A 119,036-nucleotide genomic window follows, 5' to 3' on the forward strand; every position below is an offset into this window, starting at 1 on the left:
AAAAGCAGAACTGAAGCTGAAATCACTCCTGGTCACCAATATTTACCACAAGAGAGTATGTAGACCAAAAAGAACGAATAGGCACCCCTCTACCTCATTTCCCCAATGTAACCAGTCCCGTGGCACTGAAAACTATGGCATCCTTTGGCTGTAGATGATTATGTAACAACCTATTCTGATGATCTTTCCTCTTGTCCAGAAAGTACCCATCATTTACAGTATACTGGACCTCCTGCACACAGAGGGTTACCTACTTCTCATCTCTCATAGGGTTTTTGCAGCTGCCAGGTATTTGGACCAGAGCCCACCCTCCACTGTCAGGTTACGATTTCTCCTGAGTTCTCAAACATACACACATGTGTCCTGGCAAGGAGTTCTCCAGCCTTAAAAGACAGTGGACATTTCTTTTCAAAATTTCCAACTTACAACTAGGTAGCAGAGAGAAGCTGGAGGGCTAAGGCAAAGGAAGATTGTGAGAGCAATAATTACTTTCCCACCTCAGGCTTTCATTTCAGAATTCAGGCATTTTGGTGCAGCCACTTCTCCATGTACTTGCACTGCTTAAGCCTTTCCTGTCCCCACTGAGACTCAAGTGTATCCTGCTCAGCTCCCCCAAGCTGAGCCCTGAACTGAATGTACCAACATAGGTCATGGGTGTATGTGTGATTCCAAAGGATAATACCAGCACAATCTGCTGAAGATGCAAAGATTTCTCCATCACATTTTACATTAGTTAGCCAATAAGAGTTAAACAGATTAGTGATTAGAAGAGATTTTAAATGAGCAAGATTTGGTAATGTGCCTGAATGAGGACAAGTAAATGCTGGTGGTGTAGAAATAAGAGTTGGAAATTGGTGCCAACTGTGGCACTGAGCCCCTTCTGAACAGTGTAGGTTCGATGGGGCAGGTCAGCATGCTAGCTAGTTAGGATTCTTGGCAAAATGAGTAATACATCTGTTCCTTCTCTGGTCCTCATTTTGCTAATGTAGTTTAAAAACCTGTTCTCTGTGTATTCTCAAATTACCGCCCAAAGTTTCTTACTGAGAATTAAAAACACGTATTTTCCCCTCTCTGTGCTGACTTAAGTTAGTTAACCAAAAGATAATGGCTGTGGTGGTCCAGGAGGTGGCACAGTGGGTAAAGCATCAGACTCTCAAGCATGAGATCCTGAGTTCAGTCCCTGGCAGCACATGTACCAGAGTGATGTCTGGCTTTTTCTCTCTCGTCCTCAATAAAATATTTCTCTCTCCTCCTAAATAAAATCTTAAAAAAAAAAAAAAAAGATAATGGCTGTGTATAAAGCTAAACAGTAATAATGAGCAGCAAGTAATAGTATTTACTTACTTGCTAGCAAATCCTAAGTAAAGAATTTTACATTCTTAGTCCAACAACCTTTTTTTTAATATGCAGTGCCTGGGATTGAACTCAGGACCTCATGCTTGCAAATCCAGATCTCAACTACTATGGCAACTCTTAGGCTCTGTCTATCAAATCAACTAGAAAAAGGGGGTGGGACAGGTGTTAGTGCAGCGGGTTAAGTGCATATGTTGTGAAGTGCAAGGACTGGCTTAAAGATCCCAGTTCGAGCCCCCACCTCCCCACCTGCATGGGGCAGGGGTCTCTTCACAAGCGGTGAAGCAGGTCTGCAGGTGTCTATCTTTCCCCTTCTCTGCTTCCCCTCTTTTCTCGACTCTCTCTGTCCTTTCCACCAACAACTGCTATAACAACAATAGCAAGGCAATTATGGCCACAAAATTGGGAAAAAATGACCTCCAGGAGCAGTGGATTCATAGTGCAGGCACCCAGCCCCAGTAATAATCCTAAAGGGAATAAAATAAAATAAAAATTTAAAAATTAGAAAAAAGGGAAAAATGGCCACCGGGAGTGGTGGATTTAAAGTGCAGTCATTAAAACCCACTAACAATCTTGGGGGCATGAGCACACATGCACACACACACACACACACACACACACACACACACACACGGCCCTAGCTGAAGTCCTTTTCTGTCTCTCTCATGGGAAGGATTAATAGTTTATGGTCAACATAAAATACAGTAGTTGGTATGTGTGTAACATATCTCATTTTTCCACATAATACTCTAACTCCCCCCACCTAGGTCCTCTTCCTCCATCATGTTACAGCACCTGAGTGCTCCCCCATCCCAGAGTCCTTTACTGTGCTACAATAGCTTCAGTCCTTGACACCACATGGGAGCATGTAGACAACAGTAAGAGAACTCCATAGGTGGTAAAGTGGTGCTTTGAAATCTTTTATTCCCTCTTTTTCTCTACTGCTCTCTGTCTCTCCCTTCCCCTCTCCCTTTTCCTCCCTCTCCCTCTCTGTTTCCTTTCTTTCTCACAGAGAGAGAGAGAGAGAGAGACAGAAGGGAGAGAAAGGGAAAATATAATCAAAATTAAGCTAGGAGAAAGGTCAGTAGCCACATGCATACAGGTAACACTAGGTTCATTCCATAGCACTACATTAAATAGTCACTTGTCATTCATTTCAGCTTGGATTCAAGGGAGAAGGCATTTGAGCACCAACTACTGAAACACGAAGCCAAAGAATGTATGGTCATTTATTGAAAATAAAACAGACAGGAAAACACAAGTAAGTCCTAGAGACATGCCAAACAAAACTAACGGTTTTGTGTAAGCAATTGGAATATGTCATTTAAAGAGCTAGTAGTGATGAAACTTAGGGGTGGGAGAATCATCACCTTACTAGCTTTGTGGTTACTTTACCACAGCTACTTCCCACTGACTCAAAGTTACTGCTGCCACTCAAAACTCAGGGAACCACTGCTCTGGTCATAGCAGCCCCACAGACTCAAGCTAGTGTCTGCGGATACTGAGGGGGGGAATCTAACATTCAGTCTGCATGTTTGCTGCTACAAAAAAGGGAAAGAATGTCTTCAAGCATTCTAGCTGGGAAGCAGGTGAGGTTCTGGATGCAGCTGAAAGCAGTCATCCACAGTGGTGACAGGAGACACACTTGGAGTTGAACAAACGGGTTTGTTCTCTGGGCCTCGTGCATGGCAAAGAAGGTGCCTTTCCTGTGAGCTATTCTTCTGGCCCCAAATCTGCTTTGCTTTTTTAACAGACTCCTGCATTTTTAGGCTAACACCTTGAACTCCCAAGAAAGGTTAACTTGTATGGCTCCCAGCCCCATGGAGGGCAGGGCCTCCTGGCTCCTAGGAAGCATCAGGCAGAACCAGCTCTTGCTCCTAAGTCCTGGTGGGAATAAGCTGTTGAGATCTAGAGGCTGACAGAGCACATCACTGGAGGGTGAGTGGGGAGCACATCTGTGAAGAAGAGGAAAAGGCCTGAAATTAAGTGGGAATAATGACTCCACATAAGGCTTTATGTCTTAGAGGATAATGTTGGAAAGAGAACTTGGCACTACTCACTGGAGTGTTTGAGCTTGCAGGGCAGATGAAAACTAAGACTTCAGCCTGGGAGTTATATGGTTAATGTGTATGAGGTCCACCCCTGAGGTTGGTGGAGCAGTAAAATAAGTCTGGGTCCCTGACACTTGATCCAGCCAGTGAACTGCTTAGCCATACATTACAAGAGAGATTCTTACTTATTGGGCTCACTGTTGTGTTGGACGTCAGTTGCATCATGGAAACTTACAATCTAATAAGGGAGAGGTTGCATATAGTTGCTATTATTGCTTCAAGAATGCCTTGTTTGGGAGTAGGGCGGTAGCGCAGCGGGTTAAGCGCACGTGGCACAGAGTGCAAGGACTGGCTAAGAATGTCTTGTAATAAGTCATTCCCAAACTCAGATGGAACAGTGACTGTCACCAGTGTGCAAGTGTGCTCTGTTGGCTGCGTTGACCTGTGTCTCACTGCTGGTCTGCAGATCAGCCATATTGGCTCTTTTCCACATGTTTGTGTTCTGGGGCTCAAACTAAAGAGGCACCAATAGTAATATAAGAGGACAAGCAGAAACCCAGTAGATGTCTTCAAGCTTGGCAGCAGAACTGGCACACCCGTATCTGCTCATTCCATTGGCCAATGCAAGTTACATGGCCAAGCCCAAAGTCGGGGGACAAAAAAGAGCACCCACACTGGGACATGGAAGAGTGTGATTCAGGAGGAGAATAAGGACTGATACTTCTATTCTGGGATGTGACTGAGTCCTGGTTTGGAGTTTAGGCACCCTGGCTCCATTCTTCCAGAAAGAGCATAGTGAAAGGTAGTTGACTGTCAGTATGAAGATTCTACCACAGTTCAGTCAAGCCAGGAAACTGACATGGCAAGAATCCTAACTCCTCCTCTCCAGTGCCTAGTACCATGCCCTGCCGGCAACAATGACTCAGAAAATACTGAGTTTTAGATGTATCTTGATTCTCCCCCATGAGATTCCTTATGGGAGTAGATTTGACCTTCTAGAGGTCAGAGTATAATACTATGTATTCACCCTGTGGAAGGTACTATGCCATTTGGAGCTAAGAGTTGTACCCAGATCTGTCTGCCTTCTGTAGAGCTCCCCAGAAAGACCCTAGAGGTCATCTAAAACTGAATTTTTAAATTTTTTTCAGATATCCTACAGAATATCTCAGATAAAGATGTACAAGTTTGGGGAAAACACCATTATCATTTTGCAAGAGGATTTCATGCCTGATGTGAATTCTCAGGTTCAATCCTCAGCACCACCATAGCCAGATCTAAGCAATGCTCTGGTCTGTCTGTCTATCTTTCCCTCTGTATAAATCTTGTTACAAAATAGATTTGTTTAAAAAAATATAGATAAATTAATGATAGAAATATAAAGGCACAACTCTAGTTTGGGATCTGCATAAACTTAAAGTCAATTTTAAGATGCAGAGGTTTTCCCTTGTAGCCCCACTTCTCCACAAAGGCCTTTGGTCTGTCTTACCTGTGCAAAAGCAAAATCTACCCATTATATTATTCCTTAATTAGTGTCTTTCCTAGAAGACTTTGTAGTAAATGGGCTGGGGAGGCAGCATAATGGTTATTTTTTGTATGAATATATTTTTTAAATTTCTTATTTAAGAAAGGATTAATGAACAAAAACATAAGGTAGGAGGGGTACAACTCCACACAATTCCCACCACCCAATCTCCATAACCCACCCCCTCCGATGATAGCTTTCCCATTCTCTAGCCCTCTGGGAGCATGGACCCAGGGTCATTGAGGGTTGCAGAAGGTAGAAGGTCTGGCTTCTGTAATTGCTTCCCCGCTGAACATGGGCGTTGACTGGTCGGTCCATACTCCCAGTCTGCCTCTCTCTGTCCCTAGTAAGGTGTGTCTCTGGGGAAGCTGAGCTCCAGGACACATTGGTGGGGTCTTCAATCCAGGGAAGCCTGGCCAGCATCCTGGTGGCATCTGGAAACTGGTGATTGAAAAGAGTGTTAACATACGAAGCCAAACAATTTGTTGAGCAATCATGGATCCCAAGCTTGGAATAGTGGAGAGGAAGTGTTAGGGAGGTACTCACTGCAAACTCTAGTGTACTACTGCTTTCAGGTATATATTTTGCAGTAGTTTATGGATACGTGTGCACATAAGCTCTCTCTCACAGAAACTGGTGTATATCTAGGTTAGCATAATGGTTATTTAAAGACTTTTTTGCCTGCAATGCTGAAATCCCATGACCAGTCCCCAGCACCACCATAAGCCAGAGACTAACAGTGCTCTGATCTCTCTTTCTCCCTGTTTCTATCATTCTAAATAAATATTTTCTAAAGAATTCAAAAGTAATAAGGTGTTTAATTGCTTTCTCTTCCACTAAAGCTTTGTGTATTATGCCTGGTGGAATTTTGGTTCCCAAGTAGTAGACATTGATCTTGTTTCTAGTATGAAGTATGCTACAATCCAGTGATCTCTACCACAGGTTTGATTCAGATTTAACTTGATACCTTACTCTGTAATCATATTATGACTAAACATTTTTGTTCCCACAACTTTTACTTCTTTTTTTGTTTTTTAAATTTTTTTATTTATAAAAAGGAAACATTGACAAAACCATAGGATAAGAGGGGTACAGCTTCGCACAATTCCCACCACCAGAACTCTGTATCCCATCTCTTCCCCTGATAGCTTTCCTATTCTTTAACCCTCTGGGAGTATGGACCCAAGGTCATTGTGGGATACAGAAGGTTGAAGGTAATTGCTTCTGTAATTGCTTCCCCACTGAACATGGGTGTTGACAGGTCGATGCATACTCCCAGCCTGCCTCTCTCTTTCCCTAGTAGGTTGGGGCTCTGGGGAAGCTGAGCTCCAGGACACATTGGTGGGGTTGTCTGTCCAGGGATGTCTGGTTGGCATCATGCTAGCATCTGGAACCTGGTGGTTGACAAGAGAATTAACATACAAAGCCAAACAAATTGTTGACAAATCGTGGACCTAAGGGCTGGAATAGTACAGATGAAGATTTGGGGGGGGGGGGTCCTCCATTTTGTAGATAGCTAGTAGGCATATTTTAGTTAAAGTCCAAAGGGCCTGTGGCTATACTAGTTTCTTTGCTTGTTTTCCTTTTTCTTTTTGCCCCTGAGCCTGAAATCTGATATGTCAGTGGATCCAAGTTATTGTCTAAGGAGACGATGTCATGGCTGGAAAAAGGACCAAAAAGCTGTATCAGGGAAGAGAGTAGCTCCCTAATATGGGAAAGGGGTATAAATATTGTTTGCCTGTAAACTCCATCAATTTGATGTGATCTGGGCCCATAATTAGCTTAGGAGCCTATGTGACCTTTGCATCCCTGTAGATCTGAGCTCATATTCTGTGGTCATGAGTAGGAACATTCCAAGCTGCCCCTATATCTACCCATCTTCCTCAGGTGTAGCATAGAGTATGTTGTTCATCCTCCCTTTGGAGGATGGAACATTCTCTACCATTGTTGATCCAAGTTGAGGGCAAAGTCCTATGGGGGTCCACAAACGGTTGTATTTTGTTGTTCCTGATAGAAATGACCAGTAACAATAGAGAGAGGGATTAATTCAAGATCTAGGCCCATCATGTCTGTTTGGGAATCTCAGGACTCCCTGAATAGGGCCCCAGCTGATAGGGTGGCCTGAGAGTGACTTTGTACGCCTACACTGAACTTCTCTGTTCCAGACTCTTGGAAACAGTTGGCAGTCAGCTGAGGTAAAGAACAAACACCTCATCACAGACCCCTGCAAGCGTCAACCCGGCTTTGACCTAGCACGTTATGATTGGGCCCTCCTCAATCGCTATCGAACAGGCCATGGCCGGTGCGCCGCTATGTTCCATCGCTGGGGAGCCAGAGACGACCCGAACTGCCCCTGCGGCTACAGACAGACTATGACCCACATAGTCAACGACTGCCACCTCTCCAGATTCAAAGGAGGTCTCGAAACTTTACATCAGGCTCAACCTGACGCTGTTGACTGGCTACGGAAGAAGGGCAAACGCTAGAAGAAGAAGAACTAGATAAAGGAGAACCACTTAAAGTGACCCTTCATTAATTCTGATGAATGCCACCATTGCCACTGAATCACTGGCAAGGGCCTATGGATGGAAAGCATATTTTGAGACAGTGACTCATAAGCTGCTTCCCCCAGACCATAAAAGAGATTATTCTGGGGCCAGTTGGTGGCACACCTGATTCAGCCATATGTTATAGTGCTCAAGGACCCAGATTCGAGCCCCTGATCCCCACCTGCAGGGGGAAAAGCTTCATAAGTAGTGAAGCAGGTCTGCAAGTTTCTCTCTCTCTCCCTTTCTATCTCCCCTACCCTCTCGATTTCTGACTATCTCTATCTAATAAATATAAAGATAATAAAAAAAAATTTTAAAAAGGGATTATTCTTTGTTAATCTATTGCAGCTTCAAGCTGATGAAAGTGGAGGCATGAGTATCCTATCACTGTGGTATGGTACACAGATTATTCCATATGTAGTAGAATGTAGCGCTAGTTATTAAAGTGATAATTCATGGGTTGGGGAGGTGACTCAATGGTAGCATGCCCACTTTGTGTGTGTGTATGTGTGTGTGTGTGTGTGTATGTGTGTGTGTGTGTGAAAGAGAGAGAGAGAGATTGAGAGATTCATGGATGGAGCACGGAGAATTTAGTAGCTCATTAATAATTTGATCCTGAGTTCAACCTCATATACCATATTATTAAAAAAAAAGTTGGGGGGGTTGGGCGGTGGCGCAGTGGGTTAAGCGCACATGGCACAAAGCGCAAACACTGGCTTAAGGATCCCGGTTCGAGTCCCCGGCTCCCCACCTGCAGGGGAGTCGCTTCACAGGCAGTGAAGCAGGTCTGCAGGTGTCTGTCTTTCTCTCCCCCTCTCTGTCTTCCCCTCTTCTCTCCATTTCTCTCTGTCATATCCAACAATGAACAACATCAACAATGGTAATAATGATGACCACAACGAGGCTACAACAACAAGGGCAACAAAAGTAGGGAAAATGGCCTACAGGAGCGGTGGATTCATGGTGCAGGCACCGAGCCCAGCAATAACCCTGGAGTTAAAAAAAAAGTTGGAGTCAGGCGGTAGCACAGTGGGTTAAGCGCACATGGTGTGAAGTGCAAGGACCAGCATAATGATCCTGATTCGAGCCCCTGGCTCCCCACCTGCAGGGGAGTCACTTCACAAGCGGTGAAGCAGGTCTGTGGGTGTCTTATCTTTCTCTCCCCTTCTCTGTCTTCCCCTCCTCTCTCCATTTCTCTGTCCTATCAAACAACAACAACAGTAATAACACTAATAATAACCACAACAACAATAAAAAAACAAGGGCAACAAAAGGGGAAAATATAGCTTCCAGGAGGAGTGGATTCATGGTGCAGGCACTGAGCCCCAGCAACAACCCTGGAGGCAAAAAAAAAAAAAAAAAAAGAAGTAATGGTCTGTGTATCTCCGGACGACTAAAGGATTCGTGGATTAGAAGAGGATATTGTGCTTTTAGATCCTTTTAACATTTTAGTATTATATATATTTAAAATAAGTAATGCAACCATCTATCTCCAGGTGCTGTTGAGTGAATAAAGGAAGATGTGATATAGTCACTATATATCATGTCACTACATACACTTACATTTTTCTAAAATATTTTTTTATTAATGAGAGGGATAAGAAGAGAGAGAAAGAACCAGACACCACTCTGGTCCATGTGCTTCTGGGATTGAATGCAGGACCTCATGCTTGAGAACCCAGCACTTTATCCATTGTGCCACTTCCCAGACCACTCACTTATGCACTTACTAAACATTGTGTGTGTGTGTGTGTGTGTGTGTGTGTGTGTGTGTGTGTGTGTGTATGTATGTATGTAGTCTAACACAATAGCCACTAGCCACATGCTGTTGAAGCTTTTTATTTAATTTACATTTATGAGAATATATTTCTCATGAGACACAGAAGCCAGAGCAACACTGGTATATGCAGTTCTAGGAATCAAACAGGGAATATGGTGATTTAGACAGGAGAAAAGCAGGTGAAACAGGAGAGTCACTGCAGCACTGCTCCATTCTCATGTAATTCCCTTGGTATCGTCTATGGTATTGTAGCCCAGGGTCTTGAACATAGGCTTGCTGTCTACCCAGTAAGCTACCCTCTGGTCCTTTAAAAATATTACATTTTGAAAGAGAGAGAGAAAGAGAGAGAGAGAGAGAGATGACTGTTGAACCTCTAGAATATATGGTACCAGAAATACAACCCAGGTCTTGTGTGTAAGTCCTGTGCTATACCCACTAAGCCATCTTCTTGACTCATTATGTTTTTAAAATATTTTTTTATATTTATTTATGTTCCCTTTTGTTGCCCTTGTTTTTTTTAAATTGTTGTTGTTATTGATGTTGTCATTGTTAGATAGGACAGACAGAAATGGAGAGAGGGGGGAAAGACAGAGAGGGGAGAGAAAGATAGACACCTGCAGACCTGCTTTACCACCTGTGAAGTGATCCCCCTGCAAGTGGGGAGCCAGGGACTCAAACCAAGGTCCTTATGCGGGTCCTCGTACTTTATGCCACCCCTGTGCTTAACCTGCTGCGCTACTGCCCGACTCCCCATTATGTTTTTCAATATTAGGAAGACATCCTCTTGAAAATAAAAAAATAATAATAATAAAATAAGGGAGCCAGGAAATGAAGCCTCAAACCAGGAAACCATGTGGGGAAGTTCCAGGATAACAGCTATATATAGGCCTAGGGCATAACTAGAATGTGCTGGAGGAGTTAAGGAAGGACACTGAAGGAAGTGGGCTCTAGCTGCTACTTTAGAACACGTGGGAGGGATATGATATGGCAGATTGTTCAGAAAGAGAAGAGGAAATTAAGCACCTGGGGGTGGAGGTAGGGGTGAGGAAATGTAATCTGAGGATAGTGTTAAATTAGTCTCATTTTGCAATTGAGCATCCTTTTCTGACAGAAGCCAAGTAACAGCCCCAAAGTCATGAATAAGGTGTTGGGGTCGTGAACCCAGAAGGCCTGAGCAGATGCTGCAGAAAGCGGTTGGTGAGTACCCAAATCTCTGAGCTTCGGATCCAGCAGGGTCTGCAGCCTTCTAGCCTTCCTCCCAGGGGTCTGGAGAGCTCGTCCCGCCCCCAGCTCCTCTGGGCCCCGCGATTGGCTCTGAGGTTTGAGGGTGTGGCCGGCGCTGTGTGGACGTGATGGCGTCAGGCGCCGCGAGCACCGCTTCCTGTTGTCAGTGGTAGGGAGGCCAAGAGTTGGAAGCTGAGGGGCTGCTGCGGCCAGGAGCACCCCGCCCCTTTCCCCTCTCCTTTTGGTGAGTTAGGGGCCCCGGGACGAGGAGGGCAGCGGAGAGTGGTGGGGTCTAGACGCGATCGGACAAGGGGCTAGCAGCCCTGCGCATGACTCCACACCCTCTGGTTGTTGTCCTGGTTGTCCTGCTCCTGAGCTCTCACGTTTCCTTACCCCGTGCCGGCGCCCCACCCCGCTCCGAGCCGAGCCTCGTCTTCTGCCCCAGGTGCCACTGCTGGCTAGTCCCTTCCGTCTTCTCCCACACGTGACCTGATCCAGTCCTTACCCCGACCCCTACCACCACTCCTGCTTTAATGCAGCCTCACCCAGCACCCCACGCTCCCCCCGCACTAACCCAGTCTCCAGCCATTCCCTCCCCTAGCGTCCCGCAGCATCACCCTTGGGCAGTCCTAATGCCCCATGCATACCTCGGGACCCACCGTGCTGGTTTCCTCTTTTTTTTTTTTTTTTTTTAGCTCAGCTTTCTTATGCCAACTTCCCAAGCCCTGTTCTTCTCTCTCCTCATTTCCCTAAGGTCTGCTCATCCTAAACACCGCAGTTCTGTCCCAGGCTCTTGTAAGATCATGACAAGGTAGATAATGTCCTGTTGAGCTCATTACCTTCTTGATAACCCTGATCTCACTGGTACCCCAAATCTTATGTTTATCTTCTTATCCTCTCAACTCAAGCTCTAACTTCTAGCCCACTAAATTCTTCCTTTCCATCTCCAACATCCTGAAGACACCCCCATCCCCAAGCCTTTGTTAAATTTTTAACCCCCAACTCTTGCTGCCCCACCACCTTCACCCGGTCTTATTAAAAGAAAAAATGAAGTCTACATGTCCTTTCACCTCTGCTGTCCCCACTCTCCTCAACTCTCATGTCAGTCTGTGTTCATTTTTACCTTGACCCAGCCCCATTCAGTTTGAGAAAGTGATCCCACCAGCTACCCCTCAACAGCCAGGCCTATGTGTGCATCCAGAGCCTAGCAGTTAGAGACTGAGCAGCATCATTTGTGGGTGCTGGTGCTTGCTGGTGGCAAATGGGAATGGAGGAGCACACAGCCCCTCCTTGGGTCAGAGATTTTCCCTTGGATGTCCTTCTCCACAGGGGTCATGTTTTTTTAATATTTATCTATTTATTCCCTTTTGTTGCCCTTGTTGTTTTATTGTTGTAGTTATTATTGATGTCGTTGTTGGATAGGACAGAGAGAAATGGAGAGAGGAGGGGAAGACAGAGAGGGGAGAGAAAGATAGACACCTGCAGACCTGCTTCACCGCCTGTGAAGCAACCCCCCTACAGGTGGGGAGCCGGGGCTTGAACCGGGATCATTACACCAGTCCTTACACTTCGTGCCACCTGCGCTTAATCTGCTGAGCTACCACCTGACTCCCAGGGATTATGTTTCTAATATTCATATTAAGTTTCTTGTCCTGGCTGCTGGCATGGTAGATATCATCCAAATATATGGAAGGTGAAGGATGGTCATTCAGCCAGCTTTTTGCCTGGTGTCCTGGCTGTGGAGAAACAGGGAGTGCCACCATGGTTGGCTATGGTTACACAACTGTGTCCATGTGTGTTGCTCTAGTACTTGTGAAGGACCCTCACCTAGTCCTCTTCTCAGCCAGAGCTGACTACAGATAAGTCCCACCAGGACACAGAGAGCAAGAAGTGTGTCCGGGCAGTGTCACATGTAGAAAGAATAGGTAACTGGGTCCTGGGGAGACTGAGGCCCAAATAGGTACAGAGGCTATTGAATTACTTCCTCTTTTAGCAGGTGCTGCATCACGGGGCCTGGGCCATGTTAATTATCCATTAATTAACTGCATTAATTATGCTGCATTATTTCACAGCTGCATTATTTCACAGTAGTTGCAATAGAGGTACTTTCCTGAAGCCCAGGTCTGAATAATCTGAATTTATAATCTGAGGGGTGCACACTCCCTCAAAATTCTCTTGACCAGGCATCAGGGGTTTGACCACTTGACAGTAACTGTAAAGAACTCCAAAAAGGACCCATTGTCTTTGTTTGCCATTCATAGTCTCATTACTTTGAAAACTAAATGTTGTTCTACCTTCACTATTTCCTCATAGTGGTATACTATATCTGAATTATTTTCAGCCTGTTCAGTGGGAGGAGTACCACAGTGGCCACACCACTAAAGAATTGTACCTTGGTTTCCATAATCTGTCAAATACCCCTTTGACTTTATTCATAATTTCATTCAGCATATATTATTTAATCATTTATTTTTACAAGAGCACTGCTAAACTCTGGCTTATGATGGTGCAGGGGATTAAATTTGGGACTTTGAAGCCTCAGGCATGAGTCTTTTTGCATAACCATTATGCTACCTACCCTCGCCCCTCAGCAGGTATTCTTTTGAGTACCATTGCATACCATGTATTATTAAGCACTAGAAGTGCCGTGGTGAATGATTTGGAAAGTTCCTGATTTCATTCAGTCAGAGTTTAGTTTTTGCTGAAATACTAAGAGATAGGAGGACAAGACTATGAAGGAAATAGTTTGTTACTGGTAGAAGGAAAGAGAGAGGAAAGAAATATACTTTATTAACTTCATAGTTCTGGTCTAATCCTAGACTTTGATTTGAGATCACAAGCTAGAAGTTTTTCATTTTCATTTTCTTTGCTTTAAGTGCTGCCCCACCCCCCCAAGACACACTCCCACCTTCTGTAAAACAGTTGTCCAGAAATCCAACTTTGTTCAGGCAGAAGGAAGTGCTATTTACTCATTCAGCACTCACATGGCTGAAAGGTCAGCTGCCTAGCTGATTCAGAAGATCACTTTGTCATTCCTTTCCAACTGAAAAACATGATTCATCAATTGATAAAGCAGCTAGATGGCTTAAATACCAGACTGTTTTGAACAGCCAGGCACAGGATTGGATTCAGGCCATAGAAGGCTATGGGGAAATGACTGAGAAGTCTCTAAGGAAAAGTGGTTGATGTTTACTCATGGATTCAGTGTTTTGAAAACAGTGAAACCCAGTTACCTATTCCTTCTTTAAATGTAAGTCACATCTAAGTCATTCTTTTTTCCCTTCTTCCCTGCTCTCTGGAGGAAGTAAAATTGGACATGCAATATATTATAGAAAGCCAGTTAGTATAAAGAAGAAAAACAACCAGGACAATTCCTTCCTGACTGTGTGTTGGAACATTTAAGAAAGGGCAGCTCTGAAATGTAGATGCAATGGAAAGGCTCAGCAGGTGTGGGCCTATAGATCTGATCAGCAGTATTGCTTCTACAGCCTTATTTGACAAAATGGCGTTTCTGAGTGCCTCTTAAGAGTCTATAAGTAATAGCTTTGCCTAAAAAACTTGGGGTTTTGTTTGCTTGTTTGACCAGAGCACTGCTCAGCTTTGGTTTATGGTGGTGCTGGGGATTGAACCTATGACTTCTGAGTTCAGACATGAAAATTCATTGCATAAACCTCTGTATTATCTTCTCAAGGCCCTTTAAAAGTTTTTGAGGTAAGTCCTGAGGCAGTTTGATTTCTTTGGACCTGTTTCTGCTGAGCCTCGGTTTGGTTTTGTTTTATTTTGTTTTGTTTTGTTTTTCTCTGTAAAGTGGAGACAATCATTTTTCACAAGAGTTTTCTAAGAGTCAAGTGAGATTAGAGAATGAGACCAGTGAAGCTTGGAGACCTGTGTAAAGGCATATCAGTCCCCTGGCAGTAAAGTAGATTTAGTGTGACATGGAGTATCTGAAAGGGCAAAGAGATGTCACCTTTTCAACTAACCTTCACAGTAATGTTTGAAGCACCCTTTGGTAGTACTAAATTCTGTCCTTGCTCACTTCAGCCTAAATCTCCTTGAAGCCATGTTTCTTTTCTTTTCTTTTTTTACCAGAGTATTGCTCAGCTCTGGCTAATGGTGGTAAGAGGGATTGAACCTGGGACTTTGGAGCCTCAGGTATAAGAGTCTCTTTGTATAACCATTATGCTATCTACCCCCACCCACCACATTTCTTTACTTTGGGTCTTGGTGTCAGTGAAGAGAGTCCTGAGGAACAGAAGTGAAACCATCCCCATCAGATGGTTGATTTGGGGTCTGGGCCGCCCAGGAGAATGATGGAGCACTGACCCAGTGATCAGGAGCCTTTTAACCCCATTCTGATTCCAGCTAGGAATTCTTCTGTCACAGTCCCAGCAGATTTTCTCCAAGCTGGTTTCTTTTCTTTTTATCAGTGATTTAATATTGATTTACAAAATTATGAAATAACAGGGGTTTAATTCCACACCGTTCCTACCACCAGAGTTCTATGCCCCTGTTCCCTCCACTGGAAACTGTAGTAGTTCTCCCAAGGTCACAGATATAGGTTGACTAGTATATATCCATTTTTTCCTGTGGTCTTGCCTTCTCTTCCTTTCTAAGTCACACCTACACCTGTTGCTACTTTTGAATGTCCTTCCTTTTTTCCTCTTGGGTTCAGAGCCCTTCAGCCATCTTCCCCTAACATTTCTCTCCCTCTGGGGGTATGGGCCAAAATTGTTTATGGAGGAGTACGCAGAAAGTGGCAGTTCTGGCTTCTGTAGTTGTTTCTCCACTGTACATAGGCCCAGCAGGCTTTTCACCTCTCTGGGGCATCATAGACAAATATACATAGGCAGGGTGCTTTGGCTTCATACACAGAGAAGTGTTCCCTGAGTAGGCCAAAATTTCAGGCCTCTTTTGTTAATTGTTAAGAGGTCATTTCCTGGAATCCTCTGTACTCTTGTCAGCCATATTGATATTTTCCTGACATTTTGTTTTAGATATCAGTTCGTCTCCTGTTTGATCCTCCTCTGACCTCACAATTTTACTTAGAGTTTTTAGCTTCCTAATAACCCTTTCCCTCCCTGCCCCCTCCAGACAATGCTTTTATTCTTTTCACTGTTTTGTTAGGTTGACATGATTTATTTATTTATTTTTGCTATTTTATTTGTTTACTGGATAGAGTCAGAGAGAAATTGAAAGGGAAGGGAGACATAGAGAGGGAGAGAGAAACATTGCAGCACTGCTTCACTTCTCATGAAGCTCCTCCTGTGGGTGGGAACTAGGGGCTTGAATCTGGGTCCTTGCACATTGTAACATGTGCACCCAACTAGGTGCTCCACTACCTGGCCCCAATTTGTTTTTGTTTTTTTTTTCCCACCATTTTATTGGAGGCATGATGATTTACAGTATAATTGTTGATACATGGGTAAAATTTCTCATTCCACCATGACAGGTGTCTACAAAATACTGTTGCCTTCAACTTCAGTCCTTTTCCACCATCATGCACCCCAGAGCCCTCTGTGCCCCCCCCCCCCACTTCCCCCCTACACACAGAGAGTTCTTTGCTTTGGTGCAATAACTAAACTTAGTCCATCCAGTCCAAAGTTTACTTTCTGTTCTTGTTTCATTCTGTTCATTGTTAATAAGACCTTAGTGAAACTTTATTCAACCTGAATAGGATTTTATTCAGATTATAGAGGTCTAAGCCCTTTGGCACCTGACCTTGGGACAGGCTCTTGGAAGGCAACTTTGGAGCTTGAAAGGAGACTTGATGGGGGAGCCTCAGGTCAAAAAATTGTCTCTTAAAGAGACTGGATCCTGAGAATCTGGGTTGTTGTGCAGCCTTGTGTAGCCTTGAAGGAACCCAGCCTCCTAAATCAGGCATGTTTCCTAGGGGACCTCTGACTGTAGACACACCCTTCTCCTGCCCACCTACACCCCTTCCTGGCAGCTAAAGATGGAATTGATAACCAGAAGAGTCCCCAGTAGGTTGCCAGTGGGGAATGTGGTGAGGGTGAAGCAGCTCAGAGCCATTGTTCTTTCTGGAGGTCTGTGCTGCCACAGAAGACCAAATACCAAAACACACTAGTTATTGCTTGAGGGAAAGAGGCTTGCTTATAGCCCTTCAAACTTGTGAAAGTAGGCAGCAGTTCAAATCAGCCTCCTATTCCCTTGTCTCAGGCATCATTTATACAGGTAGAAGAAGGGGCTGAAAAACAAGGGGCGTGGGGGATGGTAGTGTACCGGGGTGAAGCACACATAGTACAAAAGCACAAGGACCCCCCTCAGGGATCCTGGTTCCCCACTCCCTACCTGCAGGGGGTTCACTTCATTAGTGGTGAAGCAGGTCTGCAGGTCTCTATCTTTCTATCTCCCCTCCTCTCTCAATTTCTCTCTGTCCTGTCCAATAAAAAAAGGGGTGGGGGGGGGAGATGGCCACAGGAGCAGTGGACTTGTAGTGCAGGCACCGAGCTCCAGTGATAACCCTGGAGGGAAAAAAAAGGGGGGTGGTGGTGGTACACCCAATTGAGTAGACATGTTACCAAGCACAAGGACCCAGGTTCAAGGTCCCTGTCTGCAGGAGGGAAGCTTCATGAGAAGTGAAGCAGAAGTGTGGGTGTCTCTCTTTCTCTTCCTCTTCCTCTCTTTATCTCACTTTCTCCTCTAAATATCTCTCTGTCCTATTAAATTTTTAAAAAGTAATAAAATAAAATGGGAAGTGGGTTCAGAGGCAAACAGGAAGAGGGCCTGAGCCCTTTCATTCTGTTGTCAGTATCATGGTCTCCTAGATCCCACCTGGGCTTTCCCTATGTTTTCTTCTAAAAAAGACTTGGAACAGGTCTTGGCTATTCTTTATTATTTGGAAGGAGTAAGACAAAAGGGGAGAGTTAATGAGTTCTCTGATCATTGTCCATTGAGTTTCCAAATTCAGTTTTAGCATGCTTGAAAAGCATCCAGAGAATTTTGATCTTTGTCTTACCCAGCCATTTCAGATTCCCTCCTCCCTTTAGCACAGCCCTGTCCCTCAGTTCTCATGTTCTCTCTCCCTTTCTCTCCAACTCTCTCATAAATAAACAACTTAACTAATAAACTAAAAAATAAATAAGTAAAGCTCTGGGATCTTGGGAAGTTCCTGAACTGACTTAGTTTCTATTTCTTGTCTATCATAACTTGATAATATAGTTATGTGGGAGGGATAAAGCTGTAAAAGTCACTTAATATGTCTTGGTTTTAACCCAAGGATTTTTTTTTTTTTTTGCCACCAGTATTATTGCTGGAGCTCAGTGCCTGCACCATGAATCCACTGCTCCTGGAGGCTGCTTCCCCCCCTTTTGTTGCCCTTATTGTTGTAGCCTTGTTGTGGTTATTGTTGTTGATGTTGTCATTGTTGGATAGGACAGAGAGAAACAGAGAGAGGAGGGGAATATAGAGAGGGGGAGAGAAAGACAGACACTTACAGACCTGCTTCACTGCCTGTGAAGCGACTCCCCAGCAGGTGGAGAGCTGGGTGCTCGAACCGGGATCCTTACGCCTGTCCTTGCACTTGGCGCCACTTGCGCTTAACCCCCTGCGCTACCGCCCAGCCCCTGGATTTTTTAAAAAAGAAGATTTATTTATTACATAGGAGGGGCTCTTACATACATAGGTGGTTATTGAGTCATGTGGCCCTCTGGATGTCCTTTTAAAAAATTATTTAATATTGATTTACAAAATTATAAGATGAAGGCTATAATTACACATCTTTCCCACCACAGAGTTTTATGTCCTCATTCCCTCCATTGGAAACTGCATTAGTTCCCCCAAGATCACAGAAATAGGTTGACCATTATTTATAGAATTATCTATCGATGCTTTTTTTTTTTTATGCTCTTCCCTTCTAAGTTATACCTACTACTTCTGAGTGTCCTTCCTTCACCACCCCCAGCCCCACCCCCCACCTCTCTCTGAGTTCTAATGGAATTGGAGCTCAGAGCCTCTCTGGTCATCTTCCCCTAACATTTACCCCTCTGGGTGTATGGACAAAAATTCTTTATGGGGTGCAGAAAGTGGAAGGCCTGGTATCTGTACTTGTTTCCCCACTGGGCATGGGTGTTGGCAGGTCTATCCATACCCCCAAGGATGGCATGCTTTTTTTTTTTTTCTATCTGTACATTTCTTCCAGAGATATATTTCTTGTCATCATTTGTAGTTCCATATTCCTACTAACTTTTCCCTAAACAAATTCATCAGTTCCAGCTGCCTCTTCCACCACAGCAAGATAGCCTTCCTCCCTTTTCTGAAGCTGTGTCATTTGTACATCTGATGACTAAGCCAACAGACACTGGAGGGGGTAGTGTCACATGGCCCAGGCCCACAATGGCAGCCTTGGCTTCTGATCCCTGTGGTTACTGGCAAATTCCACAGTAGCCTTCTTACTCCCTCAGCTCTGTATCTAATCAGCCTTTTATTCCTTTCTTTCCAACTTCACTAGGCCCTGATTTTTTTTTTTTTTTTCCCAAAGCACTGCTCAGCTCTGGCTTTTGGTGGTACCTAGGACTGAACCTGAGACCTTTGGTGCCTCCAGCATGAAGGTCTTTTTGCATAACCTTTATGCTGTCTTCACAACCTGACCCTGACTTTTTTGTTCCCTGGTTCTGTTTAGAGTCAAAAGCCCTGACCGCTTCTTCTGTGATCCAGAGTGTCTCCTCCCAAGATTCTAGCCATCAGTCTTTTTCCTTCCTTAAAATTTACTATTTGTTTTTTACTTTTGTGTTCAAAGACCTTTCAGTTGTAGTTTGAGTCAAAAGAGCTGACTTCCACTCTCTGTTGGGGAAGGGAATATAAGTGGGAAGGGGGGTATTATGAGTTTGCTCATCTGCTGCCATCTTTTTCTGAAGGTGTCATGTGATTCTCTGCAAGAGCTGCTGCTTGAGTGGAAATGCTCTCAGTGGTGGAGAATGGACTGGACGCCCGGGCTGCCATCCCGGTAGGTTGTAAGGAAGGGTTAAGGAAGGATAAAGGATGTGAGATCCAGTCATTTTACCCCTTGTCACTCTTTGAAATGAATGGGCATGAAGCTGGGCAGTGGAACGCCTTGCTGAACACAAATGTTACAATGTACAAAAATCCAGGTTCAATCCCTTAGTCCCCACCTGAAGGGGGAAAGCTTCATGAGTGGTGAAGCAGTGCTGCAGGTGTCTCTGTTTCTCTCCTCTATCTACCCTTCCCTCTCGATTTCTGTCTCTATGCAATAAATAAATAAAACAAAATAGAAAATAATAGATATGCAGGTACTGTCTGAAAAGGAGACTTGGAGTGAGAAAAAAATATATAGCAGAAGTAGGCTCTGAGGAGATTCTGCCCTTTCTAGATGATAGAAAGGTGATAAAGTACCACAACTAAGAAGAATCAATGCTGCATTTTTTCCCTATTATACTCAAAAGATAAGGCAAGTGGTAAGTACAATCAAGGAATTCTGTACTATCAAAGCATATGCGTATTCTAATGGATCAATGCTAAATTCAGTAGTGCTGGCTTCCTCACTTCTGTAAACTTGGAACTTTATTATTTTCCATCTAATATGATAATGTTCATACTTCTACAGTCTTCCCTATCATCAATTTAAGTTCTACTTTCCGTTAGCCATTCTTTGATATTAGTTCATAGAGCTCCTTATGGCAAAAATAAAATGTTTTAATTCTGAAAAAATAAAGAAAAAGAAAGGCAATAAAGTAGAATTGTATGACAAACAGTAGAGGTTTAAGATAGATGACCAGAGGATTGCCTGAAGGGATTCAGGTCTGACTTTCAGTTCTCTGCCCTTTGGCCTTGATGTGGTTTTAGTCTGGCTGTGTAGTGAGAGATTTCAAACACTGATATTTGTTTCTGTAGCAGGAGGCACTCTGTCCTTCACTTATTTCTTGGAACATTGACTGTTTCCCCTCATTTTTTTTTTTAATTTATAAAAAGGAAACATTGGCAAAACCATAGCATAAGAGGGGTACAACTCCACACAATTCCCACGACCAGAACTCTGTGTCCCATCCCCTCCCCTGATAGCTTTCCTATTCTTTAACCCTCTGGGAGTATGGACTCAGGGTCATTGTGGGATGCAGAAGGTTGAAGGTCTGGCTTCTGTAATTGCTTCCCCACTGAACATGGGCATTGGCAGGTTGATCCATACTCCCAACCTGCCTCTCTCTTTCCCTAGTAGGGTGGGGCTCTGAGGAATCGGAACTCCAGGACACATTAACGGGGTTGTCTATCCAGGGAAGTCTGGTCAGCATCATGCTGGCATCTGGAACCTGGTGGCTGAAAAGAGAGTTAACATACAAAGGCAAATTGTTGACTAATCATGAACCTAAAGGCTGGAATAGTACAGATGAAGAGTTGGGGTGGGGGGGTGTCTCTGTTTTGTAAATAGCTAGTAGGCATAGTTTAGTTATATTCCAAAGGGCCTGTGGCCGTACTAGTTTTTTCTTTTTCCTTTTTTTCTAAGCCTGACATCTGATATGCAGATGGATCCTAATTATTGTCTGCGGAGATGATGTCATGGCTGGAAAAAGGACCAGAAAGCTGAATCAGGGAAGAGAGTAGCTCCCTAATATGGGAAAGGGGTATAAATATTGCTGACTATAAACCCTGCCAATTTGATATGATCTGGGGCCCGTATTCAGCTTAGGAGCCTATGTGACCTCTGTATCCCTGTAGGTCTGAGCTCAGATTCTATGGTCATGAGTAGGAACATTCCAAGCTACCCCAATATTGACCCATCTTCCTCACGTGTAGCATAGAGTATGTTGTCCATCCTCCCTTCGGAGGATGGAACATTCTCTACCGTTGTTGATCCAAGTTGAGGGCAAGGTCATATGGGGAGCCTACAAAAAGGGTCTATTTTGTTGTTCCTGATTCCCCTCATTTTTAAAGCACAAGTGTTTGTGACCAGCTTGTTGGAACCACTCTCTCACAAGGCCCTTCCCATCCTGCTGGCCTGGGCAGTCTGAGGGAGGGAGACATTGCTTTCTTTCTGATATCTTAGCAGACTCCTGAGATGATTTTTTGAGAGCGGCTTACTAATGCTCCATGCTTCAGAGAATTTTTTTGCTTGAAAAGAACTGCAAGCTCCAGATGTCTTCCCCTTCTCCATGCCATTGGAGACTTGAGCCCCATATGTCTCTACCCTTCTGCAAAGGTCCTTTTTCCTTTTCAGCTTTTCAGTCCCACTCCAGAGTCCTCTGGAACTGGGGTCATACCCTGAGCCAGTTCAGCTTCAGAGCAATAACTGACTCCTTGAGGATTTGAATATCTTTTATTTTTTAAAATTTTTTTGTTAGTGAAGATTAGTTTTACTGGATCTTTATTCCCAGTGATACTTCTAAAATAAATTTAGAAACTAAAAATTCTTCATTTAGAAACTTGTACTTGTTGCAGCAGTAAAGTTGGCAAAATGTCTTCTTGCTTAGGGTCGCTAATCTTGTTTTGTTTTTTCTTTCATTATTGAGGGGATTAATGGTTTACAGTTGATATAAAAATACAGTAGTTGGAACATGTATAACAATTCTCAGTTTTCCATGTAACAGTCTAACCCACCTAGGTCCTCCTCAGCCATCGTGTTCTAAGACCTGAACATTGGCCTCCAACCCCTGCTCCAGAGTCCTTTGGTGCAGTACAGCAAGAGAATTTGAATATATTGAGGCTATCAAGAGGACCAGGGCCAAAAGATCCAGGTTCAATTTCTAGCACCACTATAAGCCAGAGCTAAGTGCTCTGGGGAAAAACATACAAACAAAACAAAGCAAACAAAAAAAAACAAATAGGGCTTTACTCTGGTACATGTGTCACTGGGAATTGAACTGGGAGCCTCAAGCATGCTTTCACTACACTCTTCCATTTAAACTATTTCTGATTTCATTCATAGGAAATGCCCAAAGTAAGCAAATCCACAGAAATAGAAAGTAGAGCAGTGGTTTGTAGGGGAAAGGGAAATAGGGAGTAACTGCTAATGTATCTTTTGGGGCTGATGCAAACATTCTAAAATTAAATAACATTGGTGGTTTGCACAGTTCTATGAAGAAGCTAAAAAAAACAACAACATTGAACTGTATGGCCTAAGTTAGTAGGTTGTATGCTATGTAAATAATGTCATTAAAATTGTTATAGTAGCCAGTGAGGTGGCTCACCTAGGAAGGTGCCTGCTTTGTCATGTGCTTGGCCCAGGTTCTAACCCTATGGCAGAGGAAGCTCCCACTGTCTCTTTCTGTTTCTATTGAGAAAGTCAGCCCGAGTTGTGAAGCATTATAATGGGAGAAAAAAAACCAATCTGTTATAGAAATAAAACCACTTAACTTTTCAAAGAATATTAGCATTAACTGTTTTGGCAAGAATGAAAACAAAACAGTAAAACATTTACTCATAATTCTGCTATCTAACAAATCAGATTAGGTTTTCTGCAGTTTCTTCCTGTCCTTTTTCAAATATGAGGGTTATTTTGACATCCGTATTATGATAGTTATCCTTGCTCTGCATATCTGTAGGACTTTATGAACATTGTATTACTTGTTCTTTAAACAAATGTTTTTTTAAAAATATTTATTGCCTTTTGTTGCCCTTGTTGTTTTATTGTTGTATTTATTATTGTTGTTGGATAGGATAGAGAGAAATGGAGAGAGGTGGGGAAGACAGAGGGGGGAGAGAAAGATAGACACTTGCAGACCTGCTTCACTGCTTGTGAAGTGACTCCCCTGCAGGTGGGAAGCCAGGATCCTTGCTTTGTGCTCGGGTCCTTGCTTTGTGCCACCTGCACTTAACCTACTGCACTACCGCCTGACTCCCCTGTTTTTTTTTTTTTTCTTTTTTAAGTTAATTAATTTTATTTGATAGGACAGAGAGAAATTGAGAGGGCAGGGATAGATTGAGAGGGAAAGAGAAAGAGACACCTGCAACATGGCTTCAACACTTGTGACATTTCCACCCAGCAGACAGGGACCAGAGGCCTGAACCTGGGTCCTTACATGTTAACATGTGTGCTCAGCCATTTGCACCACCACCTGGACTCAACATTTACTGAACATTTATATTGAAACAGCTACCTGAAAGGACTTGGACTTGGACTATCTAATATGGGGTCCTTGGGACAAGACTTGGTGAGCGGAACTCATCCCACTGCTCCACCATCATTCCTGCTTCCCCTTCTCCAGGCCACATGTCCTTCCCCTTCTAGTCCCTCATGTCTCTACCCTCCTGGCAGCTACAAAGGCCCTTTTTTCCTGTACAGCCTTTCAGTCCCACTCCAGAACCCTCTAGAACTGAGGTCATACCCTAAGCCCTTTTAATGGACTTCATTCTAAGATAAAGAGTTGTGGAAACTGGAATGATTCTGGGTGACTCTGAGCCATCCTTGACTTTCTCAAATCCAACTCCTGGATTTTCTGCCCTTTTTCACTTCCATCTTATGAAAGACTGACAATCTTATTTGGGGGAGAGGGGAGCTTGATTTAATACTCTGGCCTCTGATAACATTTCCAACAGCACTAAATCAGAGGGGCCAGGTGGCCTTGCACCCAGTAGAGCACACATCTTACCAACAGCAATAAATCAGGTTTTCCTTCATGCAAAAGCTGGTATAATAGAGTTGCTTTCTGTGGCATTGGGCTGTGAGTCCTTGTTCAGCTTCAGTAGGTGCCAGGGATGCTGCCAAGTGTTGAGGGCACAGGAATGAATAGAGAGCTAGTCTTTTTACTCTCCAAGAGTAAATCCCTCTATGCTGTAAAACAGGAAGTGGCAATCCATTTAACACATGAGAATATTAAGGCTCAGAGTGTCAGTGGCATATCTGTGGTGACCATGCCAGTGGCTAATGGAGATGGAACTAAAACTAGACTTCTGCAAGATCTAGGATCTTAAAAGTAAACCAGGTTTCTATCTTTCACCTCTTTTTTTTCCCTTTTTTTCTTTTTCTGCCTCCAGGGTTATTGATGGGGCTCGGTGCCTGCATCAAGCCTGCACTGCTTCTGGAGGCCATTTTCTCCATTTTATTGTTATTGTAGTTATTGTTGCCATTGCTGTGGTTGTATAGGACAGAGGGGGGGAGAGAAAGACAGACACCTGCAGACCTGCTTTACCACTTATGAAGCGCCCCTCACCCCTTGCAAGTGGGGAGCCAGGAGCTCGAACTGGTATCCTTATGCCAGCCCTTGTGCTTCGCGCCATGTGCGCTTAATCCACTGTGCTACCATCCGGCCCCCTATCTTTTGCCTCTTGATTGACTAACTCTGTGTAGAATCATGGTCATGCAAATAAGGTGGGAAGCATGGGGAAGCATTGAGAGAGTCCCCATGCTCTCTCATCTATAACTATGGTAAAACTTTACATGACTGTCAATACATAGTAGTTCAGTTTAAAAGACTAAATAAGATACACAAATCACAGTGTCTTTGGGTGGGTTGTTTTCCCTCTATGGTTTGTTTTTTGTTTGTTTGTTTGTTTTGTCATTTGTCACTGGGGTTTCACCATTCCAGGATAGCTCCTCTCTCTCTCTCTCTCTCTCTCTCTCTCTCTCTCAAATAGACAGCTACAGAGACAGGGAGAAAGACGTCACAGCACCAATGCTTCCTGAGTCAAAACAAGCACACTAAGTGAGCTATCTTGTTGGCCCTGTGTTTTGTATCTTTTTTCTTTTTTGCCACTAGGGTTATTGCTCCTGTGGCCATTTTTTTCGATTTTTTTGGATAGAGAGAAGTTGAGAAAGGAGGGGGAGATAGAGATATATAGAGATATATATATACTTGCAGACTTGCTTCACCACTTGTGAAGCGATTTCCTCACCCCTCACAGGTAGGGAACTAGGGTCTCCAGCCCAGATCATTGCACGGGTCCTTATGCTTTGTACTATGTGCACTTAACCCGGTGCACCACTGCCAGGTCCCCCCCCCCTTGTGTTTTATTTCTTATAATCAGTGTGTGTCAGTTTTATAGAAGGAGTATGATTATGGGTATGCAGGTATTTGGTGGCGGGCAGAGTTGCATTCCAGGTGAACAACAGGGTCCATTAAAAAAGCCTGCATTATTTTTGGTGCTCCTAGGTCATCAAGAAGAAGCTGGTGGGCTCCGTAAAGGCACTGCAGAAGCAGTATGTGTCTTTGGATACAGTAGTTACCAGCGAAGATGGAGATGCCAACACCATGTGCAGCGCCCTGGAGGCTGTGTTTATCCATGGTCTGCACGCCAAGCACATCCGAGCTGAGGTGGGAGCAAAGAGGAAGAAAAATGCCCACCAGAAGCCCCTGCCTCAACCTGTGTTCTGGCCCCTTCTGAAAGCCATCACCCACAAGTGAGAGCTGCTGGGGAGGTTTGGCTTTGGGGAGGAGCTTCTGAAAGGGAGACCCTGGGTTCTTCTGCAGGAACACACCAAAGAGCTCTTTGCTCTAGAAGAGATGGGTGAGGTGGGGACACCATTAGCTCAACTCTCCCTTCAGTATGCTTCTATGTCCCCAGCTTCTTCTGCCAAGACGGGTGAGGTGGGGATACCATTAGCTCAACTCTCCCCTCAGTATGCTTCTACGTCCCCAGCTTCTTCTGCCTAGGCTGATTCCAGGTGGCCTTTTTCAGGAGCAGCATTCTGACCAAACTGAGGTAGAGTGAGATCATGTGGCAGAGGCTGTGTGGCCTGCAAAACCTCCAAGTTTTATTGTTCCACCACGTACAGTAGTTTGTTGACCCTACCTAAGCATGCTTGAACGTCTATGCACTCAATATTACATTTAGAATAAGGTGTGGGTTTTCTTTCCTTTCCAACAAGATAGTTCACTTGGACAGTGTGCTTGCTTTGCCATGGGCATGACCCAGGTTTTGAGTCTGGCTCCCACTGCACTGAAGGAAGCAGGTCTGTGTTGGGTAGTATGTCAGCTCCCCCTGCTTAAAGCTTCTGTCTCTAATCCTGCTTAACTAAGCACCGGCATGCCTGCAGGGCATTGGTTTGATCCCACTTAAAGCTGCGGTCTATTTACATAAACCACTGTTAACTAAGCACCACCCTCCCTCCAGGGCATTGGTTTAATCCCCACTGGTTCACCATGTCTTTTTGCCCCGCCCCCTCTCCTAGTACACCCTGATCTCCACCACTGCCTTTTTGCTCCACCCTCTACATCACACCCTGTTTCCACCCTACTTGGCTAGTATATATACAAGCTGCTTTTCTGAGTAAAAACACTTGGAATTGCTTTCCGGCTCCAAGAGTTCCATAGTGTATCTCCTGTGATGTTAGCTCTGCACGAGTTCCTGATCCCTCTCCCACGCAGCAGCATAGGTTGACTCCAGTCGAGTTCTCTCCAACCCAGAGAGCACTTGCTCAGGAAGAAGCACCCTCAGGCTATCCCGGCAGGTCTGCAGGTGGCTCTTTCTCTCTCATCTATATATTCTCTCTCTCAGTTTCTCTCTGTCCTATCCATAAACAAAACAAAAACAAGCAAAATAAAATAGAAAGACAAAAGATGAAAGAGCATTAGAGACACCTGAGAACTGCCTCACCATCCGCAAGTGCCCCAACTGCCTCCTTGTCCTGGTGCTGTCCGAGGTGGTACTGTGGCTCAGACCCACCCAGGGCCTCACACATGATAATATGTGCTCTCTACCAGGTGAGCTTTTTTCTGACCATTGAAATATTTTTCAGGTATTTTATTTATTTATTATTTATTCGATAGAGACAGAAATCAAAAAGGAAAGTGTGTATAGAGAGGGAGAGAAGAGAGACACCTGCAGCACTACCTCACCACTCATGAAGAGTCTTCCCTGCAGGTGGGGACCAGGGACTTGAACCTGGATCCTTGCACATGGTAACATGGGTGCTCAACCAGGTGCACCACAGCCTGCCTCACCTACTGAAACCATTTTTGAAGCAATTCTCTTCTCTCCACTTCCAGACACATCATCTCGGAGCTAGAACACCTGATCTTTGTCAGTACAGATGTGGGCCGCTGCCGGGCATGGCTGAGACTGGCCCTCAACGACGGCTTGATGGAGTGCTACTTGAAGCTGCTTCTGCAGGAGCAGGCCCGGCTGTGCGAGTACTACCAGCCCACAGCCCTGCTCCGTGATGCTGAGGAGGGTGAGTTCCTCCTCAGCTTCCTGCAAGGACTGACATCCTTGTCCTTCGAACTCTCCTACAAGTCTGCCATCTTAAATGAGTGGACACTGACCCCGCTGGCCCTCTCTGGCCTCTGCCCACTCTCTGAGCTTGACCCCCTCACTACCTCCGGTGCAGAACTCCAGCGGAAGGAGTCCCTGGACTCAATTTCCCATTCCTCGGGCTCAGATGACATCGAAGTACAGCATTCAGGTCATAAGATTCGGCAGGACAGAAGGTTCACTGCCTCCACCCTCAGTCTGGACACAGCCACCTCATCCCAGCTGTCTTGCAGCCTGAACTCTGACAGTTGCCTTCTCCAAGAGAATGACTGCAAGAGCCCAGACCATTCTGAGGAGCCCGTTTCATATGACTCAGACCTGGGCACAGCAAATGCTGAAGATTCAGACCCATCTCTGCAAGAGTGAGTGCCTCTGCCCTCGCTACTCCTTCCCAGGCGCTCTCTCTTTCTCTCTCTCTCTCTCTTCCCTATTTCTTCTTTTCCCCTTTTCCGCCCTCCCTTCCTGTAGCATGTGATTTTTTTCACTGGGCACATTCTGAGCCCTGATTTCTGCTAAGGCCTAAAGGATAAAGGACCTCTCTCCCTCCCCTGGAGTCCTAGAGACTGTGACTGGAGACAGTGTGGGAGCAGCAAGGAAGATGAACTGAGGTTGCAGCTCTGCCCCTGGGTGACCTTTGACAAGTTACTTAAGCTCTCTGAGGCTCCTTACAAATTGTTGGTGTCTTTTTCACCTAGAGGGAAGGAAGCTAGTAGTTTCCAGCAATATTCACAACTTCCCCAAAATGCAGTGACACACAATGCAAAGGGGTGACCCTCTGTCACCTCATAGATGACCTCTCAAGAGGACATAAACCCGAGTGCCATAGTGGGAGGATGGTTGACAGCAGGTGCAAGCAGGCGTATGGGCAAGCTCAGCCTGAGAAGGAAGCCTGAACAGTCTTCTGTGCTCAGGCTTTTGAACATTAACTTTTGAATAGATGGCTTATTCTGGTTAGAACAATCTACAATGTGTGCAGTGTAGTCTTTCCTGCCCCTGTACCCATAGTTATTAATCCTTATGTGTTTTTTTTCAGTGTTTCCAACTATTATCTGTAGCAAATTGAATAGACTTTGAAAGATTCTTACCTTATGTTCCCCTCAAGTCCCACAAAAGCTAATGTGAAGACACTATTTTGTGCCATGTTTTAACTCTTCATATTAGAACATTTTTCTATTTTGTACTTTTTTTTTTTTTAACAGAGCACTGTTCAGCTATGGCTTATGGTGGTGTGAGGAATTGAACCTGGAGCTTTAGAGCCTCAGGCATGAGAGTCTTTCTACATAGCCATTATGCTATCTACCCCTGAGTTCTTTTTAAGAAATATTTAATTATAAAAGTAACACAAATAAAACACATGGGAATGATCTTAAATGTTAATACTAACATGTTAAAATAATTATAATCTCCAAATATTCTTTTAATTTTTCTTATAAATTTTTTAAATATTTATTCCTTTTTGTTGCCCCTGTTTTATTGTTGTAGTTATTATTACTGATGTCGCTGTAGTTGGATAGGACAGAGAGAAATGAAGAGAGGAGGGGAAGACAGAGAGGGAGAAAGACAGACACCTGCAGATCTGCTTCACCGCCCGTGAAGCGACTCTCCTGCAGGTGGGGAGCCGGGGGCTCGAACCGAGATCCTTATGCTGGGCCTTGCACTTTGCGCCATGTGCGCTTTATCCGCTGTGCTACCGCCTGACTCCCAATATTCTTTTAATTTTTATTTTTAATTCTACTTAATTTTAAAATTATTTTTTATTTTTATTTTTAATTTTAAAAATTCTTTTAACTTTTAATTTTTTTAATTTTATATACTTGAAATCAGAATTTATGAATAAATCTGTAACTTGCTTAAAACCCCACTAATACTTTTTTAAATTAATTTATTTATAAAATAAAAAATATTGATAAGACAGTAGGATAAGAGGGGTACAGTTCCACATAACTTCTTTTTTTTTTTTTTTAAAATATTTATTTTATTTATTCCCTTTTTGTTGCCCTTGTTGTAGTTGTAGTTATTATTGTTGTTGTCGTTGTTGGATAGGACAGACAGAAATGGAGAGAGGGAGGGGAAGACAGAGAGGGGGAGAGAAAGATAGACACCTGCAGACCTGCTTCACCGCCTGTGAAGCGACTCCCTGCAGGTGGGGAGCCGGGGTTTGAACCGGGATCCTTATGCCGGTCCTTGTGCTTTGCGCCACCTGCGCTTAACCCGCTGCGCTACAGCCCGACTCCCCTTTCACATAACTTCTACCACCAGAACTCCACATCTGACCCCTACCCCTGTACCCCTCCCACTCTCTGTCCTTCTGGGAGCATGGACCCAAGATCATTATGGGGTGCAGAAAGTGGATAGAGATAGAGAGGGAGAAAGAAACATCAGCAGCACTGCTTCACCTCTCCTGAAGTGTTGTTTTCCCCTCCCTCCCCCATAGGTGGGAACCAGGGCCTTGAACCTGGATCCTTGGATCCTTGGATCCTTGATCATTGTAATGCATGTATTCAACCAGGCACATCACCATCCACCCACCCCATCCCCCTTTTTTTAAATGTAGCATCAAGGAAACTCAGGGTCTCACACACACACACACACACACACACACAGACACACACACACACACAATATTGCTGAGCAGCTTACCAACCCAATTTGTTTTAGTGTGTGTGCGTGTGCGTGTGTGTGTGTGTGTATGCGCGTGTGTGCGCGTGTGTGTGTGTTTGTGTGTGTGTGTGTGTGTAAGAGAGAGAGGGAGAGAGCAGAGAAGGAGTTATCACAGTACCGATCCACCATCTATGGAGCTCTCATTGTGCTCCCAGAGAGTGCCAGGGCTTAAACCCAGAGCCTCACATACAGGAAAGTTGTACTTTGCCATATGAAGTTATCTCCTTTATGCACTGGTGACATAGTTCACATAGATAGTGTGCTCTTTGCCATGTGCATAACCCAAGTTTGAGCTCAGCTTCCACCTCATTAAAAGAAGCTATAGTTCTTTCTCTGATTCTATTTCTAGGGGGAAAAAAAGTTAAATCTTTTTTTTTTTTTACTGCATACTTTTTCATTGTGTGAATGCATCTTTGTTCATTTATAGTGTGTGTGATTTCACTACTTAGAGCTACCTTTCCATTCAGAGATACCACAGCACCAGAGCATTCTTCAGTGCCATAGCACTTCCCATGTGGTGCCAGCATTTGAACCTGAGCTGTAGCATAGCAAGGCATGTACTCTATCCAGTGAGATATCTCTCTGGCCCTTTATTCATACCTGCCCTGTGTTTAATAGAGATTGGTATTTCTATAAATATGTGTGTGTTCTCTTAGCTCTGTGCAAATTTCGGCTTATTAAATTCCTGAAAGCAGACTTGCTGAGCCACACTCATTAATTTGTGATTTTCACAGTAGATTCTACATACTTTTACTTCCAGTGTTTAGGAATGTACCTATTTCCTCCCTTATTAACAAAAGGTACTATCGGACTTTGAAGTATATGCTCACCTAGTAGGTACAAAATGGAAATCTTTCATTAAGCACTTGTTTTATGCAGACCATTTTCCTTCCGCTGTGTTTAGAAATTTCTTTTCCATACTGCTTTCCACCCCCACCGCTGTCCCCCAGCCCAGTTCAGGTCCTCACAGTGTTCCTGCCAGGTGAGAAAATAGCTCCAGGGTTCCAGGGGTGACTTAGAGCATGTCTAGCTTTAAGCCCAGTTCTACCACTAGCAAGCCGGTCTCATTTCTTCATCTTTAAACTAGAGACTTTCCAAGGTCAGAAGATAACTCACCTAGAAGACCCTTCACCTTGCCTTGCACAGAGCCCTAAATTTGAACCCTGGCACCACAGGAACGCCATGGATGGTGAAGAGGTAGTGCTATGGTGTCTCTCCTTCTCTCCTCTCTCTCTCACAAAGAAAGGAAGGAAGAAAAGAAGGAAGGAGGCAAGGAAAACAAAACCTGTCCAGGGAGGCCATTCAGTAGTATCCTGCATATGCAAGGCCCTGAGTTCATTCCCCAGCACTGCATTAAAAGTAAAATAAGGGGAGTCGGGCTGTAGCGCAGCGGGTTAAGCGCAGGTGGCGCAAAGCACAAGGACCGGCGTAAGGATCCCGGTTCGAACCCCGGCTCCCCACCTGCAGGGGAGTTGCTTCACAGGCGGTGAAGCAGGTCTGCAGGTGTCTATCTTTCTCTCCCCCTCTCTGTCTTCCCCTCCTCTCTCCATTTCTCTCTGTCCTATCCAACAACGACAACAACAATAATAACTACAACAATAAAACAACAAGGGCAATAAATAAATAAATAAAATAAATATTTAAAAATTAAAAAAAAATTTTTTTTAAGTAAAATAAGGGGGTTGGGTGGTAGCACAGCGGGTTAAGCCTTAGCACATGGCAGGAAGCGCAAGGATGGCATAAGGATCCCAGTTCAAGCCCCTGGCTCCCCACCTGTAGGGGAGTCACTTCACAAGCAGTGAAGCAGGTGTCTGTCTTTCTCTCCTCTTCTCTGTCTTCCCTTCCTCACTCCATTTCTGTCTGTCCTATCCAAAATAATGACATCAACAACAACAACAACAATAATAACCACAACAATGATAAAACAACAAGGGCAACAAAAGGGGAAGAAAATAGCCTCCGGGAGCAGTGGATTTATGGTACAGGCACCGAGCCCCAGCAATAACCCTGAAGGCAAAAAAAAGTAAAATAAGTAAATAAACAAATAGAATGTAGATTCCTTTATAAGTTTGCTTGAGAATCAGCAGATTCTGGTGATGCTCTTTGAACTTGATTTCACCTTGACCTTGGGTTTTATTTTATTTATTTAAATAGGCAGAGGCAGAGCGAGAGTGAAAGAGGCCATATCACTGAGGCTTCCTTCAGTGCAGTGGGGGCCAGGCTCTAACCTGAGTCACATGCTTGGCAAAGCAGCACACTATTCCTAGTGAGCTATCTCACTGGTCCACCTTGACCATGGTTTTGATATGGCTCTGATATATCACACAAACATTTTGCTGTTTATTACCATTTCTTTAAGCATGAAGTCACTCACTTATTCTAACACCTTGTCTACTATATGATTAAAATCTTTCTTACAAACTCAGATTCACTTATAGTAATTATTTTGGTAAGCCAGTGAGTATTTCTATAATTCGTCTCTTTCTCTTATATTTTTATATTTGTACATGGCATGGGGGCTAAGCAGGTCTTATCAATAATAAAAGCAAATACAGTAGTAAATTGAGGCTAATATTTAAGTGCTTTGTTTGTGCTAGGCATGCTAAGATTTTACCTATATTGTCTCATTGAATCTTTGCCATGGCCAAACAAGGCAGGTGCTGTTACCATGCCTGTTTCACAAAGAAGGGAATTAAGTTCATGAACTATAATAACTTGTAGAGTATATAGCAATGTGCTAACCGAAGTCAGGTTGTCTCTGGAGCCCTGTGGAGCTAAGGTATCACAGGGAACATTTGTCAAAAACTTCCTTCCCTTATTCATTTCAGAAGGTGGTCTCATTCTGTCACTGTGCTTGGGACACAGATGTTTAGCAAATATTGCTTCTTTCTGTGCTTTCAGAAACTACTCTTCTGTTTCCAGAATTCCTCATTGCTCACTTTCTGCAAGTTCACTCTTGGATTTTCCTCAATCTAGTTTTAGACTGAAGCTTTAGAGCAAGAAGAACTGGTACCCACTTGTCTCTAGTCACTCACCCATCTGCACCTTTCACTGATTGGTCAGTGACTTTTTAAAAATTGGGAAATGATTTACATACCATAAATTTCACCATTTTAAAATGCACAGTCCATTATTTTTTAGTATAGTCATCAGGTTTGCAACATTACTACTATATAATTCAAGAGCATTCAGGGAGTTGGGCCGTAGCACAGTGGGTTAAGCACACATGGTGCAAAGCACAAGGACCAGCATAAGGATCCCGGTTCAAGCCCCCAGATCCCCACCTGCAGGGGAGTTGCTTCACAAGTAGTGAGGCAGGTCTGCAAGTGTCTATCTATCTCTCCCCCTCTCTGTCTTCCCCTCCTCTCTCCATTTCTCTCTGTCCTAACAATGATATCAATGACAACAACAATAATACTACAACAATGATAGAAAAACAAGGGCAACAAAAGAGAAAATAAATAAATATTAATTTTTTTTTTTTAATTGAGAGCATTCCATTACTCGATAAGGGAACCCTTTACCCATTTGATATGGATTTACCTTCTCTGGTTCTTCAGTATATCTGGAATCACTATTATAAATGGCTTCTTTCACTTAGTGTAATGTTTTCCTTTTCCTTTTCTTTTTTTAAAGACATTACTTTTAAATATATACTTATTTATTAGAAAGAGGTGAGGAGGAGGGGGAAGGAGAACCAGAGCATCACTCTGGGACTTGTGATGCCAGGGATTGAACTCAGGACCCCATACTTGAGAATCCAATGCTCCATCCACTGTGTCACCTCCCAGGCACCAGTATGATATTTTCAAGATTCATCCTTGTAATAGCTTGAATCGTGGCTGGATAATACTCATTATATTAATAAACCACAATTTCTTATACATTCCATCAGTTGATAGTCATTTGGACTTTTTCCACTGTTTGGCTCTTATGAATAACACTACAATGTCCATTCTTGTACAGATTCTTAATTCTCTTGAGTATAGACCAAAGAGCAGAACTCCTTACTCATACAGTAACTCTGTGCTTACCTTTCTACCAAACTGTTTTCCATAGTGGCTCTACCAGTTTGCATTTTTGCAAGTCACAAATGAAAGTTCCCATTTTTCTTTTTTTACCACCATCTGCTATTCTGTCTTTTTCATTTAGCCATCCTAGCTGGTATAAAATAGTATCTCTCTGTGGAGTGTTTGTTTATTTGTTGTTGTTTTGGGTTTTGTGGATCTAGGACCTGGTGTATGGGTGATTTCACTTCTCCAGGCTACTTTTTTCATTCAGAGAAGGGGCAGGGGGAAGGTTCAACCCCACAGCACTGGAACTTCCTCCAGTGCCATAGCACTTCCCATGTGGTGATGGTGGTGGTGGTGGTGGTGGTGGAGGTGGTGGTGGTGGTGGTGGTGGTGGTGGTGGAGGTGGAGGTGGTGGTGGTGGTGGTGGTGGTGGTGTTGAACCTGGATGACATTGCATGGCTAAGCACATGCCTATCTGAGCTCTCTCTCCAACCCTTAATATGACTTTAGTTTGTTTAGTTTATTCAACTACTATCTAATGATAAAAAACACTGAAGAGAGAGAAAGAAAGAATTTTATCTGTGATGTTAAAAAGGTAAGCTATATTAGTGAAAGCTGTAGATTAAAGAACAGCATGAAGGGGGCCAGGTGTGGCGCAACAGATTAAGCATACATAGTAGGAAGCACAGGGACTAGCGTAAGGATCCTGGTTCAAGACTCCAGCTCCCCTCCTGCAGGGAGTTGCTTCACAAGTGGTAAAAACAGGTCTGTAGGTGTCTGTCTTTCTCTCTCCTTCTCTACTTCCCTATCCCCTCTCAATTTCTCTCTGTTATATTCAAAAAGTGGAAAAAATGGCCACAGGAACAGTGGATTCATAGTGCAGGTACCGAGCCCTAGTGATAACACTGGCGGCAAAAAAAAGAGAGGTTTTCATATATTCCGGATGTTATATCCTTATGAGATACATAATGGTATATACATATAGGATATATTATAAAACATGTAAATATTTTTTTCTACTGTGTGTGTTGTCTTCACTTTTTTTTTTTTTTTTAACGAGAGCCCTCCCCAGTTCTGCCATGTGGTATTGCTGGGGGCTGAACTGGAGCCTTGGGCATGCAAATCATATGCTCTAAAGTTAATCTCCCCACTCCATGATAGTATCCTTTTGAAGCACATTTTTTTTTTATTTTGATAATATCCTATTTGTTTTTGTTTTTTATGCTATTTCTGAGAAATCATTGCCTAATTCAAAGATTTTTTTTTAATTCTTGTTTCCTTTTAAGAGTTATTTTATTTTTTTCACTTCAGATAGAGTTGGGGGGCGGGGGAATAAGACAGCACAGCACCACTTCACTACCTGTTGAGCTTCCTCTGGCATTTGTTACTCCCATGTGATGCTGGGGCTCGAATATGGGGCCTCCCACATGACAATGTATGTACGCTCCCAGGTAAGTTATCTCCTGTATGTAGTTGTAATTTTCACATTTAACTCATTGCTTTATTTTGAGTTAGTTAATATTTATATGTGGTGTGAAATAGGAGTCCAATTTCATTTTTTTATATGATACTATTCACTTATTCAAGCACCGCTTGTTGAAGAATATGTTCCCTCCATGAAATGCTTTGTTGCCCATGTTGAAAATCAGTTACCATAAGTGTACTTGAATTGTAAAGTCCATTAGCTAACACTTAGGGGAGTTTGGTGTCTCTTCTGAACCCAGTCTAAGCCACTAGGGTAAGTTAGATCCAGGCTGCTTTGCTGCCACCAGAACTTTTATTTGTCCCTAATGTAAGCCACTGTGCTCATAAGCAGATGACGGGATATTACTTGTTTGTTTATTTATTGGGTAGATCATATTTTAGTTTTTGGTGGGGTTGGGGCTTCTCATATGCATGATTTTACCACTTCCAGCCCACTTTTTCATCAGATAGTGAAACAGAGAGACAGAAATAGAGGAAGAGATACCACAGCATAAGAGCTTCCCTAGGTACCATGGTGCTCCCGTGTGGTTCCAGGGCTTAAATCTGGACCATGCACATTACAAGACATCTGCCCTGCTCAGTGAGCTTTCTCTCACCCCAGAGAATAGGTTTGCTTCAGAATCAGAATTTGTGTTCTCAGAAGCCTTAGAAGAGGGAGGAGCAGTCACTAGTCAATATACATTCCAGAAGGCCCGGAAGTATGTTTTAGTGCAGGAATGTGTGAGTGAGTGAGTGAGTGAGTGTAGGTAAAGGCAGTAACACTGGCTCTGTGTAGCCCTAGACATGCCAGTGAGGGGACAGGAAACACCTGTCCTCTGGGGAGAAGTGGGCCTGTGCAGCCCACATATGCTGGTGTGTTTTCATGTTGCAAGAAGCTAGGAAGTCTATTTTAGGTATATTTCAAGGGGCCCATGACTAGTAATTTTTGCTTGAGCCCAGTAGCTAACATGAAGGTATGCAGATGTTGCACAGTGCTAAATATGGATAGACATGGGCCCTAGGTCAGACTGATGGGGTTTACAGTTAACAGTATTTATATACTTTTCCCATGTTTGGGAGCTAGTCTCTGCCCTGATCCAGCTTTGTAGTCCTATTTCCAACTCTGACATTTCTCCATTCTTAGCCCTCACCCCAGTCGCCTTGGGCGCTCCAGCTAACAACCCAGCCTGGTCACACAGGTTTCTTTGTTTAAAACCTTCTAGGGTGTTGTCGGAATTCAGCAAAGCCCAGGTAAACTCTGTACCAACCAACCGACTGGGCCAGGAAGCAGACAGCCCTGCCCTGCAGCCCCCACCCTCCCTGGGTGGCCTGGACCCCAGCCCGCGGCTGCACCCTATCATGCCTGCAGAGCCCCACCCCACCCCAGCATCCATCAGGATCCCTGGTGCTGGCTGCAAGCAGGAGTTGCTTTCACAGATGTGTGCCACCCCAACCTTACAGCTGCAGGGTGATGTCCATGCTGCACCCTCAGGAGATCGTTCCCACCAGCAGCCTCCTGGTCCTGAGAGAGAGCTGGCCTCAGCCGGCCATCAAGGCAGTGGACAGCAGAAGCCAGTGAAGGATGAAGATGCTGGACTGAGCCTCGTGGTTCCCTCTCCCACCAGCCCGGTGAGTAGCATGGGCTGTCTTGGAGGGAGGGGACAGTCTGGGTGAAATACCTCAGAGCTGGTGCAGGGTTTCATCCCAGACTATGCCCCCTACTGGTCGCCACTCTCTCTGCATCAGTTCCCTCTCCCTCTTACTGTTCCCCAGCACAGCAGTGGTGGAACTAAAGCTTGTTGGTTGTGAATCTTGGCCTTGAGCCAGCTGACCCTGTGCCAGATTTCCCATGGGGTGTGTTCTACCGACTTCACATTGACCCTGGGGAGAAGCAAATTCTCTCATTGAAGGCTTTCTTTGCTTCTTTACTTATTTTTTAAGCAGATCACTGCTCAGTTTTGGTGGTGTGGGGGATTAAACTTGGGATTTTGGAGCCTCAGTGATTAGTGTCTCTTTGCATAACCATTATGCTATCTACCCCTACCCCCACCCACTGAAGGCTTTCTGTTCTGAACCACTCCTCACAGAACCTTGATTTCCTCTTAGGCACTTACTGTTATTAAAATAACTATGGAAATACTCTTTGCAATGGAAATGCTGTTTGCAAATTAAACTAGATTTAGAACTGCATGGACCTGGGTGGGCAAGATAGAGCTCACGAGATAGAGCATGTGTCTGTGGCCCATGTTTAAGTCCTGGCACTACCATGGCAGAAGCTCCAGTGCTGTGATGTTTCTCTCTCTCTCTCATCCTGAATGTAAAAGCAGCTTGGAAGTAGTGAAATTACAAAGGCTTGAAACTTTGGCTTCACACACAAGAAAGAACTCTGCTCTCTAATAAGGTGGTCACCAGTCATGTGTAGCCACTGAGCATTCAAAGTGTAGCCAGTCCAAACTGAGATAAGCTGTGGAAAATGAACACATTTCATTTGTTTGCTCATTTCTTTATTATGAAAGAAAGACCAGAGCACTGCTCAGATTGAACCTGTGGCTTACAAGTTCTGTACCCAACAGGCTGAACTATTTCCCTGGCTCTAACAACAAAATTTGAAGACTTAATATGAAGAAAGAATATAAAGTAGTCCAGTAACATGTTAATGCTAATAAAATAATCTAGATTTGTTAGGTTCAATAAAATAATATAAAAATAATTTCAGCTGTTTCTTTTTATGTATTTGTGTTTTCATGGAACCAGAGCTTTTACATATGCATGATTTCACCCCTCTGGGTCACTTTCCCCCCCCCCCCATTCAGAGAAAGAGAGGAGTCAAACCAAGAGGAGGACACCACAGCAGCAAAGTTTCCTCCATGGACATAAAATCCCCCATGTGAGGCTGGGGCTTGAACCTGGGCTGTATACAAGGTGGTATAGGCACTCTCTAATGAACTATCTCTGTCTCTCATTTTACATTTCTCAAATGTGCTTATAAGAGTCCAACAGGATGGTTTATGTGGGTCGTGTGCCTGCTTTGCCATGAGCGAGACTCAGGTTTAAACCTGGCCCTCACATTGGAGGAAGTCTCCTCTTCCTGTCTGAAAATTGCAACACTGGGTGGTGAAGCCCTGTTGACTGAGAAAAGAAAAAAAAGGAAAAAAGGGGGATAAGGGGAAGAAAAGCTGTGGGAGATAGTATACAAAAAAATAATAAAAATAAAAATGGTTATACTGAAACACATGTAGTGGACTGTGGCTTATATTATATTTTGGTTGGCCAGTGCTGTTGAGTTAACCAGTTCATTTTGTTGATAAGCCAAGTGAAGTGAACCCTGGGAATCTCCTTAAGAGAACTGTCTATTTGAGCACTGAGAATCATAGGCCCAGTGACTCAGCAGGTGAGAGAGATGCCAGGGTGAGAGAGAGAAAATAATGCATTTATATTTAGTAGTTTTGAGTTACCTAAAACTTATTTTATTTTAATAAATTTTACTATTTTGGTGTATTGCACCAAAGTAAAAGACTCTGGGGTGGGTGGGGGGAGAGTTTAGGTCCTGGAATATGATGGCAGAGGACCTAGTCAGGGTTGTATTGTTATGTGGAAAATTGAGAAATGTTATGCATCTACAAACTGTTGTATTTACTGTCAACTATAAAACATTAATCCCTCCAAAGAGAAAAAAATTAAAAATATATATTATTATTAGTGATTAACATTGGTTTACAAAATAAGATTTAACCCACCATAATCTTTGCAAAAACTAAGAGGTCGTTTGGCTATTTTTTTTTAAGGTTTTTTTTTTTTAAGACTTACTTATTTCCTTTTTGTTGCCCTTGTTGTTTCCATTGTTGTTGTCGTTATTGTTGTTGATGAGGTTGTTGTTGTTGTTGTTGGATAGGACAGAGAGGGGGAGAGAAAGATAGACACCTGCAGACATGCTTCACCGCCTGTGAAGCGACTCCCCTGAAGGTGGGGAGCCGGGGGCTGGAACCAGGATTCTTATGCTGGTCCTTGCGCTTTGCTCCGCGTGCGCTTAAGCCGCTTGCTACCGCCCGGCTCCCCACTATTTTTTTTTTTAATTTGAATGTTTTCAGTTGTTGTATTCCATAGGGACTTCTGACTTGTTGTTTTAATTTCAATGTTTTAAGTTGTCTGTATTCCATAGGGACCTCTTACTTCTGCTCTCTTCAAGCTTTACACCATGAAGGACAAAATCAGGTGCTTAAAATTAGAGGCAGGAATTTATGTGCACACGGACACATAAAGCTTGGAGATTATTCCAGCTGCATCTCAACTTATGTATATGTTTCCTTTGCCCTGTGACATCCAAATCTTTTAACTTAGGATGGGAACTAGAAAAGGGAGACTCTTCCCTCCTCTTTTTTTTTTTTTTAAGCAGCTGTACTATGATATAATTCATATACCCTACAGTTCACCTAGTTAGTGCATAATTCAATTTCTAGTGCACTCACAGGGTTGTACAACTGCTACCACCTTCTAATTTTAAAGCATTTTCATCCCCTATTAAGGAAACCCACTATTCATTAGTGGTCACTCCCCATCCTTCTTACTTCCCTCAGCCTTTGTCACTCATCTATTTTGTACATACGTTGTAAATAGTTCTCGCATTTTTACATCAAGAGAATCATGATGTAATGATGTTTTTTTAAGTATTTATTTTATTATTTATTTTAGATAGAGACAGAAGGAAGGGGGAGGGGGAGAGAAAGAGACAGCAGAAGTATTGTTGCACTGTACATGAAGCTTCACCCTTGCAGGTTGGGACTGGAAGCTTGAACCAAGGTCTCTGTGCATTGTTATGTGTGTGCTCTATCAAATGCACCCTCTAGCCTCTGTGAGGATGTTTCTTTTAAGATTCAGCCATGTTGTAACATGCATCTTCATCCCTTTTTTTTTTTTTGGGTCACTGAATAATATTTCTTTGTGGGTTCTATTGTATGGATATATTACATTTTACATTTTTTTCATGAATATGTAAACATTTGTTTCCTTTTTTCTCACCTTTTGGCTGCTGCTATGAACATCCATCATTTTTTAAAGATGTATTTATTAATTATTAAGAGAGAACCAGAGCATTATTCTGACACATGCAATACCAAGTATCAAGTTTAGGATGATATACTTGTGAGTCCAACACTATATACTGTGCCACCTGTGGGATGGGTGTGTGTGTGTGTGTGTTTGTGTGTTTGTGTGTGTGTGTGTGTGTGTGTGTGTGTGTGCGCGCACACGCGCGCGCATGTGTGTCTTGTTACCAGAACACTACTCAGCTCTGGCTTCCCTGGTGCCAGGGATTGGATTTGGGACCTTAGAGGCCTGAAAGGCTTTTGCATAACCACTATGCTATCATGTGTGTGTGTGTTTCTTGTGGATGTATACCTAGAAGTGAAATTGGGGATCATGTGCCTACTTTGTTTACTGACTTTTTGAGGAACTGCCAAACTTTACTAAAAAAAACTGCTCTGTTTTACATTATCATCAGCAGTGTAGTTTTCCACTTCTTACCAGCAACTATTAATTGTTTTTTTTCTTTTACTTATCATAGCCATCCTAGTGGGTCAGAAGTAGGTTCTGGTGCTTTTGGTTCACATTTCCCTGATAGCTAATGATGTTGAGCCTCTTTGCATGTACCTATTGGTCATTTCTGTGTATTCTTTGAAAACAGTATCTTTTCAGAATTTTCCCATTTTAAAATTGGGTAGTCATTTTATTTTTAAAATTATACTTGCTCTTTATATATTCCAAATACTAGGATTTCAACAGATGTATGATTTGCAGATATCCTCTCTGATTCTGTGAATTTTCTTTTTGATTTCTTGATGTGGATTTTTTTTTTTTTTTGCCTTCAGGGTTATTGCTGGGGCTCTGTGCCTGCACTATGAATCCACTGCTCCTGGTGGCCATTTTTTTTTCCATTGTTGTTGCTGCTGCTGTGTTGGATAGGACAGAGAGAAATTGAGAGAAATGATGCAGATAGAGTGGGAGAGAGAAAGACAGACAGACACCTGCAGACCTGCTTCACCACTTGTTAAGCGACCCCTTTCTAGGTGGGGAGCTGGGGGCTCAAACCAGGATCCTTATCCCAGTCTTTGTGCTTCACACTATGTGCTCTTAACCCCATGTGTTACCACCTGGCCCCCATTTGCAGCATAAATTTTTTGTTATTTAATTGTTGTTTTTTTTTATATACTTTTGATTTCATATCAAATCATTCTCTTTGCCTAGTCTAAGATCATGAAGATTGTGCTTTGGTTTCTTCTAAGATTGTGTTTTTGGTTTCTTTTTATGGCTGGGTCCTGCTGGTGACACACCTGGTTGAGCACATATGTTATAATGCATAAGGACCCAGGTTCAAGCCCCCAGCCCCCACCTGAAGGAGGAAAGCTATGAGAATGGGAAGCAGTGTTGCAGGTGTCTCTCTCTGTCTCTCTTCCTCTCTATCTCCCCCTTCCCTCTCAATTTCTGACTGTCTCTATCCAAAAAATAAAGATAATAAAAAATTTTTAATTTTTTTATATCTTTTTTGTTGCCCTTGTTTTTTTATTGTTGTTGTTATTGATGTTGTTATTGGATAGGACAGAGAGAAATGGAGAGAGGAGGGGAAGACAGAGAGGGGGAGAGAAAGATAGACACCTGCAGACCTGCTTCACCGCCTGTGAAGCGACGCCCCTGCAGGTGGGGAGCCGGGGTTCGAACCAGGATCCTTAAGCTGGTCCTTGCACTTCGCACCACATAAATTAAAAAAAAAAATTAAGATTTTCTTTTTTAAATTAAATTAAATTTTATTTTATTTATTTATTTTCCCTTTTGCTGCCCTTGTTTTTTATTGTTGTTGTAATGATTGTTATTGATGTCGTCATTGTTGGATAGGACAGAGAGAAATCGAGAGAGGAAGGGAAGATGGGGAGAGAAAGATAGACACCTATAGACCTGCTTCACTGCCAGTGAAGCAACCCTCCCTTCATGTGGGGAGCCGGGTGCTCAAACTGGGATCCTTACGCCAGGTTTTGCGCTTTGTGCTGCCTGCGCTTAACCCGCTGCACTACCGCCCAACTCCCTTTTTTAAAGATTTTATAGCTTCAGTTCTTATATTTAAGAACTGTGGTTAATTTGGTGTCTGGTGTAAAGAATTCCAATTTCCATTTATCCCAGCACCATTTTTGACTAGTCTTTCCCTCACTGAAATCTTATAAATTTTAGCTATTTTAGAATTTTAGCTCTTCTTTCCCCGACCTTCATACTTTTTTGAGACTTTACATATTTAACACACCCACCCCAAATTTTCAGCTTAATTGTCAGTAGTTACATATGATATACACTCTATAACAATCCAGATCAAGATCATGACTATTTCAACTGAAAGGAAGTTTCTCACTAGAAGGCTACAGACTATGACCCACATAGTCAATGACTGCCACCTCTCCAGATTCAAAGGAGGTCTCGAAACTTTACATCAGGCTCAACCTGACGCTGTTGACTGGCTACGGAAGAAGGGCAAACGCTAGAAGAAGAACTAGAAGGCTCTCCCATGCCAGCTCTCAGACACTGCTTCCCTCCAGAGGAAACTATCACTCTTTCTGTACCACAGACTAGGTCTTCCTATCACGGGATTTCATACAAATGGGATCACAGTCTGTGCTATTTTATGTCCTTGGAATATTATGATGTGAGACCCACCTGCATTTGTAGCATGAGGCTATCGTTCTTTTCCCCGGTTCTCTGGAATTATAAGAATATATGTCTCATGATGCCTTTATCATTCTTTTATCAGTTGATTTTTGGATCAGATTTTGACTGGCATGAGAAGAGTTGCTATAAGCGTTCCTGACCTTGCGTCACAGTGAGCCTTTGTACTCATTCTCTGGGTACGTGTCTCGGGTGGAACTGCAGGTCACAGAGGAGGCATCTGTTTAACTCAAGCAGACACTGCCAGTTTCCTAAGTGCTTATACTGATATTTATGCTTTTATAAATATAAAAGTGTATTAGTTGACTTTCTCTTAGCCAAGGGTGTGGTTGATCTTTTGTATTTTAGCTATTCTAGCAAATAGGTGTGTAGTAGTATCTCACTTTTTTTTTAATTTGTGTTTCCCCAATTGCTAATGATATTGATATAATTTCATTTGCTTATTTGCAGTCTGGCCCTCTTATAGAGCTGTTTCATTAGTTTCTCTTTTTTAATGTGACTTGGGAGGGGAGGTCAGGATAGCCCATTGGCTAGGTAAGTGCCTGCTTTGTGACCCATGCTCAGGCCCATGGCACTGGGGGAAGCTTCCATACAGTAGTGCCTCTCATTTTCTCCTGTCTCTCTTTTTCTACCAGAAAAGTTGACCCAGAGGAAATATTAGTGGTGGAAAAATACAAAAAATAAAATAAAAAATTCCAGTGAACTCAGGGCCTCCTGTATGTTTTTACACCACTAGCAGCCTCCCCAGTGAACAGTGCTCTCACCTGCTTTCCAGGTGTGGCCCCCTCTAGCCTCCTTGAAGCTCCTGAAATATCAGGCCCCTCCCAACCTCCAACCTTTTCACTGCTGGCCTCTGCCTAAGTCTTTCCCATCTAGATGCTTTTCTTCCCTCACTGCCCTGTCTCAAAGGCAGCAGCCCCAGTAGCTCCCTTTCCCTTCCTCCTGCTTCACTTTGTTTATAACATTCATCTCTAGGAAGTCATACTGCCTCTCTGGCTACTTGTTTATTTTCCATCTCCTGACTAGAATATTAACTCTAAGATACAAAGGACCCCTTCTGTTCCCTTCTGTACTGTCACCTCCATGCTGTACCCAAGATCGAGTAAGCATCAATTACTAGTTCTCTTGGGCTCTGCAAGAATTCTCAGGAACCAGATTGTAAATGTCACTGAGCAGTAAGTTCACCATCAGTGCATGGGATGGACAGCTGGTCTGACCAGGCCTGTCCCACCTTCTTACCAGCCTTGGAGTGAGCATGGTTCTAGAAATCATGTGGAACCACAGCACCTGGAATTTGGCCCAGTGGGAGGAGCTGGAATGCTTTCATTTTCCTCCCTCCACAGGAAAGATGTGAACCTGTTTATTCCCCTGCCCCCTCCTCCCCTAGGTCACCTGCTGCACTGGTGGGGCAAGGGCCTGTGCCTCTGTAGTTCTGGTTCTCATCATTATGCTTCTGCCTTAGACACTGCTTTTTATTTTAATGTAGGGGGTCACTGTCAAATAAATATTTTTCTCTTTTTCATTTCTTTATTGGGGAATCAATGGCTTACAGTTGACAGTAAAATACAATAGTTTGTACATGCATAACATTTCCTAGTTTTCCTCATAACAATACAACTCCCACTAGGTCCTCTGCCTTCATGTTCCAGGACCTGACCCCTCCCCCCAACCCACCCCAGAGCCTTTTACTTTGGTGCAGTACATCAACTCCAGTCCAAGTTCTGTTTTGTTTTCCCTTCTGTTTCTGTTTTTCAACTTCTGTATATGAGTGAGATCATCCAATATTCATCCTTTTGTATAATTCTGACTTACCTCACTTAACATGATTTCTTCATGCTCCACCACAGATGGGCTGAAAATGGTGAAGTCGCCGTTTTTAATAGCTGAGTAGTATTCTATTGTTTATATAAACCACAACTTTCTCAGCCACTCATCTGTTGTTGGACAATTGGGTTGCTTCTAGGTTTTGGCTATTACAAACTGTGTTGCGATGAACATATGTGTACACAAATCTTTTTGAATGGGTATGTTAGGTTCCTTAGGATATCTCCCCAGGAGAGGAATTGCAGGATCATAGGGTAGGTCCACTTCTAGCCTTCTGAGAGTTCTCCAGACTGCTCTCCAGCAATTTACATTCCCACTAGCAATGAAGAAGGGTTCCTTTGTTCCCAACAACCTCTCCAGCATTTGTTGCTGCTACCTTTTCTGATGTATGACATTCTCATAGGAGTGAAATGGTATCTCATTGTTGTCTTTATTCAATATTTTTTAGTATTTTTTTATTTTATATCTCTCCTTTTTAAATTTATTTTAAAGATATTTTCTTTATTTTAAATAGAAACAGAGAGAGGGGATATAATAGCACAGTGGTTATGCAAATAGATTTCCACGCCTGAGGCTCTGAAATCCCAAATTCAATCCCTTGTACCACAACAGGCCAGAGCTGGAGCAGTACTTTGATTAAGTAAGTAAGTAAATAAACAAGCAAACAAACAAATCTTATTTTTTAAAAAACAGAGAAACTGAGAAGGAACGAAAAGATAAAGGCCGGAAGAGAGCATGTGCATGTGTGTGAGCGAGCTGTAGCACTGCTTTGCCACTTGTAAAGCTTCCCCTCTACAGGTGGGGACTGGGGGGCTTGAACCCAGGTCCTACACTTATTTGTGTGCTCTGCACTTACTATAATGTGTGTCCTCGGTCATGTCTGCCACCACCTGGCCTCCACTGTCAAGTTTTATGACCCGAAAGCCTTTCAGTCTTTAAATTTTTTTTCTATTATTATTCATTTAGTACTAAGTCCCTGCTAAAGTTCAAGCATGGTGCTTGATAGGGGAAGTGGTGGAGGGGAACTGTATGGTATCTTGTGGTGGGGGGTGGGGGTGGTGGAGGGCACTGCTGTCAGTCTCTATCTAAGCCCATGTACGTAAGCTCCAAGGATCTAGTGCTCCCTTTGTCTTTGGAGCTGCTTAAAAGAATGAAAGGTGCTCCCCATGCATTACTTACCAGGTCCTGACTTATAGTAATGAACCATGTCTGAGCACATCTGTTATCTTCCTTCCTCTTTTCTCTTCCCACCCTTACTACTTTATGTTCAGGGAAGCATGTCATCGTCTTTATTTTATCTTATCTTTGGTATTAAAAGCCTAGGCTTATTTGCTAAATTATACCATTGCTTTGGAGTTCAAGTTATACATCTGGAAAGTAAGACATTCAAATGGGAGGGAGACAAGGAAGTGGTTCAGTGGTTAGAGTATTATCTTTTCACACCTAGGGCTTTGGGTTTCTCCTTGGTATCACCTAGAAGCACCAAGGACAGCATGAGGGGTCTCCAGGGCTGGTGGAGTAATACCTTACTGTCACTCCCCTATTTTTGTTGTTCTCTCAGAAAAAATATATAGCACAAAAATGGTGTGCTTAAAGAAATAACTTAGCTAAAAATTGTATGCCTGTGGGTCGGGCGGTGGTGCAGTGGGTTAGGCGCACGTGGCGCAAAGCGCAAGGACCAGCGTAAGGATTCTGGTTTGAGCCCCCGGCTCCCCACCTGCAGGGGAGTCACTTCGCAGGTGGTGAAGCAGGTCTGCAGGTGTCTGTCTTTCTCTCCCCCTCTCTGTCTTCCCCTCCTCTCTCCATTTCCCTCTGTCCTATCCAACAACGAACAACATCAACAATGGTAATAATAATAACCACAATGAGGCTACAACAACAAGGGCAACAAAAGTGGGAAAAATGGCCTCCAAGAGCAGTGGATTCATGGTGCAGGCACCAAGCCCAGCAATAACCCTGGAGAAGGGGAAAAAAAAAATTGTATGCCTGCAGCTCCCAATCTGAGCCACAGTGCTGCATGTGCCCATGTGAAACTGACTCTTTCTCCATATATTTGAAACTCATAATTTCACATAATTGGGAAAAATCATTCTTAAAAAAGTCAGGCTGAGAGGAGGCTCAGCAGTGTCACACATGTTTGAGACCTTGAGTCTGTTTTTTTCTCCCACACCTTTTATAGCTCCATGCTAAGCACAAATATAACCATTCCAAATAGTTTCATAATTGCTACAACTGGAAGATAAGGAAATAGCATAGTAGTTATGCAAAAGACTTTCATACCTGAGTCTCAGTAGTCCCAGATTCAATCTCCAGCACCACATTAGTCAGATCTGAACAGTGCTCTGGTAAAAAAAAAAAAAAAAAAAAAAAAAAAAAACCTAGGATTGGGGTAAGTACAGAAAGTCATGGAGGGGCCTTGTGCCTAAATAAGTATGAGTTTGGAGGTTGTAGACTGGGAATGATGACCATTGATCTGCTTCTGAAAGGAACTGATCAGGCTGGGCAGTCTATCCAAGGGAAGCCCCTACTTCCCCAGACAGTAAACAACTGCAAGCTCAAGAGAGCAGGGGGCTTCTGGGTTCTGCCAGGGGACATCCCCTATCCCTTCACTGTCCTTTCAGCACAGTGGATTAAGCGCACATGGTGTGAAGTGCAAGAACCAGCATGGGGATCTCAGTTTGAGCCCCCAGCTCCCCACCGGCCTGGGGATCACTTTACAAGTGGTGAAGCAGGTGGCAGGTGTCTGTCTTTCTCTCCTCCTTTCTGTCTTCTGTTGTATGCTTTACATTGGGTTCTAGTTCTCCCCCACCAAGAGAATTGGATCAGTCCAGTTAGTTTCGCGGGCCACTTGGCCCCGCCCCTAGGAACCCCGCCAGAGTTCCAGAGTTAGAGAGAGTTCCAGAGTTGCAGAGTAAGAGAGAGTGCTTGCGCCTCCGCAAAGAGACAGCAGAGTTCTGTTTGGTGATTAGTTTGTCTTAGTTTATGAATCATTGTTCGTGAATAAAGAAATACAGCTTCTCTGCCCAGCCGTATGTCTCTGGTCGTCTCTGTTACCCACCTGTGAAGCTAGCCCGGCCAGCTAGAGCCGCCGAAAATTTTAACAACAGTCTTCCCCTCCTCTCTTGATTTCTGTCTGTCCTATACAACAGCAGCAACAACAATAATAACAATAAGAACAACAACAAGGGCAAAAAAAAAAAGGGGGGGAAATGGCCTCCAAGAGCAGTGAATTCATAGTGTAGGTACCAAGCCCCAGCAATAACTGAGGAGACAAAATAAATAATTAAATAAATAAATAAATGATATAAAAGGAACTGGTCTCATCTATTAGGGTCACTAACAGGAGTGAGGCAGTCACAATCATAGGAGTCCCCAGGTGTGTGCAAGACTTTTTTTGGGACTCACTCCTGCCCATTTTCCTTGGGGAGTTCCCTGGGTTTCAGTGACCTCGGCAGGTGCTGTTCAGAATCCAGCGTTGTGAATGGTCCCAGTAGCCACCCTGACTGAAACATTGACCCATCACCAATGGAAGGAAGTACCTGCCAATTCTGAGGGCCCCTCTGAGGAAGTACTGGAGGCCCAGCTTTCTGAGGTTCCCCAACACCTGACTCAGAACCTGCCACTCTTGGCTTAAAGAATCTAATAGTATCTGGTAGTTTAACCTTGCTAAACTGACCCTCTCCCAGTGCAACCCCATCCCTGTTCCCCTTCCTTGTCTGTTGAACAAGGAGCCTTTATTGAGGCACTGGAAATAGCAGAATCAAGGTGAGGATGGTAGCACTTAGAACAGGTGGGCTAGTCCCAACCCTGTGTGACTCATTTCCCCTGTGTAGATAGCCACTTCTGGTGACCTAACCAGTTTTATTGCCTCTGCTCTTTCACATTTTAGGCACACAAAAGCAGAGAAGCTTTGAAAAAAAAAAAAAAAAGAAAGCCAACTAGATTTATTCATTCAAATAAGCCCCTACTTCCCCCAGACAGTAAACAACTGCAAGCTCAAAAGAGCAGTGGACGGGAAGGGGTCCTCTGGGTTCTGCCAGGGGATATCCCCTGTCCCTTCAACAAATGGTGCTTGACAACAGAGAGTCATGGACAAAAAAAAAAAAAAAAAAAAGTCATGGGCAAGAATAAACTCAAGGGCCAGGGTTATGGTACGATTTTCATCCCCAAGATTCCAGAGTTCCCAGTTCAGTCCCCAACACCACTATAAGCCAGAGCCAAGCAGTGCTTTGGGGGGAAAAAAAAAAAACAGAAGAAACTAACTGTTTCTAAGACTTTTAAGACTTGTGAGAACTATAGCAGTTATCTCTGGGAGGTGGGAGGGTGGGGGGGAACAGAACTTTGGGAGATGGGTGTGGTGTGGAACTGTATACTATAAGCTTACAATCTTGTAACCTACACAAATTAAAAAAAAAAAAACCTCAAAATAGACCACTGATTTAAATATAAGAGCTGAGACTATGAACTGTTAATAGAAAATACAGGATTACTTTGTGGCTTTGGCATAGGCAGCTGTTTCCTAGCTACACTGATAGTACAGGAATGAGAGGAAAAAATGTTTCAATTGAACTTCATTAAAATTAAAAATGTAGGGGGCCAAAAATGTAGGGGGCCGGGCGTTAGCACAGCGGATTAAGCACACATGGCACAAAGCCGCAAAGTGCAAGGACTGGCTTAAGGATCCTGATTCAAGCCTCCAGCACCCTACCTGCAGGGGAGGGGGTCGCTTCACGGGTGGTGGTGAAGCAGGTCTGCAGGTGTCTATCTTTCTCTCCCCCTCTCTGTCTTCCCCTCCTCTCTCCAGTTCTCTCTGTCCTATCCAACAATGAAGACATCAATAATAACTACAACAATAAAACAACAGGGGCAACAAAATGAATAAATAAATAAAATATTAAAAAAAAGAAACTGAAATGACAGTCCAAGAGTTGGAGAAGTTGTTTGCAAGTTGTATATCTGACAAAAGCTCAGTATACTTACAATAAAGAAAAAGCCCTTGCAACTTAAGTTCTTTTTCCAGGGCTCAGTAACACAGCACCTTAGATTAAATTCACTAAACATATATATGTCCTTTGACTGTTGTGGAGAATGAAAATTCAAAATCCAGTTGCTATCAGTTAGTTCACTCTGGAGATTTTAAGGAAGAATCTGTTCCTCCCCTTTTTCTTTATTTCTGGTGTTGGCTTAGTGATAGAGCACATGTCACATATGTCACATCCTGAGCTTAATCCTTAGTACGACACATGCCATAGTGATTCTCTGGTCTCTCTCTCTCATTTGTTTTCTGTGAAGCATCAGGGAATGAAACCTGAGGTCTTGTACAGGGATGACAGCATTGATAGACTAGCCTCCTAGGCCCCTTTTTTTTTTTTTTTAATTCTTTATTTTTTAGAGGGGTGGGGAAAAAGAAGGAGGAGGAAGAGGAGGGGAAGGGGAAGGAGAAGAAGAAAAAGAACAAGAAGAGAAGAAGAAGGCAGAAGAGACTCTACTGTTCCACCATGGAGCTTCCCTGGTGCCATCTATGGTACTCCCATTATGGTACCAGGACTCTAAGCCAGGGCCTCATGCAAGAAAGGTGTGTACTCTGCCAGTTATCTCCTAGCTCCTAAATAAATAAATCTTTATAAATAAAAAAGCATGAGCCTACATAAAAATTGAACATGCAGGGATAGATAGCATAGTATTTATGCAAAAAGACTCTCATTCATGAGACTCCAAAGGCCCAGGTTGAGTTCCGTGTACCACCAGAAGCCAAAACTGAATAGCATGCTGGTTAAAAAATTAGAAAAGAAAAACTTGTACGTGAATATTCACAGCAGTGTTATTCATAATAATCAACAAATTGAAATAACTCAAAAGTCCATCAGCTGATGACTGGTTAAACAAAATGCGGTACATCCATACACTGGAGTGTTATTTGTCAATAAAAAGTGTGGTGCTGATACATGTTAAATGGCTGAAACTAGAAAATATTATGCCAAGGGAAAGGTCAGTTGCAAAAGGATGGCATAACTTATACAATACTCCCCATTTCTCCTCCAGCACCAATACTGATTTCTTCAAACTGGAGTGCTGGAGGAGAAATGGGGAGTAACTCATAGTGTGTATGTAATGACCAAAGTGTTGTAAGCCTAGATTGTGGTGATGGTTGCACAATTTTCTGAATATCCCTAAAACCTTTGAATCATACACTCTAAGGGAGTTTATTCTAAGATATGCTGATCAAACCTCAGCAAAAGTGAAAGAACTTAAGCCACCTTTCTTAATATCTGTCCCAACAGAAAAGCCGGAACTGGATCTCAGAAGACGACTTCTACCGGCCTCCCCAGGAGCTGCCCACAGAGAGCCCTCCAGATCACCCCACAGCTTTCTCCAGAGGGGCTGCAGAGGCCAGGCCTGGTCTTCACAGGCATTTTTCTCAAGGTCCAAGAAAGAGCTGCTCCTTGGGGGCCTTAGACAAAGCGTGTGTGCTTTCCTCTGGGAGCCAGAAAAGCAAGGCAGCCAAGGTGCAGGAGCATAAGAACTTCTGGGTGGTGCACCGCAGACAGATGGGTAGGTGGCCCTTTGGAGGCTGGATAGCCTCACTGCAGGACAATGCTTTTCAGACAGCAGCTCTGTTTATTCTTTTCTTTTTTTCCTTTTTTTTTTTTTTTTTTGTCCTTTTTAAATTTTATTTATAAAATGGAAATATTGACATGACCATAGGATAAGAGGGGTATAGTTCCCACCATCAGTGTTCTGTATCCCATCCCCTCCCTTGAAAGCTTTCCTATTCTTTATCCCTCTGGGAGCGTGGACCCAGGATCGTTATGGGGTGCAGAAGGTGGAAGGTCCGGCTTCTGTAATTGTTTCTCTGCTTTAACACGGGCATTGGCAGGTCAATCCAGACTCCCAGCCTGTCTCTCTCTTTCCCTAGTGGGACAGGGCTCTGAAGAGGTAGGGCTCCAGGACACATTGGTGAGGTCTCTGTCCGGGGAAGTCAGGTTGGCATCATGGTAGCATCTGCAACTTGGTGGCTGAAAAGCATTAAGATATAAAGTAGAACAAATTATTAAATAATCAGGAACCTAAAAGCAAGAATATAGCAAATGAGATTTGGGGTCTCCATTTTGGAAAAAGCTAGTAGGTCTATATTAGGTATATTCCAGGGGGGCATGACTTTACTAGTTTTTGCCTGAGCCTGACAGCTAATATGCAAGTGTACCCAAGTTATTGTCTGGGGAGATGATGTCAGAATTGGCAAAAGGATTAGAAAGCTGGACCAGAGAAGGGAATAGCTCTCAAATATGGGGAAAGTGTATAGATATTGTTATCTGTAAACCCCATAGATTTGATCTGGGGCCCATATTTGTCACAAGAGCCTATGTAAACTCTGCATCCCTGTGGGTCTGAGTTGTATTCTGTGGGTCTGAGTTGCATTCTGTGGTCATGGCTAGGAACATTCTAGGCTGCACTAATTTCAGGAGCTCTTTTTCTTAATAATACTTTTATGATTGAGGGAGAGAGAAACCAGAGCACTGCTCTGCTCTGACAAAAATGGTGCTGGAGATCAAACCTGGGGCCAAACAGCTCTAATGTCTAATGTTTCCATTCCCATTTGGGTGGTGTCTTCTCATTAGAAAAACCAAGTCTCAAGATGTTTTCATAAGAGACACCTTCATTAAGTCAGTCAAGAAGATGTTTGAGAAAAGTATATATTTTCTCATAAAATCTATAAAGAAACTGGGGGCCAGGCATTGGAACATCTGGTTGAGCACACACATTCTCATGCACAAGGATCTGGGTTCAAGCCCCTAGTGCCAACATGAAGGGGTGAAGCTTCACAGTGCTGCAGGTGTCTTCCTCCCCTTCTTCCTCTATCTCCTTTCCCTCTTAATTAAAACTAAAGGGTGGAGGAGATAGCGTAATGCAAACAGATTCTTCTGCTTGAGGCCCCAAGGTTGCAGGTTTGCTCCCCAGCACCACCATAAGCCAGAGTTGAGCAGTACGCTGGTTAAAATAATAATAGTAACAAATAATAAAATAAATTTAATGAAATCTAAACAGACTGATGCTCAAAACTGCCTATAGAGCACAAAAATACTGTTGGATTTACTGAAATGGGAAATGCTTCTCCTGAAACTGCCTTCTGAATCATGTAGTGGTACAGAAATCTCCACCCTACCTCAGCCTTCTGGCTTCTTCCCTGGGCTTTTGTTCCAGGTGGTTGATTTGCTACTTTCTGCTGGGATTTATCAGGTCTGTCTGTCTAGTGTCCTCTGCTGCTATTTACAGTGAGGCCAACTTCATCTCCACACCCTGTGGAATTCCATAAATTGTGAAATAACCACAACCAGTTTTTCAGCAACTCTAATAAACAAACTAACAACAAAAAGTGAGTCCTAGAGAAATCCCTCAGTTGAGAACAAAATTTTCTCTTTTCAATGGCACAACAAAGATTCTGGTGAGATCCCTGAAATTCTAACGGGGGGGGGGGGGGGCTATGTAGATAGAGCCCTGACCTCCGTGCTGACTTCTTTCAGGTTTTTTTTTTTTTTTTGGTCAGCCCTTGTGATGGTAACTAGACCAGAGAAGGTGTGCATTGTGTACCAGTCATCAGCTCCTGGGGGGGGGGGGTGTAGGAAGTCCCTGTACCATTGTTTAAAATCTCTGAAGGTCCTCTAGGCTAGGAGAAGGGAACTGTGTCCTTTGGGCCCCTGCCTGTCAGCTACATGGAGTAGTATGTGCTGCACAGCCCTCCCTCACTCAGCAAGTATGTACAGGGCATCTGTTCTGTACTAGGCACTGAGTGTTGGCAATACAACTGAAACCAAAACAGTGTTTCTTCCTGGGACTCATTGTCTCTTGTTGGAGACAGGAAATGAGAAAATCAAGTAAACATCTAGTTCAGTCTGGCAAATGGCAATAATTGCTGTGAGGAACACTAAGTTAGCATGCTAAGGTGAGGTGTGCACTCATCCAGGATGGCAAAGGGGCTCCCGCAAATAAGGTGACGCTCAGGGAATGTAGAGGGAAGGAGGGAGAACAAGGCCACCTTTGTGTCAGACAGAGGGAACAGTTGCAAAGCTCCTGAGTTGGGAACAGTCAAAACAGAAGAGGAGACTAGGACATGATTAGGCATGTGGTCAGTGAGATAGAGAAGCTTTGATCTTTCCTCCAAGGAAGCCAGCAGCCATTTGAGGGTCTGGGCAGAGGCACTGTTATGAGTTCCTTTTAAAAGGGTGAGCTTGACTCATATGTTGACTCATGTAGGGGCAGAGAGGCCATTAGGAAGCTATGACCATAACTCAGGCCAGGGTTGAACCATGAGGCAGTGCTGGAGATGGTAAAAAGTGGAAGCTTCTGGATAAACCAACAGGACTCCCTGATGCATCAGGTGTGAGGTGCAAAAGAAAGTCAAGGATGATATTCATAGCCCAAGCAGCTGGCAGGAACATTAGAAAATGAGGAAAATTAAAAACATTAGAAAATTTTTAAAATTTTATGAGGCAGGAACATTAGAAAAGCAGATCCAGAGAATAGATTCAGGAATTTATTTCTGGACATGGTGACATGTGAAGCAGGTGGAAACCTGAACCAGAAGCTCAAGGGTGAGGTCCAGGCTGGGGGTAGAAATTTGCGAGTCGTTGACATGTCCTGAGCGTAAGTAAGACCAGCTGGAAAGTGGAGGTCAGGGGAAAGAAGAGAGAGAGGAAAAAAAAAAAAAAACAAGATCTGAGCTCCAGGCATCCCAACATGGAGAAATCATTGAGGTGGAGGAGTGAGCCTAGGAGAGGGCATGGCCAGGCAAGGACAGAGGAGAACTCTCAGCAGCCCAGCCAGGGACACGTCTCATGAGGGAAGGAGGGCTCAGCTGTGGCCAGTGGTGCTGATAGGTCAGGCCCAATATGGACCAAGGATTGGCCTTCAGATTTGGCAATAATGGAGGAATGACAATATCCCTGAGCATAACTTCCGTAAAATGAGGGGGCAGAAGCCTGATGGGATCAGGGGGTGCTGCTTTTTTCAGAGGCCTCACTATCAAGGATGGTAACTGGAAATGTGAATTGAGAAGTCAAGGTTTATTTCTTTATTTATTGCCACCAAGGTTATTGATGAGGCTTGGTGCTAGCACAGTAAGTTCACTGCTCTTAGTGGTCATTTCCCCCCTATTATTTGATAGGACAGAGAGAAATTGAGAGGGGGAAGGGATAAACAGGAAAAGAGAAAGAAGGAAGTCGGGTGGTGGTGCAGCAGGTTAAGCGCACATGGCACAAAGTGCAAGGACTGGTTATGATCCCAGTTCAAACCCCCGGCTCCCCACCTGCAGGGGAGTGGCTTCACAGGTGGTGAAGCAGGTGTCTCTCTTCTTCTCTATCTCCCCCTTCTCTCTCAGTTTCTCTCTGTCTCTATCCAATAGCAAATTTTTAAAAATAGGAAAAGAGAAAGAGACCTACTTCATTGCTTGTGAAGCTTTGAGCTTTCCACCTATAGGTAGGAAGTGAGGTATTCAATCCGGGTCCTTGAGCATGGTAATATGTGAGTTCAATCAGCTGCACCACCACCTGGCCCCCTATTTTATTAAATAGTTGATTAATTTTTCACCAGAACACTGTTCAGCTCTAGTTTATGGTGTTGCAGGGTATTGAACCTGGGACTTTGGAACCTCAGGCATGAGGGTCTCTTTGTGTAACCATTATGCTATCTCCTCTACAAGAGAAGTTTTTAAGGATGGGAGAAAAAAATTCCATGTTTATATACTATTAGGAACAATTCAGTAGAGACAGGAGAGCACAGCCATGCAGGAGGAGGAAGAGGAAGATAGCTGGAGCACTGTCTTGGTCCTTGGGCAGAAAGGAGAGGGCTGTACATCACGTGGAGAAGCTGAGTTCCTACAGAGGCACATTCAGCCCACCCTTGCCAATAGCAGGAAGGACCAAATATGGGTGCAGATGCTAGAAGGGATGGGGGGGGCAGAGCAACTGAGGGGTATATAGAGACAATCTTTCAAGAACTTTTGTTATTTCCATGAAGTTTAGGAGCATGGTGAACAGCGTAGGTTAAGAACGGGATGAAAGGGAGTTGGGCGGTAGCACAGAGTTAAGTGCAGGTGACGCAAAGCGCAAGGACCAACATAAGGATCCCGGTTCAAGCCCCCGGCTCCCCACCTGCAGGGGAGTCTCTTCACAAGCAGTGAAGCAGATCTGCAGGTGTCTTTCTCTCCTCCTCTGTCTTCCCCTCCTCTCTCCATTTCTCTCTGTCCTGTCCAACAACGAGGACATCAATAATAACAACAATAATAACTATAACAGTAAACCAACAAGGGCAACAAAAGGGAATAAATAAATAAATATTTAAAAAAGAACGGGATGAAAGCACTCAAAGACAGGTTTTTTAATTTTCTTATTATCTTTATTTATTGGATAGATATAGCCAGAAATCAAGAAGGAAGGAGGGTGATAGAGAGGGAGAGAGACACCTGTAGCCTTGCTTCACTGCTTCGTGAAGCTTTCCCCCTGCTGCTGGGGACCAGGAGCTTGAACCCGGGTCCTTGAGCACTGTAATGTGTGTGTTTGACCAGGTGTGCTACTGCCTGGCCCCCCTCAAAGACAGTTTCTGTCTGGCCCCATGGCTACCCTGTATTTGGGACCAGTCACTTGGTCCCTACCCACTGAAGGCCCTGGGGTGGAAAAGCAACAGGCCTAGTCATTGTTTCAGCTACCTCTTTCTGCCTCCAGGGCTATCCAACCCATTCCGGGGTCTCATGAAGCTGGGCACGCTGGAGCGGCGGGGAGCCATGGGCATCTGGAAGGAGTTCTTCTGTGAGCTCTCCCCACTGGAGTTCCGCCTCTACCTGAGTGATGAGGAACGCACCTGTTTGGAGAACTGCTCACTGCTGCGCTGTGAGTCCGTGGGACCGGCCCATAGTGATGGCCGCTTCGAGCTGGTCTTTTCTGGCAAGAAGCTCACCTTTCGTGCCCCCTCCAGGGATGAAGCTGAAGACTGGCTGGACCGGGTACGGGAGGCCCTGCAGAAGTGCCGGCCCCAGCAGGAGGACGAGTGGGTGTATATCCAGTACCCAGATGAGCCTGAGGACCCTCCAGAGGCCCCCCAGGGAGGTGCCCCTCTCCACTCACACCTGCGTCCAGAGCCCGAGACACTCCAGGGCACGCCATTAGACTGGTCCTCTGCCCATGTCCCTGAGCAGGACGCCATAAAAGAATCTCTCCTGTACCTGTATACAGACAAAACCTGGGTGCCCTATATTTTCTCCCTGTCATTGGAATCTCTGAAGTGTTTCCGAGTGAAGAACAATGAGAAGATGTTAAGTGACAGCCACGGAGTGGAGACCATTCGTGATATCCTGCCAGATGCCAGTCTCGGGGGCCCAGCCTTCTTCAAAATCATCACGGCCAAGGCTGTCCTGAAGTTGCAGGCCAGGAATGCCAAAGAAGCAACACTCTGGAGAGACTTGGTGCGCAAGGTTTTAGCATCCTACCTGGAGACAGCAGAGGAGGCTATGACACTAGGTGGAAGTCTGGATGAAAACTGTCAGGAGGTGCTGAAGTTCGCCACACGGGAGAATGGTTTCCTGCTACAGTACCTGGTGGCCATCCCCACGGAGAAGGGCCTTGACTCCCAGGGCTGCTTCTGTGCAGGTGCCTACTTGTTCCTACTACCTGCAGCCTGACTCTCCCCAGCAGGGCTTCAGCTTTAGCCTCTGATATTCTGTGCCAGGTCCATACAACTAGCAAGAGCCATGCCAGAGTGAGAACCTAGATGGCTAGGCCCCATAACTTGTATCTTAGCTAGGTCCTGTCTACTCTCTTGTTGTTTCACTTTATTAAAACTTTAGTTTGGGGTTATCGTCACAAGGGTACAATTCCACATCTCCGCAAGGTAGTGTCAGCATACCTCACCTCTTCCAGACTGTCATCCTCCACCATAGGACACTGGATCTCCAAATCCCCCCAACCTCAACTCTCTCCCCTCAGCACTACTCTCTGCTGTCTAGTTATTTATTTTTACCAGAGCACTGCTCAGCTGTGGCTTCTGGTGGTGTTGGGGCTTGAACCTGGGCCCTTTGTTTTCTCAGGCATGAATGTCTTTTATATAACCATTATGAGATCTCTCCAGCCCTACTTACTTATTTTTTCTCCCAAGCCCTGAGTTGAGGAGGTAAAAATTACACACACACACACACACACACACACACACACACACACACACGACAGACAGAAAAAAGACCAAGAGACCACAGCACCAAAGCTTCCTTCAGTACAGGTCACACACATGGCAAGCTGCATAATATCCCTCTGCTCTTGTTCCATAGTAAGCTTTTCTTCCCAACCCATACACACACCCTTTCCCAACCCCTAAGCCCCCTGGGTAAACTTTGAGCATGTTGCCTGCTGTAGAGTGCCTGAGCAAGTGGCATAACTATACACTGGTTTAGGAGCCAGTCTGTTGGGGTAGAACCTGTGGGACGGGAGAGTCTGCTTCAGGACTGAAGAAGTGGTCTGCGGCGATGCCTCTGGAGTGCAGGAGGAGCTAGGCAGAGCAGAGCTTCCTGCAAAAAGTATCTTCCAGTCACCACTCACTCCTCATCCCCAGCCACCTTTTAACACACTTTTCTCCCCAGCCTGTGAGTGCTGTGCTCAAGGAGGAGGCCAGGCTCCCATGACAGCTGAAGAGGGTTCCTTCATGTTGGTGGGACAGCCCTCTCCACACTTGCTCCTACCAGCCTGTGAAGAGCAGGGTGGGAGCCTGGGATTCCTTTCTCCCTGTAAGCTTAGTTTAGCAAGCCACTGACATCTGCCTAGGTTATATTTCAGCATTTACAGGACAATCTCAGGACTTGTGTCATTTGAACTTGTAGTAACCCCACAAAATAGCAACTAGTAACTGAATTTTACAGATACTGAGACAGATTCTTGAAACAGTTTGGTGACAGTCAGGACAAGGCAGTGAGTAAGCAGAGAAGCTGGCCCTTCTAGTCCCCAGGCAGGTCTCATGCACAGGACTTAGCTAGACATTTGTCCTGCCCTGGGCTCAAGGCACACACACCCTCCTCCCATCCCTGCTGTGGAGGTGTGTCAGCAGAGGGGTTGGAGCTAAGCCCTGCACCACAGTCTGAGGCATCAGGAAGCTCTGGCTTCAAGCTGGCACCAGGTGATGTCCAGATTGCCCTGTCGCCTATGGCTGCGGCATGTCCCCAGCTCCATTCCTAACTGCTAAGGCCCTGTCTTAGTTCTTCCACTTCTGGATTCTAGCAGAGACGTGGTCCTTGAGGAAGAGTGAGCAAACAGTGGGGACACTGAACAAGAGCAGCTTGTGTAAGAAAATGCAAGACTGGGACTGGGTGGTGGCGCACCTGGTTGAGCACACATGTTACAGTGCTCAAGGACTCGGGTTCGAGCCCTTGGCCCCCACCTGCAGAGGGAAAGCTTTGCAAGTGGTGAAGCAGGGCTGCAGGTGTCTGTCTGTCTTTCTCTCTCCCTCTCTATCTCCCCTACCCTCTCGATTTCTGGCTGTCTCTATTCAATAAATAAAGATATTAAAAAATTAATAATAATAATAAAAAGAAAATGCAGGACCTAGCACTAACCCACACCCGCCATGTGAGTCTCCACCATGTGAGTCTCTGCCATGCCACTAGATTGTCATGTGACTGCAGGTTTGCCATCAGTCTCTCCAGCATAGGTCAGTGATGATTCTTATACTTTGTTGTAAAGATTAATAGGGTCGGTTCTGAGTGATAGCGATATGCACAAAAGATGGTCCTTTTTATCTCTATACTTCTCTGGAGTGGCTGGCCCTTTCTGCCACAGCAGTCTGACTATTCAGATGCTGGCTCTGCCCCCACTGCCACTCACCCCGTCTCTCTCTCCAGGATGCTCCCGGCAGATAGGCTTCTCATTTGTGCGACCCAAGCTCTGTGCCTTCTCTGGCCTATATTACTGTGACATCTGCCACCAAGATGATGCCTCAGTGATTCCAGCCAGGATCATCCACAACTGGGATCTCACCAAGAGGCCGGTAACTATTGAGCCTTCCCTGATCTGATTACACAAGACTGTGAAATGACGGGCAGGGTGGGACGGGGGGTGGTCATTTCTCTGTACTGCTCTGGTTGGAGAAAGTTGGTTCTAGGGAAGTCAAGGTTGCTAGTTCATGCCCCATGATGCAGACTAAGAGAAAAACTTGGGCCAGTCCTCAGCCGCTGAGCCACTCAGTGTTACCTTGGACCTCAGGTAGGACTTAGGATGGCTCCCCATGATTCACACCAAAAGTGTTTTAAGGCAGTGGGAACTAGGTAAATAGGTAGGTGTATAGATATGGAGAGGACAGAAAGGATAGATAAGATAGACTGAATAGGTAGGGGGATGAATGGATAGGTAATGTGTTTGTGTGTAGATATACAAATGGATGTGAATGGGTAGATGAATGTGGGTGTATGATTGGATGGTTGGTTGGTTGGCTGTGTGAGCCTTACCTATACATTTATTTACTCATATATCTAATTTTGTAAAGTCAGGATCACACTGGACTCCTGCTGCTTTTTCACTTAGTGTCGCATCTTGGGTATTTTTTGTGTTCACCAAATGCTTTTTTAAAAAAAATATTTATTTATTCCCTTTTGTTGCCCTTGTTGCTTTATTGTTGTAGTTATTGTTGTTGTTATTGATGTCGTTGTTAGATAGGACAGAGAGAAATGGAGAGAGGAGGGGAAAACAGAGAGGGGGAGAGAAAGATAGACACCTGCAGACCTGCTTCACCACTTGTGAAGCGACTCCCCTGCAGGTGGGGAGCTGGGGGCTGGAACCGGGATCCTTGCGCCGGTTCTTGCACCTTGTGCCACCTTCTCTTAACCCGCTGTGCTACCGCCAGACTCCTTACCAAATGTTTTTTAATAATATGTATTCTTTTAAAAATATTTTCTTTATTTTAATGAGGGAGATACAGACAGACCAGAGCACTGCTCAGTTCTGGCTTATGGTGGTACCATAAGCCTTAAATTTAGGATGTTAGATTCTCAGGCATGAAAGCCTTTTGCATAACCATTATGCTGCCTCCCCAGCCCAATAATATGGTTTTTTGGTTGTTGTTGTTTTGTTTTTTTGCCTCTAGGGTTATCACTGGGGCTCGGTGCCCACACCACAAATCCACTGCTCCTGGAGGCTACTTTTTCCCCTTTTTTGTTGCCCTTGTTGTTTATCATTGTTTTTGTTTTTATTACTGTTATTATTATTGTTGGATAGGATAGAGAAATCAAGAGAGGAGGAGAGAAAGATAGATACCTGCAGACCTGCTTCACCGCATGTGAAGCAACCCCCCTGCAGGTGGGGAGCCAGGATCCTTATGCCAGTTCTTGTGCTTCGCGCCATGTGTACTTAACCCGCTGCACTATCTCCTGGCCCCCAATAATATGTATTCTAAGATCTTTGGTGTTCCTATTCTCCACTTGAGCTTAGTCACTTACCTATTTGTGTTACCACAAGCAAATTATTTAACTGTTTTCTTGTCTGTAAAAGCTGTGAATAGGGGGTCAGGCTCAGCTCAGCTCTAGCTTGTGGTGGTGTGGTGGATTGAACCTGAGACTTTGGAGCCTCAGGCCTGAGAGTCTCTTTGCATAAACATTATGCTGTCAACCCCCATCCAAGACACTTCTTTTTTTTTTTGAGCTAGGAAATTGTACTTCTTTAGGCATATCTGAAATCAGGAAAAAAATCTCAGGCCTGGGGATTTATTTTGGCTGGTACCACTCTGGCTGACCCACTTGTGTGAGGCCTGCCTGGAGCATGGCAGGACGTCAGCCTGGGAATGCAGACTCTTTGTCTGCCTCCTCTAGATCCATGGGTTAGAGGCAGTCCCTGGGAGGATGAAGGCCCTGCCTGTCTACAGAGCATGGCAGTTTGGGGCACACATTCCTGCATGTTACTTCATCTGGCTGTACCCCATGCCTGAGGCCAAGCTGTGGACAGGACCTGGTCAGGGATGGAGCAGCAGTCTGAGTCACCAGGGCTTTGCCACTGAGCTGCCCATCAATGAGGGGTGGGGTGGAGTGGGGGAGTGTTGGAACCACAGGGCTCTTGGACACCAGAGATGCCAGTGGAGCTGGGAGACAGGAGACTAGAGCCTCCTGAGCCACCCAGTGTGACAGCCTCTGGGGGCCCTGTTACCTTCCTGGCTCTTTGGGGATAGCCAGGCCACAGTGGGGCCACTGTAGGCACTCATGGAACTGATAGTTATGTGGAATATCCTTTAAATCACAAATAAACACAAATCTGAAAGAAAACTCAAAATGCCATGAGGTAAGAACTTCTGCTTCCCCCACCCCCACCTTTCAGATAAGGAAACCCAGTCATAGAGAGATTGAGCAAGTGTCTTAAAGTCATACCATGAGGAAGTGGTGGAGACAGGATTGAAATCCGGTTCTAACCCGAAGCCTGACCCCAGGCACGGCATAGCTGTTGCTGGTGGAGGACATTTCCGCTCCTCCATCCTTCTCATTGTGGAGGAGGGGGCGGCCTTGAGGTGGTGTGGGCAGGCCCAGGCTCCACTTTCCACCAGCTTGTCCAACATTAAGCCATGTTAGCGTCTCTAAGCCTCAGTTTCTCATTTATTAAATGAAGGACGATGACACAGTACCTGCTGGCTTGTCGTGAGGATGAAGACGGGATGTGTCTAGCTTCTGAGTCACTTCAGCATTAGGGATAGGGCTGAGAGCAGAGCCTTTAATGCCCTGTTAGGCAAGGCTGAGATTGATCCCTCCCCTCACATGGAGATTTGGGGGAGCCCTGGTTGGTGCTGCTGGTGAGAACTGAGATGCTCGGGAAACTTCATGCTAAGCTGAGTCTGATCTGTGGCTTCCTGTGCTTGGAGCCTGGCTCAGTCCAGTCACCTGGTTTCTGAGTCAGCCAGCCTAGGGGGTAGCGCCTGTTTCCTGCAGGCAGGCTCTTGGGGGCAGGGAAGACAGGAAGCCATGGGGAATGTCCAGGAGGCCTGGGAGGGGCTGAAGGAAGGAAAAAGCTGAAGAGAGCAGCTCTCCTCCATCCCAGCATGGATGGGAGGAGGGGCAGCAGGTACACTGGAGGGAGAGTGGGTCTGGGTGTCAGATCAGATGGATCCAAGTCCTGACTTTAATGAACTGCAGACCATGATCATGTCACTTCACCTCACAAGCCTCTGTTTTCCCATCTGTGAAATAAAGATGGTACCCCTCCCCTGGGTGGGTGGCTGCAGGGATGAGTGGCCGTTCTTTCCCGTCGCTGACACCCAGTGGTTTCCTCAGATCTGCCGGCAGGCCCTTAAGTTCCTGACGCAGATCCGGGCACAGCCCCTCATCAATCTGCAGCTGGTGAACTCATCCCTGTACGACCACGTGGAGCGCATGCACCTTATTGAGAGGAGCCGTGAGCAGCTGAAGCTTCTGGGGGATTACCTGGGCCTGTGCCGAAGCGGGGCCCTGAAGGAGCTCAGCAAGAGGTGAGCACCAATGCAGGGACACACACACACACACACACACACACACACACACACATACACACACTGCTCAAGGCACTCTCACAGGAGAAATGCCAGGGCTGGTGGCTATCTCCTTTCCACTGGACATGAGAAATAGTCATGTGCTTGAGGAGTGGCCGTTCTTTGTTTAGGTACTCATTCATTCATTCAATCAGTCAGTCACTGAGCACAAACATATTGAGAATATACTTAAATTTGCCCAGCACAGGGCCAAATGTGGGGGCTGCAGTGCTGAGCAAGGTAGACCTGGGTCCTGCCATCTTGAAGGGAAGTAGAGAAGAGACAGCAGCTATAACTGGGGGCCAGGAGGGAGACAGAGGCAGCCCTGGAACAACAAAGGTGGCTCCTCTCACCCAGACTGGAGGGAGGGGTCGGAAGGGAAGACTTCTTGGAGGAGTGAGGCAGAAGAGAAGCAGCAGAGAGTGTTTCAGACAGAAAAGACAGTGTATCCAGGCCCTAAAGAAGATGCTGTTCAGAAAAGCACAGGGAGAACTGTGACTATGGGGCCCTTGGTGGGGAGTGTGGAGAGAGCCAGGCTGAGAAGCCACTCCTCCCCTGGCCAGACCTCTAGGTCAGCTTTGCTAGCTTTGCTGCCATCCATGGCAACATGCCTTCCAGGATTCTTGGAGGAGAGTGACATCAGGGTGCCTTTTAGGAAGCCTCTGGGTACCCAGGCCCTAGAGGCCTTTGCCTTTAGTGCTTTAGATAGGAGTGACACCTTCTACAGGGCTGTGCAGTCCTGGGCACTCAGGAGGGCAGATGTCTTGTGGAGGAGCTGTTGCCCATGGCCCAGTTGGGCCTTATTGCTGGGTTTCTCACAAGTCCCTCTACTCCACAGCCTGGCACAGGGACCACTTTTCTGATGAGCTGTGCCCCCTCAGCCCTGGGCCCTATTCTCTATAGGCCTGGAAGAAAGCCCTGTGGGGGGGTCACCATGAAGTCTAGGAGGCTGGTCCCCTGGGAGGTTCTGCCTGTCTCTATCAACAGCTGCACAGCAAGACCCTGAGCTTTTGAGGCCACCCTTCTGACCCTTGAGCAGGACGGTGAAAGCTTGAGTTAGGTGGAACCCTATCATCTTCCATATGCAGATGTGTCTACAGACCTGGGGAGACTAGATGCCTTCAGGGTGGGTCTGCTCCCCTGTCCTCACCCTGCTGCTCCATCCCTGAGTGACAGCACTGTGTACTTGCTGTGTGTTTGGCCTGTGTTTGTGTGCCTATCCCAGACCCACACTGTGGGTCTTCGCTTCCCAGAGCCTCAGCTGTCTTGTCTGTAAACTGGGCCAGTAGTTCGCTCTCAAGTTCATGTGGCCTCCCAGAATTGTGAGGGTGAGTGGCCACATGAGGGACTCAAGCCTGGACAGGGACAGGGACAGACAGGTGGGTTAGGTAAGCTCCTAGGAGGTGGTGTCAGAGCTGACAGTTTTTGTTTGTTTGTTTGTTTGTTTGATTGTTGGATAGAGACAGAAATTGAGAGGGGTGGGAGAGTTAGGGAGGAAAAGAGACATCTACAGCTTTACTTCACCACTTGTGAAGCTTTCCCCCTGCAGGTGGGGACCAGGGGCTTGAACCTGGACCCTTGTGCACTGTAATGTGTGCACTTAACCAGGTGCGCTACCACCTGGCCCCTGAGCTGACAGTTTGTAGAGCTCTTCTCCATTTTCACTTAGAGAACTGTGTCTTTGCAAAGGTAGTAATTATTCAATCAGTGTAAAAGGTGGGGGAGCAGAGCGCTCAGCTCCCCTCTGCAGCACCGTTAACCACGTTATATCATGCTCCCCAGCCTCTTTCTGTCCCTACACTGGAAACAGCATCGCTACAACACAAACAGCTTCAGGGACTTAACAGGTTTAGCAAAAGAACTACAGAGAAGAAAGGGGATGGAGTACCCCAGTTTCCTATTTAAGGGAACCTGGGAAGCTGAGTGGGAGTGGGACTCTCCAGGACTCCCAAAGTATAACTGGATATAGGGACCCACCCTCAAAAGCTCTGTGTCACACTACAGGCATTTGGGATTTATTCTGCCAGCAGTGGGGAGCAGTTAAAGGCTTTTGAGCTCTAGACTGTTACATTCTGTTAAGAGGTTTAGAAGAGACCAGTCTGGCTGAGGTGGGGTGAGTTATGGTAAGTAATTTTCTCAGATAAGTATGGAGGGGGACTGAGTTGGCCAGAGTGGAGGTGAAAAGATGGGAGGGGCAGAGAGGAATGTGTAGGTTGTGTGTGGGAGGTGAAATCTAAACAGAGTTCCCCTTGCCAGCCACAGAATCCTAGCTGGGTCCGCTGGGAGAAAGGGGATTGTTTGGCAGGCCTGGGCTTGTCTTCAAGGGCTGGAGAAGCCCCCAGTGACCTTTGTGAAGGAGCTGGCACAGAATTGCCCTATGAAGGTGTGTGTTCACTGAATTTCAGATCTGTCTTTCATATGCTTGGGGGGTTAGACAGAAGAGGAGCTGGCTCAGAGGAGACACTCACCTGACACAGGTCATGACTGATCCAGAACTGCCAGCCCTCACCAGTACCCTTTCTGCCTTTTTAATTTTTTTCCCCTTACTTCCTTATTTTATTTTATTTTTTTCCATTAACTCTTCAGCTCTGGCTTCTGGTGCTGTGGGGGATTGAACCTGGGACTTTGGTGCCTCATGCATGAGCATCTATTTACATAACCATTATGCTGTGTCCCCTGCCACCATACTTTTTAATTAATTAATTGCCACCAGTGTTATTCTTGGGGTTCAGTGTCTACATGACAAACCCATTGCCCTGGTAACCATTTCTTCTTTTTATTTGATAGGATAAAGAGAAATTAGGGGGAGTGGGGAGGGAGAGAGAAGGAGAGGCACCTGCAGCATTGCTTCACTGTTCTTGAAGCTTCCCACCTACAGGTAGGGACCAGGGACTTAAACCTAAGTGCTCGTACATGGTAATGTGTATTCTCAACCACCTAGCCCCATGTCCATTACCTCTTTCACTGTCAGTCAGAGGCCTCCTGATTCCTCAGCCTCACCCCTGAGGAAGACAGAGAGAGGTCTCCTCATTGTGTGGTTAGAGAACAGAGCCCCAGTGTGGGTCTGGAGTGTGGATTTCCCTCCTGGAGTGCATGAGTACACCAGCTCCAGGTGGCTTGCCTACTGAACTACAACACAAACAAGCTGTTTGTGTTGTAGACTGGGCCTGCCTAGTCTTGGGGCCTCTAGGACCATGGGCAGAGAGAAAACAGCAGAGATGAGTCCCATCCAAAGCAGCCCCACCCTTCCTGCCTGCTCTGGGACAGCCTGTATACCCACCCCCACCCCCCACCCCCACCCCTGTGTTTTCCTGGTGATAAATGGCAACTTCCTGTTTCCAGAAAGCTGGAAGTTTACTTGGGAAACCAGCTCAGAGAACCAAGCAGCTAGACAGCAGTGTCCTCACCCCACGGGGCATAGTGTAGCCTGTGTGCTGGTGGGTGGAGCTTGCCATCTCCAACTTGGATTGTTGGGGCTGGTCCCATCCAGCCCCCCAGAGATTCTGGGCACCCTAGGACAGGCTCCCAAGCTTCCTCCAACTTGGAGCATTCTTTCCCCACCCCCAGGACCCACACAACAAGGCCAGGCCAACTTGTCTACCAGGGAAATTTCTGCAGGTGTTTCCTCTCCCTTCCTCAGGATGTAAGCCTTGAGATCCCTGCCATGGGTGAGGTGGAAATTAGAGCAGTCTTTGGTGCTTCAGCCCTTGTCCTGTCTCTTCCCATCCGTCCCTGAAATGGAACCTCAGGGCCTAGGAAACCTCTCTGTTCCTCTCACATAACACTGAAACCAGATGCCTGATCCTGTACTAGACCAGAGGATGCAGAGGGCATCTGACACATCTTATGCATTTCCATCCCCAGCACTGTCTCTAGTCACAGAGGCAGTAGTGACAACAGCTAACACCTATAGGCAGTCACCCAGTGAATAAGAGACTCAGGCTCTGGAGCCAGACTCCTGCCTTCAAATTTCAGCTCTGCCACTTAGTAGCTGTGTGACCAGAGGAGAATTATTTGACCTCTCTGTGCCTTCATTTCCACACACACAGGATTATGGTGAGAACTAAGTGAGTTAGTCTGTATAAAGCCTTTAGCTCAGTTCCTGGTATCAAGCAATAACTTTCCTCAGCTTCCCCCTCATTATAGGCTTCCCTGCTCTGAGCCAACTTTTCAGAGACAGAGATACCACAGCACCAAAGCTCCCTCCCCACCCTGGCAGTATTCCATGTGGTATGCTGGGGGCACCCTCCCAAATGAGCTCTCACATAGCCTCTGATTATTTCTACAGTCTTCTATTTTATTATTTCATACTTTTAGTTTTTTCCCCCCAGCTTGATTGAGGTATAAGTGACAAGTGAAATTTAAAGCTATGTAAAGTGTGCATCATTGCACATTGTGAAAAGACTATCTTCTAGTATAGCCCTCACCCTCACTACTTCCTTAATTTATGTTCATTCATTTAGTTTTGCCACAAACCTTGAGGCACTGCTCTCAGTAAGTTTCAAGCTTAAAACACAGTATTGTCAACTATCAGTGTTTACCATGTGCTAGGTGCAGTGCCAAATATTTTAAATAAACTATTTAGTCCTCAAAATAGCACCACTTTTCCAATGGAGTTAGAGGTTCTGAGAGGTTAAGTGACTTGTTGAGGGTTCTGGGAAAGGCTTGTCCAAGTCCCAGTGGAAAGCCACTGTTGGTCCCTGCCCTGCCCTGAAGGAGTTGCTTATATAGGTGAGCATTGCTCAAGGAATGAAAGCACACAGGTTGGCCCCAGTCTTGGCAACCTTTCTAAGGAAACTCTTGTGTTTTCTAAAGGTTCAACCATAGGAATTATCTCTTGGAGTCTCCCCACAAGTACAGTGTTGCTGACCTCCAGCAGGTGAGGAAGTTTGTCTGTACCCCCTCCCCACCATCTAACATGCCTCCCCAGAGGACCCTCCTTGGAGAAATCAAAGGGAGATGGGAAGGAGCACCTGCAGCTCACTGCAGTTGAGGCAGTGGCCCTCAGCCTTTCGGGGTCCCTGTGGTATCCTGAGTTGCCAGAGTGGTAACAGAGCTCCCATCCCCTCAGGAACAGGTCACACTCCAGGCAAGCCCAGGATCACTCCCTCTGATTCTAGACTTGTCCCCAGGCTTGGAAGGCAGAGGGAGGATAGACAAGCAGGGTGACAGTTTGGGAGAGTCCTTTCCTCCAGGGGAGTATACAAGGGCTTGTCTCCAGTCCCCACAATCCTACCAGCCTCGTATGCAGGGCTGGAGGCCCCCCGTCGCCTAGCCTGATTGGGGTGGGGGTGTCTTGCCCAAGTGGGAAAACCCTTCTCTCGGTGGGCTCTCTGTGGGCAGGTTTTCTTGAGCCACAGCAGACTGGTTTTTGCAGATGGCCTCAGCCTCAGCACAGCTGCCTGAAAGGCCCACACTTGCCCCCACAGATTGCAGAAGGGGTGTATGAAGGATTCCTCAAGGCCCTGATCGAGTTTGCCTCCCAGCACGTCTACCACTGTGACCTGTGCACCCAGCGTGGTTTCATCTGCCAGATCTGCCACCACCATGACATCATCTTCCCCTTCGAGTTTGACACCACAGTCAGGTATGTGGAACACTGGGCAGCTGCCTAGCCCCATCTCCACCCCTAGCTGGCCCCAGGGTTCCAGGACTGAGGGCTCAGCGCACTGTAGGGGAGCACAGTAGATAGCTGCTGCCATGGGTGTTGAGGTTGTCTCAGGCAACGCACACCAGGGCCCACCACAGCTAGCTCCAGGTCAGCTCTGGAGACAAGGTGAGTCCTCACGGGACTTCCCTGTGCCACCTATCTGCTGGAGAAGATGCCGATGCTGACTGGGCAAGGCCTTTCTGCTGATGGGACTTTGCTTGTAGAGAATAAGGAGCTGAGTGAACCATGACCCTGGGGAGTTGACAGAAAGCCTGGCACAAAGTATTTACCTGGTGGGTGGCATGTGCCTCTGCCAGTGTAATGAGCATCCTTGTCTCCATTATTGCTCATTGTCAGAAGCCTCTAAATTGAAGAGTTCATCTACCAACCCATGTAGGAGTAGAAAATGGAACTAGTGGGGGCATTCCCTGGCCAGGATTGAGCCCCTTAATAGACTGAGGGCTGAATCAGCTAAACTGCAGTGTATTTGCTTGTTTGTTGTTGTTGTTGTTTGTTTCTTTGTTTTGCTTTTAAGATGCTTGTATATTAATGAGAAAGAGGGAGGGAAAAGAAGGAGAATGAGAGAGCACCGCTCTGACATATGCATTACTAGGAATCAAACTCAGAACCCCATGCTTAAAAGTCTCACACTTTATCCATTGTGTCACCTCCCAAACCTTAAAAATGCTTAGTGTTTTAACCATAGGCAAGAAAGTCCTCAGTAACATTTATTTAAAGAAACAAAACCAAAACAACAACAAAAAAAAGGAAACAGTATCAGCATGCATCCTTGTGACTTAGGGGAAGCTCTGTTGCAAGAGTCTTGGGTTATGTCTGGGGTGGAGAGGGGCACCCAAGACCCTGGGATTGGAGGGTGCTCCCAGTGGGTGCTGGTCAGGGACACTGCCAGCCGCAGTCCCACTGGCACAGCAGGACTTGTCCATCTACTCAGGTGTGACAAATGCAAGACAGTCTTCCACCAGAGCTGCCAGGCTGTGGCAAGGAAGGACTGTCCCCGCTGTGCACGCCGCCGCAAGTACCAAGAACAGAACAATCTCACCTAACTGCACAGCCTGTCCCAGCCCTGAGGATAAGCTGTCCTAGCTGAGTTTGCCATCGGTTTCTCCATTCTGGATACGCTTGCAAGGCATTGCAGCTATCTCCCCTTGTAAGGAGGCCAGAGCAGGAACTGACCGGAGGAAGCCCTGATGATGTCACCTGATGATGTCACTGCTGGGGAAGGGGCTTTCACACTAGTCAGCCCTCCCACCCCCACTGACACTTCCATTAGGGCTGTTCAAACACTGTGGAACAAGATACCGGCATGTTTCCAACTTCACATTCCTGATTAAAAGGTCTACTTTTTTAAAGGTGGCTTCCCCCTCTTCATATTTCAACAGAAATTATTTTTTTATTCTTAAGCCTACACAAGCCACCCAAGAAACCAGTCATCCTCAGCTTGAGCAGATGTGAGGAAACTGCTCAGCCCCAGCCTGTGGGTGGTAAGAAGGCCAGGCAGGCAGGCCACCAGTGGGACACAGCCCATCAGCTGGGCCCCTGCCTTCCTTCACCCTCTGCAGGTGCTTGGATAATGTGCCAAATCACCCCAGGACCAGCCACCCCACCTCCACTCCTTGACATACCTTCCTCCCCTAAAAAGCCCATAACCATTCTTCCTGTCACAGCCCCTGGGGCCCTTCTTAAGCCTGCAACCTTGGTCCCTGTGGCAGAAAGGATGGCTGAGAACCAGCACTGTCAGCACTTTTGAACCTTCCTTATTCCAGGGAAGGGCCATTATCTTGCCCACCCTCAGCCCTGTGCCCTCCTGGCTCTGGCCTTAGACCCACAGCCAGGTGGGCAAGGTGTGGCTGCAGTCGCTCTGGGGAGATGCACCCATCCACCCACCTGACTGAGCAGTTGAGACAGAGCCCTGCTGGACCCCCAGAGGGTAGAAGTCCAGGTGAGGAGCCAGTATGCCCACCATGGCTATCAGATGCCACACTGGAGCTGTGAGCCCCTGGCCTTCCATGAAGAGCTCTGCTGCTGAGATGGACAGGGGAGTCGGGGAGAAGCCACTTGCTGGAAGGATGCTCAGCCTGAGTTTACAAAGCCATGAATTCATGACACTTTACCAGATTGGCCCAGTAAGGGCACTGCCAGGGACTAGAAGATGTGCTGGAGCACTATCACCTTTATAAAAAGGAGGGTGAAGCCTGGAATTGTCTCCAAGGTGACAATTAACTCTTAAGGTGTGGGAGGCACTCTGGAGGTGATGTCTCCACTTTCTGTCTCTCCCCCCCCTCCACCGCCCCCGACACACACACACACCTTTCTGGACCCAGCAGGCCCTTCTCAGCCTGGAGTCGTCTGGCCATCTTTTCCTGTGCTTAGTATGGACTGGAGGCCTCAGGTGCAGATGGCTTGTCACCATCAAGAGATGAGCCTCCTCCCACCTGTCCATTGAGGTGATTCTGCTGCTGAGTCACCTGCCCAGCCCTGTGGAACTGGGTAAATTGTGCAATAGAATGGCGACAGTAGTAGGCAGGGAGGGAGAGGCCATCTCACAGCTTCCCTATGTACTGAGCACTCTGGAGCTGCCTCCTGGACAGGAAAGTGGATCCTGTCCTCACCCCAGCCCCCAGCCCCAACCAGCATTAATGCTGCACTGCAAACATGGCCTAGTCAGATCCCCATGTGGGCAGAAACCTGGCCTGGTAGGGGTAGCACCCCCTGAGCCCTGTTTTCCTGAGCTTGTGAGTCTACTGGATTCCAGAGGTGCCCTAGGAGTCAGCAGGAGTGAGGCCCTGAGGAACCTACTGCCACTTTCCTGGAAATTATTAGCATTAGTGCTGCCCCTCTCCCCAAACCAAAAAGCTGCTACTGCTTGCAGATGAGTTGACTTCTGCCTGCCTCACCTCCAATGGGAAGCTGATAGTAACCTCAGTATCTATCTCCATAATGTCATTTTATGCAATAAACTGTTTCTGGTAAGGGGCCCTGGCCCTGAGAAGTGCTTTACCATGTATTGAAGGAACTGCTGTGTGTGTGATGTTTGAGTGATATTACAGTAAAGACCTAATCTTTCTAATCTCTGGCCTCACTTTTGAATCCCAATGTAGTTGCTGGTGGGGGTGGGTTGGGGGGAGAGGCTGGAGGGAGGGGACCACAGGTCTACCATTATTCTGCAGTCCTCACTCTCTCAGTTGGGGGAGCAGGGGTGATAGGCAGATGATGAGTGGCACATGGAGTAGGGATATGATAGTAGCAGTTTACACTTCACCCTTACCTTCCCTAGGGCAGCCCTGAGGAATAGAATTTCAGGGGTTTTGGGGAGGTTCATTCACAGACACTGAACTGAAGCTGATGCCTGAAATTCCACCCCTGTGGAATTTCTTTCCTGTGCCTTAAAGTCAGAATACAGACCTCAGACACTGAAATATGTGAAACCTCAGGACTGTTTCTCACAGGTTAATTAAGGAAAGAGAAGGGCTTAGGAAGGACAAGCTGTTTGAGCCAGGTCAAGGCAGGTCTCATGGCCTCCTGGGGCGGAGGAGAGATATTGATAGCCCCATTGTGAAGAAAGAAGGAAACAGACCGATTCCCTGGGAAAACAGCACTGAAAGAGATGACATTCCGATCTGCGGATTCTGCCTGCAATTTCCTGTCCTTTCAACCTATAGAGGAAGCACCCTCTTGTCATTCTGTGGGTGCCAGCTCCCCCTCTGCTCCCTCCTAGGGGTACTAGATGGTAGGCTCAGAGCAGACAAGGGGAGCCAGGCTAGAGTGGGGGATGGAGGGCTAGGAACAGGAGAGCTGGGCTGTTTCCAGAGGACTGAAGCTTCCTGCAACGGCAGCCCAGTGCCTCCCTGGGCACGTATCTCTCCACCCCCTTCCCCAGCCCAAAGGAAGCTGGGAAGCTGGGAGGCTTTACTACAAGAAGTGGAAAGCTTATCTAAAAAACAAAAGTAATAATATAGTGTGTGTACTTCTGACAATAATGTAATAACAAAATACTGTGTTTACTTCCTCATTCAGTCTTCTCCACAATCCTATGCAGTAGGTGTTACTCAGCTTACTGGAGGGACAAATGCAGCAGGTTGTTCTGATCTTACTGGCCACAGACTGACTTGGTGGGTGGCCCTCTTCTCTGATAAGAATCTAGGGGGAGGCGGTGCCGAATCAAGTCGGGGGAGGGAAATCTGTACAGAAATTGGGATATGGAGGCTCCTGTACCCTCACTCCACGATTGGAGCCCTCCTGCCACCACCCCCAGAAGGCATTCAGGTGTGGTCCAGGATCCCGGGAGGGGCCGGGGGAGGGAGTGGTGTCTCCGTTCCTGGGACGCAGGCCCGGCCCAGAGAGGACAGGAAGCCAGGACACCGGGGATTGTCTCTCCAAGCGGCGGCCCAACCCCAGCCCGGGAGGAAGTTCTGCCGAGAGCTCTCCACCGGTGCCTCCCTCGCTATATTGTTGAACAGGAAACTGGGCAGCGCGGGAGCTGGGCGGCTGAGCGGGGGGCGCGGACGCCGAGCCCATGCGCGCCTGCCCCGGCAAGTGCAGGCTTGGCCAGCGGACGGACAGCCCGAGGTGCCAGGGTGAGGCCGGGCGGGCGGGGGTGCCGAGCCCGGGCTGGGGGTTGGTGCTGCAGGTAGACGTCCCCACCCCGGGACACTGGAGTGCGAGCTGCGCAGCCCAGGAGGAAGGGCTACCCTCCATGGGTATGGGGGAGCCTCGTAGCGCGGGACGGGCGCGGACGCCGCTGTGGTTCGGGTCGTCAGGCCACCGACACTGCGCACCTGCTAGTGATGGGAGGTCTCCGCGCTTCGGGCGGCCTCCCCGCTCCCCACCCCTCCCTGCTCCGGGGACAGGGCGCCATCCCTCCCGGCCCAAGGTGAGGAGCCCCGCTGTGCCCCTGCGGTAGAAACCGCGCTCCGAGTTTCCCAGGCCCAGGAGAGCTGCACCTTTGGGGCTGAGCGAGAACAGTGGCCCATGCGCCGGCGCGCACAGTGCCTGCACTGCGGCTGGAAAGGGCTGGTGTTTCGGGGTGCAGGTGACCTGGCTCGAATCGGGAGCTCTGGGCTCAGCACTTCCGGAGCAGCGAGCCCGCAGGAGGCTTCGGGACAACAAATCCTGCTAGGCGGAAGACGGGGGGGGGGGGGGGGGGGAAGAGGTGAAGGCCGGGCTGGGACAACACCTTCCTCCCTCCGGGGTCTGCTTGCTTCCCTCCAAACCCCGGCCCCGCCTCCAGACTTCTTTTGTGCTCAGGGCCCGCCCCCAGCGTCCCCTCCTTCTCTCAGTCCTACCAGCCCCATCTACCCCTCGCAGACCCAGCAGCTACAGGCATGGGGTGCAACCCTCCCAAATGCCCCTCTCCCCACACTTTGACAGCTCGCGCTCCCCGGCGCCCCTCAACCCAGGCCTGGACGGCCCGCCCAGTGGGATGACCCGCGCCTGAACTGCCTCCAGCGCCGGCTCCGCCCACCCATGGGCTCCCTGAGACCCGCCCTGCCAACGTGAGTGCGCCTGGGGTTGGGAGGGTAGGGGGCGGTGTCGGGGGTTATCCTCTTGGGATTTGTGGGCTCAACCTGGGGCAGCTCACTGACCCCCACCTCCAGGACTCAGAGCTCAGTGACTCAGTTTGCATACACCCCTCCCCCAAGAAAAGTCTGAGAAAATGGAGAATTGCAGTGCAGGCCGGCCGGGCTGCTTGGGTCCCTAGGGATCAACGAACAGCTGCGCCCCGGGGTTGGGAGGTGTAGTAAGTTAGCTTAGAGTGGGTGAACCAGCACTTCTGGAGGAGGTCACCCACTCCAGGATTCCATGGAGGGACAACAGACCCCGCCTGCCCGACCCACCGGAGCTGGGCTGCGCCGGCCAACGAAAATAGAGGGGGGGGGGGTCATTCCCGGAGACCTCTGCAAACCACCAACCTCCAACAGAGGGGAAAAAAAAAACACCGCATCGCACAGGTGGTGACTGTGCCACAGTGCACGAGGACACTCACGGGCAGTGTGGAGGTCATCGCGCAGGTGGACAGGCCCCGAGCGCGAGCCTCTCTCGGGAAGGGGGGAACTGGGGGCAGCGCGGACCAGTCTGGGCGGGCCAGGCTTCGGGTCCATGTCTGAGGCGAGGCCGGGAAAGGAGAGAAAAACCAAGAGAACCGGTTTTCCGGCCTTGGCAGCAGCGGCCGCTTACGCCAAGGCTCTTGGACTAAATGCTGCAGGAACATTCCCAGGGCAGAGATGCGCGCCGGCCTTCCCCTGAGCCGGTGCCCCAACCCTGACCCCGCAGGCCAATGCTCAGAGCCTGAAGGCAGGTGACACTGTTGACTCTAGTTCCCTGAGAGTGGGGGTGGGGGTTGCTGCTGCTGCTCCTTCTTCGCAGACCAAGAGCCACTCAAATTTTAGGCAAACGGGGTTCCGTCCACCCTATCGTAGGCGATCACCCACCTCTTTGAGCTAAGACTTCCCTGGCTATAAAATGCCTGCCGCACTGCCCCCCCACCAAGAGATTGAAACAGGGCTCAGACCTTACAGTGCCCGCCACCGCAGGAAAGAGTGGTCATAATTCCATCACTGTGTGTAAGAATGCAAGGGATGATTTAGTCCAGGACCCCTATTATTTTTTATTTGTATTTCGAATTATATTTTATTTCATATATATAAATACTTTATTTTATTATTTATTATTATACTATTTATTATTATATTACTTATTAGTGATTTACAAAATAACAGAAGTACAATTTCACACCACTCCCACAACCAAAGTTGAGTCCCATTCCCTCCACTGGAAACTGCAGTGGTTCTCCCAAGGTCAGATATGAAATGACGATTATTTCTATAACTATCTGTATATATATATATATATATATATATATATATATATATATATATATATATTTGCCCATTTTTATGGCCCTGCCTTCTCTTCATATTTTATTTTTATTACCACCAAGATAATAAAAATAATGATGCCTGCACTACGTATCTACCGCTCCTGGTGGCCATTTTTTTTTCTGTTATATTTGACAGGAGAGAAGCTGCCCTGCTTCACCCCTGCAGGTGGGGACTGGGGGCTCGAACCCTGGTCCTTGCACTTGGCAATATGTGCGCTTAACTGAATGCGCCACTGCCCACCCCCACCCCCTATTTTACTCTTGTTTTTTTTCACCAGAGCACTGCTCACCTCTGGCTTATGGTGGTGCTAGGGACTGAATGTAGGACCTTTGGTGCCTCACGCATGAATATCTTTTTGCATAACCATTACACTATCTCCCCAGCCCAGTTCTCCCATTTTAGAAATAAGAAAAAGAGGGGCCAGATGGTAGTGCAGCGGGTTAAGTGCACCTGGCGCAAAGTGCACTGATCCTCGTAAGAATGCCGGTTTGAGCCCCTGGCTCCCCACCTGCAGGAGAGTCGCTTCACAAGCGGTGAAGCAGGTCTTGTCTATCCCTCCTCTCTCCTATCCAACAACAACGACAGTAATAACAACAATAATAATAACCAGAATAACGATAAACAGCAAGGGCAACAAAAGGGAAAAAATAGCCTCCAGGAGCAGTGGAGTCACAATAACCCTGGAGGCAAAAAAAAAAAAAAAAAAGAAAGAGAAAGAAAGAAAGGAAGGAAGGAAGAAAGAAAGAAAGAAAAAGTGAGGGCCAATCGCACACGACGAGCGCAGCAGCACCGGGGCTCAAAGCCAGGCCCTCCGTCTCCCTAGTGCGGTTCCTGACCGCCAGGTTCGCTCTTCTTGCTGCCCACAGAGAAACTCCCCGGCCGCGATGGCGGCGGACGTCGAGGGGGAGGTGTACGTGCTGGTGGAGCACCCCTTCGAGTACACCGGCAAGGACGGGCGCCGGGTGGCCATCCAGCCCAACGAGCGCTACCGCCTGCTGCGCCGCAGCTCCGAGCACTGGTGGCACGTGCGGCGGGAGCCCGGCGGCCGCCCCTTCTACCTGCCGGCGCAGTACGTCCGCGAGCTGCCAGCGCTCGGAGACCCCGCCGCCCCGCCCGCCGCCCGCCCGCGCCCGCCGGCCCCCGAGCCGCTGGCCTACGACTATCGCTTCGTGAGCTCTGCCGCGGAGCCTCGGGGCCGCGTGGGCTCCCTGTGCGTCCCTGCGCGGCGCGGCGTCCTGGCGCCCGGCCTGCCCGCCTGCATGTACACGCGCCCCGCGGCGCCCGTGCGGCCCGCGCAGTCCCTGGACGACCTGGGACTGGTCGCAGCGCCCCCTGCCGGCCTCCTCGGTAGTGGCGGCTGCTTCAAGGCCTGCAGCGTGGCGGGGTCCTGGGTGTGCCCGCGGCCGCTGGCGCGCTGCGACTCTGAGAACATCTACGAGGCCATCCAGGACGTGTGCAGCCCCCCGCGGCAGGAGTGCCCCGAACAGGTACGCCGGGGCGGGGAGGCGAGCAGGCGGGCTGGGGACTGCAGCCGCTGGAACTGCTACCGGGAGACCTGTACTGAGCTGGCTGCGGGGAGGGGGCGAGTTGCAGTGTCTTCAACTTTTCCTCCTGCACAGAGCGTTACAGGCTCACAACCAAATTATCTGCAGTCCCGAAATGCCAAAACTCCTTGGAGCCCAAAGGTTTTGACTTTTTTTTCTTTAAAACTCAGTCAATATGTAGCAAAACTGAACAGGCGTGATGTCATTGTGGGTCTTTCTCTTTTCTTTTTTAAATTTTAATTATTATTATCTTTATTTATTTATTGGATAGAGACATTCAGAAGCCAAGAGGGGAGGGGAAATAGAGCGGGAGAGATACAGAGAGATACCTGCAGCCCTGCTCCACCACCTGTGAGGCTTTTCCCCCTACAAGTGGGGACCAAGCGGCTGAACCCGGTCCTTGCACAAGATAATGCATGGGCTTAACCAGGTGCGCCACCGCCTGGCTCCGTGTGATTCTTAATCTCATTTAATGTAAATGTTTTTGCTTCTCTGCAGACATACAAATGAGCTTTCCTGCAGGGTGCTCCCCCAAGCGCCTGTGGCAGATGCATGAACCTTGTCACTTTCCCAGTACTTTCCCAATACAAGTCATTCCCAGGCACTGGAGCACACCTCTGTGTTCTATTGCGGTCCTGCTGGCTTGTCCTTTCTCACATGAACTGGGGAGGTCATATGAAATAATGGATGTGAAAGACAGGGGTGTGCTTCCTTTTTTTGGATACTTCCAATATTTCAGTTTCTTTCTTTCTTTTTAACTTTTGATTAGTTTCAGAAAGAAGTCTAGTTATAGCAGAGAAGTGTTTTTTCTTTCCAATTCAGAATCCAGTCATGTTAATTTGGGAAGTTGAAAACACAACAAATATCTTCCTTTTACTTTCTTTTCTGACAGAAAAAAATGGAGAGGGGGTGGTGGTGAAAACTAACAAAGACGCTTGCAGCATTGTTCCATCACTCCTGAAACTTCCCCCTGCAGGTGGGGACAGCAGATCTGAACCTAGTTGTGCGCGCAGGGTAGCCTGTGCACTTCACTGGGTGTACCACCTCCCAACCCTAAACTGTATTTATTTACTTATGATAGACAAAGAAAGGGAGAGAGGAAAAATCAGAACACCACCCTTGCACATGTAATGCTAGGGATCGGACCCAGGACCTCATGCTAGAGAGTCCAACACTTTATTCATTGCACCACCTCCCTGGCCTCAAGCACATTGATGTAGCACCAGAGAATGAACAGAGAAAGTTGGTCTTGCAAGACATGACTGAACATCCTCCCTGGCCCATTTGTTTTTGTTCTGCAGGCCTGGTATGAGGGGGTGGGGTTGCACAAATAGAAGCAAGAGGAGAAAGAGAGGCAACAAAAAACACTATCCCTTGGCACCTAGGCAAATCTTTTAAACAGATACATTCCTCAGAATCTTGCCTACAGTGACCTTGACATCTTGAACTTCAGACAGTCTTCTGGGAGAGACTGTAGTGGGAGGAGTGGAGTGTGCACAGACTTCCTTCTGACATGTGTCACCTACTGTTTTTATGAGCTTCCTCTCTGGGGAGGCCAATGTGGGTGAATGGGTGACTTTTGAAGCTTGTAAGTGTCTGGTTTTTCCCTTTATTTTTTGTGTAATTATGAGAAACAGTCATGCCTGCCACATGCCAGGACTGAGACTGGGATGTCCAGAAGAAGGAGACTTTTCAACCTTTCCTCTGTTCCCCTTCTTATGGGGCAGAGCTCAGACTTTGAGGTTAGAAACTGGAATTTGACTATAAGATACCTGCCAACTGCTGATGAACCACTTAATTCCTGCAGCTCTAGTGTCTGTGTAAACACAGGACAGTATGTAATCAGTGTTATTGTGACCCTTCAGTCCAGTGCAGCATGAAAGCTCAAGGTGATCCACCAGATTGTACTTGTCCTGCTGTCCTTTGCATCTGCACCACCTCTACTCGGATTTTTTGCAGGGGGTGGTTCAGCCCCTTGTGGTCAGGATGGAGAACTGCATGGGACAGGTGGGGATCCAACAGAAATCAATTGTATTCCTTGGGCCTGGTGCCCTTAACTGCCAGTCCAACAGCTTTTCTGGAAAAGATTAAGCGGATAACAGTGCCCCTACCCACAACAGCCTTCTGCTTCCTGGGAAGGCCCTGGGCGTACCCCTGGCACTCCTTGTTCTGCATCCAGCCTGCCAGTCCTGGGAGGCTCTGGCCTGGGCCTCTGCATTTGCTGCTCTGGCACAGGGCCTGGCTCAGAGCATGTACAGACTGTATTGGCAAGGCACAAGATGGGCATCCCCTCACCCTTGAGCCAGACCTCTGCAGCTCTGTCCAAGAGACACCCTGAGGCTGATGGTAAGAAAAGAGTCCCCAGTGTGGGTGCCTTCTGAGGAGAAATCAGAGCAACCAATGTCTCTGGGTGGTGTCTTTGCCCCTCTTTCCTCCAGCTCCTGGCAGTTGCCATGGGATTATGGGGGACAGATGACGATGGAATGGTGCTTGCGTTGGGTGGTGCTGGCCCCTCTTCTGCCTGGGTGTCCGCCTGGCCCCATTTCTGACCTCAGTCCACTATGTGACATGACCTGGGTAGTCGGCCCAGCTCCTCTGGTTGTTCTCCTTCACTCCTCTCCTCCCTCCCCTGAGTGGCTACAGCCCCACCTCCCTCCGATTACACTATATTTAGGTGGCAGACATGGGGTCTCCTGAACCTCTATCCCTGACCAATTCCAGAGGCAAGAATTCATTCTGTATAGAGAAGGAAGCCCTGCCCTGTTTAGAGGAAGAATTTCCTGAAAAGTGAGCTTTCCTGTTTTCTCCCTGGAAGTGGCAGGAGAAGCAGTTCTCACCCACCCCTCCTTTCACTCACTCACTGGGCATGAACAACTGAGCACCTGCCACCAGGGTGGGCATCCCCTTCAAAGGTTCCTGAGGCCCAGCCTAGTCCCTGAGCCACCTTCTTGGACAGGAGCTGTTAGAAAGGGACAGACTCCTCAGTTCAGCATGGCACAGGCTGTCTGTATCCAGTCACACCAGGGAGAGATGGGGCACTCTGGGGGCTTTGCAGTCCATGCCCAGGTGGGGTTGGGGGGAGAGGGAATTAAGGGAAGTTGGTTCCCATCCATCAGGAATCAGAGGCACCTGGTCAGCAGCACCTCCGGGGAACTTGCCAAGAATTTGGACTTTGTCCTGCAGCCACTAAAAGACTACATAGAGAAGGAACCAGAGTTTAGAGAAAGATCCCTGTGACTGGGGCTTCAAGAATGACTAAGAACTCTGTGGTTTCTAGAACACAGAGGTTAAGACTGGAGGCTGGGGAGACAACTCAGTGGGCTGACACGGTGCAAGGGAATCAGGCCCCCCAGTTAGTGACGCTGCTTACTTGGAGAATATGAGGAAGTGTGGCTGAGGGGACTCAGAAGCAGGTGTCAAGCAGGGCGTGGTAGAGCCTGGGAGTGGAGACTGGCTGCCAATGCCTCACACAGCTCTGGGGCACCGCCTTCAAGTGACAAAGGTAGGAGAGAGGAGCCTGGGAAAAAGTCAGGGTCACCCTCAGAAGCCTGGGCACCTGGTCACCCCTGTCTGCTCCAAGTACAGAGGTCCAAAGAGGTGTAGTGACTGGCCAAAGATCCCCTAGCCAACAGGTGGCTGCATCCAGGTCACTTCTATGCCTCATGTCCCCAAACCCCACCCTGGCCTCTAGGTATAGTAGTCTCAGCTGGTGGCCTCTAGGCTGGTCATCCTGTTCTCTGAAGTAGGAAGCAAGCATGTGTCTGATTTTCTGAGCACTCAGCACTGAGAGAGGCTGGATTCCAGCCCCTTACCTGGCCTGCAGAGTGTATGCGACAATGGAGAGGGGAGGGGGGTTGGGGGGCAGTCAGGATCCCAGCATTCTGCCTGCCTCCCCACACCTCTCCCAGGAAGGGGCCCTTCCTCCAGGAAGGGGCCCTGAGACTCCACCCCTGTGGCTATGGGGCCCACCCCTGGGTTACAGTTTCAGGGTGCGGTCACCATCCCCACCTCCTGGACTCAGCACAGGCCAGTGATCTGGAGCCGCCCCTACAGGGGCACTGGCCACAGGAAGGAAAGAGTTACCACTGGGCCCTGGCCAGCAGCCTCTTATGCAAACAGCACAGAGGCAACTTACCTGAGCCCCTGAGGGAGGTAGCAACTGAAGTCCAGGCTTGTTCCTCCTCTCCCAGGAACTGTGAGTAACCCTGGGCCTCCAGTGGCTTGGGTCCCTGGGGAGGAGGTATCCCCTGGCAGCCTAACACTCTCTCCCCTCATGCTTCCTCCTACTCGGTTTTGTTCCTCATCCACCTGCCACCCTGGATTGGGGGAAGGTCACTGCCCATTGTCTTCTCTGGATCCCCATCCAGCACCTCCTCCCTGGGGCAAACTCCACAGCAGCACTAGGCAGCAGGACTGGATGGGGGCAGGCCTGGGACAGTCACCTGGGCCCTCTTTGGCAGTCTCCTAGAAAAGAGGACTAGTAAGAGCAGAGAAGCTGAGGTCCAGTGAGTTCCCCCTGCTCATCTCCAGTAACCTCTCCCCAATATCCCCCCCCCCCCCAGGGAGGGGAGCATCCTAGGGCCCAGCAGGTTTCTCTCTGCCTGGTCTGACCTTCCCCTCTGAAAATACACCCACAACCCCAGGCTGACCTGGAAGCCCCCCCACCCCTGCCCCATGCCCCACTCCTGTTGCCCAGGCTCTCGCCTGGCTACTGAGGAGGTAGCTTCTTGGGGCTGGGGGACAGCTCATGCTACCATGTTTGAGGACCTGGGTTCATACCCAAATTGGGTCAGTCACTGGCTACCATATGGGAGCACCTGACAGGGAAAGCTTCACAAATGGTACAGTGGTGCTGCCGTATCTCTCCTCTCTCCTCTATCTCTGTCACTCTAAGTCTCAATATCTGAAAAAAAGAGGAAGAAACAAAAGGAGGAAAGAAGGAAGAGAAAGAAAAAACAGAAGAAAAGAGATACAAAAGAGAGGAAAGGAGAAGAAAAGGAAAGGAAAGAAAAGAGAAAAGAAAAGAAAAGAGCTGGTTCTTAGAGAGCCCCTCCACACACACACATTCCTGGCTGCCCTGAGCCCTTCCCACCCTCTGCTCCCAAGGCAGAAAGGAACAGCCTCCTCCATGCAGGCCACAGCCTGGCCCTCATTTCACAGCTCAGCCACTGGTTCCTTCAGCACCCACCCTGCCCCCCCCACACACATACACATACATATATACTGCCCAGATGGCCCCAGATGAGTCTACCTCCCTCCCCACTTCCTTCCTGAGCCCCAGAAGTTGGCCTCACTCTACAGCAATTTTTCTTTGTCTATGCTGGAATCTGCCTGGGTCCAGTGGTAGGTGTGGCCAGGCCATCCCCAGGTGCTGGTCAGTGCTTGGCCCCAGGTGTGGAAGAGTCCAAGGTCGTGACCAGGTCTCATTCAATGCTAGTGTGTTGGGGAGATTTGGGGCTGGGTTTAGGAGGAACAAGGAACAATTGATGTTGGTTGGTGTTGGAGTGGAATGGGGGGTGTAGGACTATCAAGGATGGGGCGCAGGACCAGAAGGATTCCTGCTAAATTCAAAAAAGTTTCCCCAGTTGAGGAAGGGGTCTGGTGTCACAGGAATTCACAGAGCTGCTGTCCTGGGAATTCCTTCCTATCCAGTCAGGCTCTGGAACCTTATGGCTCCACCCTGCATAATCTCTGGCCCCTGGCTAGAGGAGAGAATGGCAAGTGTCCTTGGCTAGCTTCCCAGGTGTGTCCTGGGGGCTGGGTTGACTTGAGTCCCAAGAGAGGGAGGGGGCAGGATGCAAAGGACTAGAAGGGGTCTGTCTCTAAATCACTAGTACCCTCCTTCCTCACCTACATGATAGTGTTCCTCATTTTGGATTTATAGATTCTTACCCGCCCTTAACCAATAGTTTAACCCCACTGCAAATATTTAGTTTGGGTGGGAGAATTGGGGAGAGAGGAAGAGAGACACCTGCAACACTTCTCCATTGCTCACGACGTTTCCTCTAGTAACCAGGGCTTGAACCCAGCTCCTGTGCATGGTAACATGTGTCCTCAATCAGGTGCACCACCACTCAGCCCCAGCATCTTGAATCTTTCCATCCATTCTGCACTCCTAGAGTTGGGGAGAGTTACATGCTGGACTATTGTTTTTCATCTACTGTCATCATGACTCTGTAAATGGAAGGTGCTGTGTTGGACAGTTGGAGCCAATGAAGAATAAGGCATAGTTCCCATCCTCAGGGACTGTCCAGGGAAGAGACTGACAAGCAAACTGACAGTTATAATATAGTGTCTGCTGGGTGGTGAGGGGGATGTCAGAGGAGCCCCTCCCAGGAACTGGCTGGGGAGACATGTCATATATGACTCCTAATCACTTATGGTATTCAGCCACTGTAAAAATCTGTGGACCTGATATTTTTTTAAGTGATATATTTCTCTTCTCCTCAGTGGTAATTATCCTTTGCAAGCTTCCCACTAGTTCGTTAGTTAATTTTGGCCATTTTGTATTTTACTAAGAAAATATTTCCTTTTTCTAGATTTATAAAATCCCCACTTCCAGGAGTCAGGTGGTAGCACAGTGGGGTAAGTGCACATGGCACAAAGCACAAGGACAGGCATAAGGATCCCGGTTCAAGCCCCCGGCTCCCCACCTGCAGGGGAGTTGCTTCACAGGCGGTGAAGCAGGTCTGCAGGTGTCTATCTTTCTTTCCCCCTGTCTTCCCCTCCTCTCTCCATTTCTCTCTGTCCTAACAATGACAACATCAATAACAACAATAATAACTACAACCAAAATAAAAAGGGCAACAAAAGGGAAAATAAATATTTTTTTTAAATCCCCACTTTCTTTTTCTTTTTATTTATTTTTATTTGTTTATTTCCCCTTTCATTGCCCTTGTTGTTTTTTAGTTGTTGTGGTTATTATTGTTGTCATTGTTAGATAGGGCAGAGAGAAATGGAGAGAGGAGGAGAAGATAGAGAAGGTGAGAGAAAGACAGACACCTGCAGACCTGCTTCTCTACCTGTGAAGCGACTCTCCTGCGGGTGGGGAGCCGGGGGCTCAAACCGGGATCCTTATGCGGGTCCTTGCACTTTGCGCCACCACCTGCGCTTAACCTGCTGTACTACCACCTGACTCCCTAACCACCCCTCCCCACTTTCAAATTACATGGTATATTTCCCTGTAGCTAAGTAAATGGTTATTTTTGCTATTTCTTGTTTTAATTAGTAATTTAATAGTCACTTACAAGATTATAAGACTACAAGGTATAGTTACACACCATGTCCAGCACCATCATTTTTGCCCCTTCTCCCAAAAACAACAAATACAGTTTTCATGAAGTCTTGGAGACAGTTTGGCTAGTTCTGGGTTTATGTTTCTTACAAGTTTGGTTTTTACAAGTTCATGTGTTTCAGTTCTCTAGATTCCACATAGAAACGAAGCCATCCAGTAGTTGTCTTGCGCCTCTTTGCTTACTTCACTAAGCATAATTACTTCTACTTTCATCCATTTTGTGCTGAAAGTCACAATATCACCTTTTATCATTGCAGACTAATACTCCATGGTCTACTTATTTCTTTAGTAGCTTTTGCCTTGTGGCAAAACAGTGTGGGAGTATCCAAATTTTGACTGAGCCACTTACCCCAGCCCATGACTTTATCTTTTATTGGGATAATTCAGTGTGTCCACATTTATTTTAACAAGTGATGCACTGTATTTAGTTGTATGACTGGTGGTTCATTTTACATTTATTGGCTTGCCTTGTGGTTTCTTTTCCTCTACAATTAGGTTGCTATTGATTCCTTTCTCTCCTGGGGTTGGTCTGTCCCGCTATGTTTTCCATTTCATTAGTGGCTTGGACTTCTCCCTGGTGAAGCTAATAAAATACATTCAATAGGATGTGCTGAGATGGGGCTCTCGATCTCCTCAGCACCTCCTCCTGGCCATCACTGAACTCAGTACGTAGATTCAGCCTCAGGACACCTATTGTATTGTTATTGTGTCTTTTACTTTTTTCATTTGCATGTCAGCCCTTCTGACTGGATTCTCCCAGTTTTGTACCTTTTCCCTCTTTATTTCTGTCTCTAAGTGCTTTTGCTGTGAGTCTTGGGATATTTCTTCTGCTTGATCTTCTAGGTTGAAAACTCAAATCTCTTCTTGGAGCCAGTAGAATGCGCATTTTAATCATGTACAAGCACTGGGGTTCGAAAACCTGGCCACCACATGAAAATATCTGTTGTGGGAGGGTGAAGGGAGGAAGTTTTACAAGCTGTGAAGCCGTGCTGTGGTGTCTCTCCTCTCTGCCTCTCTCTCTCTCCCTTCCTCTCCCTTTCCTTTTCTGTCTCTCACCCTCTATCTAAAAGGGGGGGGGGAGTAGGTCTGGGGAGACAGCATAATGGTTATGCAAAAGACTCTCATGCCTGAGGTTCCAAGGTCTCAGATTCAATCTCTAGAACCACCATAAGCCAGAGTTGAGCAGTATTCTGCTCTCCATCACTTTCCACCCTCTCTCATTAATAAAATAAATAAAAAAATTTTAAAGAGTCCACCAGGAGCAGTGTAATCACCTCAGCAAAACCCCTGGTGAAAAATAAGTTACTATGTTATCCCTCAATTAGTACAAATCTGTGTATTTTAAATTTTGAAGTAGTTCCTCCCCCCTTTTTTTAGAACCATTAGGTTGTCTCCTCAACCCCCTGAAGTAATCCCTCTATTAAAAAATGTATTTTACTTATATCTTCTTTTTATCTTTATTTATTTATTGGATAGAGACAGCCAGAAATCGAGAGGGGAGGGGGAGATAGAGTAGAAGAGAGACAGAGAGACACCTGCAGCCCTGCTTCACCCCTCATGAAGCTTTCCCCTTGCAGATGGGGGCCAGGGGTTCAAACATGTGCACGCAACCATATATAAGCCCCTGTACTTATATCTTCTGAAATATTATTTTGTTGTAGCTTTTCAGGTTTTAATTGTATGTTTTAGCTTCTGTCTCACTGAATGATATAGTAACATAGTTTTTTAAAATAATTACAACAATAAAACAACAAGGGCAACAAAAGGGAATAAGTAAATAAATATCAAAAAAAGGAAGAAAAAATTTTTTTAAAGGAGGGGGAGGAGAAAACTCACACACACCCCTTCTTCCATGTCCTGTTTTTCATCAGCTCAAATATCATCCCTTTTATTTGTATGTATTTATCCAGAACTTATTTGTAGAAATATGAATTCACATAAATATACTTTTTATCACTTGATTATTATCTCTCAAACACAAAGTTAGTGTGGGGCAGACAGGAGCCTGCATCTTTACTGTTCTGCCTTTTCTTTTTTTTCCTCCAGGGTTATTGCTGGGCTCGGTGCCTGCACCATGAATCCACCGGTCCTGTAGGCCATTTTTTCTCCCTTTTGTTGCCCTTGTTGTTGTAGCCTCATTGTGGTCATCACTATTACCATTGTTGATGTTGTTCGTTGTTGGATAGGACAGAGAGAAATGGAGAGAGGAGGGGAAGACAGAGAGGGGGAGAGAAAGACAGACACCTGCAGACCTGCTTCACCGCCTGTGAAGGGACTCCCCTGCAGGTGGGGAGCCGGGGGCTGGAACCGGGATCCTTACGCCGGTCCCTGCGCTTTGCGCCACATGCGCTTAACCCGCTGCGCCACCGCCCGACCCCCTGATCTGCCTTTTCTAATGTGATGGTGTGTCTTGGAGGCTGTAAATAGAGACTGTTGGTCTTTATTCTCTTAGTTACTTGGCTTTTCCATTGTGGGAATGTATCAAAATGTATTTAACATTGTTGACAGAGGTTTGGACTGTGTCCCATCTTTTGCAATTGTGAAAAATGCTGTAATAAATAATCATTCATGTGTCATCATGTAGCTGGAGAGTAAATCTCAGAGGTAGGATTGTTGGGTCAAAGGTAGGCTTGTGTTAATTATTGCCAAGTTGCTGTTCCTTATGACTTGTACCAGTTTGCTATACTACCACTGCGGTCAAAATGCCTGTTCCCCTACATTCATGCCAGTGAGTTGTCTTTTTTTGTCTTTCTTTTGCCTCCAGGGTTAGCAATAGTGCTCGGTGCTGACATTACAAATCCACTGCTCCTGGAGCCCATTTTTTCCTCTTTATTATTATTATTATTATTGGATAGGACAGAGAGAAATTGAGAGAGGAGGAGAAGATAGTGGGAGCAAGAAAGACACCTAACCTGCTTCACCACTTGTGAAGCGACCCCCCTGCAGGTGGGTAGCTGGGGGGCTTGAACCCAGGATCCTTGCACTTCATACTATGTATGCTTAACCTGGTGTGCTACCACTCGGCCCCCCTCAAAAAAATTTTGTTTTGCGCCAATCCAATTGTAAAATGCCCCCCTTAAGATACTTTACATTTCTCACTTGAGGGACAGTGAACATCTTTGGTCTATTTATATGATTTACCCATTTTCCTATTAAGTTATTGGTGTTTTTCTTATAGATTTCTAGGAGCTTTACTCTAAAAAGAAGTGATTTGTTTATTTGTTTATTTTAATATAAATTGGCCAAAGTACTGCTCAGGTCCAGCACATGGTGGTGCCAGGAATTAAAGCTGGGACCTCTGGGACATCAGGCATTTAAGTCTAGTGTGTGACTGCTTTACAGCTCCCTGGCCTGGATTTTTTTTTTTAGGTAAAGTAGCTCTTTATTACTTAAGCTATAGCCTCCCCCACCCATTTGTCCTTTGACTATTATGGCTGTATCTATTTCTTTTGTTTTAAAAAGTCATTTATTTAGCATCCCCGAAAGTTTGATCCCTGGCATTGCATGTGCTGCACTGATGTTCTGTTTTGTTCTTGATCTCCTTGATAAACAATTAAATATTTTAAAATTTAAATGACATGTGGTCATATGCTGTGTGGAGACTGAACCTCACATGCAGAAGGATGTGCTGTACCTCTTTCAACCCCAGAAATTTCTTAAAAATTAATCCCCTCAGCTTCACCCCCTCCCCTCCTGCTGTGGTCTCACATGTGCATAATTCCACTGCTCTCAGTGGACTTTTTTTTTCCTTTTAATTTCAAGCAGAGACAGAGAGAAGGAGAGACACCACAGTGCTACTCCAGTGTTCAAGTAGTTTTCCCTTGCTGCACAGTAGTCCCATGTGATACTGGGGACTCAAACCTGTATCCTTGAATATGATAAAGTATGAATTAAGTATGCTGGGTGCTATCACCCAGCCCCTTAAAAAACATTTTTAGGGGCCAGAAAAATAACTCACCTGGATAGTGCACCTGTTTTGCCATGTGGGCAACCTCAGTTTGAGCCTGGCCTCTGCTGCACTGGAGGCACCTTTGGTGGCATGGTATGTTTCTTTTTTCCCTCTGTCTCTTTATTTTTGTCTGTGCCTTCCTACCTAAAAAAGTCAGCCTGGAGTAGTGAAGCCCTGGTGATGATGGAAAAAAAAAAAAGTAAAATGTGTTGATTGCTTATTTTACAGCTTTTAGGTTTGAGTCTTTGTTACAAAGGCCTTTTTTAAAAATACAGATTTTGCTCACATTTTCTTATTTGAGCGTTTTTATGGTTTCATTACTTTCATCTTTATATCTTTGATGCTTTGGGGATTTAGCTGAGTGAACAGAGTGAGATGTAGGCCTACATTTAACTATTTTTTTTATAACAGATGTAGTCATTTTAAAATTAGTTTTATTTATTTTAGATAGAGATGGAGAAATTGAGAGGGAGGGGAGATAGAGAGGGAGAGAGAGGCACAAGACTAGTACTTCAGCACTCATGAAGCTCCCCTGCAGGTGGGCACTGAGGGCTTGAACATAGCTAGGTCCTTGTGCATGGCAGTGTGTGCACACAACCTGGTGCACCACCACCACCTGGCCCTCATACATTTAACTGTTTCTTCCTGGATGGCCACCTAGTTGTCCATCACCCTTAGCCAACATGTCCCTCTTTCCACTGGGACTTGTTACTTTAGCATGGCCTAGGCTTGGCTATAATTAGGGCTGATGACTCTTGGTTGGCTTTGTTGGTCTGTTTCAATTCTTTAATTTTTAAAATTTATTATTGTTTTTCTTTTTTTCTTTCTATTTCATTTGATAGGACAGAAAAAAATTGAGAGGGGAGAGAGAGATAGAGTTGGAGAGAGACAGAGTGACACCTGTAGTACTAATTTCACTGCTTGTGAAGCTTCCTCCCACTGCAGGTGGCTGGTCCTTACTCATGGTAACATGTGAACTTAACCAGGTGCACCATCTCCCAGCCCCCTCTCTTTCAACTCTCCAGCAGTGACAAGTCTTTGCTCACTGGGGGCATGCTACTGGAATCTCCCATTTGGTGGGGAAACCTACAGGGTGGTGGTCTCTGTCATCTAACATCCCAGAAGGAATTCTCCCTGCCACCTGCCTCCTGGGTTCTCCAGCCTTAAGGGCAAAAAGTGTGTGGCCCACCTGCTTGGCTCTTTATCAGCTTCTAGTCACAAGAGATGTGGCCACTTGACCTCCCCCTGGGATTCCCCAGTGAGCACAGTCTGTTGCTTCTTGCATCTGTCTCAGTCACTGTCACCTGTGCCAACCAACTCATGCCCACCTAGAGCCCCAGCTTCTGCTTGGCTTGGCAGTGGAGTGTAAAGCTGGGAGGAGAGAAGGACAAGTAGGACATGTTTCACCTGACATCCATGATCCCTGATGCCAGAGCTGCATCCTAGAGAGAGAGGACTTAGTCTGTGTTGGGCTGGCTGTGAGTGGGCCCAGTCTGTTTCCAGGTAAATACTGAACACTTTGTAGAGCAGCAACACTGAGAATATAGGATAGAAAAAAAAAAAGCCTCAAAGAGATTTTTTCCTTTTTCCTCTTTTTTTAAATTATTATTATTATTATTTGCCTTCAGGGTTATCACTGGGGCTCGGTGCCTGCACCACAAATCCACTGTTCCTGTAGGCTATTTTTTCCCTTATGTTTCCTTTGTTGTTTTACCATTGTTGTGGTTATTATTATTATTATAGTTGTTACTGATGTCGTTGCTGGATGACACAGAGAGATATGGAGAGAGGAGGGGAAGACAGAGAGAGGGAGAGAAAGTAGACACCTGCAGACCTGTTTCATTGCCTATGAAGTGACCCACCCTGGAGGTGGGGAGCCGGGGGCTTGAACCAGGATCCTTGAGCAGGTCCTTGTGTTTCGTGCCACCTGCGCTTAACCCGCTGTGCTACCGCCCAGCCCCCTAGTATTATTTTTTAATTTTCTTTGCTTTTTTTTTTTTTAAATAACATTTCTATCTATCTATCTTGGGTAGAATACAGAGAAGAATTGAGAGGGAAGGAAGAGTACTGCTTAACCACTTATGAATCTTCTCTCCTGCAAGTGGGAACCAGGGGCTTGAATCCAGGTCCCTGTGCACTGTAATGTGTGCACTCTACCAGGTGTGTCACCACCTAGGGCCCTTCTTCCTTTATCTTATGAAAGTGTTCCAATCTATTTAAAAAACAAAAATAATATTAAAGTAAACGTAATTACACCTATTACCCAGATTTAGCTATTATTTACGGTGCTTATTTGTTTTTTGCTAAGAAATTATAAATGCCAGACTTCATCATATTTCATCCTTAAAAGCTTTAGTATTCATCTCTTAAAATGAAAACTGATGCTTTTCTTGTTTTGGTGTATGTATGTGGTGGGAAGGAGGCTAGGATTATACCTTAGGGGTAAGATATATGCCTTATGTATAGGGCACTGGGTTAGGGCTGGGGAAAAAGCATCACATTTTATGCAACAGTCATGCTTGAGGCATCAGAGTTCCAGGTTCAACCCTTGGCACCCCCATAAATCATACCTGATCAGTGCTCTGAGCACCCCTTTAACTCCCTCCAAAGTAGAAATTAATGTTACAGTAATATGGTGCTGTTGTTATATCTAACACACTCAAGTCTTTTGTATCATCTAAGATCTAGGCCAGAGCCACGCTTCCTCCATTCTCCTCAAGCCAGGCATGCACAGCCACTCTAAACCAGAATCTGGAGAAAGGCCAAACTTAATTTTTTTTAAAGATTTTATTTATTTATTAATGAGGAAGATGGGAGAGAGAGAGAGAGAGAGAGAGAGAGAACCATATATCACTGTGGTCCATGTGCTGCCAGGGATTGAATTTGGGACCCCCTGCTAGAGAGTCCAGTGTTTCATCCACCATGCCACCTCCTCGGCCACGAAAGATTGAACTTTACACTTGCCTCTTAAACCTCTCTGAACAACCCCTCTCTTTCTTTCTGCTAACGAATCCAGACCAGTTGGCCTGTTCAATATCTACTGGTATTCAGCTGGTACTTGTAGTGTGGTTCCCTTGGCCCTTTGGCCCTGTGTCACTAAACACTGGGAGGTCTGAAGGCTTATGGGGGCCAGTCATCAGGGCCTGTTAACAGGTGATTTAAAGGCTGCCGGAATCAAGGATGACTCCAGGATTCTGAGTGACAGAGAAGTTGCTGAGAGGGAAAGGAGGAAGTGGACCTGTGTTGGGGACATGGAAGGCATCCAGGTGGGAAGTCAGATTGGCAGCTTGGGAGATGCACTTGATGGATGTAGCCTAGTGACACTAGGGGGACTTTCCCAGGATGCTAGAGTGAGAAGCAAAGATGAGACACTCAGCATGAAGAAGCTGGGCAGAGGAAGTGGAGCGTGGGCTCAACAAGCTAGAAAGGAGAGGTCAGAGGTAGTGGTGGTGGAGGAACAATCATGAAGGAAGTTGCTGGGAGCCCTTCTGAAGCAGTGGGCTGGGTGTGTGAGAGAGGACACCAGACGGCAGGACACATACATCCCTTCAAGAAGTTGGTGCTGAAGAGAAGGGGAGAGTGGGACTCAGAGATACATTTTTTCTTTCTTTTTTTAAATTTTATTTATTTATTTATTTTCCCTTTTGTTGCCCTTGTTTTTTATTGTTGTTGTAATTATTATTGTTGTTGTTGTTGTTTATATCGTTGTTAGATAGGATAGAGAGAAATGGAGAGAGAAGGGGGAGACAGAGAGGGGGAGAGAAAGATAGACACCTACAGACCCGCTTCACCACCTGTGAAGCTACTCCCCTGCAGGTGGGGAGCCGGGAGTTCGAACCGGGATCCTTGAGCTGGTCCTTGCACTTTGTGCAACCTGCACTTAACCCGTTGTGTTACCACCTGACTCCCACATTTTTTCTTTTTGAGAACTAGCGACCAGGGGCTGGGAGGAAGCTCAGTGAGTAAAACACACCTTTACCAGGCTCAAGGACCCCGATTCAAGCCCTCAGACACCACATCGGAACATCATGCAAAAGGGAAGCTTCACGAGCAGTGGAATGGTGTTGTGGTATCTCTCTTTCTCAGTCTCACCCTCTGGGGGTGGGGATGGAAAGGAAAAAAGAATTTGTCATGGTAGAATCACATAGGCATAAAACCCTGAGTGGGCACTGGGTGATTTGTTGAAATGCTACAAGGACAAAGACAGGTCAAAGAGGCTAGAGATTTGAGGCCAGACATTTGCTAAGCAGGTGAGAGGTTCAATTTAGGGAGGTTAGACAGAAGGACCTCATGCCTGCCATTGGGGTATTGAGAAGAAGGATGGATGAAGGTGCAAATAAGTCTGACCCCTCATGCTCACCACCTGCCCACCAGAACTGGCTTATAGTTCAGCCTTTGCTGACTGGCCAGTTTCTAGACAGACTGTTCCCAATTCCTCTGGGGTTGCCTTCTGGATGCCTAACAGCCTTACTCAGACCACAAGGTATGACTGTGAAGGGGCCCCACTTAAGCCTCTGCGGCCAAGCAGGCAGCCCCATGAGATCAACACTGAGGGTAGAGTCCAGTACTAAGAGCCCTCAGTAGAAACCCAGCATCAGAAAAAGCAGGACTGTGGCTTTACTTTCTCCCCAGTCCCTGAATGTGAGAACCTGTGTGGGGAGTGAGGGTGCTGCAGGGTTCTTTATCAAAACCAGCCCTATGTGGCTGAGATATGACAGCCCCTGCTATGGAGCATGACAGGTGGCAAGGTTGCTCAGTAGGCAGAGAACAGGACTTGACTACAGGAGCCCCAGGTTTGATCCCCAAATTTCATGTAGCACAGCAATGCACAAGTGTCTCTCTTTAAATAAATAAATACATTTCCCCCCTAAGCACTGCTTAGCTTTGGTTTATGGTGGTACAGGGGATTGAACCTGGAACTTCATAGCCTCAGACATGAGAATCTGTTTGATGTTTTCCCCACCTATCTTTTTTTAAAAGCAAGAATAAGTAAAGGAAAGTGAGGCCCAAAAGATGTAAGAGGTTGTCCAGAGAGAGTCTGAGGCAGAATCTACACAAGAAGTCAGATATCTTCTTTTCCATTCTTTTTACCATTTAATCAAATGAAGCTTCTACCCCAAAGCCAAAGGAAGAGTCTCAACTTTTTTGAGAAGAGTCCTTTGGAATCTGTATGTTTTTGGCAAGGTTTCAGTGAGCCTCACTCAGGCCATAACACAACACATTTTGCTCAGGTCCCAGCCCACACCAGACTCAGGCAGGGTGGGGGGATGGGGAGTGGGCAGGACTAGGCTTGGATTCCCCCAGTATACTGAGGCTTGAGGATACAAGCCCTGAGAGTGATGGGCCACTGCAGACTAGGGGTGAACACAGACTGTCCTGGGGAAGGTACACTGGGTAGGGACCAAGCAGTCTTGATTCTGTGCACATAGACATGGTTAAGTTCCTGGAGACAGAGATCAGAATTCCTTTCCACCTCCTTTCCCTTCCTAGGGGCTACAGGGCAGGCTCAGGGTTCAGTGAAGGAGGTTTTGCCCTCCCCTTAAGCCCCTAAATGCTAGTTTTCAGTATTTGACCTCTGAGACCAGATAGGATTTTCCTCTTGCTCCTTTGAGGGTTTTGAGAGAAGGAGTGGGAACTGAGGGGTGGAGTACTGCTAGCTTGTCTGGCCCATCCTCCACTGTGTGCCTCTCCAGACATGAGGGTGTGGCTGAGGGAGGAGGATCACACGGGGAGCCACTGAGGCCACCCACCGTCTTCTCTTTTTTATTTCTTTTTTTTTTTTTTTTAAAGATTTTATTTATTTATGAGAAAGATAGGGGAGAGAGAGAAAGAACCAGACATTACTCTGGTACATGTGCTGCCAGGGATTGAACTCAGGACCTCATGCTTGAGAGTCTAGTGCCTTAGCCACTGCGCCACCTCCTGGACCACTCTTTTTTATTTCTTTTAGGGTTTTATTTTTTGTTATTGCCATAAAGTTTATCATTGGGGTTCCGTGGCTGCATGAAAAATCCACCACTCTCAGTCGCCATTTTTACCTATTTCCTTTCCTTTTTTTTTTTTTTTTTTAATTTCTTTATTGGGGGATTAATATTTACAGTCGACAGTAAATAAAATAGTTTGGACATGCATAACATTTCTCAGTTTTCCACATAATAATACACCCCCCACTAGGTCCTCTGTCATCCATTTCCAGGACCTGTACTCTCCCCCCACCCACCCCAGAGTCTTTTACTTTGGTGTAATACACCAACTCCAGTTCAGATTCTACTTGTGTTTTCTCTTCTGATCTTGCTTTTCAACTTCTGCCTGAGAGTAAGATCATCCCATATTCATCCTTCTGTTTCTGACTTATTTCACTTAACATGATTTCTTCAGGCTCCATCCAAGATGGGCTGAAAATGGTGAAATCACTATTTTTAATAGCTGAGTAGTATTCCATTGTGTATATATACCACAACTTGCTCAGCAACTCATCTGTTATTGGACACCTGGGTTGCTTGCAGGTTTCGGCTATTACAAATTGTGCTTCTAAGAACATATGTGATCTTTTTGGATGGGTGTGTTGGGTTCCTTAGGATATATCCCCAGGAGAGGAATTGCAGGGTCATAGGGTAGGTCCATTTCTAGCCTTCTGAGAGTTCTCCAGACTGCTCTCCACAGAGGTTGGACCAATTCACATTCCCACTAGCAGTGCAGGAGGGTTCTTTCGTCCCCACAACCTCTCCAGCATTTGTTGCTGCTACCTTTTCTGATGTATGACATTCTCACAGGAGTGAAGTGGTATCTCATTGTTGTTTTTATTTGCATTTCTCTAACAATCAAAGACTTGGAGCACTTTTTCATGTGTTTCTCAGCCTTTTGGATCTCTTCTGTGGTGAATATTCTGCCCATGTCCTCTCCCCATTTTTGGATAGGGTCATTTGTTTTCTTGTTGTTGAGTTTGGCAAGTTCTTTATATATTTTGGTTATTAAACTCTTATCTGATGTATAGCATGTGAAGATCTTCTCCCATTCTATAAGGGGTCTCTTGGTTTGGGTAGTGGTTTCTTTTGCTGTGCAGAAGCTTTTTAATTTGATGTAGTCCCATAGATTTGTACTTGCCTTAGTCTTCTTTGTAATTGGATTTGTTTCATTGAAGAGGTCTTTAAAAGTTAGACGGAAAAGAGTTCTGTCAAGATTTTCCTCTAAGTATCTGATATTTTCTGGTCTAACATCTAGGTCCTTGATCCACTTGGAATTTACTTTTATGTTTGGTGAAATATAGTGGTTCAATTTCATTCTTCTGCATGTTTCAACCCATTTTTTCCAACACCATTTGTTGAAGAGACTCATCTTTCCTCATTTAATAGTCTGGGCATCTTTGTCAAATAGTAAATGTCCATAGGTGTGGGGGCTTACTTCTGGCCTCTCAATTCTATTCCAATGGTCACTGTGTCTATTCATGTTCCAGTACCAAGCAGTTTTGATTACAATGGCCTTATAATACAATTTGAGATCTGGAAGTATGATGCCTCCAGTTCTGTTCTTTCTTTGCAAGATTGTTTTGGCAATTCTAGGTCTTTTCTGATTCCAGATAAACATCTATAGTATTTGTTCTATTCTCCTAAAAATGTGGTTGGATCTTGATGGGGATAGCATTAAATTTGTATATGGTTCTGGGTAATATATTCATTTTGATGATGTTAATTCTTCCAACCCATGAAATGGAATATCTTTCCACTTCTTTGTGTCCTTTTCAATTTCTTTGAGTCATAATTTTCAGTATACAAGTCTTTCACTCCTTTCCTTTCTTTCTTTTCACTTGATAGGACAGAGAAATCAAGAGGGGAGAGAAAGAGAGACACCTACAGCACTGCCTCAACACTTGTAAAGCTTCCACTCTGTAGGTGAGGACCAGTGCCTTGAGCCTGAGTCTTTCCATATGGCAACACGTGCTCTCAACCAGGTGGCCACCACCTCCTTCTCTTGATAGGGGGAGGGAAATACAGACAGGAGGCCCAAGGAGCCACTGCTGCCAAATAGAAAGGATCAAGTTGCTTGCTGCCCAGAGGGTTGGTTAACCAAGAGACAAGAGATAGTCTGAGAAGAGCAGATTTAATCAGGGTGTAGTGAGCCTGAGAAGATGGCAGGCTCATGTCTCAAAAAGCAATAGTGCTATCTGCCTAGAGTTTATAAAGGATGGTGGGTCAGTGGGAGAAATGAGGTCCAGTCATATGACCATCTGACTGGTGTAAAATGTCTTGTCATGAATCTGTGTGTTCAACTGAAAAGGGTCTTATGCGGAATGAATCTCCAGGGCTTAGTGGTCTGTCTCTTGTAAAACTTTGAAATAACACCATTCAGCAGTTGTAGCCTGAGAAATGGTGCAGTAGCTAAAACACTGGGCTCTCAAGCATGAGGTCCAAAGTTCAATGTCTGGCATCACAAATGCCAGAGTGATGCTTTGGTTGTCTCTCTCTTTCTTTTCTCTGATTATTAATTGAATAAACAAAAACAGTAAGAATTGAATTAAAAAAAAACAATAAGACAGATGCCTATGTGACTAGCTCCTAGTTTCCTTAATAGAGGTGAAGACAAGGTGAAAGGGAAGAGAGGAGTGGAAGGATATAATAAGTGTGCATGGAGAACAAGATGGAATCTGTAATTCTTGCTCACCAATATGACCTCTGTGACCAAGAGAAAAGAAAATATCTCAGTCCCTCTGTCCTGGGGCCAGAGTCTACCAGGAGACCCCAGGCACAGGGCTAGGTCTCATACTAGGGAAGAGAAGTAGGTGTACTTACAGACCAGTGTTGAAAGGTCTTCTTACATCTGTGTTCCTCTCTCTTCCCAAGCTCAATCCCTGTCTCATGGTTTAGAATCTCTGGCTGTTTTGCAATTTGCAGAGGCTGTTTGCAATTTGCAGAGACCGTGTGTGTGTGTGTGTGTGTGTGTGTGTGTGTGTGTGTGTGTGTACACATGCTAGTGGGGATGTGCAAGTGTGTCTTGGCTGCTGAGGCTGGAAGAGGCAGGCCCTGTTCATCAGGCAGATACATGTTGATGTGGTCAGATTCTGCTCCTGTCCACCACATGACTGGAGGGAGCCAGCCACCCTCTGATACCACATTTGCCCAGACCCTTCCTCCTTAGAGCCTCTTCCCACCAGACCCCACAAGCTTCCTCTTTTCTAGCACATCCTCCCCAGGCTTTGGGGGCAGTTTGAGAGCCACCCATGTTCTTGTCCATACCAGCCTAAGCCCCAGCACCCAGTTGTCCCCTCTGCCAGCCCCACCTGTCCAGCCCCCAACCCCCACCCCCATGGTTCCATGCTATCCTCTGTGGAACCTGCTTCACAGCCAAGATTTAGGACTGCTGGTAATCAGTGCTGCGTGAAGAAACCAGATTGTCCCCAGACAAAAAACACAGCCCTGATATGAGCCCCCACACCCCCTTGCTGACAGTCTCTCTCCAGCAGCACTTCCGCAGCCCTGACAGGAAATGGGCTGAGACACAGCCTCCCGCCATCTCAAAGCAACTTCTTGTTTCCCTGTTGCCTTCTGCCAGCCTTGGAGTTGTGCCCCTTGGTTCCATCCCTGGACCTTCCATGGGCTGCAGCTCAGCAGCTCTGAGGAAATAGGATGGTGGACATGATTGCCAAACTGACCAGGAAGCAGAGTCGGGCCCTGCCGGCACAGGTAGGGGCCCTGGTACAAGAGGGCCAAGCCTAGCCAGCCTCTGATGGGGCTACTAGAGCTCTCTGAGGACAAGGGGCCACCTGTGGGCCTCCATCCTCCTGCCTGTTAGAAGTTGAGTAAGCTGGGTTTCAGAGTACACAGTCTCACGGAAGTTGGGGACTCCTACCTCCTTTCCTCTTTTCTTCTCTGAGGTTTTGCCTTTGTGAGGGAGCAGCACAGGGATGCTGGGGGTGGTAGGGTAGGGGCAGAGAGGTTGGGCTGCCATCTGTGTGTAGATAAGGGTGAGTACTGACTTCTGGAGGAGTAAGGGAAGGAGGTGTGGGGGAGGGGGGCCTGGGCAACTGTGCAGTAAGAACCAGGGGCCCTCTCTTGGATCTGGCCTCTGGCCTAAGGTGGAGAGACCACTTCCCCTTCAGGCTTGTTGTCCCCTGTGTCTATCCTGAGTGGAGTATGGGTCCCAAGCACCCCTGATACCCTAGTCAGGCCCATGAGTTGGGGCTGGGGCGGCAGGTCCTGCTTTAACCTGGCTCAGCTAACTCTCCAAGGCCACAGGACCTTTCTGACCACACAGGACCTCCACAGACCAGTCAGATCCTGGCCAAGGCTCTACTAGGAGAAGGAAGCTCCTCTGCATCTGTGGGCTACACAGGGAGCATGGGGCCTCACTGCTGCTGCAGTTCACACCCTGCACCAGCCCTCAGAATCCCTCACAAGGGCTGGCCTTGCCTGTGGTGAAGGATCCTCACTCCCTCCTTTGTCTCTGTGCAGTGCCAGTGCTTACATTGTGCTTCCTTTGAAGGAACGACGCCCTACCCCCATTTATCTGATTTGCACTCTGGAGCCCCCCATACTGATTCCACACCTGCCCTTTCCTCCTGACAGTCCTGTCACAGCAAGGATCTAGACTCCCTAGATCATCTCTGTGCCTACCGGAACTACTCCTGTGTGTGAGACCCTTGGTAGCCCTACTAGCCCAGGACTCCTTGTGGCTGGACGCCATCACCTGGTCAGGTGAAAATCCCTTCTCCAAGGAGCCTGGCCTCTTCTACCTTCCCACTCCAGTGGGAAGAGCCTGCCCTCCAAGAGCCTGACCTCTTCTCCCCACTTCCCTTCTAGCCCCTTACTCAGCAGTGGCCAAAGCCACTGCCTCAGTGGGTCCATATGCACATAACTCTGGCATATGCAGTGCCAGGGATCAAACTTAGTACTTCATGCCTGTGAGTTCAACATTTCATACGCTGTGCCACCTCCCATGCCACAATATTGTTTATTTGTTTATTTATTTATTTTTCCCTTTTCTTGCCCTTGTTGTTTTTCATTGTTATAGTTATTATTGTTGTTGTTATTGATGTTGTTGTTGTTAGAAAAATGGAGAGAAGAGGGGAAGACAGAAAGGGGAAGAGAAAGAGAGACACCTGCAGATCTGTTTCACCGCCTGTGAAGCGACCCCCCTGAAGGTGGGGAGCCGGGGGCTGGAACCGGGATTCTTCCGCCAGTCCTTGCGCTCTGCGCCACCTGCACTTAACTCACTGTGCTACCACCCGACTCCCTATATTAAGTATTTTTTTAATGGATCTGCTGTGGGTTGGACTACCTGCCTTGGGGTGGTGTAGGGAAATGACTGGAGTCAGTTGCATCATCTTGAGCCTTGCTTTCTTAAGCAACTCCTGCTTTTAGTTGGGTGGGGGGGACTGTGTGGCAGCAGAACGATGAATAATTGAGCACAGAGGCCAGGCAGCAATGAGCAGAGAAGCAGAGTTTAGGGGTGTGTGTGTGTGTGTGTCTGTGTGTGTGTCTGTGTGTCTAGGGGGGTTGGGTATGGGAGCAGGGAGCTCTAGCCTGAAGGAAGAACCAGGCAGGGAGATTAGAAGGTGCCTCTTGTATTTGGGGAAGAGCCTGAGGACTGGTGTGGCTGGAATGCAGAGGACTGCAGGAGGGCTGTAGTGGGAGAGAAAGGAGAAGTGTAGGGTCTCTGTTAGCCACACAGGAGTGTGTGGGGTGAGGGGAAGTTGGGGAGGAACTAAGGACTGCTATACCCAGTTGTTCCTACACACCAGGGGCTAGCTTCCCTGTCTGAAATGACATTGGTTCCTTCTCTGACAGTACTTCACGGGCCTGTGTGCATCTTGCTGACCACCCTACTCATCTCCTGGCCTCAGCCCATCACCACATATACCTGAGGGCCAGCTCTGCCAGGGCAAAGATTGTGTCTTTGTGTCCTCTGCTGCATCCCCAGTGCCTGGCACAGAGCAGGCGACTCTGGCTGCTCACATGCATGTGCCTTAAGCAGGATGTGCCTGCCCAATGGAACTAAATTTACAGCTTAGTGAATTTGCCACCACAACAGAGGAACATCTAGGAGCTCAAAAAAAGTTTATCATACAGAATTTCAAGACTGCAGAAAAGTTTAAAGGACAAAAAAAAAAAAAAAAAAGCAATCCTTAAAGTGACACAGCCAGAGAAAACCCTTAGCATGCAGCAGAGTAGTTAAAAGTATACACAGAGTAGGACATAGGCTCAGTTTGCCATCTTGAAAGCTGCAGCATTATGTAGTCTGAGAACACAGTACATATCTCTGCATGCTATTCTGCTGCCTGGGGGATTGGTGGTAAAATTATCTGTTTCTCCAGTCCAATCCTCTAGTTCTTACCTGCAGGTGGGTGGGCAAAAGGGAGTTTCACAAGCAGTGGAGCAGTAATATAGGTGTCTCTCCTCCACTCCTTCACTCCCCTCTCCCTCACCTCCCTCTATTTAAAAGGGAAAAAAAAAAAGACTGCTGGCAGTGGTAGAGCCATGAAGGCACTGAGCCCCAGCAACAACTATGCCACTAGAGTTTAAAGTTCAAGGCAAGGGGCAAGGAGTGGCAGGAAATAAGGTGGAAGACAGGCAATAGGCAGGTGATGAGGCTCCTGTTTAAAGGCCTAGACTTTGCCCTAGAGGTGGCAGGGAGCTGTGAGGATGTTAAGCACCACCAAGCTTATTTTCTGTGCAACTGATCCCTTCATCCCACCTCCCTTTCCTTAAAAATTTGATTATTTTATTTATAAAATAAAAAATAGAAATTATCAACAAAATCAAAGGATATCCATATTCCTTCCCCTCCACTGGAAGCTTTCCTATTCTTTATCTCTCTGGGAGTATGAACCCAGAATCATTACAGGGTGCAGAAGGTGGAAGGTCTGGCTTCTGTAATTGCTTCTCTGCTGAACATGGGTGTTGGCAGGTTGATCTATACTCCCAGCTATTTATTTTATTTTTTATTTTATTTTATTTATTTTACCGGAGCACTGCTCAGCTCTGGCTTATGGTGGTGCTGGGGATTGAACTTGGGAGTTCACATCCTCAGGCTTAAAAACTGTTTGCATAACCATTATGCTATCTCCCCAGTTCTCCACCTCCTTTTCCTTTGGAGGCATGGGGGGGGGGACTCAATTTCCTTTCCCCCTTCTTTTTCTTTCCAACTGATTGTCACCTCTCCTTCTCTTATCTGGAATTGATTCTGAGGCTTACAAATCCTGTTTGTGGGAAGTTCCAGCTCCTAATACGAGGCAGTACTTATCAGGCTCAGAACTTTCCGGACTGGGAAGGAAAGGGGTGGGGGCTCTTGGTGGAGGTTGTGGTAGAAGCCTTGCTCCTATGTGACATGAATGGGGATCAAACAGGGACAGGTACAAGCTGTTTCACTTCCTGTCCAACCTGTGATTCGCCCCTGTGAGTGCACATCTGGGAGAATCCGGTTATCAATATTTTATTATTGCTAATAAAGAATTAATGTCATAGCCCCATGCATCTGAAGCACTTCATACTTTACAAAGCATTTTCAGGAACATTTCCTCATTCTCTTCTGTGTGATTTCCAGGACTGGCAGTGTGGACACAGCAGCCAGGGTGCCCAAGGCAGAGAGGTACTGTGACTTAAAGAATGTCGTCCAGGGTGGCAACCCGGTTAAACCCACATAGTACAAAGCAATGATCCGGGTTCCAGACCCCGGTTTCCCACATGCAGGGGGGGAAGCTACGCAAGTGGCGAAGCAGGTCTGAAGGTGTCTGTCTTTCTCCCTCTCTACCTCTCCCTCCCTCCTCTCTCAATTTATCTCTGGCCTATCAAATAAAATGGAAAAAAAAATGGCCACCAGGAGCAGTGGGTTTGTTGTGCCGACACCAAGCCCCGGAGGCAAAAAAAAAAAAAAAAAGTCCAGGTGGCAAGTGACAGAGCTAGGACTGCGTGCGCCCCTGGAGTTGCTCTGAGAGTCTCCTTGCTTCTCACAGGTGGACGAGCCCCCGGAGCCTGTGTACGCAAACCTAGAGAGGCAGCCGCGGGCCACGTCTCCTGGCACTCCCGCAGCCCCGCGCCCCAGCCCAGCGTGGGAGACGCACACCGACAAGGACACCGGGCGCCCCTACTACTACAACCCGGACACGGGCGTGACCACCTGGGAGTCGCCCTTCGAGGCGGCGGAGGGCGCCCCCAGCCCAGCCACCTCCCGGGCCTCGGTGGGCAGTCACGAGAGCCTCGACGCTGAGTGGGGTCAGTACTGGGATGAGGAGAGCCACAGGGTGTTCTTCTACAACCCGCTGACGGGAGAGACGGTCTGGGAGGACGAGCAGGAGGACGAGCCCGAGGACGAGCTGGAGATGCAGCCCGGCCTGAGCCCAGGCAGCCGCCCCGACCAGAGGGTGAGGGGCGGGGCCTGTCCGGGGGCGGAGCTGCCCCTGACACCAGGTCAGATTCCCCAAGAGTAGGTGGGCGGGGCTGACTACCTCTGCTCCCAGGGCCTTCCTGAGGGGCGGGTCCTGGCAGGGGTGGGTGGGGCTGACTCTCCGTCTGCCCTGCCTCCAGCTTTCCATAACCCCTAGGTCTGCGGGTGGAGGGCGGGGCCTGACCGAGAGTGGGAGGGGCTGGTTCTGCGTGTCCGTGCTGTGAATGTGCTCCCCAAAGACAGAGACCTGAGTTTAGGGGGCGTGGCCAGGGCCAAAGGGTGGGGTAGGGTACGTACCCGGGTCTGACTCTGTCTTCTCGCTACAGCCTCCCACCCCTGAGACCGACTACCCTGAGTTACCAACCAGCTATCCTGAGGAGGACTATTCCCCCGTGGGCTCCTACAATGAGGCCGACCCCTGTTCTCCCTTGGCCACTCCCCCGGGCTGGTCTTGCCACACTGACTCCGATGGGAAGATTTTCTACACCAATGATGTCTCCGGTGAGCAGGTAAGCAGCAGGGCCCCGACGGCCTTGGGGTTGCTCCCCAGCTTTTCCTCACCAGCACCTCCCCTTAACATTCTAAACCACAACCCCCACAGGGCTCCACGGTAGAGCCTCCAAACTTTAACTGTATTGGGTGGGACTGTTTTTCTTCCTGAATTAAACATCCTGGCCATTCTCCCCATAGTGGGTGAGATTGGAGGACCATGGAAAGCCTTACTTCTACAACCCAGAAGACTCTTCTGTCCGGTGGGAGCTTCCCCAGGTAACCAACGGGGAAAGAAGCATGCTGAAGAGTGAGGAGAGGGTAATGTATGACAGTGGCGTTTGCCCCACAGGTCCCCATCCCTGCTCCCCGAAGCATCCGCAAATCCAGTGGGGACAGTGAAACCCCAACCCAGGTGACCCAGCCAGAAGAGAAGGTAAGAAGAGAGATGGGGAATGTAGGCTTAGAAAGAATTTCCACAGAATAAAGTGGTGGGTAGGGGTTGGAGGTCTTGGGGTTGCAAGTGGGTCAAGCATTTCTCCATAGGCCTCATCTCTAGCCTGGGCTGAATGCACCTACATTTGGGTCATACCAGCCTCAGAGTGGGGTAAGGTTGGGAGCTGGGAAGAAACCTCGTCTTCTGCTGCTGCTGTTGCTAGAGCAGGCACACCACCATGATCTGTGAAGAAGGCTTGGTGAAGACACAGGCCTTGCTTATGGGAGTCTCTGGCTAGCCTGTGCTCCCATGGCTCACCCTCTTCACAGCCTCCTCTGTCCCCTTTTCTCTCCAAGATCAAGACCTTGGACAAGGCAGGTGTGCTCAATCGCACCAAGACAGTGGACAAAGGAAAACGGCTCCGGTAAGAACCTGTTGGCATCCAGACTAGGACAGGCTGGACCTTGATGATGGTGCTCATGGTGCACTTCCTGTGTGCCAGGCTCTCAGTAATCCTCAGAGACTGAGGCAGGGCAAAATGAAATAATTTACTCTGATAGAGTGCTGTTTTGCCATATACCAACCCAGGTTCAAGCCTGGCCCCCACTGCATTGAAGAAAGCTTTGGTGCTCTGGCATCTCTTTCTCTCTCTCTCTCTATCTTTCCTTTCCTCCCTCCCTCCCTGAGAAAGAGAGAGAGACAAAGATTAGAGTACTCCACCAAGTACTCCACCTTGGCTAGAAGGTTATAGTTGAGTCCATTCTTTTTGTTTTGTTTTGTTTAAATTTATTTATTTTCCCTTTTGTTGCCCTTGTTGTTTTTCATTGTTGTTGTAGTTATTATTGTTGTCGCTATTGATGTCATTGTTGTTGGATAGGACAGAGAGAAATGGAGAGAGGAGGGGAAGACAGAGAGGGGAAGAGAAAGATAGACACCTGCAGACCTGCTTCACCGCCTGTGAAGCTACTCTCCTACAGGTGGGGAGCCAGGGGCTCGAACCGGGATCCTTCTGCCGGTCCTTGCACATGCGCCATGTGCGCTTAACCCCCTGCACTACCGCCCGATTCCCAGTTGAGTCCATTCTTCAGGCCTGGGTGCCACAAATTTTTTTCTTAAGCTTCCAGGCCCTTCTCGTACAGGTGGGAGGGGAACCTAACCTGGGACCAAATCCAAGTCCTACACCCCCTCTCCCTTACCAATGTCCTATCACCACCTAGGAAGAAGCACTGGAGTGCCTCTTGGACAGTTCTGGAGGGTGGTGTCCTGACATTCTTCAAGGACTCAAAGAGCTCAGCAACAGGTGGTCTGGTGAGACCTGGGTCCCAGGGCAGGGGTCACCTCTCTGTGGGTCTTTACATGACCTAGCTTCTCAATGGCTGCATCTGAGACAGTGGAACAAGTGTGTTAAGGGAGCTGATGGTGGCAGTGGGTAGTAACAGCACATTCACCTTAGGACAAGCACTTCCCCTTGTGGAAAGGAAGTTCCAGCCTGGTGGGCAAGGCAGGGCTGCCTTCCTTTCTCCTTTCCTGGCTTGTTGGTCAGGCAGCAGATGACCAGTCAGTCAGTAGGCTTCATGGTTAAGAACTCCCAAGGTGAGGGAGGTAGCCCAAGGGTGGAGAGCCTGCTCTGTTTGCATGAGGCTCTAGCTTTAAGCCCTGAAACCACATGAGAGCAGCAAAGACAAGATAAGTACAACTCCATGAGCCATGGAGTAGTGGTCTATGCTTTCTCTGAGTCTCTATTTCACTTTATCATTAAAAAATAAATAAGAGGTGCTGAAATAGTCACCCAGTAGAGTAAATACCTTCCCAAGGCTCTGAGTTCCATTCCTGACACCACATAAGAATAGCATTGGGGGAGTTCCATGCATGACAAAGAGGTATAGTGGCATCTCTGTTTCCTCCCTCCCACTGACTCTTTCTCTCTCCCTGTCTAAATTTTCATTCCACAGAGATGCTTAACAAGAAGGTACTCAGAAGTAGAGCATATGCATAAAATCCTGATTTCACTCTACAGTGCCTCAAAATGTTTTAATTAGGAAAAATAATACTGATATTCTGGGCTCCCCATCCCCCAAGTTGTGGGAGCCAGAATGCTCTGTCAAGCCTGTCTGACCTGAGGGATCCCTGTAAACATGTCTCTTCAAACCCCCTCCTCCTCCCACAGAGACAGCCTTCCAAGCTCTCTACCCCAGAGTACACAGTGGAGCTGAGGGGGGCCTCATTGGCCTGGGCCCCCAAAGACAAGTCCAGCAAGAAGAATGTACTGGAGGTGAGTGGTGGGAGTGGGCAGAAGGAGAAGGGGCTGGTGAGTCTCACTAGATGAGCCTCAGGAATGGGGGCCTGGAGGTAGGTGGGTCTTGGAATTCTGAGGGCTCAGAGTCAAGGCGACCTCCACCTTGGGGACAACATCCAGGGTAATTCTGGCATCACTGATACTGCAGTTCCCTCTCCTGCACCAGAGTTCACTAGTCTTTGGCCGCAGAGTCTCAGTTTCTGGAGAAACATCCTTATCACTCTGGCCTGAGACAGACAGGAAACTCCCTGTCCCATGACCCAAGCCACTTACTCAGGTGGAATACCTGCTTTGCCAGCTCAGAGCCTAGCCTCCATCTGGACTAGGTTCCCAGTGAATAAACCAGGGCAGTGGACAGGTTTTTCAGGCTCCTTCAGCAAGAAGAAAGAAGTCAGATGTGGCTAAGCACCACAACTGCCAGTGGCCACATGTTGTCTTGTGTTTAAGCTACTGGCATCCTCACCTCAGTCCTTGACAGTTTTGAGGCAGCTCACAATGAAGCTGGTAAGATCCACTGAAAATCCAGGACCAGGCAAAACAAGTTAAAGAAGGGGATCAGTGTGAAGAGAAATTAGGAAGCAGATGATGTACAGGTGTTAAAGTTGTTGTTGCTGGGGGGGGGGGGGGGTGGAGAGACAGACTTCCAGATTTCCAGGTAGCCAAAATGAAAAGGTTGATCAATTATATGGCTTTTACTACTGGGGGGGAGGGGCGTACACAAAAACATCTTCCTGGGTTTCGAGTGAAATCAAAGCTTTTTCTTAACTGCCCCCCCCCCCCCTCTTTAATTGCTTGAGGAAATTTCTAGTGCCTCCATGGACAGACAGAGTCTAAAAGAATGAGGGCAGTGCATTGCAAAAGACCTCTAGTTTACTAAGGGACTCGAGACTGCTTCAGAATGACACATGATGAATGACAAAAGCCCTTATTGCTCAGAAAGCAATAAGAAAATAGAAAAGCAGTTCTGCAAGAAACTGAGTGTGTGGTTATCTGATGAGTCACCAAGCTTTAGAATCAGAGAATCCACAGAGCAGGGTGGGAAAATAGGTTTCATCTCCTGAGCTAGGTCTGGAGCCTTTTTAAGAAAAATTCTGGATTCCTTCCCCATACCTTAAAAGGTACAGTGCTGTGACTGTAACCAACTTGTAATGTCTGCCATGGGTATTAGAGTGAAGAGGGACATCACATTTGCCGGATGTGTTCCTTCTCTAACTTAGAAGAATAGTCTTCAAATGGTGATCTGTAAATGTCACTTCTCTTCTTCTTCTTCTTCTCCTTCTCCTTCTCCTTCTCCTTCTCCTTCTCCTTCTCCTTCTCCTTCTCCTTCTCCTTCTCCTTCTCCTTCTTCTTCTTCTTCTAGCGTTTGCCCTTCTTCCATAGCCAGTCAACAGCGTCAGGTTGAGCCTGATGTAAAGTTTCGAGACCTTTGAATCTGGAGAGGTGGCAGTCGTTGACTATGTGGGTCATAGTCTGTCTGTAGCCGCAGGGGCAGTTCGGGTCGTCTCTGGCTCCCCAGCGGTGGAACATAGCGGTGCACCGGCCATGGCCTGTTCGATAGCGATTGAGGAGGGCCCAGTCATAACGTGCTAGGTCAAAGCCGGGTTGACGCTTGCAAGGGTCTGTGATGGGGTGTTTGTTCTTTACCTCAGCTGACTGCCAACTTTGTTTCCAAGAGATTGGAACAGAGAAGTTCAGTGTAGGCGTAGGGGGACCAGATTGGGTGACGAGACGTCAAGCGTTGGACAGGGTGGGCGAAGATATCCACGTATATTGGCAGGTCCGGTCGAGCGTAGACGTGGGAAATGAACTTAGATGATGCCGCATCCCGACGAATATCTGGCGGGGCGATGTTGCTAAGAACTGGCAGCCATGGAACCGGGGTGGAACGGATGGTTCCAGAAATTATCCTCATGGAGGAATATAATTTGGAACCTACTCACTTCTCTGAGTAGGTTTCACAGTAGACACTTTGTCTTTTCTGGAAGCTACTCAAGCCAGTGGGAAGACAGGCAATTTTGAATGGAAGCCAAGGAATTCCCTACTTCCTGCTGGGTGGGAAAATTTCATAGCAGGCTTTCCTAGTCACCACTGGACCATAGAAAACTCCAGCAATAGTCCCCTGAGGACAGCAGCGTTGGGGTAGCTCAGCTTGCCCATGCATTCAACAGAATGAATGCTTCCTGAAATAAGAGTGCTGTGTAACAGTTTTGTCTTCTGTGTGAAATGTTCGAGTATGAGTTGATAGTGTTTTGAAAAAGTTGCCAAAAACAGTGGTTCGTGTTTCAGAAATACTGTTATACTTTTTAATGGCATAACAGGGCTCTTGTTAGCTTAGATGAGAATGAGGCTGTGTTGTTTGCTAGCTAAAAGTCTTTCTCTAATATTTGTGGGAAGGGGTATGAAACACAAATTGCAGTTTATATTTTATTTATTTATTTATTCTACTACTTCTTTGCTTGTGCAGTTTCTACCCTGCAGGTAGAGACTAGGGAACTCCTTGCTCACTGTAATGTGTGTGTGTGTGCTCAATCAGGTGCACCACCAACCAGTTCCTGTATTTATTTTTTTATACAGTGCTGGAAATAAAAACCCAGGAGCTCAGAGCAGCTCTTGAAGTTCAACAGTTTGCCTATTTTCAGATGGAGAGATAAACAGAAAAGGTGAGAGAGAGAGAAAGAGAGAGAGAGAGAGGAGACAAAGCACCACATTACCACCCATGGAGCTCACCTTGCTGTCGTCAGATGTTGCCAAGGATCAAACCTAGACTCCTGCAAGCTCACTCTATCATTGGATCCAAAGATAGAGTTGCTATCAACTGATGCAACCAAGCATTCACACTGACTATTTTTGTCAATTTGTCAATATTGACTTTTTTTTTTTTTGGTCAAGATGACTAATTTTGTAAAACTGACTATTTGTCTAGGTGGATTGGTAACTGTCCACCTTGACTATGGTCCTTGGAGTTGCCAGCTACCTCACCTCATTCTTGGGAAAGTTTTCTTAGGGAAAGAGGACTCTCAGTCAGCAGTTAGCTTTAAAAAAATGGTTTGGGCTATTGACAGTGGCTTGTTCCTCAGTGCTCTAAATCATTACCTCTTAGGCCCAGATTATGGGGCTTCTGAAGGAAGGCTATGAGTATGGAACACCCAGTAGACTGCCAGGCCAGTGCTTCTTCCAGCTGATGACCCCTCTGGTCAGTGCATTTTCCTGGAATGAATAAGGATAGATTTGTCGATAACTTTATTGCACAGTAATTTTAATTGTAGATAGTGCATTCTTAGCACCTCACTTTAGTATATTTGAAATTTTTATAAATGTAAATTAGTGTAAGAAGATAAATAATATCTAATCAAGTTATTTTCAAAGGATTACAATACATTTTTGGTCTAAACCTAAACTTTTTTCATTTTGTACATATTTTGTGTTTCATTCTAATTGTACCTTGTGATGTGTGAATATATATACAGTGTACAGAACACACCCCACCCTATAGTCAGAAATCTTTATGTGGCAGAAAGTTCCCCATGGCTTTCAGCTGGGGAAGTAGCTCAGCAGATGGAGTACAAATATGTGTGCCTGCAAGGGAGTTGCTGAAACTTGCTGTGCCTCTCTGCCCCCCAGAAACAGGGTTACTATCATTTTCTGCCTTTAATGAGGTAGTATATCTGTCCTGGAATGAAGCCCTAGCTCCCCTAAGTCCTGAGGCCCTGGGGACAGGAACAGATCATCCACACTTGTGCATTCTCCCTGGGAACTAGCACCAGAGATGACTGACTTGTGTCCCTGCAGCTGCGGAGCCGGGATGGCTCAGAGTACCTGATCCAGCATGACTCGGAGGCCATCGTCAGCACCTGGCAAAAGGCCATTGCCCAGGGCATCCAGGAGTTGGTAAGCAGAGTCTGGGGACCCCAGGGGTAGTGAAGACTGGGTGGCCAAGCTCAGTGCTGCTGGGGTCCTTCACTTGGTCACTGAGAGCTCTATTGCACCTTTAGGTGAATCACCCTCCCTGGTACACACACACATACACACACACACTGGCTGGGCAGCAGATGGGGTGCTGATGAAATAGCCATTCTTGGGAGTTGGGTGGTAGCACAGTGGGTTAAGCACATGTGGTGCAAAGTGCAACGACCAGCATAAGAATCCCAGTTTGAGCCCCCGGATCCCCACCTGCAGGGGAGTCACTTCACAAGCAGGTCTGCAGGTGTCTATCTTTTTCTTTCCCCCTCTGTTTTCCCCTCCTTTCTCCACTTCTTTCTGTCCTATCTAATAATGGTGACATCAATAACAATAATAACTACAACAACAATTTAAAAAAAAACAATAAGGGCAACAAAAGGGAATATATATACATATATATAAAAGAAATAGCCATTCTGAGATTCTCAGCTCAGGGGCGGCACCTGTGGAACACTTCAGGTGGTGGTTGTAAGGTGTATACTAAAGGAGGCAGAAAGAAATGTAATAGCTGAGGCTGGAGTGACAGGCTAAAACTAGAAGATGCAATTGTAAAGAACTGAAGAATTTATTGTTTTGGGGTTTTTTTTAGGTTCCAAGTAGAGATGGGTCAGCTCCTTCCCACCCCCACCCTCACCTCCAGTGACAGCTATTCCCTGGGAAACATGGGGGGTTTTCTGTGGCTTTTTATTTTATTTTTACATATTTCCTTATTATGGATAGAGACAGAGAGAAGGGGCAGATTGAGAGGAAGAAAGATACCTGCAGCACTGCTTCACAGCTCATGAAGCTTCCCTTCTGCAGGTGGGGACTAGGGGCTTGAACCTGGGTCCTTGCATACTGTAATGTGTGCACTCTACCAGGTGTGCCACCATCCTGTCCCTTTCTTTGACCCTTAACTCCTTGTTTCCTTAGTTCCACAATGAGAGCAGTATTTGGCTGTTAGTAAAAGTAGGAATCCAGATACAGGGAGGTGATGCTGGTGTGGTTGGTGGCTGGTCCCAGCCAAGATTTCCAGTTCACACTAAGGGTTGCTGCCCTCATAGAGTGTGCACAATGGAGCTGAGGAAAATCTAAGAAAAGGGGCCAGGTGCTGGGGAAGGGGGGTTAGGGGTTTGTTTGAATAAAGGAGGTATAGGAACAGGACCACGGTGCCTCTCACATCTGAGTTCTTTGCTGCCAAGAGAGGGAGCTACTCTGTTTCTGGTAAGAGTTCACCTGGTTCCCTTGAAGCGAGGACTCCCAGTCTCAAGGTCACCAGGCCTGCTGGGAAGTCACTTTCAATTGTTCCTCCCATCCCAGAAGACCCCCAGCTGCCCCTAAACCCCACCCACACTCCCAGCTCTGCCTCTGAGGCCTCCTGATTCCAGTCCACAGAGTCCCTGGAGGAAGAAAAGGAGAACAGCCCGGTGGACTTTGGGTCGAGAGAGCGCCTGGGGAGCTGGTGGGAGAAGGAGGAGGATCCACGATCAGGTGCAGGTGTGTAGGGGATGGGGCATCTGGGAGCAGGGATGGGGGTGCCAATTGGGTCAACGCCTTCTCCCTGCTTTGACTAATGGTCCTGAAACCCCAGCTACTGGCCCTGGAGGCCTGGAGAGTGACTTAAGCAAAGTCCGTCACAAGCTCCGCAAGTTCCTGCTGAGGCGGCCCACCATGCAGTCCCTGCGAGAGAAGGGCTACATCAAAGGTAACTAGCTTTTTTTTTTTTAAAGCAGATAGCTGGGGGCACCGCGGGGCAGGGGGCGGGGGGGGGGGGGGCTGCTGACTGGCCTCTCCCCCAGACCAGGTGTTCGGCTGCGCACTGGCTGTGCTGTGTGAACGCGAGAGGAGCCCGGTGCCGCGCTTCGTGCAGCAGTGCATCCGCACCGTCGAGGCCCGGGGTAGGCACGCCGGAGGGAAGGGGGGCGCTTCCAGTCCCCCTACATTCACGGAGGCCACTGGGTGGGCGCATGGGGCAGAAGAACGCCCCCCCACACACACACACAGAAGTCACTCACTTACCCGGGAGCCCGGAGTCACGCCTCCCTCTGCCGCAGGGCTGGACATTGACGGGCTGTACCGCATCAGCGGAAACCTGGCCACCATCCAGAAGCTGCGCTACAAGGTGGACCACGGTGAGGCCTGGGCCACCTGCCCTGGCCGAAGGGCGGGCCGCGGGCCCCCTGCACGTCTTCACCCCCCCCCTCCCCACCTGCCGCAGATGAGCGTCTGGACCTGGACGATGGGCGCTGGGAGGACGTGCACGTTATCACCGGCGCCCTGAAGCTCTTCTTCCGGGAGCTGCCAGAGCCCCTCTTCCCCTTCTCACACTTCCGCCAGTTCATCGCAGCCATCAGTGAGCCGGCGGGCGGGCGGGCAGGGCGCAGGCGGCCCCCCTGGCCAGCCCCCTTCTGCAGTCTCATGTGCCCACCCCCTCTCTCACCTTACCTTCCCGCTTTCCCCCCTTCCTGACCCTTAGAGCTGCAGGACCCGGCCCAGCGCATCCGCTGCGTGCGTGACCTGGTTCGCTCGTTGCCCGCCCCCAACCACGACACGCTGCGGCTGCTTTTCCAGCACCTGTGCCGGTGAGCGGGCGCCTGAGCTGGGCGGGCTGGGAGAGCTGCTGCCCGTCCCACCGCTACCTCCGCCCTGACCCCTGACCCCTGTCTCCATCCCCGCTGCAGGGTTATTGAGCACGGCGAGGAGAACCGCATGTCCATGCAGAGTGTGTCCATCGTGTTCGGACCCACACTGCTGCGGCCCGAGACGGAGGAAGCCAGCATGCCTATGACCATGGTGTTCCAGAACCAGGTGGTGGAGCTCATCCTGCAGCAGTGCTCTGACATCTTCCGCCCGCACTGACCTCGGAGGCCACCCCCACTACTGTCACCTCTGCGGACCTCGGTGTCCCACTGTTGGAACTGGACGAACTATCTCAGGCCCTCTGCCTCCCACCACTCTGCAGACCGGTGTGCATTTGCCTTTCTCGGGGCTGAGGTCATGGTGACCCCTGGTGGGGTAGTCAGCAAACTGCTTCTTCCCGGTCTGGTCGGTTTGGGGATTGATTGCATCCTGTTCTTTATTACAGCGCCACCTACTGTGCGAATGCAAGCATGCGTGTAATGGGTGGAGGGGTAGTTTGCTGGGTAAACTGTGCTGGGAGGAAGAATTGGGGTGTGAGGTTAATTGGCTTCAGGCCTCCGCCTGGTGAGGGACCTTCTAGCAGGTTGTGTGGGGCCGGCCCTGTGGGCTGGACTGACCTGGACTGGTGGCAAAACAGTAAGTTCCTTCCCTCCCTCATAGTGTGGTGGCTGGGCCTGCCTTGCCCCCTTTATGAAGTTACCGGCTGGGTGTGTGGCAGGCCCTCTGAATAACTTGTGTTCTCTGCTGAAGTTCTTCATGATCACTGAATGTGTGCCCAGCACCTGTTGTGTGATGAGCCCCAGTTCCTCACACAATTCCATTGTGCAGACAAAGCCTGTAGTTTACAGAAGCAAAGTGACTTTTCAGAGTGCAGGCAGGGTAATCTGACTCTTGGATTAGGTTCCTGTCTCAGACCAGAGCACAACCTCTTGGAAGGAGAAATCAACCCCCCCCCTCCGCCCACAGCATGAGTTTATGGGTGACAGGAAAGCAAGTAAGCTGGGTGGAGTCTGGACCTGGAGGGGCCCTTGGAGGCAGAGGAGCTTCACCTGCTGCCTTGCTTTAGGGAGAAAGGAAATGACATCAGCAGCAGTGCTAGCCCCTCATGACATCCTGGCTGTCAAGGATGCCTTCCCTATTGTCCACTTCACTGTGAAGGGCTTGAGTGGTCTATAGGATGGAGGGGAGGTGGAGGGCACAGCTTCAGGACTCGGGGCACAGAACTTGGAGTCAGCAGCCTCTCTTCCTGCCCTGAACACAAACCACCTCAGCCTGTGGGTCTCAGCCCCCTGCCCACCCTCCGCTTGCTTTACAGACAACAATTGCTAATATTTATTGAACATTTGCACCATGCCAAGTAGTTTACTTGGATCATCTCATTCATTCCTCAAGCCAGTATTTATTATCTGCTCTTCTGTGCCAGTCACTGATTGGGGCAGGGGCACCATGTATCTGCCTACCCTTGGGGAGTTTGTGTTCCAGTGGGGGAGGCTGGCTCAGGCCCACCCCCTGGGGCCAGCAGGCTGGGGCGAGTGTACACATGGAGGCCTCACACCAGATGTCTGAATATTTGAAGGTTATAAATCAAATTAACAGCTGTTAAATAAAATACATTCTATTCTCCTATTGGAAAATGCCTCTGGGAAACCGACTTCTTCCTTGGAACCAGACTTCTTGACTCACACATCACTGCATGCCCCTGGCTGTCCTCCCACCCTAGCCACCACACCTCATTTTTTTCTGCCTAGCTGGAAAGTCCTTGGGGCAGCTCCTTCTCCCATTCCTTTAGGGTTCTACCTACTTCAGAGAATGCTTTCACTATCCCCCAGCTGGGCAGCCAGAAACCTAGAAATACTGCTTTCTCTCTCCATTTCCCTCTCTCGCTCCACCCTCCATACCTGAGCTCTACCCAAGCCCCTTCAGTTCTGTCCCTCTGACTCCCACCCCTTCTCTCCATCACCAGGACTGCACCTGGCTTGACATCTCCAACCTGGCCCACTGCAGCTCCCTCTCAGCATCCCCTCCTTCCTACACCCTCTTTTCACTTGTTCACCACATTTAAAACACAATCTCGTAGCACAAGGACTGGCATGAGGATCCTGGTTCGAGCCCCCAGCTCCCCACCTGCAGGGGAGTTGCTTCCAGGGTGGTAAAGTAGGTCTGTAGGTGTCTGTCTTTCTCTCCCCATCTCTGTCTTCCCCTCCTTTCTCCATTTCTTTCTGTCCTATCTAACAACGACGACAGCAATGACAATAATAATAACCACAACAACAGTAAAACAAGGACAACAAAAGGGAAAGAAAAAAAAAGCCCCCAGGAGCAGTGGATTCATCCAAGCCCCAGCAATAATCCTGGAGGCAAAAAACCAAAACTGAAACAAAACAAAAAACACAGTCTGATTACATCATCACTCTGTATAACAACCTTTCCACTCATGTTAGGAAAGTCCTCAGACTTCGGCATGGCCTCCAGGGCTTAGTGTGATCTGACCCCTGCCCACTCCTTGGCTTCCCTTCAGGAAACAGTGCAGCTCAATGGTTCCAAGCCAGACTGCCTGGATCCAAATCCCAGTTCAGTGCCCCTGCCAGGTGCTTCTGCAGAACTGACTCATCCCTCTGTGTCCTGTTCTCCCCATTGGGAAAAGAGAGGTAGGTACTAATAGTACCAACCTTAGAGGGTACATGCAGAGACTACATGAGTCAATCTTTTGTGTTCTGAGGATAAGAGTTGGGCCAAGTAAATACGACCTGTGCTTCATGCGTTACTTGCTCTCCTGGTTTCTGCACTGCAGTTGCACAGACTTCCTATGAGTTTCTCAAAGATTCCATAACCCCTCCTGCCCCAGGGTCTTTGCATGTGCTGTCCCTCAATGCAGTTTTTTTCTACTTAGTCATCTTTTCACATTCTGCTTAGGTAACCTTTCTTGCATAGCTTCTCTGATTGTCCAATTATATCACTAATTATTCTCCCACCTATCACTAGGGTTATTGCTCTCAACAGACTTTTTTTTCCTAATAGAGCGTGAAAGGCAGAGAGGGAGTAAAAGGAGAGACACCACAGCACACCCCACGACTCATGAAGCTTCCAGGTCCTTGTGTTACACACTGCAAGAGACTCTTAAAACTTCTCCTATCTCAGCTTCATAGTTTACAGTCACATACCAGGATTATTTATTGCTATCTGCCCTCACTGCCTCTGCTCCACCCTGCTACTATCAGCCCCAGGAGGGTGGAGACTCTCCTCACCTTTGCGTGCCCAGCACCTGACACATGTCACGTGTTTAAGAAATATCAATACTTATAGAAAGGCCAATCTGTGGACAGCAGACACAGGTACAAACTCAAACTCTGCCACTTCCCAACAAGTGATCTTTCCTCTCAGGTTCTTTATTATTATTATTTAAAATATTTATTCCCTTTTGTTGCTATTGTTGTTTTATTGTTGTAGTTATTATTGTTGTTGTTGTCATCATTGCCAGATAGGACAGAGAGAACTGGAGAGAGGAGGGGGAGAGAAAGATAGACACCTGCAGACCTGCTTCACCACCTGTGAAGTGACCCCCCTGCAGGTGGAGAGCCGGGGGCTCGAACCCAGATCCTTACACTGGTCCATGCACTTTACACCACCTGCATTTAACCCACTGTGCTACCGCCAACTCCTCCTCTCAGGTTCTTTACCTCAGCATGTTCATCTGCAAAGTGGAGGCGTTGGCACTTGCTGTAGAGGTGCTTTGTGGCTATAAATGGAGGCTGTGAATCATGTTTGCCTCAGAAGCTGGTGCAGGAGCATGAATGAAGTCTCAATAGTTGCCACTCTTTAGGGTCAAGCACAGTCCTACATCCTGGGATGAGACCCCACCAGAATTATCCTGAGGGGATGCCTGGCAGGTAGGACAGGACACTCCCGTATCCTGTTTAGTTCCCAGGGCTCTGAAGCAGCCATTTTTCTTCTTTATCTTAGCACTTAGCTTTACACATGCCATTCCACTGCTCCCACCTATCTTTTTTCTTTCCAATTTCTAATAGAGGGAGAGAGATTGACAGAGAGAAGAGACACCAAAGCACCATTCCACCATTCTTTGAGCTTGCCTCAGTGCTGTGCATGATGCTCTCATGATTCTGGGGCTCAAAATGGAGTCTTTGTGAGTTATGGAACATGAACTCTACTAGGTGAGCTATCTCCCAGTCCTATAATTTATATTATTACATTCATAATTTCTTACAACAAAATTTAGGAAAATATAAAGTGCGAGACACAGGGGGTTGGGTGGTAGCTCAACAGGTTAAGCGCAGGTGGCGCAAAGTGCAAGGACCAGCATAAGAATCCCGGTTCGAGCCCCTGGCTCCTCACCTGTAGGGGAGTCGCTTCACAGGCGGTGAAGCAGGTCTGCAGGTGTCTATCTTTCTCTTCCCCTCTCTGACTTCCCCTCCTCTCTCCATTTCTCTCTGTCCTATTCAACAACGACTGCATCAATAACAACAATAATAATAACTACAACAATAAAACAAGGGCAACAAAAAGAGAAAATAAAAAAATTAAAGAGCAAGACACAATCAAAATATAGTAATGGGCTGGGAGATGACTCACCTGGTAGAGCACACACTTTACCATGACAAGAACCAGCTACCTTATGGGAGCACTTGTAGAGCAGTGGAGCAGGACTGCAGTGTCTCTACTCTCTGCCCCCTCGCCTTTTCTGTGTCTCATTCTCTCACAAAAGAGGAGAAAGAGCAGGAGGAGGGTCTTCCAGGAGTGGAGGAGTTGTGTGGACCTGGAGGGCCATTGATAATCCTAGTAGCAAAAAGGAAGGAAGGAAGGAAGGAAGGAAGGAAGGAAGGAAGGAAGGAAGGAAGGAAGGAAGGAAGGAAGGGAGGGAGGAAAAAAGGAAGGAAAAGAGAAAAAAAAACCAAACAGTGCCAGCAGAAGGCTTCTGGGCAGAAATCACTGCCTTTGTGGCTGTGCATTTGCTTCATCTTGCATCTACAGGTCCTGTCCATTGTGCAAATAAGCCATCCTTGATATCTTCAGCAAGTTCACATGTCACTTCAGTCCCACTGTTTTGTTTTTTTTCCCCCTCAGTTACAATAATAAACCGTGTTCAACTCCCAGTCATTGGCTTCACTATAGGAATCACCTTCAGACCCACTGTTAACCACAGATCATCTTTGCTTCAGCCTGTGTCCCAGCAGTGCTAGGAAAAAACACTTTGTTCATTTGGGGCCAGAGCTTCAAGGGTAGAAGCAGGCCCCCTCCAGCCAGTATAGGAGGGGATCATGTTGGGATTAAAAAAAAAAAAAAAAACAAGTCCCACAGCCAGCCAGCACTAGGGCAGGAAAGTCCACCTCTCTGCCTTCCAAGAGGGAATATTCTTCTGCCACCAGCCTCTGAGGAGGACCGGGCTCATGACAGAGGCTGGCAGGTACTCTTTCATCAGCTTTACTTTCCACCGCCCACCAGCTGCCACAAGGTACAGAGGACCAGGTGCTCAGTATTGTTACATATGCTTTTCTCATAAATTTTTGTTAAACTTATTCTTGTTATTATTATTATTATTAGTGTGTGTCTGTGTGCTTCCCTCCAAGGTTATTGCTGGGGCTCAGTGCTGACTGTAGAATCCACTGCTCCTGGTGGCCATATTTTCATTTTTTTTATTGGATAGGACAGAGAGAAATTGAGGGGGGGAGATAGAGAAGGAGAGAGGCAGAGAGACACCTGCAG

At 46.9% G+C, this 119,036-nt stretch overlaps 1 protein-coding gene and 1 long non-coding RNA gene across 14 annotated transcripts; one reads left to right on the forward strand and one right to left on the reverse strand.

The window, feature by feature from the left end:
• Positions 1–10,594: 10,594 nt before the first annotated feature.
• LOC103127443 (rho GTPase-activating protein 27) lies at positions 10,595–114,952 on the forward strand. Of its 13 annotated transcripts, none has more exons than XM_060203313.1 (19): positions 73,632–74,051; positions 74,845–74,969; positions 77,222–77,842; positions 102,679–102,723; positions 103,088–103,495; positions 103,845–104,027; positions 104,209–104,286; positions 104,360–104,443; positions 104,800–104,867; positions 105,661–105,751; positions 106,611–106,715; positions 110,529–110,627; positions 112,067–112,175; positions 112,270–112,383; positions 112,478–112,576; positions 112,733–112,810; positions 112,897–113,031; positions 113,155–113,260; positions 113,360–114,952. In XM_060203313.1, the coding sequence occupies exons 3-19, from the start codon at positions 77,240–77,242 to the stop codon at positions 113,535–113,537; spliced, it is 2,583 nt and encodes an 860-aa protein (XP_060059296.1). In that variant the 5' UTR covers positions 73,632–74,051; positions 74,845–74,969; positions 77,222–77,239; the 3' UTR covers positions 113,538–114,952. The 13 variants fall into 13 exon arrangements, 10 of the variants coding, with proteins under 10 accessions (XP_060059295.1, XP_060059291.1, XP_007538406.1 ...); XM_060203314.1 differs by lacking the exon at positions 73,632–74,051 and adding an exon at positions 74,058–74,347; XM_060203315.1 differs by lacking the exon at positions 102,679–102,723.
• LOC132541896 (uncharacterized) lies at positions 109,768–112,814 on the reverse strand. Its single transcript, XR_009553004.1, has 2 exons — positions 112,698–112,814; positions 109,768–109,946 (listed from the first exon to the last, which is right to left on the reverse strand). It is a non-coding gene; the product is annotated as an uncharacterized LOC132541896 (long non-coding RNA).
• Positions 114,953–119,036: the final 4,084 nt, after the last annotated feature.

Source organism: Erinaceus europaeus, chromosome 12 (genome assembly GCF_950295315.1).
Source record: "Erinaceus europaeus chromosome 12, mEriEur2.1, whole genome shotgun sequence".
Lineage (NCBI taxonomy): Eukaryota > Metazoa > Chordata > Mammalia > Eulipotyphla > Erinaceidae > Erinaceus > Erinaceus europaeus.

What these genes read in the sequence shown, in the direction of transcription:
- LOC103127443 (XM_060203308.1), top strand. Translation starts at nt 19,394, where the DNA reads ATGCTCTCAGTGGTGGAGAATGGACTGGACGCCCGGGCTGCCATCCCG. An exon ending in GTGTTGCTGACCTCCAGCAG is followed by an intron (nt 68,686 to 69,235) that starts GTGAGGAAGTTT and finishes TTGCCCCCACAG; the next exon opens with ATTGCAGAAGGGGTGTATGA. An exon ending in GAGTTTGACACCACAGTCAG is followed by an intron (nt 69,394 to 70,878) that starts GTATGTGGAACA and finishes TTTATTCTTAAG; the next exon opens with CCTACACAAGCCACCCAAGA.